General features: G+C 41.5%; 1 protein-coding gene across 2 annotated transcripts; it reads left to right on the top strand.

The window, feature by feature from the left end:
* Positions 1 to 49182: 49182 nt before the first annotated feature.
* Positions 49183 to 143346, top strand: PGR (progesterone receptor). Of its 2 annotated transcripts, none has more exons than XM_026706905.2 (8): positions 49183 to 51307; positions 60144 to 60295; positions 88676 to 88792; positions 130749 to 131054; positions 134822 to 134966; positions 137646 to 137776; positions 138977 to 139134; positions 142354 to 143346. In XM_026706905.2, exons 1-8 carry the CDS (start codon positions 49824 to 49826, stop codon positions 142507 to 142509), a joined length of 2649 nt encoding a protein of 882 aa, XP_026562690.1. In that variant the 5' UTR covers positions 49183 to 49823; the 3' UTR covers positions 142510 to 143346. The 2 variants fall into 2 exon arrangements, with proteins under 2 accessions (XP_026562690.1, XP_087793211.1); XM_087937085.1 differs by lacking the exon at positions 49183 to 51307 and adding an exon at positions 57658 to 57686.
* The last annotated feature ends 833 nt before the right edge of the window (positions 143347 to 144179 follow it).

The following is a 144179-nucleotide window of genomic DNA, read 5'->3' as shown; positions in this document are numbered from 1 at the left end:
CTTAACACATTTCACTGTCTGCCACTGAGTATTGGTGTAGTAGTCAACACATAACTGTCTATTACTAACAAATTTGCACTGCTACCTTCCTGAGCAACTGGTTAAAAAAATGCCTTGCTTGCTCCAACTCACTTGGTTCTCTACATGCAATTGCTTGTTTTCCAACTGCTAGTTCGGCAGGAGCTGGAGCATGTGACAGGAGCCCAACAGCCCCTCATGTGGCAGCAACGGGTCTTGAACACAGGCCCGCCAACCAGCAACCCAGTGTTCTAACCTCATGAGCCACTGTATTCCCATGCCACAGTGTTGAAGTGTCTGCATTGACTTAGGAATTCAGAAGTATTCTGTTTTCAATAGAATGATATAGTATGATTGTCTGAAATATCATTATTTCTATTCTAGAAAATAGCTAATCACAGTGAGTAAGAGAACTGGCACTGAGACTGAACATTCCTTGAGGCTCATAAATATTTCTGAGCACCTGTTTCCTTGTAAATTCAAGCCTCCCTTGAGTCAATTTTATGGACGCATCCACACTGTTTTCTGGATGATAATAAGGAAATAAATTGTTGCATTTTTCCAGAACAATTTTTTAAAAAGTTCCATTCTTACTTACAGCCCTCCAGTTTCACTGACCTGACCCTAGTGGTTCTGAAATCAGTCAAGGAGGACTCAGTGTTACGTTAGTACCTGAAACCATGGAAAACCTGAAATTTCAAAATATACTTTTATGACCATTACAGAACAAGGATGGACAATGCATGAACTCCAGATATTGCTAACCCCGATTTTCAACATCCCTGTCTAGGATGACCAACAACTAGGGGTAATAAGAGATTTAATCCAGCAACATCTGGAGATCATATATTATGCATTAGTATAACAGAGGATATGAACTGCTAAAATATTACTTCAAATCTGGGGGCCTCCTTAGTGTTAGTTGCTAATGCTTTATGTTTCTGTATCCCAACACAATGTTCCCAGTGTTTTCATATCTACATTCTGTATTTTTGTGATATGTTATTTAAACCCCTTTCCTGTCCATTTTTCATATCCTCCATTCCCTTGCTAGAAAGTAGTATACCTCCCTTTAAAAAAAAAAGAAATGAATACATTGAACCCAATTACAAAACCAAAACTTCTTTTAATGATGTCTAAGAGGTCAAAGAGCTGCACTGAACTTGACCATAATTCTTATCCAGTAATAACGTAATAAGTGTTGCTATATAGCCAAATATGACCATAAAATAAGGACTCTTCATGAAATAATGTTGAAAGAGGACAAAGAACAATGTGTCCACCCAGAATTGTCCTCAGGGTGGTATTCTATGTTAGAGATATTAGTGCTGTGCAAAACATTCAAAAGTCTTTCACAAGTCAAAAGTCTTTCACAAAAGTCTTTCTATGTAGTAGCACGAGGAAGGATCTCTTCAAATTGTCGACGCAGCAATACTTTTGCAAGGCTTGCTGCTTTGCTTTGAAAGCTCTCCCTAGCTCAGAGGTATATAATTCGCGTCATCATGGTGCTGTCACATGATGTTGCGGGACTTCCCCCTTTCGCTCAACTGGGCGGGGCCAGCACGTGACATATCTGGCCTGCGGGCCACGAGTTTGACACAGCTGTGCCCTAGCTGCTCTCATCTGCACATCTGCACAGCCACTTCCTTGCACTGTTGTGTAAAGTGTGGTCACTGAATGTACATGGATACACTGACAATCAAATGCGTTCTCCTGTGAGCCTTGCAAAAAACAATTCCTTGAATTAAACATCATTGGGACAGCTTGCCTCCAGAAGTTATGTGTGCTCTAACACTGGAAGTTTTCAAAAACAGATTGGACAACCATTTGTCTGAAAAGGGGATTGGACTAAAAGACCTCCACAGTCCCTTTCAACTCTGTTTTTCTGTTTATCTGCTATTCTGAAGCTTTGCATACCATGTTTCTGAAAACAGAAGTACCTCTTTTGAATGCCATATCCAACCTGATGTTAATAATGCCATCTTAGTCTCTGTTTTTATAGTCTGTTGTTTGTACATGCAACAACACAGCAATAAGTCATAATAGATCATAGTTACAATCATTAATCATAAGATGCAATAACAAATGATAAATCATAGACACCAATAGGAGAAAGTAGTAGGACAGGTGAGAAGGTGAGAAAGAGGAGTAAATGAGAAAGATGCTGAGAATCATAGATGTTGCATTTTTACATAAAGCCATGTGAGGTTTTCTCTGGGTTAATTCTGGATTGCTCAGTTTTTTTATTTTTTATTTTTGTCAATTGTTTACAAGATAATAGGTATAAGTAAAAACATAGTTATGAATACATGGATACATATAAGAAAAATAAAAGAAACAATAGGACAGGGATGGTAGGCACATTGGTGCGCTTATGCATGCCCCCTACAGACCTCTTAGGAAAGGGGTGAGGTCAATAGTAGACAGTCTAAGGTTAAGGTTTTTGGGGTTTGGGGAAGAAACCACAGAGTCAGGTAGAGTATTCCAGACATTGACCACTCTGTTGCTGAAGTCGTATTTCCTGCAATCAAGTTTGGTGTGATTAACCTTGAGTTTGTTTCTATTGTTTGCTCTTGTGTCATTATGGCTGAAGCTGAAGTATTCATTGACAGGTAGGAGATTGCAATGTATGGTTTTATATATCTATATTTAGATCAGACCAAAGGCGGCGTTGGGGGAAGTCTAACTGGGCAATTGTAAATGTATCCCATATGCTGGAGAAGAGGAGGGCCTAAAGATGGCATTTAGCCATAGTTGTGCACAATATAGGCTGCAGGTTGGAGGCTGGTCCAATTATATTTTGAGTAAATTCACCAAGATTAATGAAACATAACATGGATTGCAATTAACTAATCACATAGGTCAGGGATCAGCAACCTTAAATACTCCAAGAGACACAAAGATCCTAACCGGAAGCCCCCATTCAATTGTGGAGCCGACTGGCAACTGGGAGCCGCAGCAGTGGGATGAAAGAGCCACATGGGGCTCCAGAGCCATAGGTTACTGACCCCTGACATAGGTCCAAGTGGATCTAACTAAATATAATTAGTGTAACTAAAGACAATTTCCAATACATTTCAGATAACAAAATGTTGTCCTGCTGTTTTTCGCTGATGAACAAACAGTGTAGCAAAGAGAATAACTACAAAGCCCAGAGAGGGATTGAGTTGACAGTATAGACACCTTTTAGAAAATGAGTAAGTAATGTGGAACATGTGATCTGAAAATTAGAATTAAATATTCAAGAGGGTTTAAATTTTATGAGCTCAAGCTTGTATTTCAATTATTTTAATTCTGTTTGCTGTTTCATTTATAGAGGTTTAATTATATTGTTCATCTCCAAGGATTATGCGTGTAATGTGGGCAGCTATATAAATTTTCATCAATAATAAACAGACAAGCAAACAAACCTTTATACACTCTTCCTGCTAACACCATCTTTTTAAATCTGGTATCATTCAGCCATGCTGGTTTATAGCTGCTACAGTCCTCAGGCAGATTAAACTGTACAAGTATAAACTGAAGAAATAAATGTAAAATAAAAAAATAACTTAACCCCAATAATCTGGTTATATAATAGTTTATCTCCCCCCCACCTCCATCCAGCCCCTGGAAAAAGCTAGACATTGCAATGACAATTAGTTTCAATCACTTATGATTTCCAGACCACGAAATCAGGGCATGTTGTGAGTCAGAGGTGGTATTCAGAAAGTTCTGACCAGTCCTGGAGAACCGGTAGTGGAAATTTTGAGTAGTTTGGAGAACCGGCAAATACCACCTCTGACTGGCTCCGCTCCCATCTATTCTCTGCCTCCTGAGTCCCAGCTGATTGGCTGGGTCTTCTTTTGTTGCCCTGCACAGGAGAATGGAGCTGGAAAACAGGTTAGTGGGGTGGGGAGGGAATGGGGATTTTATAGTATCCTTCCCCTGGAGTGGGGAAGGAATGGGGATTTTGCATTATCCTTCCCATGCTACACCCACCAAGTCCCGCCATGCCCACCAAAACACGCCCACAGAACTGGCAGTAAAAAAAAATTGAATCTCACCACTGTTGTGAGTCTCAATTATTAAGAAAGTATACCTGGTGGAACCTAAGAAAAAGGGCCTACTCTATGGTGGGTTCCTCTTTGGAACATCATTCCCTCAGAAATAAGAGGTCCTTTCAGTTTTCTGCAGGGCCTGGAAAACGTGGTTTTGTTAGCAGATTTGGAGATCCCAAATTGACCACGAAACTTGTCTGATTATGTTGTTACCACTGTGGGATGGAATGCTTGGGGCAGGGGTATTAAATTGTGACTTTTCCTTTTTTTTCTTTTCTTTCTTTTTTAACTATGAATTTTTAATGCTGCTGGGTTTCATTGTGTGTGAGTTGAGTGGCCATATAAACATGTTTAATAAAAAGTGCATAAATAAAACCTGTAACAGATTCCTCTCAGGTATCAGTTGGAAGATGGTTAGTTTTATTAGGGCTGCCAAATTGTGCTACAAAAATCCAGATGATACCTAGATCGATGAGACCAAAGAAATATATAAAACTTTCTCTGCTCTCATTTATCAATTACCTAGATTTTTGCAACTCGGGTGTAGCAATTCTCTTTTTATCTAGAGCAGGGGTCTCAAACTCGCGGCCCGCGGGCCAATTGCAGCCCGCAGGACGATATCCTGTGGCCCCCACCATGATATGAAAGTATAATATTAGTGCGGCCCGCAGGGGGAATGGACCTCTGAAGGAAGTCCCACCCACCGTTCCTCGTCATGGCTTCTTTTCCACCCTGAACTTTAACAAGTACAAGTACAGATCCAGACTTACTGATGATCATCTTCAAGCCATACTGAGGGTCTCAAGTGCCTCCTCTCTCAAGCCAAATGTGGCTCAGATATGTGAGAGGAAGTGTTGTCAAGTCTCTGGCAGCAAGGAGTAAGCTGGAGAAGCCATGTTCTGAGGAACTGTTCATGATCTTCATTCAATGTTCCATTCATGTGTTCAGGACAGTTCATGTATTGGAGAAATCATTAACTGTTGATGACATTTGAGGGTATTTTTTTAACAACGTTTTTTGTGGAATCCCTTATGCGGCCCAGCCTCACTCAGACTCTGCCTCCAGCGGCCCCCAGGTAAATTGAGTTTGAGACCCCTGATCTAGAGAGAGATGGCTGATTTTGCTTTTGTCCCTTTGTATGTCTTGTTCATCTCTGCTTGTTTGGACAAGTAGACCTGAAATGAATATATATATATATGTATTAAAGTATCTAAGCAACATGACAAGAGCTTTTTGGAGAAGTTTTAAGTAGTGCTGAAAAAAATGGCAGTGTGATTTTTGAGAACTTTTTGAGATTTTTGATAAAAGAACTCTCAGTACATAACAATCACTATTTCATCTGTCCATGTGGATTCTGTAGGGATTTAAAGAAATGAGGACTGAGTTTCTTTTATATAATGTCTAATAGTTGTGCATTTAGCTAATACATAAGACTTATAACAGAATAACTCCTTTCACAAGCAGGAAACCCTAAAGCAACTTCAAATCTCAATAAATAAATTTGGCAACTTCAAATCTCAACAAATAAATGCTCTATCTTACATATTGGCAAAAAAATAATAATCAGAAAATAAAATACAAGCTGAATAGTCAAGACCTTGTTGATGACCCAAGCTCTGTAAAGGGCCTTGGAATACTCATCTCTAATGATCTAAGTGCTAGAGCCCACTGTAACTACATAACCAGAAAGGCATTAAGAGTTGTTAACCTAATCCTACGTAGTTTTTTTTCTGGTAATATCACACTACTAACTAGAGCATACGAAACATTTGCTAGACCAATACTTGAATACAGCTCATCAGTCTGGAACCTACATTACATATCTGATATTTGAGAAAGTCCAAAAAAAATCAGAAAATAAAATACAAGCTGAATAGTCAAGATCTTGTTGATGATCCAAGCTCGGTAAAGGACCTTGGAATACTCATCTCTAATGATCTAAGTGCTAGAGCCCACTATAACTACATAGCCAAAAAGGAATTAAGAATTGTTAACCCAATCCTATGTAGCTTTTTCTCTGGTAATATCACACTACTAACTAGAGCATACAAAACATTTGCTAGACCAATACTCGAATACAGCTCATCAGTCTGGAACCCACATTATGTATCTGATATTAGCACAGTTGAGAAAGTACAGAAATATTTCACAAGAAGAGTTCTCCACTCCTCTACTCGTTGTAGAATATCTTATGCCACCAGACTTGAAATTCTAGACCTAGAAAACCTTGAATTATGCCGTCTTCGGTGTGATCTAAGTATGGTATATAAAATCATACATTGCAACGACTTAACTGTCAGTGAATACTTCAGCTTCAACCATAATAACACAAGAGCACACAATAGATACAAACTCAAGGTTAATCGCACCAAACTTGATTGCAGAAAATACGACTTCAGCAACAGAGTGGTCAATGTCTGGAATACTCTACCTGATTCTGTGGTTTCTTCCCCAAACCCCCAAAACTTTAACCTTAAACTGTCTACTATTGACCTTACCCCTTTCCTAAGAGGTCTGTAGGGGATGTGCATAAGTGCACCAACGTGCCTACCGTCCCTGTCCTATTGTTTCTTTTATTTTTCTTATATGTACTCATTTCATGTATTCATAACTATGTATATTCTTATACCTATTATCTTGTAAGCAATTGACAAATCAAATAAATAAATAAAAATTAATAAAATAAGCATGCCATGTCAGACAATAGCTGTACAATTTATTCTTAAAAACTTCCAGTGATGGAGCATCCACAACTTCTGGAGGCAAGTCATTTTATTGATTAATTGTTTTCACTGTCAGGAAATTTCTCCTTATTTGTATGTTGGATCGCTCTTTGATTTGTTTCCATCCATTGCTTCTTGTCCTTCCTACAGATGCTTTGGAAAATAGATTGATCCCTCTTCTTTGTGGCAGACCCTTGGATATTGGAACACTGCTGTCAATCTATTTTTTCCTTAGAAAAAACTAATTGGTATTTTGCTATGTTACTGTAAATAGGTATCTTCCTATCATGTTTTCATTATTTTTAAATTGTATGCATTAAATTTTTTTCTATAACAATAACAAACTAAAAAGAAGAAAAAGAACCAGAAAAGAAAAAGAAAACCAAAGAAACATGTTAATTACTTCCAACTTGCTTTTCAACAGATAATTACATTCTTGTTGTCTCTCCTCCCTCCTCATTTAATCCTTACCTTTCTTAATTTCCACATCCATAAATCATCAACTCATTCTTCTTTTTGCAAAAATAAAAGCCCATGTAAAGTTTTCAGTCTTTCAAAAGAAAAATTTTTTTTAATTGCCTGTTTGTCAAACATGTGTGCAAAAGTTGACATTTTCACAATCCATCCTTCCACGGTGGGAATTTCCTTATTCTTCTGGCATTGTGCATACAATAACCTTACTGCAGTTTTCATTGTTTTTGAACCTATCCAACTGAGAAAACGGCTACATTTTTGGGACCACTTGGTTTACCTAGAAAAGGTAACAAGGAGTTGCTGCCAGAAAATATTGACAAGGATTTGAATCTGCCTCCCAATTAAAAAAAAAAAATTCAAATAGTCCCCAACCATTCAGGAATTTAGATCTACTATGTCAGATCTTCAGAACTGAGATGATATAATACTGTTTTTTCCTCATAGTGGGGTATTTGCTCAGAACCCACAAGAATAAAACCACACATACCAATGTGGTGTGTAAATTCCACAAAGAAGTGGACCCCCCTCCCACAGAAAGGACTCTAATCCTGGTTGTCACTTTTTCTTAATTGCCAGCTTGAGGCTCCTCGTGCCATTATTTTGGTTTTTATTCATCAGCTCGCTCTTCCTCTTTCAATTTATGAAAGAACTGTTAATTTCTTCTTGCAACACGACCAATTTAGCATAGGGACAAAGAGCCAAACTTAACCTGTTGACAGGTTAAGATCAATAATCAGGCTAAATAGTATTTCATTGGGAGCACTGCAAGATGGAAATGTTTCTCTTCCAATAGGATTTGAATTGCAGCCTGATTCAAAATCTCTCTCCAAATGTTTTGCGTTGGTTTTTACTTTGTGGTTTAGAGCAATGGCTGCATCTGCGGAATAGTTTACATAGTTTACCCTAAATATAGCTATCAAAGTAGTCCTTGAAGTTATGATGGGTTTTCCAGAGCTACTTATGACCCATTTTGAAGTTACAATAACTGTGCGTACAAACAAACACACACACACACACACACACACACACACACACACACACACCATGACGTTATTCAATCATATTTTGGGTGCTTGGCAACCAGCTCACCTTTACAACCATTTGCAGCATCTTACAAAGGTGTAAGATTAGTAACTACATTTTCTCTATAATATAATAAACAGGAGCCATGATGATGCAGTGGTTAGAATGCAGCGTTGCAAGCTAATTCAACTCACAATCAGGAGTTCAATCCTCTTTGGCTCAAGATTGATTTAGCCTTCCATCCTTCTAAGGTCACTAAAATTAATGCAAACCATATGTCAGAAAATACAAATAATTATCTTCTTAGCTGTGACTGGGTGTGTGTGTGTATGGCATTCAGCTTTGTTTGGGTATTTTCCCACGTCATTGTAGTTGTGCTTCTAAAGTTTCGGCAGAATCTCATCTGCCATCATCAGGCTTCTGTCTAGTGTTCATCTGTGAGTCAGACTGTAAAAGTCAGACTGTAAAAGTCTGACTCACAGATGAACACTAGACAGAAGCCTGATGATGGCAGATGAGATTCTGCTGAAACGCTTGCTACAACTTTAAAAGCACAACTACAATGACGGGGAAAATACCCGAACAAAGCTGAATGCCATATATATATATATATATATATATATATATATGTGGATCTTTGGTTGTTCGGGTTTTCTCCCGCGTAAGATTCGAAGTATCTAGGCAACGTTTCGACGAAGTCTCATTCATCATCTTCAGGCTTCTGTCTCCGGCTCTGTGCTTTTCAGAGTAATGTGAGATTGCAGCTGCTTCCTCCTTTTAACTGCCAGTGGGGGTGGGACTTGATTGGGTGGGGGCTTGGCTGTGCTCTGATTGGGTGGGGGTGTGCTCTCATTGGTAGGGGGTTTGGCTGTGTTCTGATTGGTTGGGGGGTTAGCCGTGTTCTGATTGGCTGGAGGCGTGCTCTGTTCAGGTGGGGGCCCGGCCGTGCTCCGGTTAGTCTCAGCTGCCGGGGGATTTGAGCTGGTGAGCTGTGATCTTGCTGTTTGGCTTCTAGTTCGTGGTCCTGTTGCATCTTCATAGTGGGTGTCGGTTTGCTTCATGTATGGCTCGGAGGGGTTTGAAGTGGGTAGTGATGCAGCTGTAGTGCAGCTTCTGGTCCATGGTCGTGTCTCATCTTCTGAGTGGGTGAGAGTCTGTTTTCTACATGGAAGTGTGGTGGTGGCATCTTGTGTGGCTCTCATGGGTGTGGGTCTGGTGTCCTTCTTCATGTTAGGTACTCGTCTGTTCATGAGGGCGGGTTTCCAAATGGCTGGAAGGCGGGAAGTGTCATCTCGTTTGTTCATGCTGTGTGGGCGTTTTTCTATCTCTATGGCTTCTCTGATTATTCTGCTGTTGAAGTGTTCGGTTTTGGCGATAGTTCTGGTGTTTTTAAAATCAATTTCATGTCCTGTGGCTTTGAGGTGTTGGACCAGGGAAGAGGTCGTTTCTTCTTTTTTGATTGAGTTCTTATGTTCTTCAATGCGTGCATTTATTCTTCTGTTAGTTTGTCCAATGTATGTGGTAGGGCAGGCAGTGCAGGGGATTTCGTATACTCCTTGGTTTTCTAATTCGATTTTGTCTTTGGGGTTTCTTAGGATGGTGGATATTTTTCTGTTTGTGCAGAATGCTGTTTTGATGTTGTGTTTTTGGAGGATCTTGCTGATTTTGTCTGTAGTGCCTTTTATATATGGGAGGAGGGCTTTGCCGTTTTCTTGTTCTCTGTCTTGGATTTTGGTTGGGGTTTCTTTTGGATTAGGTGGGTAATCTTCTTTCTTTGGAATCCATTGGCTGTAAGTACGTTGGTGAGAGTGTGTAGTTCGGTTTTTGGTGTTGTTCATCGGCTAAGCATTTTGTTCTGGAGATGAGTGTCTTGGCTACGGAATTGATCTGTGCTGGGTGGTGGTGAGAGTGCATGTAGATAGCGGTTAGTGTGTGTTTTCTTCTGGTAGATGGTGTGTCCTAGGGAGCCATTGGATCTTTTGTATACCAAGACATCTAGGAAGGGAAGTTGGTTGTTGGCTTCTGTTTCCATGGTGAATTGTATTTTGGGGTGTAGGCTGTTGAGGTGTGTGAGGAAGTTGTTCAGTTTTTCTTTCCCATGTGGCCAGATTATGAAGGTGTCATCTACGTATCTGAGCCAGAGTTTGGGTTTGTGGTCGTATTTTTCTAGAGCTTGTGTTTCAAAGTGTTCCATGTAGAGGTTAGCGATGACAGGTGAGAGGGGTGATCCCATGGGTGCTCCTTCTATTTGTTTGTATTTTTGTCCATTGTAGGTGAAGTATGTATTGGATAGGCAGTGGTTGGTTAGATCTAGGATGTGCTTGGGGGGGTTGTATTTGTTTTGGATGGCTGTCAAGGCTTCTTTTATTGGCACTTGGGTGAAGAGGGATATGACATCGAAGCTTACTAGTAGGTCGCTGGGTTGTAAGTTTTGTTTCTTTATGATCTCGATGAACTGGAATGAGTTTCTTACGTGTGAGTTGATGGATTCTGCATAAGGTTGTAGTTGTTTGGCGAGAAATTTGGCTAGGTTTTGTAGAGGTGAGCCTATGGAGCTGAACACGGCTAACCCCCCAACCAATCAGAACACAGCCAAACCCCCTACCAATGAGAGCACACCCCCACCCAATCAGAGCACAGCCAAGCCCCCACCCAATCAAGTCCCACCCCCACTGGCAGTTAAAAGGAGGAAGCAGCTGCAATCTCACATTACTCTGAAAAGCACAGAGCCGGAGACAGAAGCCTGAAGATGATGAATGAGACTTCGTCGAAACGTTGCCTAGATACTTCGAATCTTACGCGGGAGAAAACCCGAACAACCAAAGATCCACATATAAATACCCGAGAACCTCAGAAAACAAATATTGCACCTCTACGGGAGGAAACCCACCATCTGACCAGGACTTATGAAAAACTTGAAGTCCAAAGAGCCTCCATTTTATGTGACCTTGCATTCCTATGCAACTGCCGAGATCAAAATTTAATTCCCACAAGCTTCCAATTGAAATTCCACACCAACACAGCAGCCACCAAACGCATCCTTAAAAGAACAGAACTGGCCCTAATTAGAAATGAACTTCACACGAAAAGGTTTCTCCTAGACCAAATCAACAAAGATCTCCTCACACTCCACCTCAGACTCAGCAACAAGATTCACCTCTACTTTGGGACAAATCCAAACAACTTGCTGTCTGGAGAGCCGAAACACAGACCACCCTCAAGACAGATACTCACACCAACAAACTCAGGAAACTACAACAATGCCAGAAACCAACTCCCCTCCCCCACAGCCACACATGAAACAAACATTGCACAACATCTCAGACAAGATCCTCACTGAAGCTGAAACCAAGGTCCTTTCAAAAGGATTCAACTTTGCTGTCGCTCCCAAACACATCCCCACAGAAACCATCATATGTGGAGTTGAAACCAGCCTGACCAAAACCAACCCTGATGATGCTAACAAAATCAGACTCGAAATCACCAACATCCTCTGCACTAGCAAACCACCCAAAAGCAACTTATCCAAAGAAGAACAAACTGCACTACTTAACCTGAAAGAAGACACCAGCATAATAATCCTACCAGCAGACAAGGGCAATGCGACAGTGGTTATGAACACATCTGACTACCAAACCAAGCTAACCAACCTACTCCAAGACCCCACATACAAACCCCTAAAGACAGACCCCACCACCTACCTAGAAAAACTACCAAATCCAAAATAAAAGCCTCCCCCATCAGTGAAGAAATCCAGCAACGAATCATACCCAGAGAAAATCATCCAGATGCCCCAAGCTTTATGGTCTCCCAAAATACACAAAGAAGGAACCCCACTCAGACCAATAGTCAGCTCCATAGGCTCACCTCTACAAAACCTAGCCAAATTTCTCGCCAAACAACTACAACCTTATGCAGAATCCATCAACTCACACGTAAGAAACTCATTCCAGTTCATCGAGATCATAAAGAAACAAAACTTACAACCCAGCGACCTACTAGTAAGCTTCGGTGTCATATCCCTCTTCACCCAAGTGCCAATAAAAGAAGCCTTGACAGCCATCCAAAACAAATACAACCCCCAAGCACATCCTAGATCTAACCAACCACTGCCTATCCAATACATACTTCACCTACAATGGACAAAAATACAAACAAATAGAAGGAGCACCCATGGGATCACCCCTCTCACCTGTCATCGCTAACCTCTACATGGAACACTTTGAAACACAAGCTCTAGAAAAATACGACCACAAACCCAAACTCTGGCTCAGATACGTAGATGACACCTTCATAATCTGGCCACATGGGAAAGAAAAACTGAACAACTTCCTCACACACCTCAACAGCCTACACCCCAAAATACAATTCACCATGGAAACAGAAGCCAACAACCAACTTCCCTTCCTAGATGTCTTGGTATACAAAAGATCCAATGGCTCCCTAGGACACACCATCTACCAGAAGAAAAACACACACTAACCGCTATCTACATGCACTCTCACACCACCACCCAGCACAGATCAATTCTGCAGAGCCAAGACACTCATCTCCAGAACAAAATGCTTAGAACATAAGAACCAAAAAAGAAGAAACGACCTCTTCCCTGGTCCAACACCTTCAAAAGCCACAGGACATGAAATTGATTTAAAAACACCAGAACTATCGCCAAACCCAACACTTCAACAGATGAACAACACCAAAACCCAGAAGCTGCACCACAGCTGCATCACTACCCACTTCAAACCCCTCCGAACTAAGCACACTCTCACCAACGCTCACTTACAGCCAATGGATTCCAAAGAAAGAAGATTACCCACCTAATCCAAAAAAAGCACAGAGCCGAGAGACAGAAGCCTGAAGATGATGAATGAGACTTCATTCGAAACCCCAACCAAAATCCAAGACATATATATATATATATATATATATATATATATATATATATATATATATATGAAAGTAAGTATCCATAGGTGGTAATAATTGCACATTAGATAATAGAACATTCAGTAACAAAATTAATTTTGTGCAATATTCTGAATGGATGCTATCCAGAAGCTGAAAAATATCCCACCACACCATCCTGTAGATAACATGAATGCATGTGTAGGAGAAAGATGAAAGAATAATAATAAAAATTGGCTATTTAGAGACTCTAGAATGAATGAAAATTCATTCATTCATGTTATCTAAGGAACTGTCTCTCCCTGATGGAATAAGTCTGTCCAACTTGTGCCAGCAGAAGAGGCCTGCTGTGGATTCCCATCTGCTAAGGAACTGAAGTGGATGAGATCAAGGAAGAGTCTTTTCTGCTACAGCCTCTCCTCTGTGGAACATTCTACCATCAGAGGTGATAACTGTTCCTTCCCTTTTGGCTTTGCAGAAGGATATCAAACCCTGGCTTTGAGAGGGATTGAGAGACTTCATGAATTATACAAAGGAGGTGAGAGGTTCTGAATGTGAGGCAGACCAATATTTGCTAGTGTTAGGAGTGGATTTTGGAAAAAGGATGAAATGAAAGAAAAGGAAACAAATAGCAGAAACTAGAGTGGGAACAGAACTGCAGGAAAAGAAAACTTGAGTCTTGTATGAAAAGGATTTCATCTCCCAAAGGAATAGAAAGTAGTCATAATTTAAAAAGAGGTGGAAGAAGCTTGGAACAGAATGGAAATAATTTTGGCACTGTAGAAATATATGGAGCTATACTAATGGGAAATAGGAAAAAGAATGTTTTGAGAAAAAGTTGAAGGAATAAGAGCATGAGAAAAAAAAGTAAAAGCTGCAAAATGCGAGGATGAGAGAAAATACAGAATAATATTGAATATTAATTATTGAATAATATGTATAGGGAGAAAAATGCAGTTCTACAAGAAAGAATGTAGTTAAAATCAGTTACAAAAGTTTAAGGTTGAAAGAAGCAGAGAAAATGCAGAGAAAAATTTATGGGGATTTTTTAAAAAAAATGTTTTTTGAAATGGGTATAAAGGGCCAAAGAAGGAGCCTTCAGCTTTCACTTAAACTGAATTAAATGAAAGGGATGAAAATATTTAGGATGGAATTCAATGGAGAGTATGAGTGAATTGAACAGAAAGAATTGAATATGTCAATGCTATAAATATTAGTGTCCAAGGAAAAGTGGTAAAAAGAATCCAGAAAAGCTGTGAGAATATTGATAAATAATAAGGCCTGCTGTAATGACTCTCCTTTTGAAGGAAAGATACTGGAACTGAAGTTCAAATACTTTGGTCAACAAATAAGAAGAGAGGATTCACTGAAAAAGACCCTGATGTTGGGGAAGATGGAAGGCCAAAGGAGAAGGGGACAACAGAGGATAAGGTGGTTACAGAGTGTCATTAATGCAATAAACATGTATTTGGCAAACTCCAAGAGGCAATGGAGGAGAGGGGAACATGGTAGGCTATGGTCTATGGGGTTTCAAAGAGTTGGATACAATTTAGTGACCGAACAATGACAATAATGGCTTGGAAAACAATTCTGCAGAAATCAGTGATTCCAGTTCTGCATAGGTTGCACATAATTCCCTTGAGTTGGAGACTGGGATTTGAAATATCTGAGGGTCTGGTCCATGTTTTCATCCAATACATAGATATGTAGTATTAATTCAGGGGAAAATATAAAGCCGTTTCCTTCTAGAACACAATGCGGCCTTTTCAAAGCAACATTAACGGCAAGGTCATGAATGGTATTTTTTGCTCCATTGATTCAGGCATTGTGTGACCCATGGGAGGTCACTGCTTATGTACGGAGCACAATTAAATCAAGGTTAGACAAGCAGGCTTCATTTAATACAAGATTGAGGTGCCAAAATTTTTATTCTGGTTCCCTAAACTAACAAAAAGAAGGTTTTCTAAGACCCCAAGCTGGCTGGCCATTCTGGAAGCTGAAAACCAACATGCCATTAAGACAGCCTCATAAGCAATGTAGCAATGTGTTCACATATTGACCCCTATGGCTTAGCATGCAGTATAAACCCAGCCAATTGTGCTTCATTGAATAATTGATGACTAAACAAATAATGGCCTTGTGCAATATATTAACTTAAGTACTGCATTGCTGGTTAAGTTGCCTCCATTGTCAGAAGGCTAGTCAGGCAGTTCTGTTGCAGAACCTGAATTTTCCTGGCTGGGAAGAGAAGATCTACTTCATCACATGAAAATAGGAATTTGTTTATAGTCCTTGAAAGGTTAGAATAATAACAGAGTTGGAAGTGACCTTGGAAGTCATCTAGTCCAACCCCTGGCTCAAGCCTATACTATTTGGATTGGATTGATCACAAATGGCATAGCACTTTCTCTTTTATCCTTGCATTGAGGTTCCACTGGAAATCTGGAAATATCTACCACTGAATGGTTATAGGAATTGGGCATGGCTAGTCTAATGAAGAGAAGGACCAGGGGAGACATGATGGCAGTGTTCCAATATTTGAAGGACGGCCACAGAGATGAGGGGGTGAAGCTATTTTCCAAAGCACCTGAAGGCCAGACAAGGAATAATGGATGGAAACTGAAAAAGAAGAGACTCAACCTGGAAATAAGGAGAAATTTTCTGACAGTGAGAGCAATCAACCAATGGAACAGCTTGCCTTCGGAAGTTGTGGGAGCACCATCACTGGAAGCTTTTAAGAAGACACTGGACTGCCATCTGTCAGAAATGGTATAGTGTCTCCTGAGTGGGTGGGGAGGTTGGACTAGATGACCTACAAGGTCCCTTCCAACTCTGTTATTCTATTATTCTGAATAGCCCTTCAATCCTTTTGTTAGGCATTAGGCTCTTGGATTTTTCTGCGGTTGATACAGCTGGGTTAGATAAATGTCACCAGATCTTATGGGCCATCTTTCAAACAAGAAAAGCCAAACTTTGCATCCTGTATCATATTTTTATTTGCATGTAAGATACCTAGGCCAGAGTCAAAATGACATCCCTTCTCCAAAGATTTAGTGGTAGAGAACAATGATGATACAAATAATGTTATGATAACATTAGCAAATGGCTAGCAAATTGAACATGGGTAGGCAATTTTTGGCTTCACTGTTCATGATATAAGCAGAAGGCAAGGTGCCACTACTTAAGTTGAGAAGCACATACTTCTGGTGACATATGAACATGCAAATAGGCAGAATTTTTACACCTGCCAAAAGAAAATAAAAACTATGCCTTTCAAGCATTTGCAATGTTTTCTATCTCTGGCAGCCCAAATTAAATAATGTACACTGTTCCTAAAGTCAGGCTGACATTATCCATGTCTTTGTATGCAAAACAAGCTCATAAATGAAACAGGAGCCAGATGGAAAAATCTACTGCTAGTTGAGACGTAAATGTGAAATATCCTCCCTTTAAAAAGGAAAATAGGTTACTTTAGATCATGGGAACACGCATGTTTTTTTATTTTTGTTACTTTTGCTCCCCATAACTGATGAGACATTTCATTGTACACAACCCATTTTTAAATACATCCCTGAAAGATTTCCCTCCACTCAAAAACAAATGAAGTTTTCCCCCAATAAATTTTTTTTCAGTTTCCAGGAAAATAAAAGATACTCCCTAAATTGTAAAATGGCTAAGATGTAAGCAAAGATGGTTATTTATTTTCCCTTCTGTAAGAATTTACAATAACAACAGTTTTGAAGAAGCATCAAGAAACAACACTGTATAGAGAAAGAAATAATTTTCAAATAAGGAAGTAAAAGCTATTGCTGGTACACCCAAAGGTGCTTTTTTAGGAGGCTTTCTGGACTTTCATGTTTTTTCCTTTTGAAGACGTTTCGCTTCTCATCCAGGAAGCTTCTTCAGTTCTGACAGGATAGTTGGGAATGGAAGGATTTATATTCCTTGCAGACAGCTGGTCATTTGCATCCTTTTAGAAAGTCATTGAGGCAACTTGGAGGTTTATCTGTGTCCTCAGGGTCACCTGAGCAGTGCTCCTGGTTCCTGTAGTCTCAGGGGTGGGATTCTACCAGTTTGCACCTATTTGCTAGAACCAGTTGTTAACATTCTAAGCAGTTCAGAGAACCAGTTGGTAGAAAAAATTACTGGATTAATCCTGTAAGGAAGGCAGAAAGGAAACATTCTGGTGTTGCTTACAGAAACTGCCTTATTACATTTTTGGCAGGACTAGACTTCCTGTCTCTGCAACTTCTCTGGAGTTTTCTTTCCTTCCTTTGCTGATACTTTGCTTGTGTGGAGTGACCATTCAAAGTTACAATGGCACTGAAAAAAGTGACATGATCATTTTTCACGCTTACAACTGTTGCAGCATCCCCAAAGTCATGAGAGGCCAGGCGAGGAGATGCTTGTCTTGATGTGAGTGATGTTGAGTTGGCCACACCCAGCCAATAACATGACCACCAAGCCACGCCCACCACCTAAGCCACACCCACAGAACCGGTTGTTAAAAATTTGAATCCCACCCCTGTGTAGTCTGCAATTTTTCCTCTGGGAATCCATTCTTAGGGGTTCATCAGTGTTGGTATTCGACCGGTTCTGCCCGGTTCCGGTGAGCCAGTAGGAGCGATGAGCAGTGGAGACAGAACCCATTCTCTCCACCGCTCTGCTGTTGTCCCCACCTGCCTGCCCGGGCTCCCTGTTCTGGTTTGCCGGCAGCAATCAGGAAGGCGACTCGGGAATAAGAATGCTAATTAATGGCCCCTCACTCTAGGGACTATATAAGCCTGGTTTCAAACGGCTTTTGCCTTTGCAAAAAGGCAGAATTTCGAAGGAGTTATTGTGATGATTACAGACTCTGATTTATTGGACTAATTGGCTGCAAGCCACCAGTTATCTACAAAGAGGGTTAATTGTGGAATAAAGCTGTGAACGTTTCAGTTTTGGAGTTTATCTGTGTTTGCTTTCGGCTGGGACAGAATACTCCCATACTCACTTTTATCCTCTAAATTTGAAGCGCAGCTGTTTTGCGCGGCATAGAAGAGTGCTGCGCGACAGCTGCTGAAGCAACTAGGATTGTGCAGGCTTGCAGGAGGCGAGTTAGAACACCTCTAAGCCTGCGCAAAGTGCATGTGTGCGTGCGCATGATAAGTGAGCCCACTAAGCCATGCCCACCGAACCGGTGGCAACAATATTTGAATCCCACCACTGGTATTCATCCCAAATTGTATAACTAAAAGTCTGTAGAGATTCTATATCCAGGTCATGGTTGTCCCAAAGGTGCTTTTTCAGGAGGCAACTTGACAGACTTTTAGCTATACAATTTGGGATGAACACCCTTGGAATGGTGTGGGAGTAGGAATGGATTTCCAGAGGAAAAATTGCAGACTGTAGGAACCAGGAGACCACTTAGGTGACCCTGAATACACAGATAAACCTCCAAGTGGAATCATGTTGCTCACTTGAAGAGATGTATAAATAATTAAAAAAAATATTAAAAAAAAAAAAAGAAATCTGAGGCTCTGTTGTGGATCTTCCAAAAAGGTTCTCATGGACCAATGAATTATCCTGCAAAATAACTGCCTTGGAAGGTGTAACCAAATACAAATATTGGTTCACTGGAAGGCATTCTCAAAGGCTGGTATTTTGCTTTGGAGGATGTCCACATTCCTTTTAATTATTCTTAATTGTAATACAAATAAAATACACAAGTATCCTTAATTGTAATGCAAATAAAATATATAAGTAGGTCCTATGGGGCAGGTAGGTTGTGATATGCCAAAAGATGTATCTTTAAGAATGAAGATATATTATTATTTTTTGTCTAAGAGAGTTCCTTATGGCACACAAGGTGTATTTTTTTTTTACAGATTGAGACTTGATTAGTATCTTGACTAGTGATCACTGGGAGATCCCAAGTTACAGATTAAACTGGAAATATAAAAGAAATATTTGAAAAAAGGAAATGGCAACTTCTGTGTGGTTGCAAAAGAGAGGGGGGAAGGAGAGGGAGAGAGAGGGAGAGGGAGAAGAGAGAAAGGGAGGGAGAGAGAAAGAGAGAGAGAGAGAGAGGTATATCCATCTAGTAGCCAGAACTGAGCTAGATACAAGGTGGACAGGATTTTTTTAATTAAAAGTATATAATTTAATTAATTAACACAAATCAATTTAAATACATCCATGTGTATCTTGACCTCTATCCTTTGTGAATCCAGTGGGAAGGTGTGTAGTAAATAAAAAAGAGATAGGATTAAGAAGGAAGGGGTTTTGAATTAAAGTGGATTGGAAACAAAAGTGAGTGAACAGTGCGATAGGAATATTTGATGGTGGTTATAAAAAATATTGAGTGGACATATGAAGGAAGAGTGAATGAACGGAGAAGTGAAGAAGGCCAAGAAAAGATGGTTATTGTAATTATATAAAAGACTTTGGCTAACTTTGTTTCTATTTGGAAACCGCTGTTGGACTTCTTGCCAGAAACAAAAGAAATGAAAATTTAATTTTGGGACTTGGTCATTAGCAGTGTTTATAAAAGTATTATGCATTATTGCTCATTTTAGAGGAAGATCTATATCAGTGTCCGTATCCCAAAAAAAAAAAAAAAGGTTGGAAATTATTATTTTTCCCCATTTCCTTCTTTTTTCTTCTTTTCATTTCACCAAATGCTTCTGACTCTGCTTTTTAAAAAAAATCTTCCTTTTCCATATCTTCCTCTCTTTTTTGGGGTGGTGGTGTCTTTTTCTACTTATCTTTTATTGAACTTTAATGAAAAATTTGAATCTAGGAAGAAGTCAAGAAAATCATGGTTAAATTTGAGGATATCCTCAAAAAGAGACAGATCATTAATGCAAACATAGGAAGATGCATATAGACACCCTGAAAGCAAGATAGAAAACCTAAGGGGAAGGGAATGGGGTTTGCTCTCTTTTTATATCAAGGATGTCAAACTCAAGACTCGGAGACCATATCCGGCACATGGGTGCTTAGATCTGGCCCATTCCCCCCACCCCGGAACATTGGACTGGCCCATGTTGCCACTGCCAGTGAAAACAGAGCTCGGGAGGGCTGCACACAGCCTTCCCGAGCTCCGTTTTTGTTGGCAGAGGATTGCAGGAGGCCGTCATAGCTGAAAACGGAGCTTAGGAGCCCGTTTTCACTGGCAGACCACTCAGGCCTCCACAGGCGCACACCGATATCAGGGGTGGGATTCTACCAGTTCAGACCAGTTCTATAGAACTGGTTGTTACGATTCTGTGCAGTTCGGAAAACCGGAAAATCGCGCCACTGGCTGGCCCCTCCCCTCCTGTCAGATTTCTGCTATCTAGTTAATCTAAATCACTGTTGTACTGCTTTGCCTTCACACAGGAGGCTTCTCTGAGGCCCAGTCAGGAGTGGTATTCAGGGAGTTGGGGGGGTTGGGGAAGAAGTGGCCTGAGAGCAGAGCTGCACCTTCCCTAGGATTGGAGCTTCTATTTTTCAGTGCAGACTCAGGCAGCAGATTGCAGAAAGGTAGATCGGTGAGTGAATCTGTGATTCTGCAAGCAACTCAATCTGCTTTGCCTGATTTTGGATAAAAGTTTCTCTTTTTATCTCTCTCTATATATATTTAAAAAATTCAATATTTACATAAATATTTACAATATTTACATAAATATTTACAATATTTACATAAATATTTACAATATTTACATAAATATTTACAATATTTACATATAAGCCACACCCAGCCAGTTGTGTGACCACCAAGTCATCCCCTGTCAGCAAGCCACACCCACCCAGTCACATGACCACCAAGCCACACCCACAAATTAGGCCATGCCCACAGAACCGGTTGTTAAGAAATTTGAATCCCAACCCTAGCCAATACGAGTGATGTCGAGCTGACCACACCCTAACCCTCCCCCCCCCCCCCGAGGTCAAACACAACCCTGACGCGGCCTTCAATGAAACCGAGTTTGGCACCTCTGTTAGTCTTCAAGTTACAACCATAACTGAGTCCAATCTTGTCATTTTAGTGTGGAGAAGGGAAAAAGGAATTGCTCCACACTAGGCCCATTTTTGTTCTTCATGGCATTCTCTATCAGTGCCTCCTGAGGCAAGAGGAAAGCCAAACGCTCTGCTGAAGAAATATATGGCATCATAGGTTATGTTTAATTTGGCCCTGAAGTGGAAACATCCGGTTGCCAGAGTCCATAGGTTCAAGGAACAGCTGAGAATCAGCAACTATGTTAATTGAGAGGATGTTGGGTATGTGTGGGTTCCAAAATGAGTTGACTTTCGTAACATCGTAGTTACATCTAGAATTTATTTCTAGCTCTTAGCCAAAAAAATCATCATTGTCTCGCTGTTGCCATGGTTAATCAATTCGTATGTGCTTTCCTCTCCCTTTTCTTTCCTGTTTTGTGGCTTTCTTCTATTTTGCAGAACATGTGAGGATAAGCAAAGGTAGTTTTTCTGAGCAAATAAGAACGGTGAAGACCCTAAAATAAACTAATGAGATCAGCAAATGAAGTGTGACATACACAATTGAATCTCCCTTGATTCAGGACTGTTTTGCTAGGTGATTTTTTTTTTTTTCAAATGAGAAGGGCAAAATAAAAGCAGTTTCTTTTAAACAGATCATCTTTTCAGAGCTTTTGCGGTAAAGCTAAATCTCTCATTTGATCATTTTTATAATTGTGATAACAAAAAAACCCCTAATACTTTAAATAAAAAGAGCCTCATATGCAGCCACTGCAATCCTTAAATTTATTATTTAATCTAGGTTATAGGGAAACATCTGTATTTATATTTCTAGATATAGCTACCTCCATGATCGATTAGGATTACAGTATCATTTCTAACTATAACATTTCACTAATAAAATAAAGGAAAAAGTAATTCAGCAACATCAGTGCCTTTTGGTATAATGACTGTTTTGCCATAAAGACGTTGTTACTGGCATTAGGAAAAATCTGATTTATGCTGTACCTTTAACCCAAGCCATCTCCTTTTGGAGAACTTGAGATGTTCTAGTAATAAGTAAAAAAAAAATGAAATTCAAAGATGATCTCAACTGGAATATAAAAGAAATAATGCTGTACTTAAATTTCAGTTTTGTCTCGTTTATAAGGCAAGAGAGAGAGCTTCTTAAAAGAGTTGCTGACACAGTGGTGGAATTCAAAGATTTTTACTTCCGGTTTGTGGGCATGGCTTGGTGGGCGTGGCAGGGGAAGGATACTGCAAAATCTCCTTTCCCTCCCCACTCCTGGGGGAAGGTTACTACAAAATCCCCATTCCCTCCCCACCCCACTAACCTGCTTTCCAGCTCCGTCTCCTATGCAGGACAACAAGAGAAGACCCAGCCAATCAGCTGGGATTCAGGAGGAGAGAATAGATGGGGACGGGGCCAGTCAGTGGTGGTATTTGCTGTTTCTCCAAACACTCAAAATTTCCGCTACTGGTTCTCCAGAACTGGTCAGTACCTGCTGAATACCACCTCTGTGCTGACAGACACAGCCTGTGAAACCCAGGTGCTTTCTAAACCGTTTTCTCCAACCAGAAATACCACTATTCAACAATCTCCTAACGGTGAAAGCAGTTCACTGAAAGTTGTGGCTTGTTCCCATTCATCGGACATGTACAAGTAGAGACTGGGTGACCACTTTGGAAGAATGTGCAAATTGGAATTCCTGCAGGAGGGAAAAGGTTGAAATAAATGGGCAAAATGTCCCATTCAAATTGTACGGTTATGTCAGGCCTAGTAAAAACCAAGAATGACATATGAAGATTCTAACAAGTTGAGTTCTTTATTGTGTCCACATCTATAGAGAGCATCTCGCCAGTCCAAACAACTGTTAAGAAGGGTCTGTCTTCACCCTCTTTCTCTCACACAAAATATCTGGACTGAGTTTTCTCCTATTCCTCTGGAGTGCACCCCCTCCTTCCTGGGAATCCATGGTATTACATTCCATCACACCTATCATATATAGCAATAGCAATAGCACTTAGACTTATATACAGCTTCACAGTGCTTTACAGCCCTCTCTAAGCAGTTTACAAAGTCAGCATATTGCCCCCAAACAATCTGGGTCCTCATTTTACCGACCATGGAAGGATGGAAGGCTGAGTCAACCTTGAGCCTGATGAGATTTGTATTGCCAAATTGCAGACAGCTGGCAGTCAGCAGAAGTAGCCTGCAGTACTGCACTCTAACCACTGTGCCACTGTAGCTCATATCCTTGCATATAAGTCCATTTGTGGAAAAGCTGACTTTTGAAGTTTTAGAATTCTTTTTATTAGCCAAGTGTGGTTGGACACACAAGGAATTTGTCTTGGTGCAAATACTCTCAGTATTTTAATCAAAATATGTGTAACATATACATGCCTAGTCCCTCCCAACTGCCTTTTTGGTTTCAGATCTAACGCCCTAAACAGCGCTAATTCTTTCTGTTATGAAATCTCTTTCCTTGTAATTCAAACCAATGATTTCTTATCTGTTTTTCTGGAGTAGATGGATGAGACTAAATAATTCTGATCCGTCTCCTGCATGACAGCCCTGATGCTTCTTGTAGATACATGCTATGTCCTCGGGCAATCTTCTCTTTTTCAGGCTTAACGTTCCCAATGTTTCCAATTGTTCTTCTCTTTTTTAGCCTGTTTTAATTATGACTGGTCTCCTTTGGACATGGATTCTTGAATTCTTCAATGCCTGAATTCGTCAATGTCCTTCTTAAAATTGGACCTGAATACAACTTTAGGTTTACGTAGACTAGAGAAGAAGGATGATGTCTCCTGATCTTATGCTATACTACAGATGATACAGCTTAAGCTTGAATTTGATTCTCTTGTAGCTATAACACAGAGCTGGTCCATGTGATCCCAGATTCATCTTGCATGTACAGTTGCTTAGTACAGTCTCTGCCATCGAATTCATTATGAAAAACATTGCATTTGTCATTCAAATAATCTTGTTAGATTCTGTCCATTTCACATGTCAATATCCTTCCATATCCTGATAATGTCCTCTGGAGTGCTTGCTATCATCCATAAATTTAATACTCCTATTTTCAAATGCCTTAATTACTTCCTGTTTGGATTAGTGCAATTACTCTACATGGGACTGCCTTTGAAGGGCACCTGCAACTGGTCCAGCTGAGTGTAAGTCAACTAATGTAACAACACTGTTGCATGAACTGCCCTGGCTTATAATTAGTGTCCAGATGCAAGTCAAGGTGCTGGTTTATTTTATTTATTAAATTTATATGCTGATTGTTTCACTGTCCCAAGTGACGCTTAGTGACTGACAATAACAGAAAAGCATAAATATTAAAGGCATTAAAATTAAGGTTAATAACAATTAAGTAACATTAATTAATAATAATTAACTAAACTAACTAAGAACACAGAGCAAAGGGGTGGACTTTGTGTTTTGCTCAACCAACCCCCTGTATTCTGTATTGTATCTGTATTGTATCTGTATTGTGTTCTCTGCAAGAACCATATCCCTTTCATTGTTCCCCCCACTTGTAACCTATTTCTCTCTCCCCAATACCATCAAATTCATTCCTTTGGTTTTTTGACAATGATACTCATAATTTACTGTGTGATTCTCCTCCCCTGCTATTGCTTTCTTTCCCTTGCTATTGTTTCTTTTGAAGAAACTGCATCTTCAAAATTGCTATATTCCAGTGAGGGAACTCTCCTCACTAGATCTTTGTATATGTTTTTATCACAGATTTGCTTTTTTGTTCTAAAAAGTTCAAGCTCATCTTCTTTATTTCCCCATACTCTGAACATTAGTGTACAGAACTAAATACCAGGAGCATTGTGAGCCAATGTTTTTCTGATACTTGATTCAGTTGAATTACTCCAATTGAAGCAATTTTCCCATTTCCTGTACATTGCACCAAGTGTTATCTGAGGTGGTTACTTCAAGTATTTTTTCTCATCCCTCAGTTTTTCAGTTGAAAGTCCTTCTGACCATACTTTGGCTAAACACATTTTTACTGGTGTTTGTGAGTTGTACACTTCTATTTTACATGTTTTTCCCTCTCTTTTTCTTTCTCTGTTCTTTCCTCAAGATTTTGAAAGCTTTTTCTCATTTCTAGTGATGTTTAAGAGCCCTTCAAAGTTATGACAGTGCTGAAAAAATAACTTTATGATCAGTCCTCACACTTATAAACATCAGAGCATCTCCACAATCACTACCAGTGGGCTTGGACAACCTTGAACTACGCCGCCTATGGTTGGACTTAAACATAGCACCCAAAATTATCTGCTACAATGTCATACGAGTCAGTGACTGCTTCAGCTTCAACCACAACAATACAAGAGCACCCAACAGATACAAACTCAATGTAAACCACTTCGAACTCGATTGCAGAAAGTACGACTTCAGCAACAGAGCAGTCAATGCCTGGAATGCACTACCTGACTCTGTTGTTACATCCTCTAACCCCCACTCCTTTCACCTTAAACTATCCACTATTGACCTCACCCCATTCCTAAGAGGTCTGTAAGGGTTGTGCATAAGTGCACAATCATGCCTACCATCCCTGTCCTATTGTCTCCATTTATTTGTACCTATTTTCTGTATTCTTACTCATGTTTATGCTTATACCTATTATCTTGTAAGTGATTGACAAATCAAATAAATAAATAAAATAAATTTATGATAATTGCAAAGTCTCACTGTCATGTGATTGCTTGTCATTGACAACAGTTGATGATTTACTTAATGACAATGGCAGAATTGAGGTTGCAAATCCATCATGGTCACATGAGGTCTCATGTAAAGTGTGAATTTGTTAAGAATGAACCGCTTTTGAAGCATTAGCTTTTTAGTTTGAAAAATTAACTTTCTAATTCAAGCCTTATCACAATTCAACTCACCGAAGAACTCGGGGGAGAGGGAAGGGTGAGAAAAAATGCAGACTCTGCAGGGATAGACCGTGAGAGCCAAGAACCCACCAAGGTCACTGTTCTCAAGAAGTGAACTGTTCTCAAAATGAAAGGACGATTCATAATTGGACAGTGTGAACATCCATGGGTGAGGAGAAGGCAAAGCTATTGTTTAACCTTGCAAGCATTGCATGGTGAAAACACAGAGCTGGTTTTGATCCTTCAGTACTGAAATGGTGTATCTAATAAAGTTTTGCTTTTGGGATTCAAAGTTAATGGAGTACCTACTTGGTGGGGGTGGGGTTGCTAGTCAGTGACAGAATTTAGCAATAGCATTGCTGGCTCCAATTGTGGTTGTTAAGTAAGAACAACCTACCTTGCTTGCTATCATGTACTCTTGTTCACTGTCTTTGCTCTGTTCTTTGACTTTTTTTGTCATAGTTGGTTCTTCTATCACTTCTTTTTTTGTTGTTTGATTTGGAAACTATTACCCTCTTGAAAGAGCTGAAGTATACCACTCACTGTTCTGATACTTTTACTTTTTCTTCAAGGACCACTATAAGCTTGTACTTGCTAGAGTTGCCAAGTTTTTACCAGGAACATACACATGTTGTAAGCATTTCAAGTCACAGCTGCAGAATCCTCTCAATTCTTTTTCGGTTTCGTTACTTCAGGCACCGTCAGGAAAAATCTTTCTGTTCCCTGTTCAGTTTCTCAGGTTAGCAAAGTACAAAATCAGAACTTATGGTAGATATTTATTAGAGACCACCATATTGCCCTTACAGAAAAAATAAAGGCTGCAATAGAAATGAATTAAATTGCAAATTGCTGGTTGCAAGTTGAGAATAACATTGCGAATAGCTGAATTCTGCTCATGGGCCATCATCATTTCCATTACTTTTCCTGGGACAGATGCCGTTAGATTCGCGTTCCAACTCTACTTTCTTGAGATGATGGAGTAGCAGTGAAGGAATTACTTGCAAAGAGGTTGAGTAAGTTCTTTGAGCTAAAGCAGGTCAAGAAATCGATGCTACAGAGATTCTAGGAATGTTATTGTTAAGTTTGAGCAATGAGAGGCTGAACCAGAGCATGAGTGCAACAATACTTTATTATAACAATAAAGGGCTGACCGTGCTTGTCACGCCTGGAACTGGCTCGCAGCAATCAGCAACTGGTTGGACCCCGCAGCCCGCTTTTATAGCTGGCTGCTGGGAGAATCAACCAATGGGTGAGAGGGAAAAGTCGCCCACGCAAAGGAACTGGACCTGAGTGAGAACTCCTAGAGTCCTCAGGACATAACACCCCTTCCCCCCAGATGCGAACATGCATAGTCCTTGAGGTAGGCAGGGGGCTTGTGTTGGCGCCCGGAACGGCGCAGCTCGGGAACATTGTCTGTCCGTTCAGGATCAGTCTGTGACGGTAGAGCCGGCAGAGTGTCACCAACGCGCTCTCCGGCTCGGGCATCCCCGGGACTCGCAGGGTTGGTTACTGGGGACGAGCTCCCGTGGACTGGATCGGGCTGGTCAACCCTCTGGGCGCTGTTGTCCGAGTTCGGGCTGTCCGGAACGACTGTAGGTGCGAACTGGTCGTTGGGCACGATGTGGCTGTGAGGTGGATGAGGCGGTTCCCCTTCATCTGGTGACTCTGGATCCCTGCTGGCAAGGGTGCTGAGGCGCCTCCGCAGTTGGTCTACGTGCCTCCTCCAGATGCGGCCATCCTCCAGCCTGACCCTATACGACCGCGGCCCGGTGATGGCTATGACCTCGCCTGGAATCCATAGTGGGTCCCCAGCGAAGTTCCTCGCGAATACTGGCTCCTGTAACATAAAATGTCTAACCCCCGATGTGGAAGCGAGGGGAGAGTCAGGGCAGTATTGTGGGTGAAGTCTGTCCAATACAGTCCTCAGGCGCCGGCCCATCAGGAGCTCCGCTGGGGACTTATTGGTGACTGAACAGGGGGTTGAGTGCTGGCTCATCAGGAAACGCGAGAGTTTGTGGTGCCAGTCATCCCTGCTGAACCTGGCGAGGGCTTCTTTAGTGGTCCTGACGGCTCTTTCAGCCAACCCATTACTGGCAGGATGAAATGGGGCTGTGAAAATGTGGCGGATACCCAGGTTGGCAGCGAAACGGCTGAACTCGATTGATGCGAACTGTGGGCCATTGTCGGAGACAATGGAGTCGGGTAGTCCGTGCGTTACGAACAGGCGCGTTAACACGTTGGTGATTGCTAGTGTGGTGGTCGTGGATAGCTGAGCTACGTCAATCCATTTGGAATAGGCGTCCACGACCACTAGGAACATCTTCCCATGCAAGGGGCCGGCCAGATCGATATGGATTCTAGACCAAGGGGCGCTGGCGCTCTCCCATCTGGTAGGGGTGGCAATGGGGGGAGCAGGACGGGATTCTTGGCAGATGTTGCAGGAACTTACCCAATTGACAATGTCCTCGTCGAGACCCGGCCACCACACGTAGCTGCGTGCTAATGCCTTCATTCTCACGATGCCAGGGTGTCCCTCGTGCAATGCTTCCAGGACTCGGGTACGCAGCGAGGTCGGAATGACCACTCGAGTGCCCCATAGTAGACAACCCTGCAAACTGGACAGCTCCTGCATGCGAGTCTTAAAGGGTGTGAATTTGTTTTCAACGTTGCCACCCGGCTACCCCCTCCTCACCCAGTCGAGCACCTGGGCGAGCGTTTGGTCTGCCTTGGTTTTAGCAGCGATGTCAAGGGCGGTGATGGGCAGGTCCAACTGGGTGATCTCGAAAATGGCGTTGACAGGAGCGGGGTCTTCAGCCGGAGCGGGTAAGGGGCAGCGACTGAGGGCGTCGGCGTGGGACAGTGTTTTGCCCGGGCGGTGTATAAGTTTGTAGGAGTAGGCTGCTAGGAAGAGTGTCCACCTTGTCATCCTAGGGGAAAGGACCTGAGGGGTCTGTTTGTCCCCGGCCAGTAGGCCCAGGAGGGGCTTGTGGTCCGTAACCAGTTCGAAAAAATGGCCAAAAAGGAATTCGTGAAACTTTTTCACGGCCGCAACAGCTGCTAGGGCTTCCTTGTCGATCTGGCTGTAATTGCGCTCCGTGGCCGAGAGCGTCCTTGAGAAAAAGGCGATGGGAGCCTCGGCGCCATTGGGAAGTCTGTGACTAAGGACCGCCCCAATTCCAAAAGGGGATGCGTCTGCTGCCAGTACTAAAGGAAGGTTAGGGTCGAATTGGATAAGCACCGCCTCCGGCGTAAGTAGTGATTTGACGGCGTTAAACGCCTGGTCTTCTTTGTGCCCCCAGTGCCAAGGTGACTTTTTGTCCAGTAATCTGTGTAGGGGTTCGGCTACTGAGGCTTTATGGGGCAAGAAGGATGCGTAAAAGTTCAGCAGCCCCAAGAAAGCTTGTAGCTCCGTTTTGGAGGTTGGAGTGGGAGCCTCGTGGATTGCCCTAACCTTGGACTCCAGGGGGTGAATGCCAGAGGCGTCAATTTTATAACCCAGAAAGTCCACCTGTCTAGTGGCAATGGCGCATTTTTCTTTTTTTAACTTGAGGCCATGCTGTCTGAACCTCTCTAACACTGCTCGCACTCTCTGGAAGAGTTGGGGTCTGTCCCTGGCCGAGACCAAGATGTCGTCGAAGTAGGGTACTACACCAGGGAGGCCCTGTAAAATCCGCTCCATGAGGGATTGAAAAATACCTGGGGCAACACTTACGCCAAATTGGAGATGCTTGCATCGGAAGGCACCCCTGTGAGTGACGATGGTCTGGAGTTCCGCTGTTTGGTTATCAACAGGGAACTGCTGATATGCTTGAGACATGTCCAATTTAGCGAAAACACTGCCTGGCTCGAATGTGTGTAATAAGTGCTGAATGACGGGCACAGGGTAAGCGCTAACTTGTAAATATTTATTGATTGTTGTCTTGTAGTCCGAGCAAATTCTCAGGCTACCATCTTTTTTGAGGGGTGTGACAATGGGCGTCTCCCACTTGGCAAAATCTGTTGGCTCAATGACCCCTTGTTTTAATAGTTTATCCAATTCAGCGTCTAGTTTTGGCCGAATAGCGAATGGGACTCTACGCGGTTTTAGTCTGATTGGGACTGCCTGGGGGTCAACTGCGAATGAGATGGGGGTTCCATTATAACACCCCAGCTCCTCGCTGAACACATCTGCGTAATCAGCGAATAAGGAGTCAGTGTCTAAGGTTGAGACAGCATGGACTCCTGTTAACCCTAGGCCGAGGTGGGGAAACCAATCGAGCCCCAATAAGGTGGGTAGATTGCCGTTAACTACCAGTAGAGGTAGGTGACCTTTAAAAGTTCTAAAACTGACAAAGAACTTGCCTCTGCCGATCACAGGAATGGTCTTCCCCTGGTAGTCCTTCAGGCCGAACTGGCATCTTTGAAGCCGGCTAGTTGATAGGCTGGGCTGGAGTCTCTTGAGGGTGTTCCACGAAATTATTGAGAGCGCTGACCCTGTGTCAACCTCCATGTGGCACGGTTTACCTTCTAGGGAAACGGAGAGAGAAATTTTACTAACAGTGTGGCAAGTGCGCTTGGCAAGGCGGTGCGTGCGACAGTTTAATACTTGCCTCTGTGGTCCCGAGTGCGAGGGAGGGAGTCTTTGTGCTGCACTTTGGGGGGCTTGGCAGACTCTCGCGATGTGCCCCCTTTTATGGCAGTTGTTGCAGGTGGCTCCTTTAAACTTGCAGGTGGCCCTTTGATGCGATCCCCCACAGGCTAGGCACAGGGTGATGTGCTTGGGTGGACCGGTGTTTTCTTGTTTGGCCCCTACCTGCGGCCGTCTGTCGTTGGCGAGGCGGTGGACGTCGTTTTCATCGTTGAGGGTTTCCTCTGCTACCACCTCCTCGGAGTGGACTGGGAGTGATGTCAGCTTGGCACTTGGGCCCTGTATTTCGGTGGCTGAGTTCGTTGCCAGCTCGGCTGCTAGGGCCTCCTCGACCGCTTGTGCGAGGTTGAGGTCTTTTTTTGCTAGAAGGCGCCTCTGCAGGTTGAGGTCCTTGACCCCGCAGACTAATTGATCGAGGAGCATGTCCTCCAGGTTGGTTCCAAACCCGCAATGCAGTGCTGCTGTTCTGAGGGCGGCCATATATTGATTGATGGTCTCCTTACTCGATTGCTTCCTCATACGGAAAGTGAACCTCCTGGCGATCTGTGAGGGCCTGGGAGCATAGTGGTTAGTGAGGATCTCAAGCAACTCGGACCACGGAACGTTTTTCAACTCCCTTGGAGCTACGAGCGCTGCGGCAGTATCGTAAACGGTGGCTCCGCAGTAGATTAGGAAGTAGGATTTTTTCCGATGCTCTCCCGCATCCGCCAGGCCGACCGCATCGATGTAATGATTGAAGCGGTTCTTATACGATTCCCACTTCTCTTCGTCTGGTTTGAACGCCGGGAATACTGGATTGGAACTCATGGTGCTGGGACCGGCTGAGCTACCTGTGGAAAAATCTCTCTGGGACAACGGGCAAGGTTTTAGTGCTCGTGGGTTGCAAGTGATTTCAGCTCTGGAGAGGTTTTTCGCTATCCTCTCTCTCTCTCTGGGTTAACCACGTTGGCTGTTAGCCGTTGGAGGTGTCTAGATTCGCGCCAGTGTGGGCGTTAGTGACTTTACTACAGCGCTGTGCTGTGTCTCTCTTTGGTTTGAAATTCAAATGACAACCGTTTGAATTTCGCGCCTGATACTGAGCGGCTGCGGCTCGCAGCGCTTCACTTTCCCTGTAGCTGGGCTAACAAGCGGCTACAGACGCTTCTAACTTTCGAACCTGACCGCTTTCTCTGGCTGCGGATCAGCGTTCGCTTCTCTTCGCTTGCTGACCGCTTTCTCTGGCTGCGGATCAGCGTTCGCTTCTCTTCGCTTGCTGACCGCTTTCTCTGTCGGCGGATCAGCGTTTGCTCTTTTTGTTTGCTCTTTTTGTTGGCTGACCGCTCTCTCTGGCTGCGGATCAGCGTTTCTCTTATCGCCGGCCGATCGCTCTCTCTGGGCTGCGGATCGGCGGCTAGTGACTCAGCGGTTGCATGGTGCTTCTGGTAGCCATCCCACCCTCGTCGCCAGTGTTAAGTTTGAGCAATGAGAGGCTGAACCAGAGCATGAGTGCAACAATACTTTATTATAACAATAAAGGGCTGACCGTGCTTGCCACGCCTGGAACTGGCTCGCAGCAATCAGCAACTGGTTGGACCCCGCAGCCCGCTTTTATAGCTGGCTGCTGGGAGAATCAACCAATGGGTGAGAGGGAAAAGTCGCCCACGCAAAGGGACTGGACCTGAGTGAGAACTCCTAGAGTCCTCAGGACATAACAGTTATATTTTTGATTGTCCTTATTTTACAACAGGAATTAGGACTAGAATTTCAGTCATAAGTTGTGATAGACATAAGTTGAGGAAGATACATGACTGGACCCAATTTTATAACTATCTTTACAGTGGTTATTAAGTGAATCATGTGGTCTTAGGTCCGAATTACGTGGTTGTTAAGCAAATTATGCTTAATTTTAATTTCTTTACAAAATTGAGCAGGTTCAAATTATTTTGGACACTTTACGCCACCTTGACAATTGTACAATGCTGGGAAAAGTGAAAGGAAAGAGAAGAGGACCACCAGTAAGAAGATGAATGGACTTGATTTCAGCTACAGCTGGTGCACTGTTGGAAAAACTGAAGGATCAAATTGGGGATAGTTAATCCTGGAGAAGATTTATGTATGAGATCACTCAGAGTCAACACTAGGTTGATGGTGCTGTGGTGGTGCAGTGGTTAGAATGCACTATTGCAGGCTAATTCTGCCAATTGCCAAGAGTTCAATCCTGACCAGCTCAAGGTTGACTCAGCCTTCTATCTTTCCAAGGTCGATAAAATGAGGACCCAGATTGTTGGGGGAAATATGCTCAGTCTGTAAACTATTTAGAGAAGGCAGTGAAGTGGTATATAAATCTAAGTGCTGTTGCAATGGTGCACAATCAGTCAATTAATCAATGAAATGTTCAAGACAACACATCAAAAACAGAAGGCTAATAATAAGGATGATGGCCATGAGACTTATTATAAAGAAGAGGAAAAAAACATTATGGTTAAACCTTATCCAATATATATACTTCTTCTGGCTATTGGTTTGCTTAAAGAAATCAGAGAGGGGAGGTGTATTTGGAGACATTTGTCATATTGGGTTATTGGTAAAAAAAAAGATAACAGGAAATAAATAAACAAACAAATACTGATTTAAATTCCTGAATATATATTTATCTGAGGAATTCAGCAACTTGCCTAAAAAGATTTAGCAACTTCACAGAATGGCTTTGAGTGCTAAAGATTTTTTAATGAAATATTTATCTCAAATCTTGTGAAATTTGAACCCATCTTTCTACCTGAAGATCTTTATGAAGTGAATTTGGGCATTTAAGCCTTGTAAAGATTCCAGAAACCTAGTGTGAGAAGCCCCCCTCCTCCTAAAGGAATGAAATATTTTGAGGAATATTAAAAAGGCAAGATATTATATTTTCCCAAAGGGAGAAATGGAGAAACATATTCTTAAACCAACTCCAGTCTCCCTGTCCCCAGCAGAAACTGAGGAGGCCAGCTTTTAGAAATACAGATGTGGTAATCCATTCAAGACAGGATATTTTGGAACAAAGGCAACATGGTAGGATTAGAAGCAGCTCCGCACCCAAGATCCAACACAGGATGAAAGTCATTAGCCACAATAGCCCAATACTTTCAGAACACAAGTCCCTTTATTGCACCATCCCAGAGCAGTCCAAACTTCAAAGTCACAGAAACCTTGGGACTGATAAACAATAATCCAGAGAATGACTAGATTAGCTCAGATAAGCACCTAGGGTTTGCATTTTCTCTTTTGCCTATGAAGCCAGCTATGACCCCTACATAATCCCTACATAACCCCACATAGGAATCTAACAACAGCCAATAGAATATTAAAGGACATGTTCTTACACAGGAACAGGAAGCTCGAATGCAAAGCCCAAGGAAGGTATAAAACCCACCCATTCTCAACTCCATTTTGTCATTTCTCCACTTGTTTGCAGAGAAGAAGCTCAGCTTCTTGTCCAATGCATACATTTCACTAGGATTTGAGTCTCCAGAACTGTGAGGCCAACTTCCCAACATTCTGCTATGCTGATTATCAAACAAAGTCATCTTTTTTCCCCCTGTTTGCTTTTCTCCTGCAAGTTGTTTGACTTGTTTGTCTGTTTCAACTACACCAGGGCAACCCTGCAGTTAAAAATTCTGCAATGCTCTTTTTCTATGCCAGCAAAAAGCCTCTTCGGGGAGATTTCTGGATTTTGCTCAGAATGAGAAGAGGTCATGTTCACCTCTGTGTCGGATAAACCATGCCTCTTTAGGAAAATTACAGGAATTCTGAGAGATTGGCAAGAAGCACAACCACTGATACACATGGATAGCATTGCTGATTTCATTCATCTATATAAAACTGGGGAGAGGAGAGTTCTTTTCAATTCCCTTGTTCCCAGGGCCAATCCTACCATTAAGCCAACTCTACTAGATTCATAGACTATCTTTACGTTACGGATCCATTCTATGTGCATATAGGGGAGAAAGAATGCTTCATTATATCTTAATAATTAACCTGCTTAGTAAACTTTGCTGAAGAAATAGGCATTATAATGATTAATACCTTTTAAGTTGCACTAGCAAACATCTTTTTCATAGATATACTGTTTGAAAAGCTACCCAGATCACCTCAAGAGGAGAGGACTCAATATTTTATTTATGTATTTATTTATTTATTTGATTTGTCAATAACTTACAAGATAACAGGTATAAGTATAAACATAGTTATGAATACATGAGATGGATACGTATAAGAAAAATAAAAAGAAACAATAGGACAGGGACCGTAGACACGATTGGTGTGCTTATGCACACCAGGCCTCTTAGGAAAGGGGTGAGGTCAATAGTAGAAAGTCTAAGGTTAAAGTTTTGGGGTTTGGGGAAGAAACCAGAGTCAGGTAGAGTATTCCAAATATTGACCACTCTGTTGCTGAAGTCGTATTTCCTGCAATCAAGTTTGGTGCGGTTAACCTTGAGTTTGTATCTATTGTGTGCTCTTGTGTTGTTATGGTTGAAGCTGAAGTATTCATTGACAGGTAGGACATTGCAATGTATGATTTTATATACTATATTTAGATCGGACCGAAGGCGACGTAGTTCTAGCTTTTCTAGGTCTAGAGTTTAAAGTCTGGTGGCATAAGGTATTCTGCAATGAGTAGAGGAGCGGAGAACTCTTCTTGTGAAATATTTCTGGACTTTCTCAACTGTGTTAATATCAGATACGTAATATGGGTTCCAGACTGATGAGCTATATTCAAGTATTGCTCTACCAAATGTTTTGTATGCTCTAGTTAGTAGTATGATATTACCAAAGAAAAAGCTATGTTTATATTATATCCCATATAATAAAGCCTTAGTAAGACCATACCTAGTTTTGGTCACCACACTATAAAAAAGATGTTGATACTCTAGAAAAAGTACAGAGAAGAGCAACCAGGATGATTAGGGAACTGGAGACTAAAACATATGAAGAACGTTTGCATGAACTGGGCCTGGCTAGTCTAGTGAAGAGAAGGACCAGGGGAGACAAGATAGCAGTCTTCCAATATTTGAGGAGCTACCACAGAGAGGAGGGAGTCGAGCTATTTTCCAAGGCACCCAAAGGCCAGACAAGGAATAATGGATGGAAACTGAACAAGGAGAGATTTAACCTGGAAATAAGGAGAAACTTTTTGACAGTGAGAACAATCAATCAATGTAACAGCTTGCCCTTGGAAGTTGTGGGAGCGTGATTACTTGAGACTTTCAAGAAGACTGCCATTTGTCAGAAATAGTGTAGGGTCTCCTGCTTGGGCGGGGGGTTGGACTAGATGACCTACAAGGTCCCTTCTAACTGATTATCCATTATCTGTTTATCTTATCTGGAGAGTTGCTGGGGTTGGAGAAGCATTAGCTTCTCCCACACGTGTCTTCTTCTACTCATCACTCCCTGATAGCAGATTATCATTCATCCCACAAACAGTAACCCAATAATTACCATTTCCAGAAGAATATCAGAATACTGAATAATAGAAAGACCTTGGAAAAGACCTTGAAGGTCTTCTAGTCCAACTCCCTGCTTAAGCAGGAGACCCTACAGTATATCAAAGGTCTTCAAATTTGGCAACTTTAAGACTTGTGGACTTCAACTCCCAGAATTCCTGAGCTAACATGATTGGAGGAGGAATTCTGGGAGTTGAAGTCCACAAGTCTTAAAGATGTCAAGTTTGAAGACCCCTGCCCTAAATCATTTCAGACAAATGGTTGTCCAATCTCTTCTTAAAAGCTTCCAGTGATGGAATATGACATCTTCAGAAAGCGCAAGCTGTTCCACTGATTAATTGTTCTCACTGTTACGAAGTTTCTCCTTAGCTCTAGGTTGCTTCTCTCCTTGATTAGTTTCCATCCATTGTTTCTTGTGTTAAGTATGGTCGGTGGGTCCCACTGAGACACGAGGTTCAAGTAGTGAACAACAGCTCTTTATTAAGGAGGCAGATTCTGAGACCACCAGCCTAGCCGCGGCAGCCCTTTTTATAGAGCTGGCTGCGGCTAGGCAGCCTATGACAGTCTTTTGAGCTTGCCGCGCTTGGTTTTACCCAATCGCGGCAAACCTCATACGAACCAATCAGGAATGTTTTATATCGTCCAATCACAGCCCAGCTTTTCCGGACCAATAGGAATGCAGGTCTACAAGCCTGCTAGTATGGAACATCTTGTTTTGCTTTCTAGAGCTTTGGATGATAGATTGATCCCCTTTTCTTTGTGGAAGCCCCTTAGATATTAGAACACTGCTATCATGTTACCCCTAGTCCCATCCCCAATTCCTACAACTGTTCTTCATATGTTTTAGTCTCCAGGCCCTTCAGCATCTTAGCTGCCCTTCTCTGCAACTATCAGGTTGAAACATAGTGTGATATCCACAATGGAGGCAAGGTGGGGTTGAGAGATGAGGATGGTAAACAGGCCCTGGTTCAAATCTCAGCTTGATACTTAAAGTAATTGCTCCTTTCCATCTGCTAATAGCTTAATGGTGTAAAGTTACATTTTAGGTGGGAACTTGCAGTCTCACAGTTAATTCTTACCCAAAGAAATAGTAAAATAGGCTTGCAATCTACAGATGAGAAAATTTTATCAAAAATTTTTTTCCAGGCATTTAGAAATTGTATTTGGATCTCTAGCTGCTGGCTGCATTCTAGCAACAGCGATTATATGCATTGTTGATCATTGTATTTGAAAATCATTTTTTAAGTCTCTTGCTTATACAGTGCATGTTTTCTGGAGCTGGATTGGAACATCAGTGCTGAAGGCAATTCTACATTTGCAAAAGTTCCTAAAAAGACTTTTTAGAAACTTGTGTTTTTATAAAGATGGTGCCCTGGTTTGAAGTTGAAGTACATATGGAAATATACATCATATATTCCATCCTTAAATTGGGATTTATTTTTCATACCTGTTAGTATTTAAATTGCCAGCTTTCCTGCTCAGGATTATGGTGATCAAACCATTTTGAATTTTATTTCTTTTCACTGCCGATATTAACTTGTTCTTCTAATCAGGTTACACATCATAGATCTTGGGTTTCTTCTGGCAACCCATGCTGGGTTTCATTGTTATTTTTAATCAATTTTCAGAATATGAAGTAGAAAAAAAAATCAATTTCCATTTGCTTTGCCCAATTTTGCTTGTTTTTCTCTGTTATTTCTAAAGGAAGAAGTATTATAGTTCAAGAAGACAAACTCATCATTACTGTGGGTACTATTTATTACCTCCCCAATAAGGCTATTAGCCAAAGATCCCCATGACATCCATGATGTCAGGTTTCCAAGTGACGAAATCTATTTTAAAAAGAAAAGCACAAAGTCCATCTTCTAAGACAATTTCTTTTATTTAGGAAAACATCAAATTGGCAAAGTCCATGGTAATTCCGGATCTGACACAACCTGGAATTACCTCACATATTAGAAGTTAGAAACAAACCCCCAAAAGTCACATTTCCAACAGAAGTAATTCAACGTTGCTTGACGTCATAAATCTCCACCTCTAATGCCTAAGCAGGAACAGCTCGAGTTCCCATGGGAAGAATGATCACTTAGCCTAAACAACTCTCTCTTAGGAATGCGGCAAGCCTGAAACCCTTCCCCCATGACTGCCAAAGAGAAAGGAAGAAAAAGAATATATATTAAGCCTAACTAAAATGGGTACATATATGTCAATACCGGGCTTGACACATGAATTGGTCCAACCCTTATTTTGAAGCCAACCAAGTTAGTAACAAATTCCACATCTCCTGGTCATAAATTCTTTTTTTAAAAAAAAAAAACAGAATATTTATTGAATCTCTAAAGTGCCTCCAAATCTTTTCAGAGTGTTTTTTTAAATGTTTTTATTAAACTTATTTCATCATTTTATATCACTTTTACAATCTTTGCAGAGTTCCAGCATCGCTGATATTCATACATAGATACATACATACATACATACATACATACATATGTTTCCCCTTCTTAGTGCCCCCACAAATGAACCTTGCTCAACTCAGGTGAGTAATTAATGTTTCTGAAAGAAGCAGAATGTCTTTGGAGATTCTCAACCATCCAGATCATGGTTGATCCAAAGGCGCTTTTCCAAAAGGCAACTGGACTTCCTCAATTTTTGAAGTGAAGAAGTTTCTTCAGTGAGAAGTGAAATGTTTTCAAAGGGAAAACCCCCCAAGAAAATCCAGTTGCTTTTTGGAAAGACACCTTTGGGACAATAGAAACAAGAATTCCTCTTTTGTTATTCCTTGCTATCCATTAGGCATTGACAACATGAATTTCCCTTAGATCCAGAAAACCTTTTAACACAGTCTTTTTTTGGACCACTTGTTTTCTGGAACTAAATCCTCTGAACTGGAACATATTTGGACATGTGTTCCAGAGGAAACAGACTGGATTTGTGTCCAGATCATGCATAGTACCCTTTAAACTGCTTCTGGTTCAAAGGATTGACTTCTATGAATTCATTGACCTTGGAATGGCACACTATGGAGGAAAATAGGGCAATCTGGAACATTTGTCATCATTAATTATACTTCTGATTTGTCCAAACACACCATTTTTCTTGGTGGATTTATACAAAGGCAACTTCATTCCAGACAGCTGTTCTACTTGAAGTCTCAGTAACTCTTTCAGTAGATAAGAATAAGCTCGCTTTTCTACAGATGTGACTCTTGAGGTTGGTAGCAGTCCCAAGAGTGTTTTGACACAATGCAACCCACTCAGCTGGTCCCAAGCACATGGTCCTTTGAGGATGTCCTTAATAGGTTGTTTGTTTGTGTGTGCATGTATGTGTGTGTGTGTGTGTTTGCTCCTTCCATTCCACAGCTTCCATTCCAATGCAATACAGAGAAGAATAGAATAGAATATTCTGTATTGGCCAAGTGTGTTTGGACATACAAGGAATTTGTTTCCAGATGCAGGGTGATAGATCATAGATCATAATCATAAAATACTGACTCACTAAACAACCATATTAACAAATGGAAATTCTGGTCTCAATCGCGGTTATAAGTCAAGAATTACTTGTAGTGAAGTTTGCTGAAAGTTTTGTCCTGCATGATGTTCCAAACAAATCACTGTAATGGGATGACTGATTTATGTGAAATTTTGAAGGGCTGAATTTGTTGAATACTTGAATTTGTAAATTGAGAGACATACCTTAATTTGGAAGAAATACCTGTGGATCCTTTCTAGGCCTGTTGTGATTCTTACACAGTGTTGAATGAATGCTGCCCTGCAAAAATAAGCCATCACTTAAATGTTTTGGATCAAGGGTCTTTAAACTTGGCAAGTTTAAGACTTGTGGACTTCAACTCCCAGGATTCCTGAGATAACATGACTGGAGGAAGAATTCTGGGAGTTGAAGACCTCAAGTCTTAAAGCTGTCAAGTTTGAAGATCCCTGTTTTTGATCGTTGCATGTGGGTTGTTTTTTTTTTGCACAATCTTTGAAAACATCACAATTGGTTTTTTTTTTTTTAAAAGAACAGAACATGACCTGGGAATCTTTGTATTTTAACCTATCATTAATACACCTGCGGAAGTGCTAGCATAATTGCTTTCTCTTGAAAATGGGTGGGAAATTGATACTGGATAGTTTGCTGTGAAATATCAGGGACAGGTTAGAGATAGGTGAGCTGCAAGCAGAGAAAAAAATCCCGAGGTGGTATCATAAGCACATGCTAAAAGATAAGGTAAAGGTAAAGGTTCCCCTCGCACATACGTGCCAGTCATTCCCGGCTCTAGGGCCGGTTACAAAGCCAAAGAGCCAGCGCTGTCCGAAGACATCTCTGTGGTCATGTGGCTAGCATAACTAAACACCGAAGGCACATGGAAGGCTGTTACCTTTCCACCAAAGTGGTCCCTATTTTTCTACTTGCATTTTTACATGCTTTTGAACTGCTGGATTGGCAGAAGCTGGGACAAGTAATGGGAGCTCACTCCATTATGCAGTGCTAGGGATTCAAACTACTGAACTGCTGGCTTTTCTGATCGAGAAGCTCAGCGTCTTAGCCACTGAGCCACCACGTGCTAAAAAATAGGACACTTTCAATGTGCATTAATGTATGTACAGGTAGTCCTTGACTTATGACTACAATTGAGCCCAACATATTCTGTTGCTAAGCGAAACATTTGTTCAGTGAGTCTTGCCCAATTTTACGGCCTTTCTTACCGCAGTTGCTAAGTGAATCACTGCAGTTGTTAAATTAGTCACACAGTTATTAAGTGGACCCATCTTCCCTGTTGACTTTGCTTGTCAGAGGGTCGCAAAAACGGAATTGCATGACTCTGGGACACGGCAACGGTCATAAATATGAACCCGTTGCCAAGGGTCTGAATTTTGATCACGTGGCCCTGGGGATGTTGCAAAAGTCATTAAGTGTGAAAATGGTCATAAGTCGCTTTTTCCAGTGCCGTTGTTGCAACTTTGACTGGTCACTAAATGAACTGCTGTAAGTCGAGGACTATCTGGAAAAAAAGATTGAAGCTTCCACTATGCAGTTCTGGTTGCCATCTTTTATTGTTTTGACCCATTGTCTGCAGGCCGCCCTTCCTCTATTAAATGACATAGAATAGTGATGGAGAACCTTTTTGTTGTGGTGTGCCGAAAGCACATGTGTGTACGATAGCATATGCACCCATGTGCCGGCATCCTGCCCCCCCGCGCATGTGTATGAAACACCTCTGCCCTGCCCCCTTACCTCCAGTGCACATGCGCGTCCCTCCCAGCTGATTTCAGTCCGTTTGAGGCAGTTTTTGTCCTCCCAGAGGCTCAAGGGACACCTCTGCAGCCTTGGGAGGCCAAAAAACAGGCCTTCCGGAAATATGGGAAGTGCCCGTTTTCAGCCTCCAGAGGGCCTCTGGAGCCCGAGTGAGTCTGTTTTCGTCCTCCTGGAGGCTGAAAACGGGCCCGTTTTGGCACTTCTGGTATTTCCAGAAGTCCTGTTTTTTGGCCTCACGAGGCTGCAGACACTTTCCTCAAGCCTCCAGGAGGGCGAAAATGGCCTCAAACAGGCTGAAAATCAGCTGGAAGGAACACACATGCGCAGTGCAGGTAAGTTCGGCTGGGGCTTGCGTGCCTGCACAAATGGCTCTGTGTGCCACCTGTAGCACATGTGCCATAGGTTCGCCATCACGGACATAGAACATGTGCATTTTATGGCCATTCCTGCAGACCGATTACATGGAAATATATTTTTAAAGTGCGGCTTGGCTCCACAAGAAATTTTGCCACTGTGCCAGATGAAACATGATAGCCTGCCAGCCCTTCTATCTTACTTGACAGTGGCCTTAAAATCTGCATGCCACCCTGAAATGATATTTGCGAAGAAATAATGCTTGATGGAGTGCTTCTAAAATTAGATTTTTGATTAAGAAAAGAAAGATACATTCTTCTTCTAAAGTAGAATGGAAAAATGCTGGGAACTAAGGATTATCGAATACGTTGCCTATGAAAACATGACTCCAAACAATCTTATCAGGCCCGTTTTAGAAGAGAAAGTGTGCCCTTTTAGAAGAGAAAATGAGTTTAATTGTAGGTTTAATCATTTTATCAGGTAAAATGGGGTTGCATGCACACATATTCTAATGCACATGTATACGTATTGCAATGCACATGTATTCTATTGAAATGTACTGTTGGAAGAAATATCCTTCTGGGCCCAGTTCCAAGTGGGGAAAAATACACTGGGAACATGGAGGCTGTTTGGAAAGATGGTTTAATGGTGGACAAGACCACATGGCATGGAACTCCAAAGTGAAAAGAATGATCACATGCTTCAAGAAGTTGGGTGAAGAAAGAAAAGGGCCAAGATGCTGAGAGACCCTTAGTTATATACCCTTTGTTGGGCCCCACCTTAGTGTTTCCTGTTCCTGTGTAAAAAATGTATCCCATTGGCTGTCAGACTCCCAGGGACGGGGGTCTTAGCTAACTTCATAGCTTTGTCTGGACTACATAGCTTCACCTGAGAGCTGGCAGATGCAATCTTCCTAGGTCAGGTGGTGAGATGGGTAGAGACCTTTGTTATGTAGAATATTCTGGCCCAGGCCTTAATGGCCCACCCATTAACAAAGGTGGAGGTGAGCTTCTGCTTCTGAGGTGAGTTTCTGCTTCTGAGTTTCTACTCTTTTTTAGGGGAAATATTCTGCCTTTTTAATATTTCTTAGGATATTTCATTTTTATGGGAGAGCGGTGGGTGCTAACTTCCTACGGTACCCATATTCTAATACGTATTGCCACATATTTATGAGTGCATCTCCACAACATTTAATAGTACAATGACATGCTTAAGTAGAAACAGAGCAAGCATCTGTCTTAATAAATCTTAAGTAAACAAATAAATATGTTGGCAATTATTGAAACAGAATCAATTCTGCCTGCATTAAAAGCTTAATAAGGGGAACGAGAAACAGATTTTCTCTGAAATTTAAAAGATGAAAACAACAGCAATTTAAAAGTGATTAATAATGCTATTAGTATGAAACCGAGAAAACCAAATATGGGGGGAATTTGAGGTTTTGTTAATAGGGCCATTTGCTTTTAAAGATCTAACACAGCCTTTCCTGTTTATGCCTCTTGTATGTATTCCAATTCTCAGAATTCATGTATGTCAGTCAGGTTGAGAAAGGCTGATTTAGAATCTCTGCAGCCCCAAGGACTCTAAATCAGGTCTTCTCAAACATGGAAACTTTAAGATGGGTGGATTTCAACAACCACCCCATATTTACCAAGTAGAAATGATCCTGTCTTTGAAAAAAATCTATTTAGAATAGAATAGAATAACAGAGTTGGAAGAAACCCTACACCACTTCAGATAAATGGGTATCCAATCTCTTCTTAAAAACTTCCAGTGTTGGAGCATTCACAATGTCTGGAGGCAAATTGTTCCACTGATTAATTGTTCTAACTATCATGAATTGTTCTAACTGTCAGGGGGATGACAGGACAGACACAGACTTCAGAGAGTAATTAGGACTGCAGAAAAAACAATTACTACCAACCTGCCTTCCAACAAGGACCTGTATTCTGCACGAGTCAAAAAGAGGGCTGTGAAAATCAAGATCACGTGAAGTGTTATTACCACTTTATCATGCCTTGGTAAGACCACACCTGGAATACTGCATCCAGTTTTGGTCACCATGATATGAAAAAGATGTTGAGACTCTGGAAAGAGTGCAGAGAAGAGCAACAAAGATGATTAGGGGACTGGAGGCTAAAACATTTCAGTTGCTGAGCAAGGCAGGGATGAACTGGCTAGCTGCTCGACTACAAAAGGGATAAGGGGCCAAGGAGTGAATGAATCCAGACCCAAGATTTCCCAATAGTCTCCTAACAAAGCACCTGAGGGCAGGACAAGAAGCAATGGATGGAAACTAATCCAGGAGAGAAGCAACTTAGAACTAAGGAGGAATTTTCTGACAGTTTGAACAATGAATCAGTGGAACAACTTGCCTTCAGAAGTTGTGAATGCTCCAGCACTGGAAGTTTTTAAAGAAGAGATTGAATAACTATTTGTCTGAAGCGGTGTAGGTTTTCCTATTCTATTCTATTCTATTCTATTCTATTCTATTCTATTCTATTCTATTCTATTCTATTCTATTCTATTCTATTCCATTCCATTCTATTCTATTCTACCTCTGAGGTTTTGTAACTAACTAAGGTTAGTCACAAAGGTTTGGAGCTTCAAATCCACAATGCAATTAAATACATTTTGGGATGTTTGCTGGGAACTGGTTCAATAATGCCTATTTAACACAGATTCATCTCTAGATACTCAACAGTGTTATTTGATACATGTAGAATGGTGTGTGTTTATAGTTAAATAAGAGTTTCCCAAGTAATCCCTGTCTTTTTCTCTTTGGGGGTGGTACAGCTAAGAATTAGAATTATTTTATTGGCCAAGTGTGATTGGACACACAAGGAATTTGTCTTCGGTGCAAATGGTCTCAGTGTACATAAAAAGAAAAGGTACATTTGTCAAGAGTCAAGAATCATAAGGTACAATACTTTAATAATAGTCATAGGGTAAAATAAGCAATCAAATCATACTAGGAAACAGTCAATATACTGTAAATCATAAGGATACAAGCGACAAAGTTACAGTCAGTCACACAGTCACAAGTGGAAGGGGATGTATGATAAGGAGTAATGAGAAGATTAATAGTAATAGTAGTGCAAACTTATAAAATAGTTGGACAGTGTTGAGGAATTATTTGTTTAGCAGAGTGATGGCATTCAGGAAAAAACTGTCCTTGTGTCTAGTTGTTCTGGTGTGCAATGCTCTATAGCATCATTTTGAGGGAAGGAGTTGAAACAGTTTATGTCTGGGATGTGAGGGGTCTTTAAACATTCTATCCCTCTGTTAATGCAGCCTAGAACTGTGTTGGCTTTTTTTGACAGCTGCTGCTCACTGCTGGCTCCTATTTAAATGGTTGTCCACTAGGACTCCGAGATCCCTCTGAGATCCCAAGATGACAGGAGGGGTAGAAAAAAACTCTACAGTTGACCAAAGTCAGTTCTGCAGTCTTTCTCCAAAAATGTTACTGAAAACACAGACCTTGCTGGAAAGCAGAGCGGAAGGGTTCAGAAAAACCAGAAGGCCGGAGAGAGTGTTAGAGCAGGTTTCCACCACTCCCCACCCAACAAAAACCAAGTTTAGCTCTTGTGGATCAATAAAGAAACCTTCAGGACAGCCATTTTTTTAAAAAAATAGCCTCCTTTTTCTCCACAGAGACTAAAATGCTATGCTCCAGGTTTTTTTTTATGCTGGCAGTAAAGTATAATAGGACAGGTTACAGAAGTAACTGGTCGAGTTTCCTAAGTTTAGATTCGCTACCTACAACAGCCCTGCTGGCAAAGGACAATTGCTTTGCTACCATGAAGTAGGGAGGACTTGGCAAGGCTTGCTTGGGTGTCTCGAATGATGCCTTGCTTGAATGACAGGTCCCAGCTGCTCTCTCTCTCTCTCTCTCCCTGTGAACTGTCAGGCGAACTGTCTCTGAACCTGAGTCTAGCAATAGTCCGGATTTAAAAATAGCCTGACTGACGGGATTCAGAGATGGACAGCGAGACACCATGAGACTCGGTGGGCAGCACAGAATAGGGACAGATAAAACTTTTCTTCCACTTCATTCTAGACGCCTTCCCTGCACCTGAAACCTGGGCAGCTGGACTACAGGTAGGGTAGTGATTGACTTACAGTCTTTCCTTTAATGACTGCTCAAAGGTTACAGTGGCATTGAAGAAAGTGACTTGTGGCCACCAGGAACCATGGTGGCGCAGTGGTTAGAGTGCAGTATTGCAGGCTGACTCTGCCCATTACCAAGAGTTCAATCCTGACCAGCTCAAGGTTAACTCAGCTTTCCAGTCTTCCGAGGTGGGTAAAATGAGGACCCGGATTGTTGGGGGCAATAGGCTGACTCTTTAAACTGCTTAGAGGGGGCTGTAAAGCACTATAAAGCGGTATATAGGTCTAAGGGCTATTGCTATTTTTCACGCATATGACCGTTGCAGCATCCCCATGGTCATGGAATCAAAATTGGAGCACTATGTCAAATGGCTGGGATTGATGACAACTGCACCTGTCCTGGGTTCATGGGATCAGCCTTTGCAACCTTCCCGGCCAGCTTCCCACAGGCAAAGTCAATGGGGGAAAGCCAGATTCAATTCACAACCGAATGGTTTGCATAACCAGTGCAGTGATTCATTTAACGACTGGGGCAAAAAAAAAGTTTGTAAAATGGGGCAAAACTCACTTCACCCCTGCCTTGCTCCGCAACTGAAATTTGAGGCTCAATTCAGTGGTGGGATTCATTTTTTTTTTACTACCGGTTCTGTGGGCGTGGCTTGATGGGTGTGGCTTGATGGGTGTGGCTTGGTGGGCGTGGCAGGGGAAGGATACTACAAAATCTCCATTCCCTCGCCATCCCACTAACCTGCTTTCCAGCTCCGTTCTCTTCTGCAGGGCAACCAAAGAAGACCCAGCCAATCAGCTGGGATTCAGGAGGCGGAGAATAGATGGGGCGGGGCTAGTCAGAGGTGGCATTTGCTGGTTCTCTGAACTACTCAACATTTCCGCTACTGATTCTCCAGAACTGGTCAGAACCTGCTGAATACCACCTCTGGCTCAATTGTGCTCATAAGTAGAGGTCTACCTCTATCCATGGACTCAGGTTTAGAGTGCGAGAGTCACATTCAGAAAGAGCTGGATTGAGCCGCCTACAGACTGCAAAGATCATTGGGGTTTCTCCAACCTGCTTCATACTATGTCTGACACTGGAAGTTTCTAAGAAGAGATTGGATTACAGTTTGTCTGAAATGCTATAGGGCAGGGGTGTCAAACTCAAGGCCCAGGGGGCGGATCTGGTCTGCAGGGTGCTCAGATCTGGCTCACAAGGCTGCCCTGGAAACAGCAAAGGACTGGCCCGCAGTGCCTCTGCTGGTGAAAATGGAGCTTGCAAGGTGGCCCTCCCGAGTTCTGCTTTCACTGGCAGAGGGTCGTCGCTGGTGAGAATGGAGCTCGGAAGCTCATTTCCCCTGACAGTGCATTTGGGCCGTCGCTGGCACCCCCAACACAAGTGACTTGAACTGGCAATGCCCACCCTGGCTAAGCCCATCCTAGCTCTCCCGAGGTCAAACACAACCCTGTTGTCACCCTCAATGAAATTGAGTTTGACATCCCTGCTATAGGGTTTCCTGCCTAAGTAAGGGGTTGGACTAGAAGACCCCCAAGTTCCCTTCCAACTCTGTTTCTATTCTATTCTATTCTATTCTATTCTATTCTATTCTATTCTATTCTATTCTATTCTATTCTATTCCATTCCATTCCATTCCATTCCATTCCATTCCAATCCATTCCACTCCACTCCACTCCACTCCACTCTACTCTACTCTACCCTACCCTACCCTACCCTACCCTACCCAACACCACTCTACTCTACCTCTACTCTACCTCTACTCTACTCTACCCTATTTGAAGTCCTCACCTCTTAAAAGTTGCCAGAGTTGAGAAATACAGATTTTCTTTGACTTAACAACCTTTTAGTGACCATCCAAAGTTACAACGGCACTTGTCCATTTTTCATGCTTATGACCATTACAGCATCCCCCTGCCTCATGTGATCCAAATTGAGGTGCTGACTCATATTTATGATGGCTGCAGTGTCCTGGGGTCACCTTTGCAACCTTCTGACCAGCAAATGGGGAAGCCGGATTCACTTAACAACTGGGTTACAAACTTAACCACTGCAGTGATTCACTTACTTAAACATTTATTTTATATACGTGTGTGTATATACATATACAAATAGGTGTGTGTATCAGAGGTGGTATTCAGCAGGTTCTGACCAGTTCTGGAGAACCGGTAGCGGAAATTTTGAGTAGTTTGGAGAACCAGCAAGTACCACCTCTGACTGGAGATTTTACAGTATCCTTCCCCTGTCACGCCCACCAAGCCACGCCCACAGAACCGGTAGTAAAAAATTTTGAATCCCACCAATCACACACACACACACACACACATTCTTGTAAGGTGCCTTGAGTCACCATGTGCGAATTAGCGGCAATATAAATTTCCTAAAATAAATTAAATAAACAAGAGTGACAAGAAAGCGGGTTAAATGGGGCAAAACTCACTCAACAAATGTCCCGCTCAGCAACAGAAACGTTGGGCTCCACTGTGGTCACAAGGACCCCCTGCTGCTTTAGGCTTAAGACGGGAGACAAGAAGGCGGCTCTGTTAGACACCTGGGGGAAAAAAAAGGTATCGGTGGCACTTGACAGGTGTGAGTCAGGTTGGTGAGCTATGGCAGATTCTCTTGGCCTTTCTAAGCCCTGCGCTTGTTGCGGAGCAGAATGAAACAGTGAGGCAGCCCCCAAGGGGACAAATGACCCCCCCACTCTGTGCCTGGTCGCTTAATCCATCTGCTGCCAGGGGTGGTAGCTCTCTCTCTCTTTCTCTCTCTCTCTCTCTCCTCTGTTTCTCACTCCTCTTGATCCATCTCAGGACAAGCCGAGAGCAGCAGCGACACCCACAGGGTTGTGGGTTGTGAGGGTTGTGGGTCCGAGGGTTGTGACTCCCGCCCCTTTGCTCCCTACACATTTGAACCTTTGAATTATCCATCTCTCTCTCTCTCTCTCTCTCTCTCTCTCTCTCTCTCACACACACACATACACACACAGAGACACAAAGCCTTTTCTGACTTTGCTACAGTTGCAGCCTGTCCTCCTCCTCCTCCTCCTCCTCCTCCTCCTCCCCCTCCCCCCAAATCTGGAAAGAAAGAAAGAAAGAAAGAAAGAAAGAAAGAAGAGCGAGAGAAGAAGAAGATGCAAAGAAGGGGAGACGTGGCCAGCGATTAGAGGCGGTGGAAAGAACCGGAGCAAAGAGGTGGAGCCGAAGGGCGCCCGAGCAGTGGGGCTGGCAAGAATTGGCCGCCAGGGGGCAGCGCAGAGCCTGGGTTTCTGATTCAAGCGGGCAGGTTGGTTCGACTTTTCGCCTTAGCATTCGGTCCGGCGCTCATCCTGGACAGGACAGCGAGACTACTTTCTGCAGCCGCCTGGGGCTGAAGGTGGCCGACCTGGGCCCCGGGGAGCGGGAAGCGCCTCCTACGTTTCCAGCAAGAAGAGCATCCCGTGGCAAGGCGGGACGGGCGGAACCCCTTTAGGAGAAAGTTTGCGGCAGAAGTCCACGCCGTCGAGTTGTCCAGCACCGCCGCGCAGGTGCATTTCTCTCCATCCCCCGCATTTCCCTGGGAAAGCAAAGCAGGTGCGGCTCCGAAGCTTCCTTCCGAGTTGTCTGCGGGACTCTCTCTACACCCGGGACGGGCTGATTTGGGGAGCCAACCCCTGCATGGAGCGGCGCTAGCTAGCCAAGCGCGCTTGAAGCCCTTGGGATGCAGCAACTTTCTTCCACCTGAAACGCGATCCAGGTGGAGGCTGCCCGCCTGCCCGCCCAGCCGGAGCACCTCTCCCCTCCTCTTCTCCCCTTCCCCAGGGAGTAAGCAACCCCCACCCCCACACCCCGTTGGTTCCGAGGATGTGACGGACCGAAGGGTTTCGATGTCCAGGGGGCAGAGGCTGCGCCGCGCCCGTCCCGTCCCGCTTTAGGTCTAGGCAGGTGCGCGCGCGATCCGCCGCCTTTCGCGAAACTTTTCGGGAAGATGAAAGCCAAGGGAGTGAGCAGGGAACCCTCGGCCGCCTCCACCTCTTCCACCCAGGATGGGTCAGTCCTGCTGGTCCCTCCTCACCCGTCGGATCGGGATCCTTTCGCTGGGAGGGAGAGGGTCGAGGCCATAGATCTGACCCTGGACGGGCTCCTGTACGCCAGAAGCAGCGAAGACGAGGAGGACGAGGAAGACGAGGAGGAGGAGGAAGAAGACCAGGAAGAGGAAGGCAACCCCCGTCTCAAGGAGCGAGAGCGTCTCTCGGGCTCCTCCTTGGTCCAGGAAAGTTCCGGCTTGCCGTTGGGCAAAGATGCCCTGGATCGGGTCCTCGATACTTTTCTGACTTCGGCTCCCAGCCACTCGGAGAGCCCTTCCGCGGCGTGGTCGTCTTTCTTCGGCTCGGAGATCCCCGACTTGGCCGCTGGGCTCCCCAGCCGCCGCTCCCCCGACGGCAAAGAAGAGGGCGCGCCCGCCGCCGCGGCCGCCGCTGCTTCCCTGCCGCCTCCGCCTCTTTCTCCCGCGGCCACCGCTTCTCCTTCCCTTTGGAAGGCGGCTAAAGATGCGGAGGGAGCTCCTTTGAGGAGCCCGAGGGGCAGGGCCCCAGCCTCGACCCTGCCTAAAGGAGCGCAGCAGCCCTGCTCGGCGGAGGAGGAAGGAGACCTGGTCCCCGGGGCTGGCCACGCGGTAGAGCCTTCCTCCTCCTCCTCCTCCTTCTCCTCTTGCAAGCTCCTGGTGGCTCCGGCCTCGGGGCGCTCCCCTTTGACCGCCCCCTCGGGCTGCCCCGAGTTCCTCAACGTTCCCATCCTGCCTCTCAACCCGGCTTACTTAGCCGCCCGGACGCGGCAGCTGCTGGACGTGGAAGAGTGCCAGCAGGACTGGAGCCCCTTCTGCGGGCACGCCGCTTCCTCGCCCGCCTCCTGCAGCCTCCAGGACTTCTCCAGCTTCGTCTACCCGCCCAAAGAGGGACACCCACCGCCGCCGCCGCCGCCGCCGCCGCTTCCACCCCTGCCGCCGCCGCCGCCGTCGCTTTACCTCTTGGGCTCCGGCGGGGACTTTCAGCCCAGCTTCAAGATCAAAGAAGAGAGCCTCGCGGCGGCCGTGGCCAAAACCAGCAGCGACGGCGGAGCGCATTTGGGCCCCGGGACTCTGCCGGCCGCCGCGGGGCCCTGCCCGGACTACGCTCCGCCGATCGCCGCCTCTTCGTTGCCGAAGAATAGCATGAGCGGCCTGGAAGCCGCCGCCGTCCCGTCGTCGACCCTGGAGTGCGTCCTCTACAAGGCGGAGGTGGCTGCGGCCACGGCCGGCGCCCTGCCGGGCACTTACGCACCAGCGCCTTACAAAGCCTCCGCCGGCTCCATAGCGCAGAGGGAAGCTCTCTCTTTGCCCTCTACCTCGGCCGGGGCGCCGCCTCAAGCCCTCTACCAGCCGCTCGGCTTCCACGGCCAGCAGCCCTTTTATTCGCCTTACCTGGCCTATATACGGTAAGTGGCTTCTTCACCCACCCTGGCTCAAAGAGGCTTCCCTGAATTGTCATAGGATCCAAACCCTACTTTCCACCAACCCCGCTCCCTCCATGGTGCCTTGTCAGTATGGCAGGCACGGGTCAGGTTGCCATCTGTCAGAAATGGTGTAGGGTCTCCCACTTTGAGGGGGGGTGGGTTGGACGAGATGACCTACAAGGCCCCTTCCAACTCTGATGATCTGATGGAGAACCATAAAGAAAGAATATTTAGAGGGATCATTCTGCCTTTTGTGAAGCCACCTGCCCTAGGAGGCGCAGTGGAAATTTCTTTTAATTCGATGTGTTATCAGTATGTGGAAAAGATAGTAATGAGACTTCTCAAAAACTATAATTAACAGAATAACAGAGTTGGAAGGGAACTTGGAGGTCTTCTAGTCCAACCCCCTGCTTAGGCAGGAAACCCTATAGCATTTTAGACAAATGACTGTCCAGTCTCTTCTTAGAAGCCTCTAGTGTTGGACCATCCACAACTTCTAGAGGCAAGTTAATCTTAATTATAGAATAACAGAGTTGGAAGGGACCTTGGAGGTCTTCTAGTCCAATCCCCTGCTCAGGCAAGAAATCCTATACCATGTCAGACAAATGGTTATCCAATCTCTTCTTAAAAACTTCCAGTGTTGGAGCATTCACAACTTCTGGAGGCAAGTTGTTCCACTGATTAATTATTCTAACAGTCATTAAATTTCTCCTTAGTTCTAGGTTGCTTCTCTCCTTGATTAGTTTCCACCTGTTGCTTCTTGTCCTGCCCTCCGGTGCTTTGGAGAATATTGGGAAATCTTGGATCTGGATTTATTCACTCCTCTGCCCCTTGTCCCTTTTGAAGTCTTACAGCTACTGTAAGTCAGTTTTCCCTACAGCTGGAAAGAATATGGATCCATCAGGGTAGTCTCTAAGAGTTGAAAATGACTTAAGGGTACATCACGGTTATTAATCAGAAATAATAGATTGGCAATTTGTGTGTGCAGCATGCTTTGCAATGTGCGAAGAGATAGTTCAAAAAAAAAAGTGGCAAATCTGCAAAAAAAGAAAAGAAAAAAAAGCCAGGGGAACTTTCACCGCTGCATGGCTGTGTGCACACACATTGCAACACTCCAATATCATAATAGTTTAAAAATAGCTTTTTAAAAAAAATAATAATCAGTGGCTAGTTTTTCAACCTGGTCAGCTTGCCTTTTGGTAGGCATTTATTTCCACAGTGTCCTTGGCAAAAATTACACTCCCTACTTTTAGAGGTTTATCGACTTCCCAGCCCAGCCTTCACCTTTTACTCATGGTGTCCCATCCTTAGGCTAATGAGATCTGACTGTGCTTAGCTCATTTATTTATTTTATTCATTAGAGTTGCATCCCACCTTCGTTACTTTGTACGTAACTCAAGGTAGCAAACATGCCTAATACTCCTTCCTATTTGCCCCATGACAACAACCCTGTGAGGTGGGGTGGGCTGAGAGAGAGTGACTGGCCCAAAGTCTTTCAGATGGCTTTTGTGCCTAAGGTGGGACTAGAACTCACAATCTCCCGTTTTCTAGTGCAACCCAATCAATCAAAGAAAATCAGACAGGATCTGCTCAATGCTGCCATCTGCTGTGACTGCATGGCATTCTCCTGTTAGACTGTTGTAATGTTTACTAGAATGTCTTCTCTCCCGATTCATGTTCCTTACATGGCTTTCCATTAATGTTGGACTACAAATCCCATCTCCCTCATTCTGGGAAATTAGAGAAGTTCTCATCTGTCACTCCTTGAAAGGTTGTTGGAGAAGGTTGGTAAAATATTAAAGCTGTTCAGTGGAGCAGGACGAGTCGATAGCTGTGAACCATTATTAAAGTATGGGGCATACTTTGGTTTTTCCACTTCGGTGTATTCCAAGTGGCCTTTCCCCATTTCTCAGAATTCTCAGACCTTTAGTCCCAACTTATCTGAAGAGCTCCAGGTTGAAGAAAGGGGCTGCCACAAAGATGAGGGGATCAACCTATTTTTCCAAAGCACCAGAAGGCAAGAGAAGAACCAATGGATGGAAAACTATTCGAGGAGAGAAGCAACCTAGAACTAAGGAGAAATTCCTAACAGTGAGAACAAGTAGTGGCTTGCCGTCAGAAATCTTGGGTGCTCCATCACTGGAGGCTTCCAAGAAGAGACTGGACAGCCACTTAGCTGGAATGGTATAGGGTCTCCTGCTTGAGCAGGGGGTTGGACTAGATGACCTCCAAGATCCCTTCCAGCTCCCTTAGTCTATGTTAAGAAGTCTGGGATATGACTTTTTTGAATAATAATGGTTATCTGGTTGTTCATTTTAGTTGCTTAAGGCTGTGTTTTGAATGAACAAAAGTAGGCTGCAATTGTTAATGATTAAATGCGCTTGGACTAACGGTTACAATTCATGATCATGACAACTCATTATTCTGCAAAACCATTTGCATTTTCAGCATGGGAATGCCAGTTACAGCTGTTCATTATCTGATTTCCTCTTTTTTTCTAAAAACAAACAAACAAATCAAAACTTTTGGTCTTCCTTGTTGATACTTATTTAAAGCGTTGTTCAACTGAAGATTTTGTCATACTGAATTGATATCCACTTTTGGATTAGCATTGGGATAAATCCACATGGACTTTTCCTATTTTTTTTCACACAGTCTTTTGCTGTGGGACCCGAAATTAAAATATAACTGACAAGGTTGTTGTGAGAATAAAATGGACTAGGTAGTGGAAAACCTTATGCTCTCTAGGTCACCCTGGAAAAAGGGGCAGTTTTGATATATACTAAAGGATAAATGTGCAAACCCTTTCCCCCGTTCTATTCATCTTTACAATTTGCCATTAACAAATCTCATTCTATTCGTTGACGTTGCTTATTATGAGTCAAGCTTCTATAATACAAATGATGCTGAAAAAAAATATGAACAGCTGGCATACAGACAACTGCGTTTTGCGAGAAAAATACAAGCTGTTTGTCCTAAACCGTATAGATAATCCTCGACTTAGAACCAGAGGTGGTATTCAGCAGGTTCTGACCAATTCTGGAGAAATTGGTAGTGGAAATTCTGAGTAGTTCAGAGAACCACCAAATACCACCTCTGACTAGCCCTGCCCTCATCTATTCTCTGCCTCCCGAGTCCCAGCTGATTGGCTGGATCTTCTTTTGTTGCCCTACACAGGAGAATGGAGCTGGAAAGCAGGTTAGTGGGGTGTGGAGGGAATGGGATTTTTCTTCCCCTGCCACGCCCATGAAGCCCCACCATACCCACTAAGCCACGTCCACAGAACTGGTAGTAAAAAATTTTGAATCCCACCATTGCTTACAATGGTTCCCTTAATGACTGTTCAACGTTTATAATGGCACTGAAAAGAGTGACTTTGGGCCATTTTTCACACTTATGACTGTTGCAGCCTCCCTGTGGTCACATGGTTGAAATTGAGATGCTTGGGAATTGACTTGCATTTATGACCGTTGAAGTGTCCCCGTGATCCTTTTTTGCGACCTTCTGGCCAGCAAAGTCAATAGGAAAACCAGATTCACTTAACAACTTTGTTCCTGGCTGAACAGCTGCATTGATTCACTTAACAATGGTGGCAAGAAAGGTCGTAAAATGGGGCAAAATTCACTTAACACATTTTGCACTTATCAACCACAATTTGGAGCTTAGCTGTGGTCATAAGTTGAGGACTGCCTGAACCTTAAAAACAAATGTAGTCCCCTGACAGCTTGCTGAGTTTGTACAACGTTTACACTATTTGTGGTGATCACTCTTTATAATATACAGGATATGTAACTGTAACCGCTGTTAAAGACTGATAACTATGCACCAGATTTTTAAGCAGGCCTTTCTCCTCATTAAAACCTGGTAGATGCACAGAACTAGCCGTAGTGATGGGAAACAGAAGTTTCTGCTTTGTAAGTAAGTGATGTAGATGCTAGATTTATCTGGTGTAACATCAATGCGGAGGTGAAACTCATTCCGGCTACTGGATGTGTTGATGGAGACATTTGAAGAGACGTGAAACCAAGCGGCAGTTTTTGTGTCACATAAAACAAAGCCAACAAGGTGGGGTTTGATGGTTGACAGGGGTTGATAGTTTATGGTTTGGTTAGGAAAATATCATCAAAGGCCCAGCCATCATGGATACATCTCCTCTGATAACTCCTAAATGATAACCTAAAATCTTGATTTCAAAGATTTTAAAATTAAACATTTAGTGTAGTTTTGAGGAAACACCTATTTTTGCACCTGTATGTTAGAAGACCAGAATGCAATATAGTTTCAGAAATGAGCTTAAGCAGGGATAGGATTCTACTGGTTTGGACCGGTTTGGGTGAACTGGATGTTAAACCGGTATTTGAACCAGTTGGCCCCTCCCTCTCTGCCCCTCCCCCTTCCCTCCCAGGAGTCTCCACATGGTGTATTTTTGATGTAGGTAAGTGCAGGGTCCGCGCAGAGGCTCTGGGAGGGGGAAAAACAGGCCTTCTGGAAATACTGGAAGTCCGTAAATGGGTCTGTTTCTGGTTTCTGGAGGGTCTCCAAACCTCAGGGGAGGCCATTTTCTCCCTCCCAGAGGCCCAAGGGAATCCCCCATACCCTTGGGAAGGTGAAAAACAGCCCTCCTGGAAGTTTTGGTAGGCCACGCCCACCATGGCCACGCCCACCAGCAACTGGGCAGCCAACCAGTTGCTGGGATTTACGAATCGCACCCCTGAGCTGTTCAGAACTAAGTATGGGTTAGGTATGGTTTAAATAGACTCAGAGGGTGACAGTGAATTACATATCACAGAGTTGGCTACGCCCAGGTTAATGCCGGAATGTTAACTTCTAATAAACCCTTTTTTAGTTTTGGGAGTGTGGTTTGAGGCTCATGATTTAATTGGAGTAACTGCTGGAATCCCGACACCTTTTCCAATTAAAAAAAAAGTATCTTTTATCACTTAAGAGAGAAATAGGCACCTGTAGCTAGGCGACTAAAGAAGGGACAGACCTACTAGAATAGAATAGAATAGAATAGAATAACTTTATTGTCATTGCATTCCATGAATATGATGAAATTTGAAAGCTACTCCATCACAATCATACTACAGTTTAAAAATAATAATAATAATAATAATAATAATAATAATAATAATAATAATAGTAGTAGTAGTAGTAGTAGTAGTAGTAGTAGTAGTAGGATTAAATCACAAATGCACTGTTTGATTCAAGACAATTACTGCCTTGGAAAAGAAACCGTTTCTCAGTCTATTAGTCCTCATTTTAAGACACCTATAATGCCTCCCTGATGGTAACAGTTCAAAAGATGAATGACCAGGATGAGAACGGTCTGTGGAGATTTTTAGTGCTCTAGAGAGGAGTCTGGTCTTCGCAATCTCTTCCAAAAGAAGAAAGAGAGCAACCGATGACTTTTTGTGCTGTGTTTATAACTCTCTGGAGCATCTTCTTATCCACTGCAGAGCATCCAGCATACCACACCGTTACACTTACTACTACTACTACTTATTGGGATAGTACTTATTTGTATTATTTACTGGGAAAAGAAAACAGTGAAGTGAGAAGTTGTTAAGTAAAGTGGGATAGTTTTGTCCCATTTTATGACCTTTCTTGCCACAGTTACTAAGTGTAATTGTTCACTTAATAACACAGACATTAAGTGAATCTGGCTTCCCCATTGAATTGTTTGTCAGAAGGCTACAAAAGGTAACCACATGATCCCGGGATATGAGTCAATTGCCAAGTGTCTGAATTTTGATCATGTGACCACAGGGATGCCAAAAATGGGCCTAAGTCTGAAAAATGGGCCTAAGTCACTTTTTTCAGTGTCATTTTAACTTTGAGTGGTCACTAAATGAACTGTTGTAAGTTGAGGATTACTCATACTAAGCACGGCAATGGTTAAGTGAGCCATACCTGATTTTGTGATCATTTTTACCACAGGCAAAAGGTGTTAAGCAAATTGCTGCAGTTGTTAAGTAAACCATCTGGTTGTTAAGTGAATCCAGCTCTTCCCCCGCCCCCCTTTGATTTTGCTTGTCTGGGAAGGTCACAAGTGGTGATCACGTGACTTCAGGATTCTGCAACCATCATAAATAAAAACTGGTTGCCCCCTGATTATGACCGTAGGCCATGGGGATTCTGATCGCCTCACCATCAGGAGGCTGTGAGTTTGATCCTCGGTAGCAGCAGGTATTTCTCTCTCTGGTCATAATGAGTAAATATCTGCTGTGAATTCTGCGTTGGCAACAGGAAGGACATCCGGCCAGTAAACATTCAGCTTCATTCGGTTGCCCTGATGCAAGGGATTACGAGGTCATTGAAAGACCAAAAAAAAAAAAAAAGACCATGGGGATTCTGTGAGGTATGAGAACTGGTCGTAAATCACTTTTTATTTTCAGTGATGTTGTAACTTTAAACGATTGCTAAATGAAGGGCTGCACCTGCATGCATATATTTTAATCCGTCTAAACCACTTTTCTACCAATAAGCTTCCTCATTCTGCATTTAGCAGGGTCAGTGGTTTTATTTTTCTCTTTAGATATATCATTTCCACACACCCAATTTCTTATTTCATGATGTAATTTGGATTCTGCTGCCATTAGGTATATGAAAGGGTTAAGGTGGAAAACCTACAGCCACGTCTTCTGGAACTGTCCATGTTAATTACCCATAATATTGTTTCCAGTGGTACTGGAAAGTTTTTTTTAAAAAAATAAATTTGATTAATTTTCTATTTATTACATTCCTTAGTGCTTAATAAACTTGTTGTCTTTCCAGTGATACTGGAAAGTTGTATGTCTTTCAATCTAGATCAATAGATGGATAAATGGATGGATGGTCTGTAGATTCTTGTTCATTGTTTGCGAATTACTTTCTCTGCAGCCTTGCACAGTGGCAGATAGGAAAGCACTCCAGAGAGTTAATGTCATTGCCCAGAGGATCATTGGTTGCCCTCTGCCCTCTTTGGAAGAGCTTTATAGCTCCCACTGCCTTGAGAAAGTTCAAAACATTCTTAAAGATCCATCTTATCCTGGGCACCCTTTTTTTGAACTATTACCATCTGGCAGATGGTACAGGGCAATAAAAACAAGGACAAATAGGCTGAAAAACAGCTTCTATCGCAGGTCAGTAACTATATTGAATTCTACTGTATAGTGCAATATAAATGCAATATCAGGGGTTTTCAATTCAATTGTATAGAATGCGAGGGATGTGTGTTTTTGTTTTATTTTTATGGTTTTCTTACGTATGATGTACACAATTTCATTGTATGAGGTGCAATGACAATAAAGTAAACTAAACTTTCCAACTTTTGCTAGTCCACTGTTTTGATGATTGATAAAGAAACCTCAAGTGGCAATTTTATGCCAGCTGAACTGAGTGGGCTGTGAGCTTATCCTGATTTATATATTGGGGATTGATTGGAAGTAAACTTTGCTGGGTGCAAAGTTAAACTGGAAATGACTATAACCAATAAAGTTAAAAACTCCTTTGAGGCCTTGGTGGGTATGTCCATGCAATTTTTAAGGCAATACTGTGGGAAGTGGTTTGCATTTCTTCTGAGACAGTCTTTGACTTTGCCTTCAATCTTTTGAATTATCTGATGCCTCCCATCCAAGAACTAACCAGGACTGGCCCTGCTTAGCTTCTCTTAAATAGTTTTTGTTTAACCTCTGAATGATCCAATTCAATTTCCTGTTGCTGAAGACCAGAGGGAAGCATTCTTGCTTCCTTTCATTTCCTTCCCCCCCCCCAAATAGGGACCTTCCTCTCATCCAATAATTGTCTCTTCCTCTGCTATGGGTGCCAGCAATGGGAAGAAGTTGATTTATCTCCCAATGCTTAAGAGGTGACTGATCAGTTGAGTGCCGGGGAAATAAATAACACTTCAGGATTAGCCAGCCATAATATACTGTGAGCTGAGCTCCACTTCACTCTCATGTTAGTTTTCTTCCTCCAGCAGCTGGATCTTAAAATGTATTCTGCACATTTCCACTTTTTTAAAAAAAGAAATATTACTTTGAATGATGCTAGCAGGTAGAATACTCGAATGAGGTTTAAAAAAAATATTTGCACAATAAAGTTGGATGTTGGAGTTGATTGACTTTTTTAACCTAGTTTGTAAAGAGATGGTCTGGGGGAGGCTTTGAATCCTAAAGCTTCTTTTCCAGGCCTGTTTATTGACAATGAGCCCAGGAACTGGGAGAGAAGACTGAGTAAATCTAGAGGCATGGAATATTCTGTTACTGCTCAACTGAATAATTTTGCTTTTGGCTTCCTCCTTGGGAACCCTGAGACTTCCTTCCATTGAGATGAAGATGTGTTTCTATGTTTTGTTGTAGGGTCCCCTTCCTAATAAAACTTGATATTTTCATTTTTTTAAAGGAATATGCAGAAATGTAAGAGGAGAAACTTTGAACTCATTTCTTGGATGTTTAAGCATGCCCTTACAAAAATATCCAGACAGTTCTAATGCTAGAAGTGTTTATTCTGACATTTATTTATTTAATTTAAAATTTACATCCTTGGGGGCGGAGGGGGCAAGGCTTTAATGTGCCTATAACCAGATCTTCCACCCCTTATGCGTCATAGATGGAAGCAGATGAGCCTTTAAAAGAGACAGTAGCTCCCTGCAAGAGCTGTTAAATTTGTACTGCAACCCAAGAGGGTTGACTTGTATTCACAACTCTTTGGAAAAATCTCTCTTATTTATCAAGTACATGCTCTGTTTTTTCTAAACTCCTCAGGGTTTGATAGTCCTTTGTAGAGTAAATTCCTTCTTAACTTTCAGTTTCTTATTTTTGTCTATTTGGTTTAGGTCTGATGCCGAAGCTGGTCAGAGCCCTCAGTATGGGTTTGAACCTTTGCCCCAGAAGATCTGCCTTATCTGTGGTGATGAAGCTTCTGGGTGTCATTACGGTGTCCTCACCTGTGGAAGCTGCAAAGTCTTCTTCAAAAGAGCAATGGAAGGTATTCTTACAGTGGCTCTTCTTCTTCTGGTTGTGTTAACTTTAAATTGATATTTGTTGGTAGACTTGGTAGACTTGGTGATAATGTATGTCAACAGCATTTCAGCAATGGATAGTATGTGTGTCTGGATATAAATGTACAGTATGTGTCTTGGTGAGTGTGTGTTTCTAAAAGGAGGCAAAGGAACTCAGGTTTAGCACCACAAACATAGCTGCTGTTGTACAAACTGCTTGTGTGGATGAAGAGGAAGAGGGATAAGGAGAGGGAAAGGAGGGGAGGAAAAATTGGAGGGGGGGAGGTGGTTGGTGGTTGTTTCTGTAATATGACTTTGAGCATATTCCCATCATGTTCAAGTAGAACGTCACAAATGGGTTTGAAGTCTCAAATGTCATTGCTAGAGAACCAGAGGAACTAGAATAAACCAAAGAAGTCATTAAGGATGAATGTGAAAACAGACTTTCCAATGATGAAGAAATAGAAGAAATGGATGTCAAAACTAATAATGGAAATGACCAAGAAGCAATGTTAAAGCCAAGAAGGCTAAAAGCAACTTTAACAGATAATCAGGGTTGGAAGGGACCTTATAGGTCATCTAGTCCAATCCCCCAACCAAGCAGGAGACCCTACACCATTTCTGATAGATGGGAATCCAATCTCTTCTTGAAAGTCTCAAGTGAGACACTCCCACAATTTCCAAGGGCAAGCTGTTCCATTGGTTGATTGCTCTCACTGTCAGAAGGTTTCTCCTTATTTCCAGGTTAAATCTCTCCTTGTTCAGTTTCCATCCATTATTCCTTGTCTGGCCTACAGGTGCTTTAGAACATAGATTGACCCCTTCCTCTCTGTGGCAGCCCCTCAAATACTGGAACACAGCTATCATGTCTCCCCTGGTCCGTCTCTTCACTAGACTAGCCAAGCCCAGTTCCTGTAACCGTTCATTGTATGTTTTAGCTTCCAGTCCCCTAATCATTCTGGTTGCTCTTCTCTGTACTTCTTCTAGAGTCTCAGCATCTTTTTTATAATGTGGTGAACAAAACTGGATGCAGTACAACATAATGAAGTATGTGTTGTTAGAAAATACAAGTAGAAGTATTACAACAACATTTGTGAAGACTTTGAAGATGAAAACAGATATGGAACAAAAGGAAGTGCTCAAAAAGATCTTTGAAATTAGAAAAAGATTCATGCCAATGGACAAACAGCTGATTCAAAAAATACCAAAGGTAGAAGAAATATACTGAAATACTGTACAGGATATTTTACAAGAACCTCTAATATTAGAAGATGAAGTTAAATCAGCACTCTAATCTTACTGAGTCAGCTCCAGGAGCTGATGGAAGGCTCACTGAAATATGGCAAGAAACAAAAGAAGAATGAGTAAAGATTCTAGCTATTCCTGTAAATTTGGAGAACAACACAAAAGATTGGAGGTCAATCAATATTCTAATATTCAAAAAGGAGAGTTAACAGCATATGTCAACTATCATATAGTATTCTTTATTTCATGCGCTAGCAAAATAAGATTTAGAACCATCCAACACAGATTCAAACCCGGATAACAGATATTCAGATTTGGTTTAGAAAATGCCAAGGAACATGAGACATAATTCTCAATTGAATAATCGAAAAAGCCAAAGAAGAATAGAAATAAGTCACTATGTGCTTCATTGATTATAGAAATGCGTTTGATTATGTTATAATTAGCTCAAACTGTGGAATGGACTTGGAATCGTATTTTGCTTGGGAATGTATTTGGGAATCTTAAGATATCTCATTGTCCTCATGTAAAATCTATCAATAAGTCAAGAAGCCAGAGCAGAAACAGAACATGATGCAAGAGACTGGCTCCAGGTTGGCAAAGAAGTGAGAAACAAGGTTGTATGGTCTCCCCTTATTTATATGATGATATACAGGTGAAACTCGAAAAATTAGAATATCGTGCAAAAGTTCATTTATTTCAGTAATGCAACTTAAAAGGTGAAACTAATATATGAGTTAGACTCATTACATGCAAAGCAAGATAGTTCAAGCTGTGATGTGTCATAATTGAGATGATTATGGCTTATAGCTCATGAAAATCCCAAATCCACAATCTCAGAAAATTAGAATATTGCATGCAATCAATAAAACAAGGATTGTACATAGAACAATATCGGACCTCTGAAAAGTATAAGCATATTTACTCGGTACTTGGTTTGGGCCCCTTTTCCAACAATTACTGCCTCAATGCGGCGTGGCATGAAAGCTATCAGCCTGTGGCATTGCTGAGGTGTTATGGAAGACCAGGATGCTTCAATAGCAGCCTTCAGCTCTTCTGCATTGTTCGGTCTCATGTCTCTCATCTTTCTCTTGGCAATGTCCCATAGATTCTCTGTGGGGTTCAGGTCAGACGAGTTTGCTGGCCAATCAAGCACAGTAATCCCATGGTCATTGAACCAGGTTTCGGTGCTTTTGGCAATGTGGGCAGGTGCCAAATGAAGTCAGCATCCCCATAAAGCTCGTCTGCGGAAGGAAGCATGAAGTGCTCCAAAATCTCCTGGTAGATGGCTGTGTTGACCCTGGACTTAATGAAGCACAGTGGACCAACACCAGCAGATGACATAGCTCCCCAAATCAACACAGACTCTGGAAACTTCACGCTGGACTTCAAGCATCTTGCAGTGTGTGCCTCTCCATTCTTCCTCTAGACTCTGGGTCCTTGGTTTCCAAATGAGATGCAAAAGTTGCTCTCATCAGAAAAGAGGACTTTGGACCACAGAGCAACAGACCAGTTCTGGTTTTTTTTAGCCCAGGTAAGATGTTCTGATGTTGTTTGTTGTTCTGGAGCAGCTTGACAAGAGCCCATGTCCAGGATCCATCTGTGTGTGGTGGCTCTTGATGCACTGACTCCAGCCTCAGTCCACTCCTTGTGAAAAGTCCCTAACACTTTTGAATGGCCTTTTCCTGACAATCCTCTCCAGGCTGCAGTCATCCCTGCTGCTTGTGCACCTTTTTCTTCCACACTTTTCCCTTCCACATAACTTTCTATTCATGTGCTTTGATACAACACTTTGGGAACATCCAACTTCTTTTGCAATTATCTTTTGAGGCTTTCCCTCCTTATGGAGGGTGTCAATGATGGTTTTCTGCACAACTGTCAGGTCAGCAGTCTTTCCCATGATTGTGATTCCTACTGAACCTGACTGAGAGACCATTTAAAGGCTCAGGAACCCTTTGCAGGTGTTATGGCTTAATTAGCTGATTAGAGTGGGACACTTTGAGCCTAGAATAATGAACCTTTTCACAATATTCTAATTTTCTAAGATTGTGGATTTGGAGTTTTCATGAGCTGTAAGCCATAATCATCTTAATTAAGACAAATCATGGCTTGAACTATCTTGTTTTGCATGTAATGAATCTATCTCATATATTAGGTTCACCTTTTAAGTTGCATTACTGAAATAAATGAACTTTTGCACAATATTCTAATTTTTGGAGTTTCACCTGTATATTAAGAAAAGCTGGATTGGAAGAAGAAGAACAATGTTTTAAAATTGAAGGAAGAAACATCAATAATTTGGGTTATGCTAAAGAAACTACTTTGATAACTGAAATAGAAAGCATCTGCAATCTACAAGTCCAGGACCAAAGTGAATAAATGGGATTAAAATTTAATATAAAGGAGAGCAAACTAATGACAACAGGTACAACAACTAGTTTTGGAATTGACAATGAAATATGAAAGTGGTAGGTACTTTCTGCTTTTTACGATTAGCTATCAACAGTAAAGGGATAAGCAGTCAAGAAATATGCTACAGACTAGCACTTGATACAATAGTCACGAAGGCCTGGAAAAAGATATTTAGATGCTATGATATGTCTGTGTGCAAAAGTACTTATTTAAAGCAGAGGTCCCCAGTCCCCAGTCCATGAACTGGTACCAGTCTGTGGCATGCCAACAACTGGGCCACACAAACAACCAAAACCCCATTGGCAGGATGCAGGCAGTGCACAAAACCATGCCCCCTCTGGTCTGTGGAAAAACTTCTCTCTATGGAACCGGTCCCTGGCGCCCAAAAAGTTGGGGACCACTGACTTAAAGGTAAGCAAGCAACGGTATTCCTTATGGCACTCAATGGAAGCAAAGAATATTGATGCTTGTGAACTTTGGTATCGGGGAAGACTCCTGATCATATCATGGATAGACAAGGAAATAATCGAAAGTTCTCACTTGAGGCACAAATTATCTTATTTTGGATATAGTATGTCAGGTCTCTGGAGATGGCTCTAATATGACAATGGTGGAATAAAAGAGAAGGATTGGACAATCAGCAGCTTGTTGGATGAACTTAAATTAAAATGGCAAGAGATGGACTGTTGGAAGACCTGAAGGACCAAGCCAGGGGCAGATCATCAAGGAATAAAATTATCGATAGAGGAGAATATTTGTAGCTCAGTGTTGAAGTGAGGGGTCCTTCATGCTTTCTGAGCTTGGTTGTGTTCTTGCAGATGTCTCATTACCCAAAGTAGGTAAAATAATCAGTGCACTGATGTTGTTGCCTAGTTTGGCCAAGGCAAGGTCTTGCAAGAAAATAACCAAGCTCAGACACCTTATATAAAACGATCTCTGCAATCTCTAAGAGTTGACATCAACTCGATGGTGCATAATCAATCTGTCAATCAATCAATCAAATCAAGGCCAACAGCATTTCAGCTATTCTGCCAACTGCCAGCAGTTCGATTTTCACTGGCTCAAGATTGACTCCGTCTTACATCCTTCTGAGGTTGGTAAAATGAGGACCCAGATTGTTGAGGGCAATATGCTGACTGCTTGGAGGAGACTGTAAAGCACTGTGAAGTGGTGTGTAAGTCAACGTGTGACTCCTATTATACTGTACATAGCAAGGATTAAGAATAGGATTTCTTTGTTTCTACTCAAAAGTTCATAGAATCTCTTTAGGCTCTGTTCAAGAGCGCTATCTTTGATTAAAGAGGACATGTGCAGTTAACTTCTACCATATTGAAGAGGCAATGCTTAATTATTTAATTATATAATTATAAAAATATTTGAAACAATTACTCCCTTTTAATAATTTAGACAATACAATTAAAAGACAAACAGAGTATTGACTGATGAGCAGGGGTGGGATTCTACCGGTTTGAACTAGTTCAGGTGAACCGGATGTTAAATTTACATCCGGCTCGCTGAACTGGTAGTTGAATCGACCAGCTGGCCCCGCCTAACCCATCCCTCCCACACAGTCCGTTTTGGATGCAGGTAAGTGCAGGTTCTATGCGGAGGCTCTGGGAGGGCTAAAAACACGCTTTCTGGAAGTCTGGAAAAGGGCCTTTTTCCGGCTTCTGGAGGCCTTCCAGAGTCCGGGGGAGGCTGTTTTTCACCCTCATAAAAGCCCGAGGGCAGCCTCCAGATCCTGGGGAAGGCAAAAAACAATCCTCCTGAAAGTTCCAGAAGTCTGGAAACAGGCCTGTTTCCAGACTTCTGGAGGGCCTCCGGACCCCAGAGAGGCCATTGTCGCCCTTCCAGAGGCACGAGGGAAGCCTCTGGACCCTGGGTAAGGCCAAAAATGGCCCTGCTGGAAGTTCTGGCAGGCCACGCCCACCATGCCCACCTAGCAACCGGGCAGCGAACCTGTTGCTGGGGTTTTTGAATCCCAGTCCTGCTGATGAGTCAATATGAAATGTTTGCATCTACCACTGTTCATCTTTCAACTGTATTGTTTAAATTATAAAAATACCTTTAAGAATGACTTAATAATGTGCTATATTGGAAAGGCAGTGCTCAATTATTTACTTAATGATATAATTATTTTAAAACATTGCTTTAAGAGAGACTTATCTTTCTTCACAGAAGAAAAGTTTCTTTAAAACAATGTCTGCCTTAATGCATGAATACATCATCTGAAAATGTAGGAGGAAAAAAAACCTTACTCCAGAAACACTGGCTTTGCCCAAGCTGTAAATTTTATTTGACACGCAATTGAGTACAATTTTCCAAAGTGTACACATATCCATTAGGTAGCTGGCTGGCGGTATTTTCCTTCCACTGATGACTGTGAAAGAAATTGGTCTGGACTGCAGTAATGGCACATATTTCGCATGCAGAAAGTCAAAGGTTCGGTCACTGACAAGAGCTGTGCAGCAAATGATACGAAAAATTTTGCTACAAGAAAAAAAACGAGCAATCCCATTTGTTTCTATAGCATAGTTTCAACTGTTTTAGACATAATGGAAGGTTGTGTTCAAGGCTATTTGAACTCCTTTTAAAATGTTTATCCCTTTCCCAGCTCTATATATTCAACATTTACGAGAAGTGCACCCCTTAAACTAAGATTTCGGATTATTTATTATTTTGCGTAAATTTGGTTTTCTTTGACACAGGACAGAAGCAAGCATTCCTCCTCCATGGCTCACTCTGGTTTATTAGAATTTATACCTAAACAGATCCGTTTAACCAGGGTTACATTTTACATTCCAGTCATTTTGGTGAGAATCAACACAGCTTACTGTATGAGGGTGGTGAAAAAACTTCCTTGCTTCAGAAGGAATGTGAGGAAGATGGTGGACTTGATTTGCAAAGGGAAATGTCATTTGTTTTCAGGAGCTTCCTAAAATATATATGTGTTGCTGTCTGATGCCAAAGGAAAACCATAGTAATGAAAGATAGAAATTTTAACACTGGGGACTTACTTCTGTGAGAAAATATTTTGTGGAATATTATGCATCTTTCTGAATAAATATGCTTTTGCGCTTTTAAATATAGGACTCAGAAATACTTTCAGATTTTAGCCCATAAATGTACATGTTGTAGCACTTTTTTAAGATGCTCCAAATTTTTCTATTGTCCCACCACTGGACGGTAGGCATGCTGATGTGCTTATGCAGGGCCCCTTACAGACCTCTTAGGAATGGAGTGAGGCCCATTGTAGACAGTTGAAGGTTAAAGCTTTGGAGGTTTGAGAATATAACAACAGAGTCAGGTAGTGACCATTCTGTCACTACCTGACAGAAGCATTGACCATTCTGTTCCTGAAGTCGTATTTTCTACAATTGAGTTTGGAGTGGTTTACTTTGACTTTGTATCTATTGTTTGCCTGTGTGTTATTGTGATTGAAGCTGAAGTAGTCATTGACAGGTAGGACATTGTAACAGACATTTTTGTGTACTAAGCTTAAGTCAGACCATAGGTGGCGTAGTTCTAGGTTGTCTAGGCCCAAAATTTCAATCCTGGTGGCATAAGGTAACCTATTGCAAGCTGAGGAGTGAAGTACTCTTCTCGTGAAATACCTCTGGACTCTTTCAATTGTATTAATATCAGTTATACAGTATGGATTCCAGGCAGATGAGTTGTATTCGAGAATTGGTCTGGTGAAGGTTTTGTATGCCTTGATTTGCAGTTCAATGTTACTGGAGAAGAAGCTTCGCAAAATTAACCATGACCTGGATGATTGAGAATCTCCATAGACAAATAAAGATGGGATAATAAATAAATAAATACTATAATGAACTGCAAACTTACCATGGTTTTTTTTAAACCAAAAACTATGCTGATCAGTTTTGAAAGCCACAAAGTTGATTGTTTTCAATAAAACTTCAAGATAACCGTGGTTGATTGCATTGATTGATAAGCTAAAGTACAATTAATTAAAAGTGCAGGGCTGATTGGTTCATTATTCTCTCTCTCATTATTTGAATGAGAGATCAGCCATATTTCAAGTGGCTCTGACTTATATCCTGTGAAAGCCATGGTTTTGCACACTCTTGGCTAAACTGGGGCTCTCTAGCAACTCCCAGAATTCGATTTCTTGGTCAAGATGGGTGTAAATTTTTGAAGATGAATCGTAGAAGAACAGGAAGATACCAGTTGGGCAAAAGCTGCTTTTAGCATGCTCTGTGATGACTCCCATTATTTTGATACTGACAGTATACACCAGAGTGGTATTCAGCAGGTTCTGACCTGTTCTGGAGAACCGGTAGTGGAAATTTTGAGTAGTTTGGAGAACTGGCAAGTACCACCTCTGACTGGTCCCGCCCCCATCTATTCTCAGCTTCCTGAGTCCCAGCTGATCAGCTGGGTCTTCTTTGGTTGCCCTGCACAGGAGAATGGATCTGGAAAGTAGGTTAGTGGGGTGGGGAGGGAATGGGGATTTTACAGTAACCTTCCCCCCGGAGTGGGGAGGGAATTGAGATTTTACAGTATCCTTCCCCTGCCACACCCATCAAGCCACGGCCATCAAGCCACGCCCACAGAACTGGTAGTAAAAAAAAATTGAATCCCACCACTGGTATACACATACGTGGTGGATTTTTTTTTTTTTTTGCATCTTTTGACGGTTGAAAATGAAGGTGGATCCTTGCTGACTTTGTTCCTCAAGGCTACCTTTGAATTTGTGACACAATTAATGTACACCTTAGGTTGTACATTATTTTAAACAGCTTTCCTCTAGTGCCATTTTTGTGCCACATAAATACAAGGAAGGTAGGATTTCCTTAATTGCAAGTGTCCAATTTATTAAACATCAGTATTTTCTTTTTAATAAATGTCATGCAATAATGGATAAACTGCACCTTGCTCAAAGAAACGGGCTGCGTCGATCCTGCTGTTAATTCTTGAGTCACAACACAATCATTGGGTTAAGAGAGTGAGATGAAGATTATAAAGGAGGTTGAAGTAGCTAAGAGTGCCAGCTGTCTGAATGTATGAGCAAACAAATTAATTTAACACATTGCTACAGAGGGGCTGGTGTCAGGGAGATTATTTATCTTCTCAAATTGGAAGATGGTGAAGCTAAATGGAGATTCTCAGTCATCCAAATCATGGTTGTCCTCAAAGGTGCTTTTTCAAGAGGCAACTGGGCATTCTTGTTTTTTCTTTTGAAGACATTTCGCTTCTCATCAGCTTCTTGGATGATAAGCGAAACTCTTCAAAGAAAAACAAGAAAGTCCAGTTGCCTCTTGAAAAAAGCACCTTTGGGATGGTGAAGCTAAATAACATCAGTGGAGTAGACCACACATTAATCTAACTTTGGTTTCACTGCTTTAATAATCAGATACTCCTTGGACTAGTACCTTGTCTTTTTAATGAAATGATAGGCCCAAGGAGATTAATGCAGCATTTTAGGGTAGAATACTTCCTTATCATTAACAGATTCTTAACAGAATACAGGTAGTCGTCAACTTACAACAGTTCATTTGGTGACTGTACAGAGATACAACATCACTGAAAAAAGTTACTTATGACCGTTTTTCACAGTTGCAACCTTTGCAGCATGATCACGAGATCAAAATTCAGATGCTTGGCAATTGGTTCATATTTATGACTGTTGCTCTCCTGATTGGGTGGTGGGTTGGACTAGATCAGTGATTGCCAACCAGTGGGCCGGGGACCACTGGTGGTCCGTGAGAAAATTTTGGTGGTCGACAGAAAATGTCACCCCAAAACACCCCCCAAAGCAATTAATCCAGGCTGCGTGGGAACACAAGGCTGCGCTGCCCACATGGCCCGCAGGAACGCGAGGCTTGTGTCACCTGTATTGCGAACAACACGAGGTAATGAGAGGAGGGGGGGAAAGGGCAGGGGGAACGTGCCCCACACGCTCCATGTGCCTCGCCTGGCCAGGCCACTGGGCTGCTTCTTTCCACTTCTTTCTTCTTCCGCTTTTGGCTGCACGCAAGGAAAGCAGCAAAAATCTTTCTTTCTCTCCCCCAAACTCCACCAGAAATGAGTCTTTGGGACCCTGCAAGGCATCCTGCTCCAAGAGGCTGTGATGGCGTGACAAGTTTGACAAAGACTCATTTCTGGCGGAATTTGGGGGAGAGAAAGAAAGACTTCTGTGGTTTCTGCTGCTTTCCTTGCATGAAGCCAAAAGTCTCTCTCTCTCTCTCTCCCCTTCTGAGAATGGAGCTGGAGATGGTATCCTGTGATCCCAAATAAAGAACGATCGATCGGTAGGAAAATGGGGTGGGGAATTTTCCTGCAGACTTTTTCTGGGATTTTCCCAGGGTCTCTGGTCCATGGGATTTAAAATTATGACTTTGGTGATCCCTGAGATCCAAAAGGTTGGCGATCCCTGGACTAGATGACCTACAAGGTCCCTTCCAACTCTGTTAATCTGGTTTTTTTTTAAAGGGTCATATGATCTCCTTCGGCAGCTTCTGACAAGCAAAGTCAATGGGGAAGCCAGATTCATTTCACAACCGGGTTACAAATTTATCAACTGCACTGACTCACTTAACAACCGTGTCAAGAAAAGTCATAAAATGGAACAAAACTCACTTAACAAATTTCTCAGTTTAACAACGTACATTTTGGGCTCAATTGTAGTAATACACTGAGGACTATCTGTGCTACCAGGTTTGATCCTGTTTAACTTTTTCAAGCTCAGACACTGAAGTCCTCTTCATTTTTTGGTTTCCAGAAATGGTACATTGGAAATTGGTAGCTCTCATACCAAAATCCTTGAAACTGCTATTCAAGTACAGACAAGCTTTATATTTTATTTTATTATATTATTTGTGGAAGAAATAACTTTTAATGAAATAACTTAAATAATGTTATTGCACCTGTTTACCTAAGGTCTGTAATTTTGTTATTCTGAATTAAACTCTCATTCAGGTTCCTTTTTTTTTGCCATGCTAGTGACTGGGAACTTTGAGAACTGTAACTGCAGTGCCTCTGGCAAATATCCAGTAGAAAATGCCTATTTTCTACTGGATATTATCTACTGGATAAAGCAAACAGTATTAGGCATCCTAAATGTGTTTGTTTGGCCTTTGGTTGTCACAAATATTTATGCCTCAATGAGTTGGAATTAAATAAAAACTGAGTGAGTTACTGGACCAGTATAGGGCAAACATACAGCTATATAATCAGATTTGTATCATATTAATCCTTGAAATTATTTACTGGGTGTGTGAGCATTCAATGCAGCTCAAGCTATATTAGGCAGTCAATCAAAGGTTATTGTTTCATTGGTAATAGGCATGTTGAAGCCAAAAGTATTAACAGAAACTAAAATTATGCCAGTAAATTAAAAGATTATCACCCTTAAAGGCTTCTCTTTCACTCCCTAACACCTACCGGAAGGCAGCAAATCCATGCTGGCTGGGGAATTATGAGAGTTGAAATTCATACATCGATCAGAAAGGTTGGCAGTTTGGCAGTTTGAATCCCTAGCATCATGTAACCGAGTGAGCTCCCGTTACTTGTCCCAGCTTCTGCCAACCTAGCAGTTTGAAAGCATGTAAAAATGCAAGTAGAAAAATAGGGACCACTGTTGGAAAGGTAACAGTGTTCCGTGTGTCTTTGGCGTTTAGTCATGCTGGCCACATGACCATGGAGACGTCTTCGGACAGCGCTGGCTCTTTGGCTTTGTAACAGAGATGAGCACTGCCCCCTAGAGCTGGAAACTACTAGCACGTATGTGCGAGGGGAACCTTTATCTTTACCTATAAAACTGCTCAGGTTGGGAAATGCTGCTTTAGCCAATTTACAATACAAGCTTGTTCATTAAGACTCATTTACACATACCCTTTAAAAAAAACCCAAAAATATAGACCAAGTTTACTCTTGGATCTGTTAAAAAGGGTTGTATTGCAGATTGTTACCTTGGGTTATATAAAAGAACTGGAATGTATTTAAATTAGTTAATTGTCTAAGATCAGAACCAGCTATACCAGGGGTGTCAAACTCAAGGTCTGGGGGCTGGATCAGCCTGCATGATGCTTTGATCTGGCCCATGGGGTTGCCCTGGAAACAGCAAAGGACCAGCCCACGGTGCCTCTGCCAGTGAAAACGGAATTCAGGAGAGCCACGGACGGCCCTCACAAACTCCGTTTTCGCTGGCAGAGGGTTGCAGGAGGCCGTCGCAGCTGAAAACGGAGCTTGGGAGCCTGTTTACATTGGCAGAGCACTCGAGATCCCACAGGAGCTTCTGACATGAGTGATGTCAAGTTGGACACCCACCCTGGCTACACCACCTCATCCCCTCCCAGGGTTAAACATAATTCTTAGGCAGCTCTCAGTGAAATCAAGTGTGACACCCCTGAGGTACACTGTTAGTCAAAATGAACCAGCTTCCTCAGGGGACAGAATTTTTAGATGTCATGAAAGGAAGCAAGTTGATCTGTTAATGTTTTATGTTTAATACTAGGGATTTCCACCCACCCTTCATGTCCCAAAATATCACTTGGTTGACTTGGGATATTATATTTGACCTGGGGATGGGCACGGGGTTGGGTGAATCCCCAAGAGTTGGCTGACTACTGCAAACACCACAATGTCTTGATCTGATCCCGATTGTGACCAAGCATTTACTTTCAGCTCATGAAAAATGGAAATTAATTCAGGCTCTGGAGTAACAAATATGCCATCGCATGCAAACCAAAACATTCCAGACAAGAAAAGAACATAGGCTTAAAGTGAAAGCTTTACAATGTCAAAGAGTACCAATGTCAGCAAGTGTTGGTGGACAACTTCCTTTTCTCCTTATAATCAGGAATTCCTATGAACCAATGTGGAAGAACAATAGGATCTGCACGATCTTACACCAACGAGGTAGGCCCTCATTTCCTCCAAGCTTTAACAGGATCGACTCTGGTAAAAGGGCTTATATCACACATCTTAAATCTGAAGTTGGCTGTCATGCTAGAAAAGGTGGAAGGAAAGAGAAAAGGATGATCAGAAGTAAAGAGGATGGATTCAGACATGGTATTGATGAGTGCACCAGGTCAGCAAGAAAGCCAAAAGAGAAATCTAAAGAAAGAAAGCAAATGGGGAAAGAGAATAGGGAGGAGATGATACACCACACTTGGAAGATTGCGTTTAGTTTTGGTCACCACAATAGGAAAAAAGATGTTGAGGCTCTAGAAAGAGTGCAGAGAAGAGCAACAAAGATGATTTCGGGGGACTGAAGGCATACGAAGAACGGTTGCTGAATTGGGTGTGTCTAGTTTAATGAAAAGAAGGACTAGGAGAGACAGTGTTCCAATATCTAAGGTACTGCCCTAAAGAAGAGGAGTCAACCTATTTTCCAAAGCACCTGAAGGCAGGACAAGAAGCAACGGGTGGAAACTAATCAAGGAGAGAAGCAGCCTAGAACTAAGGATAAATTTCCTGACAGTTAGAACGATTAATCAGTTTGGGGTTATGGGGTTTTCTGCCTATTTCCCCCAAGGTCCCTTCTAACTCTCTTATTCTAATACTTGATTAAAGTCCTCTGAGATCCTTCGAACAATATCGTTCATGCATTCGGAGGAGCTGATCTCTCTTTGTTACTTGTCTGACATGGACCTGAATGCTTGGATTTCCTTGTGAATTCGCTTGCGAGGCATTCCTAAAGCCCCAGCAGGAGGGGAGGGTCACTTGGGTAGTAGGCTGAGAAAGTGGGATTATTATGGGAGGTGTTGGAGCTTGGCATTTTACCTTCCTGCCTTTTGCGAACGTTTGGCTGCATGCAAGGAAAGCAGAGGCAGCAGAGACCCTGGTTTGTTTCTCTCTCCCAAACTCTGCCAGAAAGGGGTCTTTGTGAGAATGCCGTGTTGGTGCTGCCGCTCGTGGCATGATGCCGCCAGGCTCACCAACCATTGAGCACCTTTATCACCTGTTTTCTAATTCAGCTATTTATTTATTTGTTTGTTTATCAAACATGTACAAGTTAACAAGTATAAGTGTGAACAAACAAGAACAAAGGGAATAAATATAGATAAATGGGGACAGTAAGATAGGGGCAGTAGGCACGCCTTTAAGGACCTCTTAGGAATGGGGTGAGGTCCACAGTAGACAGTTTGAGGATGAAACTGTTAGGGTTTGAGGCTGTAACAATGAAGTCGGGTAGGGTATTCCCGGCATTGACCACTCTGTTGCTGAAATCGTATTTTCTGCAATCGAATTTGGAGCGGTTTACCTTGAGTTTGTAATCGGTTGTTTGCCTGTGTATTGTTGTGATTCAGGCTGAAGAAGTCATTGACAGATAAGACATTGTAACAGACAATTTTGTGTACTATGCTTAGATCACACCGCAGGCAGCACAGTTTTAAATTGTCCAGGCCCAAAATTTTGAGCCTGGAGGCATAGGGAATTCTATTGTGAGTGGAGGAGTAGAGTACTTTTCTAGAGAAATACCTCTGAACCCGCTCAATTGTGTTAATGTTTGATATATGGTGCAGGTTCCAGGTGGACAAGCTGTATTCCTGAATTGATCTGGCAAAGGTTTTGTATGCCCTAGTTAGCTATTCAAAGTTGCCAAAGAAGAAGCTTCACAAAATAAGGTTAACAATTCTTAAAGCCTTTTTGGCAGAGATGTTACAGTGAGGTCTGGGGCTTAGATCGTAATTAGATTAGATCATCTAATTAAAATATGTAAAATTATCTCAGAGGTTGATAACTTTGCCAAATGTGTAGACCAGTGTTATCAAACCACTCTAGAGCATTAACATATGATTGCCCATTCAAACGAAATTGCCTTAAAGAAAGCTAATAGGCAAGCTCAGACTGACATCACAAGTAGTTTTGTATCTCCTGGTAGCATGTACCCAGTGTGGATTATATGTTCCTTGGAGTCAAGCCCTATAGAACTTCAATAAGTGAAAGTGAGAACATTGATTAGAATTTGAAAGTCTTCTGGCCACTTGGAGAGAAACTGAGTGGATATCATATTAAAGTAATCACTCAGGCCTGTTAGCTCTGTGACTCTGCATTCTGTATCAAGTCTAACTTATAAGTCATTTTCAGATAAAAACCCATACAAAGCTTTGTACGATTGCCTTCCTGTGGAAAAAGTACTTTATCATATAATCTGAGAATAAATGACCTGAAATTGGAATTGAAATATATTCTAAAATTACTTGGTGGAAGCTCAAATGTGTACTTTTAGTCTGAGAATATTGAGAGGATGAGAAAAATAAGGAAAGCATTTAACTTTTTCCCTTGATCACTGTGGTTTCTGATTATGGTTAGCTTATTTATTTCATTCATTAATATGCCACCCCAAAAGAGATTGGACAGCCATTTGTCTGGAATGTTATAGGGTTTCCTGCCTGGGCAGGAACGCTCTTATTCCAACTCCCTTATTCTGTTATTCTATTCTAACATTCTGCAAAAGCCAGATTAAAAGGGGAAAAAAACCCATAGCAACCACAGAAAAACACTTCAGCATTAGTTACTAAATCAATTGTAGCAGACTGAGTTTGCTCAGCAAAATAAATTATAAGCTATTGTCTCAAACTACAGCATGTCGGTTCATAGAACACAAGAAACCAAAACCTAAACAAACTCATGACAGCTTGTTGTAATTTGTGATTCATGGAACTTGGCACTTCTTTCAACTTAGCACTAGCTTCACCTGTAGAATGTTGGTTTGAGGTGAATTTATTTATTTGTTGGCTTGCTTGTTCCATTTCTATAGCCACCCAGCTCAACCAAGTGACTCTGGGTGGCTTAAACTTCTAAAATTATAAAACAATAAAAAAATAATAATAAACAGAACAACAGAGTTCGAAGGGAGGATGGAGGGCTTCAAATCCAACTCATTGCTCAAGCAGGAGACAATATACCGGGGGTGTCAAACTCAAGGCCTGGGGGCCAGATCCAGCCTATGGAAACAGCAAATGACTAGCCTGCAGTGCCTCTGCCAGCAAAAACAGAGCTTGGGACGCTGTGACGGCCTCCTGCAACCCTCTGCCAGTGAAAACGGAGTTCGGGAGGAGCGCATGCAGCCCTCCCAAGCTCCGTTTTCACTGGCAGAGGGCTGCAGGAGGCTATTGCAGCCTCCCGAGCCCTGTTTTCGCGGCAGAGCACTTGGGCCGCCACAGGCACCCCTGACATGAGTGACATTGAACTGGCCCCGCCCACACTGGCCCCCAGAGGTCAAACACAATCCTGATGTGGCCCCTCAATAAAATTAAGTTTGACAACCCTGCCCTCTACCATTCCAGACAAATGGCTGCCCAATCTCTTCTTAAAAACCCACCACTGATGGAGGGAAGCCATTCCACTGATTAATTATTCACGTTGTCAGGAAAGTTCTCCTTAGTTTTAGGTTGGATCTAATCATTGATAAGTTTCCATCCATTACTTCTTGTACTTTTATATATTATACTTATAATTTATTTTTTTATATTTGTATGATGACTTATGACTGTAATTCCGAGCGCAAATTACACTTGTAACAGTGGTAGGATTCAATTTTTTTTACTATTGGCTCTGTGGGTGTGGCTTGGTGGGCGTGGTAGAGGAAGGATACTGTAAAATCTCCATTCCCTCCCCACCCCACTAACTTTCTTTCCAGCTCCGTTCTCCTGTGCAGGGCAACAAAAGAAGAGCCAGCCGATCAGTTGGGACTCGGGAGGCGGAGAATAGATGGGGGTGGGGCCAGTCAGAGCTGGTATTTGCTGGTTCTCCAAATTACTCAAAATTTCTGCTACCAATTCTCCAGAACTGGTCAGAACCTGCTGAATATCACCTCTGAGTTGTAAGTCAAGGACTACCTGTAGCCGTTGATCAATCTTGCGCATGAACTTGGAGGAATTTTGGCCCGTTCCCCTTTATGCAACAGCTTCATCTCAGGGATGTTGGAAGGTTAGGCCTGCTAGCTTTAGGTCTTTCCATGTTAGAATAATATTTTTTTTTTCATCCTGTGTTTCTTTGCTGACTCTTTTTTGGGTCTGTTTTTCATGACTACATTTTCTTTGAAATGAATATGTGTGCTTCAGGAATCCAGTGCGTCCTAGTGAGTCAGAACACTGAGCCACCTAGCCACAGGCCTTATCCTAGCTGGCTTGCAGTAAAAGTTTCCTGGGTGTTACCTAAACAATTTTTCCATATCAAAATTGGTACAGATTGTCTCTTTCAGATTGGTGTGAGAAGCTTCTTAGGGCCTGCACGATTGCTTTTGAAGGCTCACTACACTGCTGACTAGATAATCATGAGAAACAATTTGTAAGAGTTATTGGTGGGCTTAGAGAGTTGTGACACCAAGGTTTTTTAAAAAATAGCATTGGTTCTCTCTTTAGCGCAGGGGTCTTCAACCTTGGCAACTTTAAGACTTGTGGACTTCAACTCCCAGAATTCCCTGGCACTAGTGCATTCTTTCTCATGTGTAACCCCATTGTAGCCTGCTTACTCTCTTGTAATCCCTTCCTCTGCAATCTCTCTGCACTAGGGAGTGGGAAGAAGAAGAAGAAAGCACCTCAAGCTCATGCTATCAAATAGCAATAGCAAAAGCATTTAGACATATACACTGCTTCATAGTGTTTTACAGCATTCCCTGAGTGGTTTTTAATGTCGGCCCCTAAACAATCTATTCAAATGCAATGACATGTCTACACCTACAAAGATCAGAATTGTGCCAACTCTGGTATTTTTTGTGACCCTGTTTGGAAATGAACGGTAGATTTTGAAGAAGCAGGATAGAAGTATTAATGCTTTTGGACTTTGTTGTCATACAAATACAAGGACAGTTTAAAAATAATAATAATCCAATGTAGCAGTTGCGGGTGGGAGATAAATCATTTCTAAAACATACACCACTGATCAATAATAAGGGATAATTGGTCGAGCTTTAAGTTCACAATTCTGAAGCAATAAAACAAGCCAGAGATTTTAAAACACAAAGAACACTAATCAGAAAATAAAAATTCACTTCAAAATAAGGACAGTACAGGTTGAATCAGCTCCTTTCCATTATGATTATGTGCCACCAAATCCTTTTTGATAACTAGCACCACACAGAAAACATTTCACCATGACAATCTATCCCTAATCTGGTTTTTCAGGTTTTCCAAAAGTAAATTTATCGCCACTATAACGGACTGCATCCATTTGCTGCTGATCATTCCCTTCTTCCCTTTCCTTGCACCTTTCCTATTAAAGCCTTTTACTTTTCCTTTTAACCCCCAAAAAGTTAAATATAAATATGTATAATACTACATATATTGACAGCAGCTTGATTGGCCTTCACACAATTCTGGAAACAAACCACCAGAGGAAATGATTATTCAGAAAATATCAAGCTGTGCAGAAATGGATAAATTAACTTTAGGTCCAAAAAATAAAGAAGTATCAGAGTACTATACGAGTTGGAACTGTTGGTATGAGTGGATAGACTGAAGATAGATCCAATAATAATAATAATAATAATAATAATAATAATAATAATAATAATAATAATAATAATAATAATAATAATAATTTGTAAATAGGAGGAGCAACAATAGTAGCTATTAGATATTTGCACAAAAGATTAATTGCAAATATGGCAGAAAATAATGAGATAAATAAGGAACCACAAACGGTCGATGATATAATTGTTTTTAATTGTTTACCCCTTTTTTTCTTTTTTTGTTTTTCTTTCCTTTCCCAATTTGTGTGTGTGTGTTTGTGTATTTTAACTGTAAAATTTAATAAAGTTTATTAAATAGAGCCTTTTCCAGAAAACTCAGCCTTCCCATAATGAGTCCAAAAGTCCTATAGCAGGGGTGTCAAACTAGATTTCTTCGAGGGCTGGATCAGCATTGCTGCATCTTGCCGAAGTTCCCTGCTGGTCAGCCCTGGGGGAGACAGGACAAATGCCTCCTGAAGTACTTTGCTGGCCAAAATGAGGTGGCAAAGTGCTGCAGGAGCCATCTAGACTGAAAACGGGGTGCAGCAGCCTGCATGTGGCCTCATTGTGCCCCATTTTGTCCAGCAAGTGCTGCAGGAGGCCATCCAGGTCAAAAACGGGGCATGTGGGGGTTGCCAGAGGCACCACAGGCCAGCCCCTTTGGTATCTCCAGGCTGGCCTCACAGGCCAGATTTAAGCACCTCATGGGCTGGATGCAGTGGTGGGATTCAGCCAGTTCGTTCCACTTTGGGCGAACCAGTTGTTAACTTTCTGAGCAGTTTGGTGAACTGGTTGTTGGGAGAAATCATTAAGGCAGAGAACCAGTTGTTAAATTATTTGAATCCCACCACTGGCCAGATGTGGCCCACGGGCCTTGAGTTTGACACCTCTGGCTTAGAGGGAAAAGAATAGTTTTCTTTGATTCACTAGATTGAAATGGGATCATCAAATGAATGTATTATTTCCAAAAGAATAAGCTTCAGGCAGAGGTGGTACTCAGCAGGTTCTGACCAGTTCTGGAGAACCGTTAGCAGAAATTTTGAGTAGTTCAGAGAACCAGCAAATACCACCTCCAATTGGAGATTTTACAGTGTCCTTCCCGTGCCACGCCCACCAAGCCACGCCCACAGAACCGGTAGTAAAAAAAATTGAATCAGGGCAGTTATAAAATACAGGTTTTTCAGCGTTTAGATACCCAGTGTTTGTCTGCATATTACATGTAGGTTATCAGAACAGATATCAGACACGTTATCAGACAGACACTCAATTCCATAACTAGCTTCACTATTTCAGTTGTGATTCATGGTAAAAACGTATACCGTTTTGGGGGAATTATATGATATATTAACTTTTTGACTGTTGCTCTCATATATCTCTTAGAATTGATTGGCCGAAATGGCCCATAAATTCATAAAATAAAATTGTATAATTAACATGCTCCTTTTTTTCACTCAGCTGGCTCTGTAGAGCATCTTTCTGGAGAAGCCCAAATGATGGTTTAATCACTTGTTACAGGAATATATAAAGCACTAAAACAGAGTCTGAAATGATGGTTTGTAATGGTTGACACATAAATTGGGCAACAGATTGACGGTTTATTTAACCTAATCAGTCTAATCTTCCTCCATTTACACACTGAATAAATTACCTAGTTACAGTACAGAATATATTACGAAATGAACTTGTCCTCTTGATTTCTTTTATTGGCACTTAGACTATTTTCTCGCTATAAAGAAAAAGATTGTAAATCAGAAAAAGTACTTATCAAAGACCCTTAGATTTTGGCCAAAAAAAACCTGTTAAATATATGGCTAATAATAAATGACCCTGTACCAATTCAGTATAATTCTCCAAATTTGGAGTTAAGCGAGCATCTAATATATTTTTCTCTCTAATAGTTATATATTTTATTCTTCAGAGACAAACAGGAATTTTCATGCAAAGGTCAAACAAATGGTAACATTTCCTAACTTCAACAGTCAGTAAACACAGATATTTAGCCTGCGATGATGACTATAAGTTTCACCAAAATCCATTCAAGTTGTCCCATAAAACATCTGTTCGGACCAAAGTAAACAGTAACAAATGACCGAATGTTTAGAATTAAAGTATCAGTGAAAAAAAACAGAGTCTTAATCAAGTGGGTCAATTTAAGTTTAAGTAAAATCAACTTGAATCTTAATTAAATGTTTCGGTCAATGCAGGGATGAGATTCAAACTATTTTACTACCCGTTCTGTGGGTGTAGTTTGGTGGGCATGACGTGCCTTGGTGGGCATGGCAGGGGAAGGATACTGCAAAATCTCCACTCCCTGCCCATTCCTGGGGGAAGGTTACTGCAAAATCCCATTTCCTCCCCACCCCACTAACCTGCTTTCCAGCTCCATTCTCCAGTGCAGGGCAACAAAAGAAGACCCAGCTGATCAGCTGGGACTCGGGAAGCAGAGAATAGATGGGGATGGGGCCAGTCAGAGGTGGTATTTGCCAGTTCTCCGAACTACTCAAAATTTCCGCTACCAGTTCTCCAGAACTGGTCAGAACCTGCTGAATACCACCTCTGGGTCAATGGAATAAAACCACACTGGATTCAATTGCTTCCACAATAGGTAAACCAGATGCTAGTGCAAAGTTTACAAACAGAACATTATTATGGTAGTTAGCAATAGATTTATCCTTCACTGTTGATTCGATGATGGTTCAGCATCTGAAAGGCCCCAATTTTGGGTAGAAGACCTTGGAACAACTAGTATATGTGCTTCATGGAGTTGCATGCTAAACACTAATGTGTGAATAGTACTCTCCCTGAAATCATGCTATGTTTACACAAGCCTCTTAAATCATGGAGGTTGTGATATGGTGGGTAAGCTACAGTAGGCTTAAAGGGAAAAGAATAGGCTTTCTTTGATTCGCTACATGCTAAATTGAAATGAGATCATCAAATGGATGTCTCATTTCCAAAAGAATAAGCTTCAGGGCAGTTATAAAATAGAGGTTTAGATACGCGGTGTTGAATTCAAACCCGCTTCTACCACCACAATGCGGATCAAGTATCCAATAATTGCATTTCCTTAATGACAGCTTGTTTAATAGATTTTATGTGAAATGTGGGCTTTCAATTGTTATGAGTTGGCCAAGAAGCCTTTGTTTGGCAAGCTTATTAAATTCAACAGTGAGAGGTATAGCTAACATGATTATGCAGTATATGAAACAACTGTAATATTTACTGCTATAGCTCCAGCAAACTGGTTTTCTGCTCTAAAACAGCTTCGGGTGTTTGAAGACCATAAAAATAAAAGGTCTCTGTATTTGTGTAGAAAGGATTTCATTATGAGAAAATAACCTATTTTTATATGTGATTGATGCTTTGTATGTTCAGAATGTATTTCCTTCCTTCCTTCCTTCCTTCCTTCCTTCCTTCCTTCCTTCCTTCCTTCCTTCCTTCCTTCCTTCCTTCCTTCCCAGCAAAAGATATTATAAAGATATTATTTCCTTCATACAACTGTTGATGGAGAAAAATGAGTTGAATAAAGAGATTCTTGATGGAATTGAGGACAAGATTGCAATTGGTGCTTGATATATGGGAAGTGATGCTCACACTTTAGGGAGAAGTGCCTATTATCAGGACCTAATATAATCAGAGGTAATAGGATATCAGATAATTTGGAGTTCTTTTATGTTCATTTATTCCCTCATTCAAAATGATTTTGTCTGAGAAACATGAATTAGAACCCTGCCACTGCACGTTATGCTTATGAAAGTTTCTGTTTTATCTGTATCCATCCACCCATCCACCCACCCACCTACCTACCTACCTACCTATCTCAGCTATCTGTCATCTGTATCTATTTCTCTCCCTTCCTCCATATACCTATCTCTATCTATTATCTCACATCTCAAAAGAGATGCAGGGAAACCAGTGGTGTCCATGGGTGTGTATGTCAAAATGGCAGTAATGTTGTCATAGTCCAATCCTTTCTCTTTTAGTTTTCTTTATCTGTCAACACTGAGTGTTTTCTATATGTTTCAACATTGCATACAGAGAGAGGGAGGGAGGGAGAGAGAGAGGAGGCAGAATTTACCATGTTTCAGATTTTAATTGGCCTCCAAGTACACTCCTCTGAGGGGAACATTTGATAGCCCATTGGCAGACTCTAGTAACATCTTAAGACTCAGGAGACAGTCATTTCTAGTCCCGTCACAAAACACACTGGGTTTGGAATAGTCACTTGGATGAGCCATTCACTCTTCGCTATAGGAAGAGGAAGGCAAATAATTTCTGAAAATTCCAGAAAACTGCAAGAACTAGCAGTCAACACAGGAGTCAACACAGACTCAAAGCACACATACAACGCATATAAAACAACATATTGTGGAATAGGCTGTTGCTTGATTTGGGTGGGTGAAGGAAACGAGAGGCGGAATGCATGTTTGTTTTTTTACTTGCTTTCCGTTTTGAATAGGAAAGCTTCAAATGAACATAGATAAATAAATAATCTGCTGGAGAAGGATTACTTATAAACAAGCCCAGCTGAAGGGTGGTACTAACCCATTTGTTTCTTTGTGTGTCATAGGCTGTTGAAACTGGTTGAGTTTAATTTCATGGGCTGTCAAAGGTCAAAGTTATATGAGGTTTTAGTTGTTGACTATAAACAGCCCTTGGAGAATTGCATGGTGGTGCTTTTGAGATATTATAACGAGAAGAGAATTCAGGTATTTTTTGAGAAAGAACCTCATTAATCATACTATTTGTTATTATTATCTTTTTTTTCAAACTGGGCCTCCAACCAGTTACATTCTGTCTGGAGATGATAGAGATTATTATGATTGTTGCATTAGGAAGGTAGCAGAGGTGGTATTCAACAGGTTCCGACCAGTGGTGGGATTCAAATATTTTTGCCACTGGTTCGGTGTGCATAGCTTGGTGGGCACACTTTGCACTCGTGCACGCACTTTGCATGCACGCGTGCACCAAACGTGCACTTTGCACAGCTGCAGATGCGTTTGTGCAGGCGCGGAGGTATTCTAACTTGCCTTCTGCAAGCCTGTACGATCCCAGTTGCTTCAGCAGCTGCCATGCGGCACTATTCTGTGCCGTGCAAAGCAGCTGGGCTTCAAATTCAGCAGATAAAAGTGAGTATGGGAGCCCAGGTAGGAGGATCGGCCCAACAGCAAAGCGGCATAGAGAACCGGTTCAGTCTGTGCTGCTCATTGCTTTTACCGGCTACCAGTCGAATACCACCACTGGTTCTGACCAGTTCTGGAGAACCAGTAGCAGAAATTTTGAGTAGTTTGGAGAACCGGCAAATACCACCTCTGACTGGCCCTGCCCCCATCTATTCTCTGCCTCCCGAGTCCCAGCTGATTGGCTGGGTCTTCTTTTGTTGCCCTGCACAGGAGAACGGAGCTGGAAAGCAGGTTAGTGGGATGGAGAGGGAATGGGATTTTGCAGTAACCTTCCCCTGCCATGCCTACCAAGCCACGCCCACCAACCCACGCCCACAGAACTGGTAGTACAAAATGTTGAATCCCACCACTGGAAGGTAGGCTTTATTTCTGCTTGGTCTCCTGCTTGAGCAAGGGGTTGGAATAGAAGGCCTCCAAGGTCCCTTCCAGCTCTGTTATTCTGTCAAGCCTGATGGCTCAACCCACTGTTGAAAAGTCCTAAATGTCCTTCACTGTGAATGGAAATTTGAACCAAGATTTCCTAATTCCATAGTAAGGCTTTAAAACAGCGGTTCCCAAAGTGGGCAGAACCACCCCCTGGAGAGCGGTGGGATGCCTTAGGGGGGCGCTAAGAGGCAAGGGCGCCAGCAGGGGGGACGCTAAGAGGCAGCAGGGGGGTGTTCGAGGTGCCGGCCCTGCAGGCTCACCCATTGATTGTTGCACTGCTCCAGAGCCAGTGCCTCAAATGCCCCCCGGCCGCCTCTTAGCATCCCCAAGGGGGCCGGCAGAAGGGTGCTAAGAGGCGGTAAGGGGGCGTTCGAGGCATCGGCTGTTGCACTGCTCCAGAGCTGGCACCTTGAATGTGGTAGCGGTGGCACATTACATGCCTTCGACACACCACCCCCCTGCCACCTCTTAGTATCCCCAAGGGGGCTGGCAGAGGGGCGCTAAGAGGCAGCAGGAGGGCATTTGAGGCGCCGGCCCTGTAGGCCCATTGACTGTTGTACCACACCGGAGCCGGCACCTTGAATGCGGCAGCATGTTGGGAAAAGCTGCCACCACCGCTTTCCCAAAGTGCTGCCGCTGTCGCATTCTGTCTGTTCATCTGTTCGTCCGTCCATCCATCCATCCATCCATCCATCCATCCATCCATCCATCCATCCGTCCATCCATCCAAAAGGTCTGTCTGTCTGCCTTCCTGCCTACCTACTTGCCTGTCTTCTTTCTGTCTGTCTACCTACCTACCTACCTACCTACCTATCTACCAATATAGATCTATCTATCTACCTACCTACCTATCTACCTATCTACCTACCTATCTCTCTATCTATCCATCCATCCATCTATCCATGTTCGAAGTGCCGGCCTCGCAGGCACATCGGGAAAGTAGAGCAAAGCCAGTCTGGGAGGGAGGGAGGGAGAGAGAGAGAGAGAGAGAGAGAGAGAGAGAGAGACCTGAAGCATCAGATTGAAATGAGGCCTAGTTTAGACTGAGGCCCTTTTCCACATTGAAACATCTTTGCCAGCACATTGAAACCTAGTTGGCTTCTATGAAAGGTTTTGTGGACGAAACATGGTCAAGACTATCAGGAATCTGTAACATTTTGTTGTGGCTTTAAACAGGATCCATTGGACCAGATCTCCACCCTAAAATATTATTTTTCCCCAATGTATTACAGTGCCAATTCTGAAGAAGGCAAAACCAAAATGTACTGGTAAATTAAAAGGAGAACACACATGTACACACTCCCTTCTAACCCTGCTGGAGCAGGTGATTGGACTAGAATAGATATCTCATTATCTTTCTCCTCCCTTCCTCCCTCCCTCTCTCCTTCTTTATTTCTTTTTCTTTCTGTCCCTTCCTTCCATCTCCACCTTTTTTTTGTCTGTCCCTTTTTTTCCTTTCCCTTTTCTCTTTCTTTTCTTCCTTCTCTCTCTCTTTCTCTCTCTCTTTCTTTTCTCTCTCTCTCTCTCTCTCCCTCTCTTAAGCTCACCCCATTGACTTGGTGTACTGCTCCGCTCGGACTTGCTTGGGCAGGTCCCTCCGATGCAGCGGGCTCAATGGGGTGGACCTGTGGGGCCAGCACCTAGAACGCGGCAGTGGCAGCACATTTGAAAAGTAGAGCAAAGCCAGAGGTCGGTAATTTTTGCTGCAAAGAATCACAAAAGCTTCTGGGTTGTGTGTAAGAAGGGACACATATGTCAGTGCAATTCAGCAACATAAAATAAAGAAATAAAAATAAAAATCAACAAGAATCAGCAAAGCATGTCTGATTAGATTCTGTTCACTACTAGAATCTAATCAGAGATGCTTTGTCGATTCTAGTCCAATGACCTGCTCCAGCAGGGTTGGAAGGGAGTGTGTGTGTGTGTGTGTGTGTGCATGCCTGTCAAAACTCCAAAAACAGGTCAAGTAGCTCTGGGGAAGGCCAGTCATAAATTAGAACACTTGCTAAACAACCGGCCGTTTACGGGGGGACCGTTTGTATTTGGTTTGCCAGTCACCTGGCCATGCCCACCCAGTCACATGACCACCAAACCACACCCATCCAGTAACATGACCAGCAAGCCACACCTACCCAGTCACATGACCAGCAAGCCACACCCTCAAATTAGGCCACACCCACATAAATTTGAATCCCAACCCTGTGTGCGGGGCATTGAGGATGAGTTTGTAGCACCAAGGGGGTGGTGGACTGAAAAAGTTTGGGAACCACTGCTTTAAAGTATTGACAACTCAAAGGTGAAAACTGTCTTTTCCTGCCTCTGATAAGGCACTGTATTGAAAGGTACAAAATGTGTGCTTGGGCATTTTTTTTTTGAGCATAGAATCTGTTACAAAATATATGTTTTGTAGTTCATGTCTATGACCAAACAGTTCACCAATAACAACTGACTGATCATAATAATTCACTTGTAATGTCACGGTGACCATTGCATTGTTAAAATCCATAAGATGCTAGGTCTTCCATCTGTTGAGTCATGTTAAGCAGGAACAGATTGGTTTGTTCCTATGACCCAAAGCAAGGGGGAAAAAACAGCAAAATGTGACTGCTAAGAGGCCATGCACTTAGCCTCTAAGTATTCAAGTATTTCTTCCATTAAACTTCCCACTAAAGCAGAGAAGTATCCACAGTAGATAATGAAGTTATTTCCAGGTTACATTTAATTAACGCTAAGAAGGAAGGAATAGTCAAAGAGAGATTAAATAACAGATGAGCTTAATACTTGTTATCTTGCCAGAATAAAATATGCTGTGCGATTTTCAAAGCATTACGGTCGTTCATTCTGGCTGAAGGCCATTTTATAGGCTGTTCATCTTTTACACCTGCAAAAGGTTCTAAAAGGATGAAAATGAAATTTGAGTTATTCTGATTTCAGACAGTATTTTAAAATGGCCATTTTTGCTTTTCTCTTAATTACAATCTGCTGTGCAGATTGATGCGGTGGCTCAGTGGCTAAGACGCTGAGCTTGTTGACCAGAAAGGTCAGCGGTTTGGCAGTTTGAATCCCTAGCGCCACGTAACAGAGTGAGCTCCCATTATTTGTCCCAGCTTCTGCCAACCCAGTAGTTTGAAAGCACATTAAAAATGCAAGTAGAAAAATAGGGACCACTTTGGTGGGAAGGTAACAGCATTCCGTGCACCTTTGGCATTTAGTCATGCTGGTTACATGACCATGGAGACGTCTTCGGACAGCGATGGCTCTTCAGCTTTGTAACAGAGATGAGCACCGCCCCCTAGAGCTGGAAACGACTAGAACGTATGTGCGAGGGGAACCTTTACCTTTAAAGTATAGTGAAAATGTCTCTGCCTCTACCCTGATTAGAACTAGTGTCCTTTTATTCTGCCTGGAAACTAGGCTGAATTAGGGGAGAGTACTTTGACTGAACCACCATACTGTATTAAAAATGGTGAACTTTTGAGAAGCAGCGGATAAAGTTGCTTATCTTTTCCCTTTTCTATTTTCATTTCATGCTGGTTGCTTTGATGGCATAATAGCAGAACTAGATTGCTGACATTTGTCTTTTCTTGGCCCAGCTGGAGCAATTGTCACTCGGGGCAGCATAAAGTCAGCCCACAAGTAAACAACAGTGTTAAAAACAACCAGTAAATCTAATCAGCAGTCAGGATTTCAAATCTATAGTACATTCATCCAGATGTAAACTCCAACCAACTTGGTCCCAATACCCAAGGAAAAAAACCACATAGTCAAGGATATATATTACAGCACTGGCTTAATATATGCAGGAGAAGTCTATGGTCTGACAGTTCGAGTCCTAGCACTATGTGATAGAGTGAGTTCCCATCACTTGCCTCAGATCCTGCCCACCTAATATTTCAAAAGCATGTAAAAATGCGAGTAGATAAATAGGTACCACTTCAGTCAGAAGGCCACCACCTTCCATATTTCACTGTGCATTCTGTGCTGCAGTGTAATGTCATGGCTGGCCACATGACCACGGAATTGACTTTGGGCAGTGCTGGCTTAATGGCTTACAGATATGGAGATGCCCCCCCCCCCCCAAAGTTGGGAATGATTAGCATAGTAAAGCCTGCAGGGACACCTCTACCTTTACCTGAGGTAATAATACCACTACATAAAGCCTTAGTATGATCACACCTAGAATACTGCATCCAGTATCGGTCACCACATTATAAAAAAGAGAGCAGAGAAGATGATTAGGGGACTGGAGGCTAAAACATATGATGAACGGTTGCAGGAACTGGGCATGGCTAGTCTAGTGAAGAGAAGGACCAGGGGAAACATGATAACAGTTTCCCAATATTTGAGGGGCTGCCACAGAGCGGAGGGGGTCAAGCTATTTTCTAAATCACCTGAAGGCCAGACAAGGAATAATGGATGGAAACTGAACAAGGAGAGATTCAACCTGGAAATAAGGAGAAATTTTCTGACAATGACAGCAATGGAACCAATGGAACAGCTTGCCTTCAGAAGTTGTGGGAGCTCCATCACTGGAAGCTTTCAAGAAAAGACTGGACTGCCACCTGTCAGAAATGGTGTGGATGATACTGCAATTCTTAATGAGCATCTCTTAAAGCTGTGCTTCAGATAACTTCATTGCATTGTGTGTGGTTTTTTTTTTCTTTCTTTCCCTGCAGGTCAACATAATTATCTATGTGCAGGGCGGAATGACTGCATAGTGGATAAGATTCGTCGGAAAAACTGCCCTGCGTGTCGCTTGAGGAAGTGTTGTCAAGCTGGCATGGTACTTGGAGGTAGGCACTTGAAAACATTTGATTCATGAAGTGAGATCCTCACAAATGTCCTCTGAACTGAAGCATCCTGAACTTAACTGGATCAGGATGCTTAGTCTAGAACAGGGGTCTCCAACCTTAGCAACTTTAAGACTTGTGGATTTCAACTGGGAGTTGAAGTCCAGAAGTCTTAAAGTTGAAGAGGTTGGAGACCCTGGTCTAGAACAGGACTGTCAAACTCGTGGCTCGCAGGCCGGATGCATCACACGCTGGCCCTGCCCACACCCCGTTTAATGAAGGGGAAAAAAGTCCCAATATGTCATGTGATGATGCTATGACGCGAGTTTGACACCCCTGGTCTAGAAGAACTGTTTAGGCCTTGCTTGATGACCCATTCTGTTGTCTCTAACTCTTAGTTCTAGTGATTTTCTTGAATCTTGTGGGATACAGGTAATCCTCAACTTACAACAGTTCATTGAATGGCCATTCAAAGTTACAAACAGCCCTGAAAAAAGTGACTTATGACCATTTTCCACACTTACGACTGTTGCAATATCCCCGTAGTTCATCTGATCAGAATTCAGACCCTTGGCAACTGTCTCATATTTATGACAGTTACAGTGTCCTGGGATCACATGATCCCCTTTTGTGATCTGGTAGGCAAAGTCAATGGGGAAGCCAGATTCACTTGGCAACTGTGTTACTTACTGAACAGCTGCAGTGTTTCACTTCACAGTTAAGAGCCATGGTGGCACAGTGGTTAGAGGGCGGTACTGCAGGCTACTTCTGCTGCTTGCGGTCTGCCTGCAATTTGGCAGTTCAAATCTCACCAGGCTCAAGGTTGACTCAGCCTTCCATCCTTCTGAGGTGGGTAAAATGAGGACCCAGATTGTTGGGGGCAATATGCTGACTCTGTAAACTGCTTAGAGAGGGCTGTAAAAGCACTGTAAAGCGGTATATAAGTCTAAGTGCTATTTCTACGGCTAACAACTGTGGCAAGCATAGTCTGGGCATAGACTCAGGGGTGGGCTTCAAGTCGCAAAGTGGGGTAAAAAAAACTCACTTAACAAATGTTTCGCTGAACAACAGAAATTTGGGGCTCCGTTGTGGTTGTAAGTTGAGGTCTATCTGTACGTGCTGCAGTACCATTTGCTTTGCATAAAAATCCCACCCAGAGGCATGCATCATAGATTGGGATGATATCATGCAAAAACTGTAATCATGTACTTGCATAATTTTATTTATTTATTTAATTTATTACATTTATAAGGCCACCCATCACCAACTCTGGGCAGTTCCCAATCCTGGCATGGAATGCAAGTGTATCATGCACAATATTTGGGTGATGACATCGTTATCTATGTGTTATCTTTTTTTTCCACTTGCCCTACTTAAGATGCCCCTGATCCTGTAACATGTATTTGGATGCCCCATTATATATTACAGTCAGTGAAAACTGACATGCAAAAGGGAAAGATGGCACATTGATCCGCCTCTTCTGTTGGCACTTAAATTTTTTATATTCTGTATTTGCACGCACTTAACTTATGAAAAACTCAGGTCTCAATAATATATTCGGTCTATGCATTATAAACCCAAGGTTTATGTGGGTGGGTGAGTAGGCTTAGCTGGGGAAAGTGTTTAATCAATTTTATAAATCAAATTTAATTCCAATTAAATTAAAAGTCATTGCATTTCCAATTTAAAAGAAGAAGTTTTATACATCAGAATGATTGTTGTGATAAACAAACTGAATCTACAATGAATGCAGGTGCTTATTTTTCGGATTCATACTCTGCTTTCCTGTTCTGTTAGAGGGCTTCTGTTCAAGTGCTGGCCAGTCATTTTGCAAAAAAATAAAATAAAATTCATTCTCCTCCATTGGTTCTCATCCCTTCTTCAAACAGATTAAGTCTACTAAGCCTATTAAGCATGCTCCGTTTTCATTAGACTTTGGAATATTTTCCCTTCCAAGTTCTTTTTACATATTTAAACCAATGCTGCAGGTTGTCTGGGCATAGACTCAGGGGTGGGCTTCAAAAATTTTAGCAAAGGGTGTGGTCGTGGTAGGCGTGGCCTAGTCGGCCTCCTGCACCATAGCGGGGGGCGGGGCGGGTGTGAGCTCTTTACCAGTGGTGGGATTCAAATTTATTTACTACCGGTTCTGTGGGTGTGGCTTGGTGGGCGTGGCAGGGGAAGGATACTGTAAAATGTCCAGTCAGAGGTGGTATTTGCCGGTTGTCCGAACTACTCAAAATTTCTGCTATCACTTCTCCAGAACTGTTCAGAACCTGCTGAATATCACCTCTGCTCTTTACCCTCCCCGTGCTCCAGAGCCTTTCCTCCAGCCTCCGGGAGGATGAAAATGGCCTCCCGGGGCTCCGGAGGCTCTCTGGAAGCCAGAAACAGGCCCATTTCCGGCCTCCCTGAACTTCTGGGAGGCCCATTTTTCACCCTCCCTGAGCCTCCACGCGCACCCTGCACTTACCTGCATTCAAAACAGGCCATGTGGGGACTCCGGGGAGGGGTGGGCGGGGCCAGCCAGGAGTGGGATTTGGGAGTTCTCCGAACTGCACAGAATCCTAGCTAGGGGCTGTCCCAGACCCCTGCAAATCCCCAGAAGCCTACCCCTGCATATACTGACACTTCCTCGTCCATGGATGATCTTGTTTTGACTGCAGAAGAAATAAGTTCTCAGAAAATAAAATCTAGTCCAGGTAGTCCTCAAAGTTACAACGTCACTGACATACGGCCATCTTTCAGACTTATAACATTGCAGCATCCCCACAGTTACCTAATCAAATTTCAGATGCTTGGCAACTGACTCATATTTATGACGGTTGCAGTGTCCATGTGTTCACTTTTTATGACCTTCTGATTATCAAAGTCAGTGGGGAAACCAGATTTACTTAACCATCTTGTTACTAATTTACCAACTGCAGTGATTCACTTAAATGGGGTAAAACTCGCTTAGCAAACGTTTCACATAGCAACAGAGATTTTGGGCTCAATTGTGGTCATAAGTTGAGGACTACCTTTCTACCTTTTCCATATCAGAGGCATCATTCTTGACGTGCTATTTATATATCTCAAGGCTTGATCAATTTGTGGGCAGACCGTTATTTCTGAACTTCTTTTTTATGGGCTCTGTCGAAACTGCTGAAGCCTGCCAACAAAGGCATTGTGTAATTTTCCCAGTGAGCAAGTTTAACAACTGAAATTAAAATTTAAAAAGTCCCATAGATCACTCTCCCCCAAAAGTTAGTCCCTGCCAATTTCTGGCTTTACCTAAACCCAGAAACAATGTTTAGAGAAAAGATCTATTTCAAGGCAGCCCTAGGGCAGCTGTGATTATAAAGTGGACTTTCCCATCCATTCTCTTCTTTCTCCCCTTGAGGCCTTGAATTTATAGTCCTAAATGTCCGCAATATTATAGGAAGGTATATGGTTCTCAGTGGTGGGATTCAACTGGTGTAACAATCGGTTCGATGAGTGCACCTAAAACTTGCCTTCTGATGCAGCCCAGTGAGTAGAACAGCTGAGGTAAGCAATCCGCTGGGCTGCGTGAATCAGCTGGGCTGCAAAACACAGAAATATGGGACAGCCGAGGGCAGGGGCAGGTGGGCGTGGCCAACTAATCACCAGAACTACCGGTTCACGTGAATGGATCCAAACTGGCTGAATCCCACCCCTGGTGATTCTCCAAGAGAAACTAGAATCGTGAATAAAACCAGCTTGATAGCTGCTGAACAGGAGACTATATACATCTTTAAATTGCTGCCTTTTGCTATCCGGATCACAGTTAGAACCATCATTTTGTCTAAAAAGATTAATACTTGCTTTGGCAATGCCTATATTGTTCTCATACAGAGGGAAAAACAAGAACAAACAGTAATGTAGAGCTTTTCTTTTGAAGGTGGTTTGTAAATTCATTTGGTGCAGATCGCACAGCTTAGCTGCTGGTTGGGAAAACAAGACAGATACAGACTATATTTCTGTACCACATGCCAATTGGTTCCATGCCCGATTCGAAGCTCTGAGTAATATAACATAATGGTCAATACCTGGAATGCCCTACCCAATTCTGTTGTTACAGCCTCAACCCCTCACAGCTTCAACCTCAAACTGTCTATAGTGGACCTCACCCCATTCTTAAGAGGTCCTTAAAGGGGGTGTGCATAAGCGCACCAGCGTGACTACCATGCCTGTCTTACTGTCCCCATTTATCTGTATGTACTTTCTTTGTTCTTGTTTATGTTCATACTGATACTTGTTATCTTGACAAACAAATAAATAAATAAAAATAAATATTGTTTGTTCTCATCAGAGTTACCCAAACACTAAGATCTAATGTAGACATGGCTATTCTCTTCTGCAGAATACTGTGGATATTGTATCCAGTTGTGGGCCCCAAACTTTAAGAAGGATTCTGACCAGTGGGAAATAAAAGTGATAAGGATAGTCAGGAAACGGAGAATTGGATCCTACAAGGAGGGTTTGAAGTACTAGATACGTTTTGTTTTGAAAAGAGAAGAAAATCAAGCAGGTATCTGTGGAGATTTTCAGTCATCTAGGTCATGGTTGTCCCAAAAGTGCTTTTTCAAGAGGCAAGTGGACTTTCTGTTTTTTCTGATGCTTAGCTTCTCATCCAAGAAGCTTCTTCAACTTTGGGATGATCAAGCAGATTTTTATAGTAGCAACCTTCATCTGAATAATGGTCACACAGAAGCAGAGCTGGTATTCAGTCAGTTCTGACAGGTTCTGGAGAACTGGTAGCAGACATTTTGAGTATTTTGGAGAACTGGTAAATACCACCTGTGGTTGGCCCTGCCCCCATCTATTTGCTGCCTCCCGAGTTCCAGCTTATTGGAGTCCCAGCTAATTGGCTGGGTCTTTTTTGGTTGCCCTGCACAGGAGAACAGAGCTGGAAAGCAGGTTAGTGGGGTGGGGAGGGAATGGAGATTTTACAGTATCCTTCCCCTGGAGTGGGGTGGAAATGGAGATTCTTTCTTTCTAACGGCTTTTTGGTTATAGATAGTCCTTTCCATTAAAACCTGAAAGCTGAGATATTACAAAAACCAAGCAGATTTTAAACATCGTTACTATGGATTGTCCACTTTAATATGAAGTTGTTGACTGTCTCTTGAAATGTTTTATAGTGTATTTATCAAAATTCTGGCTTCTTTTTAGTACTGTTTGGAATTGCTGGCCTCTGTTTAAAATAACAAGCATGCTGCTTTCTTAAAATGTCTGGATTAGCTTGTTTCTGAAGTGTTATATGTTTTACGATTACCCAAACTGTCTTCTGAGGCCCATGCCTCAGTCTACAAGTAAGCAAATAAATGAGTCTGATTTGCTAGTTTGAAAGCTGAGCAGTCCGTTTTGTAGATTAATCCTAAGGAAAACAGCAGTGGTGGGATTCAAATTTTTTTACTACTGGTTCTGTGGCCGTGGCTTGGTGAACATGGAGTGGCTTAGTGGGAATGTCTTGGTGGGTGTGGCAGGGGAAGGTTACTGCAAAATCCCACTCCCTCCCCACCCCACTAACTGTTGTGGTTCACCGGCAGCAGGTGCAGACGGCTGAGGTCTATGAGAGCGAGGACTCAGATGAGGGCCCTGCGTGTGATGCAGGGATGGGGCCAAGACTATCAGAGAGTGGGGTGCTGCCTTTGGAGCTTGTGGAGTCTGGCAACAGTGATGCAGAGGACCCCAAGGAGCCTGTGCCCAGTGTGCGTGCGCACAGGGCTGTTCGAAGGAAAGAGCAGCTGCAGCAGCACGGGCAACTCGGGAATAAGGCTGCAAGGTGTTGGCCCCACCCATAAGGGATAAAAGCCAGCCCTCAGGGGTTGGGTTCTTGGCAGGAAGCAAGGAAGTTCTTTCAACTCCAAGTTCTTGTGGAAGTCCTGTCTATTCTGGTTTTGTTTTCGGAGTCTTTTGGTTTTGGATATTTCCCTGCAATTAATCTTGTATTCTTGGCAGCCTTTCACAATCTTGAAAGGGCTTGCTTTTGTCTGGGACAATTAGTTTTAATGACTCTTTGCTGTGAATGAACAGAATTCACAGAGACGCATTAAAAAGGATTCTTTTATATATACTTTGTATTTATTTGATTTGAACAAGGCTTGGGTCAGAACACTAACCTGCTTTCCAGCTCCGTTCTCCTGTGCAGGGCAACAAAAGAAGACCCAGCCAATCAGATGGGACTTGGGAGGCAGAGAATAGATGGGGGTGAGGCCAGTCAGAGGTGGTATTTGCTGGTTCTCAAAACTACTCAAAATTTCCACTACCAGTTCTCCAGAACTGGTCAGACCCTGCTGAACTGGTCAGACCCTCTGGAAAGCAGGCTTTCTTTTAATGATTTTTAAAGCCGAAAACAGCAATACTTTCTCTGTCTGGTACAATCTGGCCATTTTTTTTGCCCCCTGAACTCAAATTGTCTGGGACTAATCATTCAATTTCTGCATGAAGATAGATAGATGATAGATAGATGATAGCCCTTGACTTATGACCGCAATGAAGCCCAAAATTTCTGTTGCTAAATGAGACATTGGTTCAGTGAACTTTGTCCCATTTTAAGATCTTCCTTGCCATGGTTGTTAATTTTGAGTCTGAATTTTGATCATGTGGCCATGGAGATGCTGCAAGAGCCATAAGTGTACAAACGGTCATAAGTCACTTGGTTCACTGCTGTTGTAACTTTGAATGGTCACTTAAAATGAATTGTTTACCTGTATTGAAATGAGCAATGCTTTGTTTTTCTTCCCTATTTTGGGACACAAAATTAAACAAGGACAGGAAGATAGATTTTCTAGACAAATTTAAAATTGAGAGGTAAGACTTTAATATATGGACAGAGAGCTCAGGATATCTGTCTGTCTGTCTGTCTGTCTATCTATCTATCTATCTATCTATCTATCTATCTATCTATCTATCTATCATATATCCATCCATCCATCCATACATACATCCATACATACATCCATCCATACATACATACATCTATCATCTATGTATCATCTATCTATCTATCTATCTATCTATCTATCTATCTATCTATCTATCTATCTATCTACCTACCTACCTACCTACCTACCTACCTACCTACCTATTTACCTACCTACCCATCATCTATCGATATCTATCTTTCTATCTGTGATTCTGTCTATCCATCTATCCATCCATCCATCCATCCATCCATCCATCCATCTCACACCAGAACAACTAGACACAAGAACAGTTTTTTCCCGAAAGCCATCACTCTGCTAAACAAATAATTCCCTCAACACTGTTCAACTATTTATATAGTGTACAGTAATGTACACTACTATTACTGTTAATCTTCTCACCACTCCTTATCACCCATCCCCTCCCACTTGACTGTTTCCTAGTATGATTTGAAGGATGACCTGTAGGCTAGAAACAAGGCCTTAGGCATGAAAAACAAATGGGATACCTTGAGTCAATCCTTCTCAGCCCCAGGAAGGAAACTGTCAGCGTTCCAAATAACGCATCCATAAAATTCAGAACTTTGAGGCAGGTTAGAAAGAACACATTTATTGGATACATCATATCAGCACAGCCAGTGAAAGCCAACTCTAAAAGTTCCCGTGGTTTTTCCCTAATTAAAAGAGCAAATATTTCCCTCCCCAGATATCCCCGGTCACACTGTCCAATGAAACTAGCTGGCAGGGTGCTTGGTCATTCCTCTCCTCCTTCAACTTTCACCTGTTGAGATGACCTTGGTTCCCACAAGAAAACTTTTTGTTTTGACTATTAGCCAGCCTATCTAGTCCCCTTCCCTTCCCACTCTCAGAGGTTGTGGCAACTATGAGGCAGCACAAGATGGCTTCAGACAGGTTCGCTTCAGAGTTGACAGAAGCAATGGTAAACCTCTTCTGAAAAATCTTGCCAAGAAAACTGTAAGGATTTGTGCCAGCAGTCAACACTGCTTTGAAAACACGCACACACACATCCTGATGCTATTTTAACATATTTTGTCATCCTCGGGATCCTACTAGGATTTTCAGTCTGTGGACTTCAGGGGAACACATAGCCAGTGAGGCTGGGATGTCAAGAACAGGCAGAATGAAAATTTTAAGTCCTTATTTGCATTTCTGGGATTTTGTAGGGATTTTAAAGCAAGAGTTCCCAACTTTTCTGGCTTTGTGGACTGGCGTGTGGGGAGGGAGAGGATGGTTTGTGCAAGTGGCCGGCAAGCATACATGTGCAGCTCCATTTGTACAAGTGCCGTGCACAAGTGTCTCTGCCACTCACACAAGGAGCACGCATGCACCCACCACGCGCTGCTCATGCAACTGAGGATGGGTGTGCGTGTGTGTATGCGTGCTCGCCAGCTGTTTCCAATGCCCAGTTGCAAACCCCTCATGGCCCACTACTGGGTGGGGGCTCAGAGGTTGGGGACCCCTGTTTTAAAGGATTTTAACTGGACTAATATTTATGTTTGCAGAGTTTAAGACTCTCCAATTTCCTGTTTACCTCTTCCAAAATATTAAAAGGGCAAAAAAAAAAAAAAAAGAAATTCAGGACTGCAAACTGTATGTTTACATGTTTATAAATCCACAGAATTTGTGAATTGGTGCAAAAGCCAATTCTCACACATGCACAGTCTAACAGTGTGATACCTGACAAACCCCTCACTTCGTTCTTTTTCCACTTTGCCTGTTGCGGTAGCATCATTTTCAAATGCAGCAAATCTCAAATGGTTGATTTTGAAAATTAGTCTTCTGTCTATAATTTGTTCTGAAGACACGTTAAAAGATATAGATAGCTTCTCCAAGAGATAAATGAGTCCCAGCTAACCCATGAGACAAATATTTAATTTCAAAAGTTAATTAAGTGTGAATGTAATTACCAAGCTAGGGAATGCATAACATTAGAAAAGCAATTTCAAGTAACCTGATTTAAAACTCCTGATTAATGTATTTCCATACTATGTATATTTAAACTGCAATTCAGTTACAACATTCACAAATCATAGTATGTGCAATGAGATAAAACCTGCTTTATAGATGAATTGTTAAAAGTAACAACTCAATAGAGTTAAAATATGAGCTAATAATGCAAGAAAGTGGCTGTAAGCTTAAATCGTTATTAAACAAAATTACAGCAATTGTGAACAGAGTGGGGGAAAGATTAATATGTTTAAAATATCATTGGTTCAAATAAGTTATTTAATACATTTCTCAGCAAGTGGGATGTGAAAGGAATGTATCACTTTTCCTTATTCCAGAGTTTAGAAAGCAGAAACAGGAAATACTAATGCAAAAGATACATATAAAATGAGAAATAAAATTGGTTTCTAATTCTAACCAAATAAATTATAGTCTATGTCCGTGATGGCGAACCTATGGCATGTGTGCCAGAAGTAGCATGCAGAGCCATTTCTGCTGGCACGCAAGCCCTCATCCCAGATCAGGTGCACTGCGCATGCGCACACGCCTCCCACCAGCCAGCTGATTGTCGGGTATCTGCTACGCATGCGCAGGGGGCGGGGCATGGGGGTGAGACATGCGTGTATGCACAGAGGTGCACGGTGCATGCAGGGGTTGCGCACACATGCGCAGAGGCATGCGGTGCATGTGGGGTGTGCATGCATACACAGGGGGTGGGGGGGTACATGTGCAGTGCACTATGGGTGCACGCACAACACCTTCGGCACGTGAGGATGGAAAGGTTAGCCGTCATTGGTCTATGTATACTTCTGGTAACATGGATCAATTATCCAGTAACATCCCCTGACTGAGTAGGTGCCAACAAGTCATTTTTGACTCCTAGCGACCACATAGATAAAATTTTCTCCTCGATTATCTGTCCTTAATCTGGTCTTTCAGGTCTTCCAATGGTGCACTCATTACTGAGCCCATTCATCTTGCTTCAGGTTGTCCTCTCCATTTTCTTCCCTTTTCACATCTGAAGTAGGCTAATTTGAGCCTGGTATTTATGCCTTGTGGTGGGTGATGGCTAAGCCATTAAAAATGCTGGACTTGTCAGCCCAGGTTCGAGACCCAAACATCGTGCAATGGGGTGAGCTCCTGTTACTTGCTCCAGCTCCTCCAGTTCAAAAGCATGCAAATGCGAGTAGATAAATACAGGCCGTTCTCAACTAACAATAGTTCATTTAGTGGCCATTCAAAGTTACAACTGGCACAGATAAAAGAGACTTATGACTATTTTTCACACTTACGACCGATGCAGCATCTCCATGGTCACGTGCTAAAAATTCAAATGCTTGGCAACTGACTCATATTTATGATGGTTTCACTGTCCTGGGATCATGTGATCCCTTTTGTGACCTTCTGAGAAGCAAAGTCAACAGGGAAACCAGATTCACATAACAACCATGTTGCTAATTTAAGAACTGCAGTGATTCACTTAACAAATGTGGCAAGAAAAGTTGTAAAATGGGCAAAACTCACTCAACAAATTTCTCACTTAGCAACATAAATTTTGGACTCAATTGTGGTTGTAAGTTGAAGACTATCTTTAAGTGTCACTGTCATGCCCCGGTGGAGACTGACTCTGAGGGAAAGGAGGAACAGCCAACAGGGAGTGGAAGTGTGGCTCCGGAGGTTGTGGAGGAGGCTGGGGAAGGGCAGAGGCCGGCTGAGCAATCAAAGGAGGACCCAGGCCCATCCCCTCTCCATCCTGAAGCATGTAGGGAGGAGAGGATAAGGGAGAGACATGGTCTACTCAGGAGAAGAGGGTCTTGATTCTCTTCATGGGCTGCAGCTGTGACAACTGAATAAGAGGACAGACATGTGTATGGGCAAACGCTGGAAACAAAGTGTGGAAATATCTCTCGTTTATGGTTCCTCTCTGAGTGTGGCGTCCTTCCCAGTGCGTGTTATCTGTGGACGTCCTCCAGCCCTTATCTTGCCTGCTTTGTGTTGCTTTTTTCTTTCTTCTTGTAACTGTTTGTGTGGGAGTTTTTTGTCTTCCGTCAAGAATATTCGGAGCTTGGAAGCAAAGTGAAGGAATAAAAGGGGCTTCACCTGTTTTCTGTGACTGTGTTTGTTTTGTATCTTACCCTGGGTCATCACAGTCACTTTGGTGGGAAGATAACAGCGTTCCATGTCCCTCAGCATATAGTCATGCTGGCCACATGACCCTGGAAATGTCTTTAGACAACACTGTCTCAGCTAAGAAATGGAGATGAGCACCATTCCCTAGAGTTAAACACATCTGGTCAGGTGAAACCTTTACCTTTTTATTTGTGCCTTGAGTGAAAAATGCTGGGTTGATTTGCTTGTTGATACGTTTTCTTGGCTATCCATGATATACTCAGAAGTCTTTTCCAGCACCAAAGTTCAAAAGCGTTCAACGCCCTTCCTTATCTTGCTTATTCAAAGTCCTGAACACCCTTTGCTACACGCAACCAGCATGATTTAAATTTTTGTTTTAAAATATGCTTCAGAAATGACATATCTTCATTCGGGGCATAAGTAGGACATCCCAAATCTATTGTTGTTTTTGTTATTTTACAGTGATGTTTATTTTTATCAACGGCAATGTTATTGATCATTAGTATTCATTATACATGTTAATTCTTCATATTACTTTATTTTGCATATGTATTTTCAATAATAGGTTGTGCATTTTGGAATAACAAGTTTGCAAGATTTTGATTCCTATGTACATACAGATCCTTTGTATATATACTAGAGGTGGCAAATGAGAAGCCTTTCTCCTTAAGTTTCTGGTATTGTGTAATGGCGGAGATGCAGGCAGTTTGTGAAACTATGCTCTCAGATTGACTAAACATGGGAGCTTCCTATTTTAACAAGCCTATTGTCTGATAAGCAATCTTTATTTCTTAAGAAAATTTATAGGGCTACTCCCTCATAATGACTCCAGTCAGCTTACAGAAATGAAACCCAATACAAAACCTAATTGGCCCCCACCCTTGCAATGACAACAATGAAACCTACCACTTGATGGGCTCCATATCATCCTGAGTCCCCCAGGCCTGCTGGCAAAACCATGTCTTCAGAGCCTTTCAAAACAGTATCAAGGTGAGGGCCAATCTTATTTCCATAGGGATGCAGTTTCACAGGGAGACTCACAAGATGGCCCTTCAAATAACCTGGCGCCAAGCCATGTAGCTCTTTAAAGGTGACAACTAGGACCTCGAATTGGACATGGAAGTAAATTGACAGCCAAAGCAGCTCCCACAAGAGATATGACGTTGTGCAAATCTAGATTTGTATAAATGCGGGCCCCACTGTATTTTGAACCAATTGAAGCTTCTGAATATATTTCAAGGGCAATCCCACACAGAACTACTTTTGTTATGGCAGTGTCCCCATTTGGTCAGGTAAAACTAGTATTCTTTTTCAGCCTATGAGAATTTGCCTCATTCAGAGCATTTGGGGTGAAATTTGCCTCATTCACAGAAAATGAACTTGAGGGTGACCGAGTTTGCTTGCTTGCTTCCCTCCCTCCCTCCCTCCCTCCTTTCCTTCCTTCCTTCCTCAAAGCAGCAAGAAAGCTGTGGTCTCCATTCCTGCTTTATTCCTCAAGTACTTCTACAGAAGCTTCGTGCTCTTTTCCCTGACCTGATACTTTCCAAGTGCATTTATGTTGTAATTCTCAGAATGGCAAGCTAGCCTGCTTTCTGGGAATGCAGAGAACTGTAATCCCAACACATTCTCCAGACAGCAAAAGAGAGCGAGAATGAAGAGAAGTTTCCAGTGGAAATCCTTTTCCATGAAATCATAACAAGGATCAAATTTCAACCGCCTCGTTTTTTGACGTGCAGCATATCAATCCCCCCTATTTAGTCACCCTTCTTCTAAATTATATTTGAATTACGTGCAAAAAAAGATAAAGGGGATTAGATAATTGCTGATGTACTAAAAGTGTGTGTAAAAATGTATAGCTCATACAACATTTGTACGTATGTTTAGATAAAGAGCTTTTCAGTCCTTCTCAAATCAGTTTCAAACACATATAGGATTGATCAAGCTTTTTTTTTTTTTAAAGTACCTTGACATTTATTTGCTTATCAAAACAATATGAAATTGGTTGGTTTTGTGTATGTGGGAGTCTAAAATTCAGGGAAAACCTTCGGTCAGTTCAGTCCAACCTTTCTGCCTGTAATTGAGCAGAGAACTGCCAGCCAATCTGTCATCACTGCTGTCATTCACCATGGCCAATGAGAATGTGTATTGGGCTGCTCCTCTGTTCCTATTGGACCTCAGCAGACTGGTGTTCCCTCTCTTCTCTGACGGTGTATTTCTGCATTTGTTTGTCCTCGTTTATCCAAGAATGATTAGAGTTATTTTGAGTGGGTAAAGAGGATCAGGAGATTGGTTGTTAGAACTTTTTTGAGAAGACATCAACACCCTTGCCAATTATTCTCACAGCAATCCCCCATTCCTGCATAACCCCAGCAAATTGTTATCATAAGCTCATAATGTGATATATTTAGAGAAATTGGGGCTGTGGGGGGGAGAAACATATTTATATATTGCACTGCAATATGTCCAAATTTCCTGGGAGAAGTCTTTTCTTCCTTCCTGTTTCCGGAAGGGTCTTCACTTTTTCTGTCTCTTGCCCAGAGCTATTTGCTAGTAACTCCCATTTCTTTTGCTTTGGTACCAATTCCATCCTTTTCTCACCCACTAAGATTGATGAGGAGAAAATTGGCTGATTTACATGGGTGTGTCCTGATTGGGGTTTCCTCAAGAGCTGCAGACATCTCTCTACAAGCAGCCCCTCCCACTGTCCCTGTCTGAATTGTGGTTGGGGTGAAGCATGTTAAAGTCTTTGCTTTTTTTTTACTTCAGAGGAGCCTCCAGCAATCTCTTTGCCCTTTTTCCCTCATTCAGAAAATGGCCATTACCTATTCCCAACAGTCACAACATTCTGTGTTGTGGGAGCATCATCACTTGAGACTTTCAAGAAGAGAGTGGACCACCATTTGTCAGAAATAGTGTAGGGTCTCTTGCTTGGGTGGGAGATTGGACTAGATGACCTACAAGGTCCCTTCCAACTCTGATTATCTGTTATCTGCCTTGATGTCTTACACCACCAGTTAGCAAAAGCAATAGCACTTAGACTTACCAGCATATACCACTTCATGGTGCTTTACAGCACTCTCTGAACGGTTTGCAGAATCAGCATATTGCCCCCAACAATCTGGATCCTCAGTTTACCATCCTTGGAAGGGTGGAATATTGAGTCAACCTCAATATCAGAATTGAACTCTATCCTGTGAGCAGAGTTAGCCTGTAGCACTGCATTCCAACCACTGCACCACCAGCTCATGTGTCTTTGGGTCTTTCAACTCTTCCCCACCAGAAAAAACGTTGAGACTCTAGAAAGAGTACAGAGAAGAATGACAAAGATAATTAGGGGTCTGGAGACTTAAAAATACACTGAAGGGTTAGAGGAACTGCATAATGTCTAGTTTAATGAAAAGAAGGACCAGGGGTGACAGCCTTCCAATATTTGAGGGGCTGTCACAGAGAACATGGGGTCAACCTATTCTCCAAAGCACCTAAGAGTAGGAGAAGAAATACAAAAGCTTAACAAAAAAGAGAGATCCAGCCCAGAACTAATGAGGACTTTCCTCACGGTGAGAACAATTAACCAGTGGAATGGCTTGCCTCTAGAAATTGTGGGTGATCCATCACTGGAGATGTTTATGAAGTGATTTCACAGCCACTTGTCCAGAATGGTATAGAATCTCTTGCTTGAGGGAGGGTTGGATTAGAAGCCGTCCAAGGGCCCAACACTGTAATTCTGCAATTCCTAACAGTTTAAACTGCAGCTCAGAGGAAACCCCAACACCTGTCTACTAGATTTGGCCAAGCTGCACTTCAAAGCCATCCTGAGCTTATTCTCTCCCCCCACCCTTTCCCCTTTAAAAAAAAAATTCTGTTGACTCATACCAGCTCAGCCAGACCACAAAACACACTTGCCACACCTAGCATGCAAAGTATCCCACAATTTGACACTTTTCCATAAGCCAGCATGAAATTATTGCAGGTATCAGAAGGTGAGCAGTGAAAGGAAGCAAAGCAAAAAATCCTCACCAATGGAAATACTGAGCTCATATATTTCCATTTCTGAAGTCTTTTTTACAGGTCACAATTGCATTGGCCCAATTGTGTAATCAGTGGCAGTGCCGGGAAATATTTCCTCAATATAAAGAGTGCACCATTGTCTTCAGGAGTCCTAACAATACTCCCCAGTGAACTCAAGGTAGTTTCTTCAAATACATAGAGAGATCTTTAGGTCAGTGTTTCTCAACCTTGACAACTTAATGTGGGAACTTCGACTCCCAGAATTTTCCAGACAGAATGATTTTTGATCACTGAGATCTGACGCAGAACGAATATGCTTCTTTGTTCCTGGATTGTAGAATGAATTGAAGTTCTGCTTTTGCAATTTCGCAGTGGGTTGAAAATGGTCCAGAATCTCTGTGAGTCCAATTGAAATGGCCAGATTTGTTGACTTAACGTTGCCTTGCCTTTTCTGGGTTTTAAAGCCCAACTCCAGAGTGTTGGTTTTAATATTTTATTATGGCTGTGCAGCATCTGGATTCAAAGAGATTCGAAACATGAATGGGTGGGTACATATAATTTGGCAGGAATATTCTAAAGCAGTTGCATCTCTTCTGATTTCTCAGCCAGCCACACATCTCGGAATTGCCAAGTTTCAAAAACACTGGTTTAGATATTCTCTTAAGTGAACATCTGAACTAGTGTTTTTCAAAGGTGGCAATTTTGAGATGTGGTGCATCCATTCCCACCACTAGAGCTTGAAGCATCCAATATGCTTTTCAAATCACAGTTTGCCATTACTTTGAATTTAATGGTTCCCCTTCTTTCCACACATATAAACCTTGATTGATCCTTTTAGGATTTTCGCTGAGCATCCTCATCAAATGAGTTATGTTACATGGCTCTCAAAAATGCTTTTTTCGTGCCTGGTGCCTTATTTACAAAAAAAATATATCTTTTTGGAAACTTGGACTATTTTGGAGTTTTGCCATTCTAGATGAGGACTTTTGACCTTGAAGGAGCTTTAAAAGAAATGATTAAATTGAAAATAAATCTGTGCCATGGTGGATGTTGCCTGAGAGTTTGAAGATATTTTTCTATTTCACTGCAGTTAGTTTATGTTGAATCAAACGTTCTTGTGTACATTACTTGATATTTTTGATTGTTGTAAGCCACAATGTTGGGAAATGTCAGGTTGACTTATGACCACCGTTGGGTCCAGAATTTCCATCGTTAAGCAAAAGCAGTTGTTAAATGAATTGTGCTCAATTTCATGACATTTCTGCTACAGTTATTAAACGAATCACTGCAGTTGTTAAATGACTTATGTGGCCATAAGCAGATCCAGCTTCTTCTATTGACTTTGCTTTTCATAAGCCAGCTGCAAAGGTTGCAGAATGGCAATCTTATGGTATGCTGGAACAGTGGTAAACAAATGCCAGTTGTCAGGGTCCCAAATTTTGATCATATGACTGTGAGGATGCTGCAATGGGTGTACCTACTGCTTGGTAAGGGGGTTGGACTAGATGACCTACAAGGGCCCTTCCAACTCTGTTAATCTGAATCCAAGGTGAGCACTGATCATAAGTCATGTTTTTCAGTGCTGTTGCACCTTCAAACGGTTGCTAACCAAGTGGCTGTAAGGACTACATCCGTGCAATTTTTTTAAAAAAATGGTGTTAATAGATGGATTTGTTTTCCTTCATACCTTGTTTTGAGATTTAATTGCATTTTTGTACGACGTTCAGAATGAAAGCAGAGATTTCTTCAGAGAAAGTAACATTAGGAGAGGGAATAATAGTTGGGCTAAAAGATGGGAAGAATGAGTTGTAGAAAAGGACAATAAATGATTATCTTATTAGAGATGGAACGAGAGATGGGAAATCTACACTAGCATCTGATTCCATCATGACCAAGTCAGCCTATCAAGTGATACTAGGTTCCTCATTGCTCTATTTCCCCCACCCCTCTCTTACCTGATTGCTGATTGGATGCCTCCTTTTGGTTCTAGTGATGTCTGACTGGTACAGCTGTTCCTTCCAAAGGCCATCCTGTTCTTGCAGGATCTTTCGCGGGGAAAAGTGTGCTTAAAAGCAGCGGTCCCCAATTTTTCCAGCTTGGTGGACCAACAGGGTGGGGGTGGCTAAGGGAGAGGAGATGGTTCCATGCGAGTGGCAGGTGCACGTGTGAGCATGCGCAACTTCATTTGCGCTAGCGGCGGGTGTGCGCATCTGCCACTCGTGCAAACGGAGCTTTGTTTGGACGCGCATGTGCCTGCCACTCGTGCAAGTGGAGCTGTGTGTGCGGGTGCGCGTGTGTCCCACTTCTGCGCAGGGGTGGGATTCTACCGGTTCTACCGGCGAACCCCTTGCTCCAAAGATCAGCTGGCAACGAACCGGTTTGCTGCGATGAGCATGTGGGCCCACACCCTTGCTTTTTCGTCTGCTTTATTTTTTAAGAGCACAGCTGATTCGCATGGCAGAGTGGTTTGCTGTGCATCAGCTGTTTTATTCACAGCGACTGCTGTAGAAGGTAAGTATTGGAGCTTTTTTAAATGCAGAGTGCGCGCACACGATCACTGAATCAGTTGTTATACCAGTGGAATCCCAGCCCTGCTTCCACCGCCCAGTTCCAAATGAGCTGTGACCTGGGGATTGGGGACCCCCTGCTTAAAAATATTCTAAATGAGAGTAGGAAAGGAAGGCAAATGAAGTGGAAGATTATAAGCATGAAGACCAAGACTATTGGAAGCTAAAGTTCCATGTTTTTGCCTGTATCTCTAGAGAAAGGCAACGATGGCCAATCCCATTTTCACTTGCTCCATTCCAGCCCCAATCTTACATTGCACAAGATGGTATTTATCCAGAAACTCAGTCTGTTCTATTTATGATGCCAGGGCTTAACCAATTGGAGAATAACTTTGCAGCAGTACTCAGCACATTATCAAAGATGAGCAAATGTGCTAGTATTCCAATCCCCCCCATTTGTTTTCTTCTGCCACCAGACTATTTAATCAGACCCATCTGTGGCTTACTTAGCGTTATCCGACATTGGGGTCCCTGTTCTGTTTGTCTCTTAACAAGCTAGAGTCACCACCCAAGAACCCATAGTTATGGTTCTGACCTATTTGGAGAGGAACAAGGCAAAGATAAGGTTTAAAGCTACACGAAACAGGAACATCATTTCCAGGGCTGTTTTATTACTCTAGCAATCAGGCAGGTCCAAGTGATCAAGCCGTGTATGTTACCATGTTTGCTATTCCTTGTTGAGATAAGATTATAAAGAATTGGAAATAATCATTGTGTAGGAATGCAGCAAGTGGATCACACTTTCCTTATCAAATGTGGAACAATGATTTCTTCCCACAGCAGTCTTCAAGGTTATATGAATAATTGGTTTTGCTACCGTTTTTTTGTGAATGTATATCTCCGTAATAATCCATCTCTTGGAATGGAAAAGAATTATTTTAAAAAAAGAATAAGTATACTTTCTTTCTCCCTTTTATCTCCTCCATAATAATCCATGTGGGTACATTTGGTTAAAAGATGATCATCTATGCGTCAGGAATTGGTGCCTACTTAAACGTAGTATGTGGCTGCTACTGCTAAATTCCTAAATCCCACAGGCAGATAATGGTTGCAAATAGCTTTGCAGTCTAAATGACATGGGACACAAAATAAAGAAAACTAGGGAATAGGAAAACCAGCAAATTCAGTGACCAATTCCTAAGCTGATTCCATTTATGAAGTTCTTGAAATGAAATGATGAAATTCCTGAAGAGCTGTGGTGGCACAGGGGTTAAAATGCAGTATTGCAGGCTGAATCTGTTCACTGCCTAGAGTTTGATCCTGAGCTCCTCAAGGTTGACTCAGCCTCCAATCCTTCCGAGGTCGGTAAAATGAGGAGCAAGATTGTTGTGGAGGGGGTGTAATAGGCTGATTCTGTAAATAGCTTAGAGAGGGGTGTAGAGCACTACAGTTTGAAGCGGTATATAAGTCTAAATGCTATAGAATAGAATAGAATAGAATAGAATAGAATAGAATAGAATAGAATAGAATAGAATAGAATAGAATGACAGAGTTGGAAGGAACCTTGGAGGTCTTCTAGTCCAACCCCCTGCCTAGGCAGGAATCCCTACACCACTTCAGACAAATGAATATCCAACATCTTTTTAAAATTTCCAGTGTTGGAGCATTCACAACTTCTGGAGGCAAGTTGTTCCACTGATTCATTTTTCTAACTGTCAGGAAATTTCCCCTTGGCTCTAAGTTGCTTCTCTCCTTGATTAGTTTCCACCCATTGTTTCTTGTTCTATTCTCAGGTGCTTTGGTAGAATAGATTGACCCCCTCTTCTCTGTTGCAGCCTCTTAGATATTGAAACACTGCTATCATGTCTCCCCTAGTCCTTCTTTTCATTAGACTAGACATACCCAATCTATTGCATTTAGACTTCTCAATCCCCATAGACCTCTCAAGTAACCAGAAGACCCTCTTCTATACTTCTCCCACAGCCACACAGATAGCTCTTCCCCATTATTCTATGTAATGATGGTTAGACTAGCTTTTCCAAACAGATCTGACACTCCTGATGTAATGGTTAAGGTGTTGGATGAGAAACAGGGAGACCTGACCTATAGTCCATGTACAGCCATGAAATTCTGTCTAACCAGTCATTCTGTCTAATCCAGTCTACCTGAAAGGTTGCTTTTATTGGGAAGAATAGGCAGAGAATGTAGGAGGTAACCAGGCTGAGCCCGAGGGAGGAGTCAAATATGTCATTAGTCTTATGTTCCTTCACGTCCACAAGAGATCTAAGTCCAGCCCACCTTGATTTCCATAGACTCTTATCTGCCACCAATTTGCTTTGACCATTAATAATTCAGATTCTTGGAGAAAGCTTAAGCTTGCAATAGATCCTTATACTCATATGAACTACCTAGGTTTCCTAATTTCTGTGCTTGACATAGGAAGCACAATATATGCCTCCTTGAGTACTGTGCAAAGGCAAGATATCAATCAAGAATGCATTTTCCAAGCGATTGAATGTTCTAGGGCAGGCGTGTCAAATTTGCAGTGTGATATTGTCACCATGAGACATATTGTGACTTTTTTCTCTTTCGCTAAGCCAGGTGTGAACATGGATGTGACCCGTACATGACACATAAGGCCCGCAAGCTGCAGGTTTTACACCCTTGTTCTAGGGTTAGCCATTATAACACATGTAAATCATATCTTGGGAAAAACACATCCATTAGCTATCCCCAAGATATAATGTTTGGGGTGTATTTTGAATACACTCAGTGGCAGTACTCAAATGAATATCTGTTTTGAATTGTAATGTTTTTACTTGTGGGTAGAGTGGAAAAAAGTAGATAAAAGAAACCAGCTATATGTGGGAGTGGCTGTTTACATCTGATGTAACTTGCAAGCTACCAGTAACATATATTTATGTATTGGTCTGTCTTTTTTAATTAATTTCTAGCTTTGTTATGCTTACAAACATAACATGGTGCCAGAACATAATCGAGAAATTAGCAGTATCCAAAGCAAGCTCTATTGTAGGAAGCATGGAACCAATACACAGAATAAAAAAAATACAGGCATCCTTGTTTCTTCAGGCTGGACAGAATAGCAATAGCAATAGCACTTAAACTTATATACCACTTTACAATGCTTTACAGCCCTCTCTAAGCAGTCTTACAGAGTCAGCATATTCCCCCTAACAATCTGGGTCCTCATTTTACCCACCATGGAAGGCTGAGTCAACCTTGAGCCTGGTGAGATTTGAACTGCCAAATTGCAGTCAGCTGGCAGTCAGCAGAAGTAGCCTGCAGTACTGCACTCTAACCACTGCACCACCGAGGCTCATTGAAAAACAAATTGTTTGAAGTATTCCAATTTAAGAGGAACCTGAATTGAGAGCAGCTAGACTGGAAGACAATGAGCATGGTTTTAAAACTGGAGGGAGAGAAAAAAATAACCTGTGCCATACTGATTAAAGTATTCTGATAGCTGAAACTGCAAGGGATCTGCAAGTTTTAGTAGTGGAAGTAAAGGAGCATACTGGGAAAAAAAGGGACTAAAACAAAATGTAAAGAAGATCAAATAATGATAACAGATACAACAACCAGTTTTAGAGTTGTCAGTACAATAGAACCTCTGGTCACGACCATAATTTGTTCCATAACTTTGGCGATTTCTTCGTCTTCTAATGTTTTGTCTTCAGGAATTTCTGGGTCAAGGGTCATGTTTGATCTCCACCCAAGTATGTGTTTGTGACCAGATTCAAAAATTTTGTGAATTTTTTGGTCAGAACCCAAATTGGTTGTGGTCAGAAGTGTTCATGGCCAGAGGTTCTACTGTAGTTGAAGAGATTGAAGATATTGGTAGATATCTTTAGTCCCTTTTCAAAAGGCAGGTGGACTTTTTTGTTTTGAAAACATTTTGGTTCTCATCCAAAAAGGTTCTCCAGTTCCTCAGAAGTTCATTCTTCAGAACTAAAGAAGCTTCTTGGATGAGAACCATAATGTTTTCAAAGGAAGAAACCCCCAAAAGTCCAGTTTCCTTTTGAAAAGCACCTTTCTGACAATCATGCTCTGGATGATTGAGAAGCTATATAGATATTCAACCAACAACAGTAAACAAGCAGCCAAGAAGAATGCAGCAGACTACCACTAGATACAATAGCCATGAAGACTATGGAAAAGATATTCAGATGCTGTGATGAGGCTTACCTACAAAGATCAGAAAAGTGCAAGCCATGGTATTTCCTTTAACACTCCAAGGAACTAAAAGTTGAACTTAAAGAAGTAGGCTAGAAAGAGTATTGATACTTAAGTGCCAGAGAATATAGTGGACAATAGAGAAAACAAATGAATCATTGAGCATATCAACTTAGAATTTTCATCTGAGGCATAAATGACCAGACTCAAATTATTCTACTTTGGTCTCTGCAGAAGGCTTTGATGCTGAGAAAAGAGGAAGGGGAAGAGGATGTCCAGCAGTAAGGTGATGGACTCCATTACAGTTGCAATGAGTGCACCATTACGAGGTCTAAAGAATCAGGTTAGGGACAAATCATCGTGGAGAAAATAGAGTTAACAGCAACTTGAGTTGCATAATCAATCAATTACATGACTTTAATTAATGACTGCGTGAATGGGATCTGGAATAACTGCCCAGTCACATACGTTTAGTTCCATATATCCACTGATTACGTTCTATTCAAAATTAATACATTACAACTCACAACACCATGAAGACATTTTGGAAAATCTCCTCTCAGATCATTGAGAAAAAAGAAGAGGGGGTTAGGGCGAGGAGAGATCATTACCAGAGGACTTTTGGATGAGTTTCAGAAACAAAATGAGCTGCTAAGTGAAGTGGCAATGAAGGCCTTGCTATCTTTTCCTTCCAAGTTTAAGTATTGCAATGGACTGAATCTTTTTTTTAATTATATTTTTTGTTTTGTTTTAAATATACATCCTTATTGTGTATAAACAGTGTTGATTCTGTGTATCATTCATATTAATTCAAATTACAATAACAATATTGGTACTCTTTATCACATTTATTAAACTTAAGTAATCTTCATAATATTATTTAAACAACAAAGAAAAAAATGCCTGGCACCTGTAAACCTCTAATCTTTCTAATTATTTTTATTTATTCTATAGAAATGTATGTTCTAATATTTCCTCATATACTTTTATTTCTGCCTCTATCAGCTTACAACAAGCTACCTTAATGTTTAAAAGGCAATTCTTCCTATCCATCATCTCTTGTTCTCTTTAGTGCTTCAATTTTTATCCTTTTTTCTTTTTACTCAGCTCCCACACGCTCTTATCTTTATCTCTTATCTTTATCTCTATCTTTATATATTTATTGTTCAGTCTAAGCATTTCTCCCAGTACAATCTTACTCTGGCAGTTCTCCAAATATTTGCCCATGTCTCAATCTCCTTATCAAAGATATCTTCCTGTCTATCTAAGTGTTGGTTTATCTGTTTCATTTTCTTCAATCTTTCTTCCTTTATCAGCTGGTTTATCGGTCCTATTTTTTGCTCCAGTCCTTGATTTATTTGTTGATGCAGCCAATTCATCCATTCTTTCTGCTCCTTTTGCTTGCCATTTGTCTGGTCTTCCTCTTCGTTGAGCTTTTGCTTCATTTGCTGATTTTTCTGATCCATATTTTTTCCTTGTTCATAATCAGTTTGCTGGCTTGGGTAATTGAAATGGACTGTATCTTATGCTCATTCAACTGGAATACATTTTTCTTTAACAAATCTTACTCCGTGCTTTGATGAAAAAATGTAATTGTAAGCATGTTTGTGCATCCTGTTAAAATATACAGTAAAAGTGATGTGAACAATCTAAGGGGACATATATTTTCTTCCAATATTCAATATTCAACTATCCAATATAGTTCTCCTTCAACACTTTTTTTTAAATATAAATTTTATTTGGGTTTTCACAAAAAAACATAATACAAATAAAACATCTTTTTTTTTTGAGAATAGCATGATCACGGGTTATCACTTCTTCATACAGACACAAACTCAATTTCATGTTCATCTTTGTGTTCTATTCCATGTCTTATTACTGTTTAACGTTTTCTACATAGTTTTTCCCCTCCTTTGATTTTCTCAACTTTGTTTTTAATTATCTCATATCTCAGTTCAAATCATTATATTTGTACTTTTGTCTGTCCTGTTTCAATTTCATGTTATCTTTTCTCATTAAACAAATTTTCCCCTGTAGTTACTAATTGGAGTATGACACCTTTATATCTTTTAATTTTGTCCATTCAACTCTTATTTAAACTTCAATTTATACCTTTGAGATTATAACAATCAATATAATACATAACTTCCAATCGAATTCTGCTTGGTACATTCTTAAAATACATACTAATTTTTTTTAAAATTATATGTATATGTAAATAAAACACTCATTCCATTCCAATTCAATTCTATTGTTAATATTCATTAAAATCTTAACATCTTTTTCTTTTCAATTGAATAACATACTTCCTTGTGAACACTTATAAACTTTCCATAATTAGTTATTTTTTTCCCCATATTTCTCTTCACTTATATTTTTATAAATCATTATGTTCCCATCCTTTCCTAATTTCATTCTCTCATTTACTTCCTTTCATGTATGTATTAACAGACATGCCACTATATTACAATAAATATTTTATCCATCATTTTAGTCATCATATTTTCTAAAATTATTTCTATTTCTAATATAACAATGCTATCTTATGTACCATTTTTCAATTTAATTTTCACCCATTAACTCTAAACAGGCGTATACTTTCAATCCTTATACCTTTTCCCTGTTTCTCTATATCTTGTTTCTGTCTTTTATAACTTCTTTTCCTTTCCCTCTTCCCCCTCTTCTTCCCCCTCCCCTTTTTACCCCCTTGTCTCTCTACTTCTGATTCTCTCTTCTGTAATTCCCTCTTCTGTTGCTTTCTAATATAGTAATTATTTTTCAAACTATTCTTTTGGGGGGTTGTTTTTTTATATCTAAAACTTTTCACTCTCTTTCCCCTCTTTCCTTTTCTTCCCCCACATAAAATTACTTGATCATTAAAGATGGCTTTTTCTTTGTCCAGATCTTCTTGTTCTACAAGCGTTTTTTGTTGTTTCTCATAGTTCCAGATCTCCATTTCTAAGAATTGAAATACGAAGCCAAAAGAACCTCTCCCTTCTTGTGCATCTTCTTTCTGCTTTTTAAGTTCCATTTTCAGTTCTTCTAGAAGTGATGCCATTTTAAACATTTTTAAACAACCACCCGATTGATTTTAGTCATTTAAATGCAATAGCCAAAAATCCAAAAATCACCAAGCTGTTTCTTCTTGCTTCTTTTTTCCATGTTCTCTTCCTGGGGTTTCTATTATTTTGTTACAATGTTTCAGTTGGAATGTATCTTTTAGGAATCTTGTTAAGGGTTCACTGTAAATTCCTTTTAGTTCCAGGCAGTCTCCTCCATTTTTCCAGATCCTGTCCTTTTATTCTTTTTCTCTCCCTTCCTGCTTTTAAAAGTTTTTAAATATCCAAAAATCTTTATTATCCCTTTGACATTTTATTTGCAGCTTAAATGCCTATTAATGTCAAAGTGGATTTTTGTCAATTTCTTACTTAAGTCTCTCAGTTGTCAGTATAAGGAAGGGAGGAAGGGAAAAAAACAACTCCTTTCCCTTCCCTCTCTCCTTCGCCACTGCAAAGTCTTCTTTGGGAACAATGTTATTTTTATAGTTTAAATTCCAGGGTACCTTACGTTGTTGCTTTTTCAGTTTAACTCAGTCAGCCAAAACTTTCTCTTCTTATCTTCCTCCTGCACTTTCTTTTCTAGTTGAGTTCTTCTTTGAAGTGGCCATTTCTGACCACTGCTGCAACCACCTTCAGGAAAGGGAGTTATGGCCAGCTGGGGAGGAGAGATGTGGCTCTCCTCGACCCTGCTGGCAGTCTCCCCCCTCTTCACCACCTCTATGGGATGGCTTAGCCCCAAAACCAGCTGGCTTGGGGCGCTCCAGCAGCGAGCATGGATTAAAACCACGCACGATCACGGATTTCGGTCCGTCCCCGAAGGAGCTCAAACTGGAAGTCTCCTCCAACACTTTTAAAGAAGGTTATAGATGTTCCTCATTAAAAATACATTCCTTTGATATGCTATGGTCTTAAAAAGAAACATTGCACAATAGGGTCAGTTTCTCTAATAAGAAAGAGTCCTGCAGATAGAGGAAGGATAGATGGGTGGATGGAGACTGCAAATGGAGCCGAGCTGGGCATCCTGGAGTGAGGAGGAGCGCCAGAGGAGTAATACCTCCTTTAAAAACCTTGGCCCAGCTGGCCCAGTTGGTAGCACCTCATAAGGGACGCTTTCCAGGGTTACAGGAGAAGATGGTCAACAGTTTTGAAGGCGGAAGAGGGCTTTATGCCCCAATGGCAGATAAAATGGTAGAACCCTCTTCTAGGAGAAGGGAAACTCTGATTTCAAACCTCCACTGCCTTGTGGCTATATCTATTATTGGATAAGGTTTCAGGAGTCAACCTCAAGGCAAAATCCAGAGCCAGAGTCCCGGAAGCAGTTCGTGACTGTGTACAATCACTTTCTGGTAACTCCTGCAATGCAGCTGGAACTAATTGTATCAGCTCTGCCATTCCATTAGACTGTTTCATTGAGGTGGAGAGGGGGGAATTTGCTGCTTTGGTAATAGTTTATCCTCCATATTAAATTATCCAGGTCTCGTGCTCTGGAGAGGACACTCCAACTTTGCATACAGCATTGAAACAACACAGGAAGTGGCAGTTACCGGTTTCACAGCATGATACCATAGCCTCTTGAGACCGAAGGATGCCAGTTCAACAGATGGATGGATGAATGGATGGATGGATGGATGGATGGATGGATGGATGGATGGATGGATGGGTGGATGGATGGATGGATGGAGATACAGCAAACATTCAGTTTTTCTTCAAAAGTAAACAGTGCCTACATTGAGAATTTATCTATTTCATAACTATTTCGCCCCCTCTCTGTATTCTAGGGGCAAAGCATTCTAGGATAAATCTATTGAGTACCTACTAGCCTCCAGTCTTCAAAAGCCAATAAGCAAAATCTTCTAGTCCCCAGAATTTGCCGAGAAACAACTTTGGTTATTAACTGAATAAAAGTCTATGGAGATTCTCAATCATCCAGGCCATGGATGTTTAATGTCCGTTCAAAGTTACAACAGCACTGAAAAAAATGACGTACAGCCATTTTTCACACTTATGACTGTTGCAGCATTCCTGTGGCATGTCATCAAAATTCAGATGCTTGGCAACTGGCTCATATTTATGACGGTTGCAGCATCCTGGAGTAGTGTTGATCCCCTTTTGTGAGCTTCTGACAATCAAGGTTGGTAGGGAAGCCAGATTCACTTAACAACGGTATTACTGACTCAACAACTACAGCGATTCACTTAAGAATTGTGGTCACAAAACAAGGCAAAACTCACTTAACAAATGTCTTACTTAGCAACAAAAACTTTGGGCTCCATTGTGGTCATAGGCCAAGGACTACCTATGCTTGAACTTGCAACTCAGAATCCAAAGAAGTGATCTATAGTAACTAAGATGTTTGCTATAGGTAGGTTGGTGTATCCATCTGGATTGTTGCAAACATATTACAGTCACACAGTCACAATTCCTCACAAGGGGCAAAGGGATGGGATCTCTGTCACATTCTTAATCTCCCAGCAGGATTTTTTGTAACTCCCCTTTGGCTTCTTTCCTGAAAGCAGAACTATGCTTTAGTAATTTATTGATCTCTTAAATTTTGCTTTATTAATCTGTAAGTTCATTTATAAGTATAAAAGCACTCTACACGCATCCATCGGCACCAGACTGTTTCAAAGCTCATTGAATTTGATATTCAACACGTTTTGAAACAGAAATCTTATCCCGGCCCTTGTCTTTCTCCTGGTAGTCAACATGCAAGAAAAAACTTGCAAATGTCAGCTACCTCATGGCTCACTATTTATTCCCGCCAAAATTGCGGGAAGTCGTGTGGTTTTTCTTGGTACCCGTCAATTTTAGTGTTCCATGCGTATTCCAGAACAATTTACCAATAAGGAGCACTCTATTTAATATTTTATTCTTCTATAAAATGGCATCCAGTTTATGTATAAAATGTGCATCTTGTACCAAACTTGCAAATTAAGTGCACAGTTGAGCTCTCTTTCCCCTGATTTAATTTTTATTTTACAAAAATGCCTACAGAGCCAATGTGAGGTTAAGACCCATTTTGCTCTGTGGGCAGTTAGCTTCCCATCAATTTTGTTTTAATTAAATGATTGAGACAGGGATCTTGCAATAGACCAAGACTGCTTGTGTGCTTGTTGGTGCCAAAAGGCATCATATTGTATTCTTCTGGCTTTTATCATAATAAAGTTGTTGGCCAGAAGATTTTTCTCTCTCTACAGCAGGCTAATATAGCCCTTTGGAAGTTATAATAAAACCCGTGCCAGTTAATTGCATTCATCCAATTAATGTCATATCTAGTTTTATTCAGAGTACATTCATGGTTTCTAAGTTTTACAGGCCACATAAAATTGGATTAACTGAGCTAAATTTACTGCTGGCAGAAGCTGTTTGTTGAGCTACGTGAGTTGTTACCCAACAAATAATATCCATTCTGCTGTCCATAATATCATATTGGTAAGTTGCTACGTGCTTTCTTTCCCACAACTCCAACTTGAATCAGATTTAAAGTAAGGCTCATCTCCACATTTTGAAAAGATACATATCATTTTTTCAACGAATGACGATGACATCGGCTTAAAGGTGCACAATAAATACTAGTTGTGAAGTGGAGACACAGCTAGCCACACTTCAGGATTTGGAATAGAATAAAATCTATGTTTTCCTTCTTCTTTCATTGTTTCAAAGGAGATTTGCTGTTTTGCTACTATTGCTGGGCATACTGTTACTCAAAATCCAGGAACAGGAGAGACAAAGAATGTGTCACAAATAAGTGTAAATTGCTTTAAAATTTGAGCCAAATTTGAAAATGACCCTTTGTTCAAAGCAGAAGAAAAACCTGTTTCATAAAAGTTAATGTATTTAGTGCGCCCGTACCTAAGCACTGATATGCATTCACTGACCAAGCAAACAAGCAGTAGGAATTAGAGTAGAATCGAGCTGGAAGGGATCTTGGAGGTCATCTAGTCCAGCCCCCTGCCCAAGCAAGAGATCCTATACTATTTCAGACAAGTGACTGTCCAGTCTGAATTTAAAATCTCTGGTGATGAAACAAATGAGTTTCACAAAGGAAGTGGAGAGAGAAGATCCTTTTCTTCTTTTGTTAAACCTTTTTTCCTCTTTTTATTTTTCACTTTTCCTTTCAATCCAAGCTGATCTTTACTCAGACAAGCAACTCTGGGGAATTTGCTGCCAAAGCTAGCAGAGAGGGAATATTTGCATGGAGATTTGATTAAAGGAGAAAGCAAGGAAGTCTCCGAGCAACATGGACAGTGAAAAAACCAGCATTGTGAACTGTAAACTATGTACAATGTTAGTCTTCTTTCCTAAAGATGACAAAAATTATACCTCTTGCAAGTGCAAAATTGTTCCCTTATTTTAGGAGAAAGTGAAAGGACTTGAGGGAAGATGAGAGGTTCCTTGAATAGCACAGCTAAGCTCTTCAGGAGAGGCAGAGAGGTGAAGAGGACAGGAACAAAAACCTTTGGCAGAAGCAAATGTGGATGAATGTGAACCAAAGAAGCAAAAGGATTAGGAAGCACTTGGGTGCTAAGGAACCAAGACATCGATGCCAAGGTCTCCCTTTAGAGGTTGATGGAAAGCCACCTAAGGAAACTTTGCCATTGACTATTGTAGAAGACAATTTGACCTTTGTGGGCCAAAACAAACAAGCAAGCAGCCACCCTGAGAAAATTGTATGTGTTGTGGTGGTGAATAATTCCCTACTGAGAAGAGGCAGCTATTTGTAGAACTGATATAACATTGTGGCAGATGTGTTGACTTTCAAGGTGTGACAGAGAAAATATCATTTCCAAAGTTACTAATAAAATTTCATTCATCCAACACCGTCTTCTGTAACTTTTCTGTTTTCTCCTATAAACAAGGTTTGGAAGCTAACTCCTCTCTGAATCCATGAAGGGATATAACTGGAAGAGATCTTGAAAAAGTTTCTGGGGTTTAAAAAGGTTTTGAGAAGGAAGGTTTTTTTTTTCCCCGCATTGGTCCTTCTATTTGAGGATCATGATGCAAGAAGAGAAAACTGGATTCTGGAAGTAAACTGGCTACGCAAATAATGTCACCATAGAAGGGTTGGAATTCTACATCAATGTCCTATTCTATCTTCACAAAGGATTCCTGGGATAGAAATGGGATACGTTTTACAAAATCTGAGAAGGAAGCATTTGACAGATGCTTCCTCCTGTCTCAACAGGAGAATGTGCATTCAGGGACAGTGGCCAAGAAAGCATAACACAATGGGAGAAGCAGAAATGGGGATTTAGGATGAGAAGTCAGTTTCAGAGGAAATTAAAACAAGTGGTAGGTGGTACTGAGAACTGCAGATGTTTCTAACCAATACACAAAATATGGAAATAAACAGGAAGTACTAGAGATCCCAACTGAGAACAGCAAATATGATGTTGTAGCTAATGTAGCGTACGTATTCAGCAGGTTCTAACCAGTTCTGGAGAACCGGTAGCAGAGATTTTGAGTAGTTTGGAAAACCAGCAAATACCACCTCTGACTGGCCCCACCCCCATCTATTCTCTGCCTCCCAAGTTCCAGCTGATCGGCTGGGTCTTCTTTTGTTGCCCTGAAAAGGAGAATGGACCTGGAAAGCAGGTTAGTGGGGTGGGGAGGGAATGGGTATTTTGCAGTAATCTTCCTCCAGGAGTGGGGAAGGAATGGAGATTTTACAGTATCCTTCCCCTGGAGTGGGAAGGAAATGGGGATTTTGCAGTAACCTTCCCCTGCCATGCCCACCAAGCCATGCCCACAGAACCAGTAGTAAAATTTTTTGAATCCCACCATTGGTATGGTCCTACAGCACTGGAAAGCTACAAATTACTTTAAAGGGCAGATCTAATAGAAAGAGGTCTTGTTCTGTATTGTAAAGAAAAATATATATAATCGCACAGAAATTCAGCATTTATTTATTTGTGAAACAAGTATTAGATAACAGATATAAGTATAAGCATGGTTATGAATACCTGAAATGGATACGAATAAAAAAGAAACAATAGGACAAAGACGGTAAAAAGAAACAAAGGTGAAGCCATTGTAGGAGTTTGTTGGAGACCCCATTGGCAGGTAAAAGATACAAAGAAAGCCCATCTACACCAGATGAGGAATCTTTCAAAGAAATATGCAAGAATGACAAGGGAAGATTAGAATTATCCTGATGTCTGCTGGGCACGCAAAAAGTCAGAGATCCAACGAATTCTTGATTCTCGCTGACAATTTCAATTAATAGAAAGTGGAACAGAAGGGCAAGGTAATCTGCTAGGCTGATCCCAAGCTTCACCAAGAGAGAATGGGTTAAAGAGGATAATCGTTAGCTAATCATCATCATGCCATTGAGGAAATAAGGGAACTGCGGTACAGGTAGTCCTCGATTTACAACAGTTCATTTAGTGACTGTTCAAAGTTACAATGGCACTGAAAAAAGTGACTAATGACCATTTTTCACACTTATGCCTATATCCCCATGGTCACGTAATTTACACTGGGATGCGTGACAACTGATTCATAGTGATGACCATTGCAGTGTCCCAGGGTCCCCTTTTGTGACCTTCTGACAAGCAAAGTCAACGGGGAAGCCAGATTCATTTAACAACCATGTCACTAACTTAATAACTGCAACGATTCACTTAGCAACTGTGATGAGAAAAGTCATAAAATGGGGCAAAACTCACTTAACAAATTTCCCACGTAATAATATACATTTGGGGCTCAATTGTGGTCATAAGTTGAGGACTACCTGTAGGGTAGACAAAACGAGACTAAGAGGTCTTGATAGTTTATGCGCCATCAATTGTTGTTGACGCTTTTCAACTTCATAGATAGATAGATTTTCTCCATGATAACTATCCTTAACTTGGTCTTTCAGGTCTTAGAACATTAGAATAGAATGGAATGGAATGGAATGGAATGGAATGGAATAGAATAGAATTCTTTATTGGCCAAGTGTGATTGGACACAAAAGGAATTTGTCTTGGTGGAAACACTCTCAGTGTAGATAAAAGAAAAGATACATTTGTCAAGAGTCAAGAATCATAAGATACAATGCTTAATAATAGTCATGGGGAAAAATAAGCAATCAAATCATACTAGGAAACAGTCAATATAGATCGTAAGGATACAAGCGACAAAGTTACAGTCATACAGTCACAAGTGGGAGGGGATGGGTGATAAAGAGTGATGCAAAGATTAATAGTAGTGCAGACTTTGTAATAGTTGAACAGTGTTGAGGGTATTATTTGTTTAGCAGAGTGATGGCATTCGGGGGAAAAAACTGTCCTTGTGTCTAGTTGTTCTAGCAGTGCCCTATAGCATTGCTTTGAGGGAAGGAGTTGAAACAGTTTATGTCCGGGATGTGAGGGGTCTGTCAATATTTTCACAGCCCTCTTTTTGACTCGTGCAGTATACAGGTCCCTGATGGAAGGCAGGTTGGTAGTAATTGTTTTTTCTGCAGTCCTAATTACATCCATTATCACAGTAACCTGAGTATGTCCATCTTGCTACTGGCCATCCTCTTCTGTCTTTCTAGAATTAAAAGATATTGGCCTTTGTATAATGTGCCAGAGGTCAGATAATATGACTCTGGTCATTTACACTTTGAGTGAGAACTTTGGGGTGATTTGTTTAATGACGCGTTTGTTTGTGTTCTTGGTATTCTTGGTAGTCTTTTCCGGCACCAAAGTTGAAAATCATCAATATTTTTAGCTAATTTAAATAAATACAACTTCTATGGTCAGAAGAATCACATTTCAGACTACTGAAGGAGCTAGCAAAGATGATCACAGAACCACTGTCAGTAACTTTTTGAGATCTCCTAAAGGACTTGTGAGATCCTAAAACGGTGATGGCGAACCTATGGCATGCGTACCACAGGCAGCATGCAGAGCCCTCTCTGTGGGCATGTGTGCCATCGCCCCAGCTCAGCACCGCCATGCATTCATGTACACCTCCCACCAGTCAACTGGTCTTCAGGTCTCTGCTGCGCATGCACAGGGGTGGCATTCATGCATGGGGGGCAGGGCATAAGCACAGGCGGTGAGCACATGTGTAAGGGGCAAGGGGCATGCATGCAGGGTGCACATGCATGCATGCATGCACAGGACACGCATGCATTGCATATTGGGTATGAGCGCATACTTTGGGCCAGGGGTGGGATTCAATTTTTTTAACAAGCAGTTCTGTGGGCGTGGCTTAGTTGATAGGCGTGGCTTGGTGGTCATGTTATTGGCTGGGTGTGGCCAACTCAATATCACTCACGTCGAGGCACGCATCTCCTCGCCTGGCCTCTCATGACTGTGGGGATGCTGCAACAGTCGTAAGTGTGAAAAATGGTCAAAAGTCACTTTTTTAGTGCCATTGTAACTTTGAATGGTCACTCCACACAAGCAAGGTACCAGCAAAGGAGGGGGGAAAATCTCCAGAGACGTTCCCGAGACAGGAAGTCTAGTCCTGCCAAGAATGTAATAATGTAATTAATGGAGAGGCAGTTTCTGCAAACAACACCAGAATGTTTCCTTCCTGCCTTCCTTATAGGATTAGGCCAGTAATTTCTTCTAACAACCAGTTCTCCGAACTGCTTAGAATGTTAACACCCAGTTCTAGCGAATAGATGCGAACCTGTAGAATCCTCCCTCCACTTCGGGCCCTTGGTGCCAAAAAGGTTCGCCATCACTGTCCAAAAGACTGGAAGAAAGCAGATTTCGTTCCCATATTCCATAAGAGGAAGAAAGAGAACTGTGGCTTGACACCCATACTGGACAAAGTTTTCAAACAGATTATCAAGCAGCATCTTTATGAGCACATGGGTAGGCATGGTAGGATTAACAGAATCCAGTATAGACTTCTCACAAATAGTGACAGGCTAACCATATTTCCTTGTTGGATACAATGATTGGATTAATAGATTACAGAAACCCGATAGGCATAGTGTACCTCCTTATATTTTTAATAAAACAGTAACATATGAGCTGGATGACATCACTGTTAAAATGCTTCCCAGTTGCCTCAATGACTGTATCCAAAGAATGCTTATTATAGCTTCTCTTCAGTTTGGAAGGAATCATGGAGCAGGATGCCAAAGGGTTCTGTCCTGGGACCTTTGTTATTCAGCATTTAAATCAATGACTTGGATGAGGGAATTGAGCTGACACACACAGAGTCTGCAGATAAGACAAAACTGGGAAAGAAGATCATAAAAAAAAAATCTAGACAGACTTTGTCAGTATTGTAATAACAAAGCTGACATCATGTTAAGAGAGGCAGAGTCATCTGAGAATAACCCCAAGGAGAGAAAAATGTGCAAAATAGCAAACAAGCTATTGTCAGTTGAATTCAGACAAGTCTACATCTCAGTCAACAGAGAATGAAAGTGACCACCAAGCGCCAACTTCTTCTTAGCCTGGTCATAATAGCATCATGAATGAAGGAAACGATAGCTGGCGTAACGTTGGGTAGAAGACTGTTGTGATGAGATAAAACAAAGGACTGTACAAGGACTATCCATGCATACACCACCATATGGAAAGGAATCTCTCCATACCTAGGAGCTGGAAGGGAAGGATCATATTGTATTTCAAGAGGGCAGTGCAAGTTCATAAACAAAACTCCCATCATATAAAAAAAAAATCTGTCAAATGCAAAGTCTTGGTTGGCTTACAGAGCCACACCCTACATCTCAATGCAGGGTCAACAGTTTGAGTAAACATTGACCTGTCTGTCATCAACCAAAACTGGAAATGGAAAATAATTCTGAACTGCCCCTGCAATTCTTAATTAAGGAGAAACTTCCTAACAGTGTGGACAGTTAACCACTGGAACAGTTTGCCTTCAGAAGTTGTGGGTACTTCATCGCTGGAGGTTTTCAAGAAGAGACTGGACAGTCACTTGTATGAAATGATATAGGCTCTCCTGATTGAGTATGAAGTGTTGGTCGGGCTACTTGGTTCGACAGAGCATTTGTGTTCTAATTTAATATTTGTAGCACCAGCATGAAGCATTTTGCTTTGTTAACTGTAAACATTGCATTCCTGCACTTCTCCAAGAGCTGGCACCTGGTTAACTCTGTCACTATTTTCTTTACAGTATGATTCTCTATTGTTCCACCTCTGCTTGGAGACAATAGCTTTCCCCATGAGGTCACTGTAATTTCATTAGTGATCAAAGGGACAAATGAAATGAGCAAAGCTGATCAAATCATAATTACACATGATTTTTAGCTTACTTAGTTATATTTATGATGTTATGGCTGTGACGCTTTAGGCAGAGTCAAGAGTTAGCAAAACACAAATAAGAACAATCATAAACTCTTAAAAAGTATCTTGTATGGCCAGTTACTCTTGTGAAGTATGGAACTTCCAGCATATGTACTTTCCTGCTACCAGAATATATTTACTTCTTGCAGTAAACAACCAATTCTGTGTACGCTCTAAAATCTAGGTGAAGGGTGACCTCCTTACTTACAAATAAAAGGAAAGAATCCAAGTATAGAATATATGTATGAGTAATGCAGCAAGTATTAGACTCAGGGGGTTATTTTTGAAAATCTTTCCTGTGGAATGAACTGGAACTCAGCTGTACAGATACTGTGACACTTGGAAAATTCCCTAAAAATCTAATGAACTTCAGTCTGCTCAGGGAGATTCTAGACTCTAGAAAGAGTACAGAAGAGAATAACCCAGATGATTAGGGAACTGGAAAGTAAAACATACAAAGAATGGTTGCTAGAATTAGTATGTTTAGTTTAATGAAAAGAAGGAATAGAGGTGACATAATAGCAGTGTTCCAATATCTCAAGGGTTGCCATAAAGAAGAGAGAGTCAAGCTATTCTCCAAAGAATCTGAAGGCAACACAAGAAGCAATGAGTGAAAATTAACCAAGGAGAGAAGGAGTTAATTACCTAGTAAAAGGTAAAGGTTCCCCTCGCACATACGTGCTAGTCATTCCTGACCCTAGGGGGCAGTGCTCATCTCTGTTTCAAAGCCGAAGAGCCAGCACTGTCCAAAGACATCTCTGTGGTCATGTGGCCGGCATGACTAAATGCCGAAGGCGCACAGAATGCTATTTCCTTCCCACCAAAGAGATTCCTATTTTTCTACTTGCATTTGTACGTGCTTGCAAACTGCTAGGTTGGCAGAAGCTGGGACAAGTAAAGGGAAGTACTAATACCACTCTATAAAGCCTTAGTAAGACCACACCTAGAGTACTGCATCCAGTTTTGTTCACCACATTATAAAAAAGATGTTGAGACTCTAGAAGAAGTACAGAGAAGAGCAACCAGGATGATTAGGGGACTGGAGGCTAAAACATACAATGAACAGTTGCAGGAACTGGGCTTGGCTAGTCTAGTAAAGAGAAGGACCAGGGGAGACATGATAGCAGTCTTCCAATATTTGAGGGGCTGTCACAGAGAGGAAGGGGTCAAGCTATTTTCTAAAGCGCCTGTAGGCCAGACAAGGAATAATGGATGGAAACTGAACAAGGAGAGGTTTAACCTGGAATTAAGGAGAAACTTTCTAACAGTAAGAACAATCAACCCATGGAACAGCTTGCCCTTGGAAGTTATGGGAGTGCCATCAGTTGAGACTTTCAAGAAGAGATTGGACTGCCATTTGTCAGAAATGGTGTAGGGTCTCCTGCTTGGGTGGGGGGTTGGACTAGATGACCTACAAGGTCCCTTCCAACTCTGATTATCTGTTATTTGTTATCTGAGCTCACTCTGTTAATGCGGCGCTAGGGATTCAAACCGCCAAACTGCTGACCTTTCTAATTGACAAGCTCAGCCTCTTAGCCACTGAGCCACCTACAGAACAATTAATGACTGGAAGGACTTGTCTCCAGAAGTTGTGGGTGCTCCAACACTGGAGGTTTTTAATAAGAGTCTGAACAACCAATTGTCGGAAATGATATAGGGTTTCCTGCCTGAGCACGGGGTTGGACTAGAAGACCTCAAAGATCCCTTCCAACTCTGTTAGTCTATTAGATGATTGGAAATCTCCAAGGCTGAAAATAGGACTCTCTGAGAGCTGAGAATAATGGTGCAAGATTAGCTTGCCATACACAATAACCCCTTAGTTGTTTTCTGCTCCTTTTGATCTCTGCCTCCACAGCATTCCAGAATTGCTTACATCAATGAATAATGTAACCAGCTGATTGTATAGTTTTCCCTGATGGTTGTGGTTATCAATAGGTATTCTAATTGTAATCCTATTTAATTAAGTCTATTTTTGCACCCAGTTTTTTCCCTCCCTTCCTTAGCTTGGGGTTGAATAACAGCAATTGAAGACATGCTGTTCATGCGATAGGTGTCCAGTTCAGTACTGACCTAAATTTAAGGCCGTTTAATTTCTGTTGCTAAGTAGGGCAGTTGTTAAGCAGTGCAGGTACTGAAGTTGTTAATCAAATTTGGTTCCCCACCAATCCATTGACTCTGCTTATCGAAATCCAGCTGGGAAAGGTTGCAAATGGTGCATGTTCGCAGGGCCCTGTAAATACAGTGCATGCTGGTTGCCAAGCACCCGGATTTTCATCACGTGACTCTGGAGGTGCTGAAAAATCTGAGTCAAGGGCTCCCTGTAAAACAGAGCTAGGGAACTATGGTCCCTTTAATGATTTGTGGACTTCAACTCCCAGAATTCCTGGCTGGCTCAGGAATTTTATTTATTTATTTTCTTTGTCAAGCGATTATAACAGATTTAACAGATAATCAGAGTTGGAAGGGACCTTGTAGGTCATCTAGTCCAACCTTCCCTGCCCAAGCAGGAGACCCTACACCATTTCTGACAAATGGCAGTCCAATCTCTTCTTGAAAGTCTCAAGTGATGGCGCCCCTACAACTTCCGAGGGCAAGCTGGACTTTCTTGTTTTTTCTTTGAAGACATTTTGCTTCTCATCCAAGAAGCTTCTTCAGCTTCACAAGAAAGCTTCACAAGAAAGTCCAGATGCCTCCAGAAGAAGCACCTTTGGGACAATCATGACCTGGATGACTGAAAATCTCTGTAGACATTTAGGATATAAGAAGTTTTTCTCTGCTCCATTGGTTGATTGTTCTCACTGTCAGAAAGTTTCTCCTTATTTCCAGGTTAAATCTCTCCTTGTTCAGTTTCCATCCATTATTCCTTGTCTGGCCAGAGGGGCTTTAAAAAATAGCTTGACCCCTTCCTCCCTGTGGCAGCCCCTCAAATATTGGAAGACCGCTATCATGTCTCCCCTGGTCCTTTTCTTTACTAGACTAGCCAAGCCCAGTTCCTGCAACCGTTTGTTGTATGTTTTAGCCTCCAGTCCCCTAATCATCCTTCTCTGTACTTTTTGCTCTTCTCTGTACTTTTTCTAGAATCTCAACATCTTTTTTATAATGCGGTGAACATTATAAGATAACAGGTATAAGTATAAACATAGTTATGAATACATATGTATAAGAAAAATAAAAAGGAACAACAGGACAGGGACGGTAAGCACGTAGATGCGCTTATGCATGCCCCCTACTGACCTCTTAGGAAAAGGATGAGGTCAATAATAGACAGTCTAAGGTTAAAGTTTTTGGGGTTTGGGGAAGAAACCACGGAGCTGAAGTCCACAAGTCATAAAAACACAGAGGTGTTTCCCACCCCTGTTGTATAAGGTAGTTCTCCAACTGGAGATTGGGACATCCAAGTGATGAGCAAGGGAAAAAAAAGGTTCCTGCAAATAGAAACATAGAAAGGAGCTCTTTCAATCAAATGTCCATCCAAAGTAGATAAATATGTCTGCTGGAAAAATATAAATATAGGAGGAATCTGTAGCTTAGAGCTGACTTAGTTTCCCAAGTCAGATTTTTAACAAGATGTTACTTCAGATTCCACATTGAAAACTTAATATATCACTCTGCTTTGTTCTCTCAGCCTGGGTACACTCCTTCTGGAATGAACACAAAGCTCTCTGCTTTAGAAAACTACAGGGGCAGGGTGACCTTGCAGGCAGAATCATGGTCTTCTGTCAGGAAATAACAAATTGCTAAACATTTTTTTTCACCTGCTGCAAAGATTATCCACATCTAGCAGTACAAGTTTGCTTCGGATGAATTGTCTGATGCAGTTTATTTTCACTTCCCTTTCTTCCTGATGGAAATGGGTGGAAAGCTGAAGGAAAAAGGGGATAAATCCAGTATGAATTATTTTGGAAGACTGTTATAAATCTCCCTCCTCCCTTCCCTCCCCCCTCCATCACTGTTAAAGAAACCAAGGTATCCCAAATTCGGAATTTTCTGAAAGTGAGAACAATTAAAGCAGTGGAATGGCTTGCCTCCAGAAGTCGTGGGTGTTCCATCCCTGGAGATTTTTAAGAAGAGATTGGGCAGCCATTTGTCTCAAATACTATAGGGGGTAGACTAGAAGACCTCCAAGGTCCCTTCCAAATCTGTTATTCTGTTCTATGTACATTTTCGAGGATATTTCTTCCTTGAGTCTTTCAGAAAAATGTTTGAGAGAGTAAATCTAAAATGTGAAAGGACAAATATTTCTTTTTAATTTAATTTCTTTTTAATGTGGGTGTTCATTTGACTGCAATTTTTCTACCTAGAGCCATTAAAATGGCAGCTGAGTTTGCCATATTCCTTTCAGCTTGGCTGCAGAGAGCTGTCACCAGCTTGAGAGAGAAACCTTTTTCCAGTGGTGGGATTCAATTTTTTTTTTACTACCAGTTCTGTGGGCATGGCTTGGTGGGCGTGGTATGGCTTGGTGAGCGTGGCTTGGTGGGCATGGCAGGGGAAGGTTACTGTAGAATCTCCATTCCCACCCCAGCCCAGGGAAACGATACTGCAAAATCCTCATTCCCTTCCCTCCCCACCGCACTAACCTGCTTTCCAGCTCTGTTCTCCTGTGCAGAGCAACAAAAGAAGACCCAGATGATCAGCTGGGACTTAGGAGGCAGAGAATAGATGAGGGCGGGGCCAGTCAGAGGTGGTACTTGCCGGTTCTCTGAACTATTCAAAATGTCCGCTACCGGTTCTCCAGAACCAGTCAGAACCTGCTGAATACCCACCTCTGTCTTTTTCCCTCCAACAATAAAATCAGCTTTGGGGGCCATTTTTTTCACCAGCAGAACCCACTGGGACATTAGTGCACCCCTTAAAGCTTGATAGTAAGGCGTGTTCAGCAATACTTGTCAGAATGCCACCTTGGTTAGCCAGGGAGTGAGAAGTACCAAAAGAAACTCAGGGTTGGCTGGCTGAGATTAATCAATATTATTCAGTGTTTCTACTGGTTGCCTGAGCTTGAATTTAAGCATTAGCGATTCAAAGGGTTGTTTGATGGGCCAGTGTAATGGGAAGAATGAATCATTTTAAAGAGGAAGAACCCCCAACCAAGGTAACAGGCAGATAAACGAAATCTGAGTCCTGGGCAGAAATGTAATTTGAGGAAGCATTTCAGTCACACCAAGATAAAGGGAGACGAACCAGATTCTGTTACTGCAACTTTATATTAAAAGTATTCATAGCTTTGGTTTTAGTAATACTAAGGATATTAGTATTCATAATTTTGGTTTTCTAGTCTGGTCTTCTTCGAAAGGCTGACAGCAAGCCAGATATCAAGATGTCTCTTTGGTGACAGAATGAAAGTCAAAAAAAGTACAGTATATGGGTTGACAGATTTGCATCCCCCCCTTCTGATAAGGTTAAAGATATTTATGGGTACATATCCATAGATCATTATTCCATTTCCACCCCCACATTATTCCATGTGCCACTTGAATCTAACATCATTGTGGGTTTTATTTTTTCGCCCTGACTTTAGACTAGTCCAGCACAATTTTCCCAGAAAGAGATATCACTCTTTGCTTTGGAGTTTATTCTTTGGAAGATTTGTTAAGATGACAGTCTTTAAAGATTCAGAGTCATAAGATTAACTGCACATTGTTGCTAACCAAGAGGCGTGGAGTCCCACCAGTCATCTAACCTAAGTCTCATCACAACTATCTGGTTATTTGTTCAATTCCATTCCATTCCATTTCATTGAATTCACTTCCTATGGCCGCTGATTTCACCATAGTGATTCTGGGCAGCTAACAATCATGAAAAAGCACAACCAACATCACAGATGAAGTACATATGTGGCCACCAAAGTAAATTTAAAGTACAAGCCAACAGTTATTTTGCACCCAACTGTTTAACTAGTGCTCATTATGTTCCCTATTCAATGGGAAGTTTTGATATTGCCTGTGGGGCCTTCTACTCCAACTTAATGCTTAATATTTTAATATTTTCCCTAGTTGCTCTCTCATGCCACTGAGCAAACTCATCCATTCCCTAAACATCTTCCTTCATTCCCTCCTCCCTCATTACTTCAGAGTTGGGAGACCTGTTCCAAACATAAATCTGTTGCTATGTTCAGAAACTTGTATGTAAGTTTTGTTTCCAGAAAAGAAAATTGTAGTATTTATTACAGGTGTGGCGGCAGTGCGCAAGCTTTCTCCAAAGATTGAGACCCTTTGGTCCTTAAATGATGCTGAGCTTTAGGTTCCATCATCCGACAAGATTCCTCATGTTGACTATGGCTGTTGGCCTTGCATTCTGAACCAAGATTATTGGTTGCCATTCCATGTTTTTAGTCTGTGAACAGAATGTGTCTAGATTAGCTACTGCAATTGGGAAGCTTGCCAGGTATTTGGTCTTTAATTTCCAAAAATCTCAGCAATAGCCAGGAGAACTCCTGATGGCAGCGGACATCAAAAAACAGATAAAATAAAAATGTCCTTGGGAGTGGCCAATGATAGAGGTAGCCTCGTCAACCTTCCTGGTTTCACTGACAATATTAGAATATTAAATGCTCAAGAGATAAGCAACCATTGTTAGTCAAGTTCATCCACAATGCTGTTTTTGCAGAGTCTCATGAAGATCAGAGCACCATCCTTTTCTCATCATAGCTATTTGCATCAGGTAAGTTTCAAATAGAGAGAAGGAGATGGCTGTGGTTTCACAGATAGGTTGAGACAAGGGGCAAACTTTTTATGAGATACACCCAGGAGATATCTTGGCTTGGTTTATTATTAACTCAGAACGTAGGGCATTTGGCCCACTTTTAAAGTGCATTGTGATGGTGTCAATACCTTGCTTATTGAACTAAATGGCATATTCTATAGATCATGACATTTTATTTGCTTTGTGCTTATGTTTCTTCTAACACTTATATGCTTGGATTGCAGGTCGAAAGTTTAAGAAGTTTAATAAGGTCAAGATGCTAAGAGCCTTAGATGTTGTCGCACTCCAACAGCCAGCAGCCCTTCCAAATGAAAGCCAAACATTGGTGCAGAGGCTTTCTTTTTCACCAAGCCAAGACATCCAATTTATCCCTCCACTGATCACTGTCTTACAAAGCATTGAGCCAGAAGTTGTCTACGCAGGTTATGATAACACAAAACCAGAAACTCCAAGTGCTTTGTTGACCAGCCTCAATCACCTGTGTGAGAGGCAGCTCCTCTGTGTAGTCAAGTGGTCCAAGTCATTACCAGGTAAGAAGGATCTTTTGATGTTGGAAATGTTGGAAATGATGTTGGTTCCATTGTTTTCAGGGCACTGTGTGCAGTTCTGAGCAATGTTGTTTATGAAAAATGCTGACAAATCATTAGACGCCATAATAAATTGGTTTTTTTTTTTACAAAAAATAAAATGTTATTTGAGGGAGGGGGAGAGAGAGGGAGGGAGGGAGGGAGAGGGACTTGGGACGTGGTGGCTCAGTGGCTCAGACGCTGAGCTTGTCAATCAGAAAGGTCAGCAGTTTCGCGGTTCGAATCCCTAGCGCCACATAATGGACTGAGCTCCCATTACTTGTCTCAGCTTCTGTCAACCTAGCAATTCAAAAGCATGTAAAAATGCAAGTTGAAAAATAGGGACCACTTTGGTGGTAAGGTAACAGAGTTCCGTGCTTTGGTGTTTAGTCAGGCAGGCCTCATGACCACGGAGACATCTTCAGACAGCGCTACAGTATCAAGAATTAATTGAAACCTATATTGCAATCTGAGAACAACACCTACCATCTTACTACCTTGCGACCTTAGTGAGACCACACTGGAATACTGCATCCATTTTGGTTGCAACACTACAAAAAATATGTCCAGACTTTAGAAAAAGTGCAGAGAAGAGCAACTAAAACAATTTAAGTCCTGGAGACTAAAACATATGAAGAAGGTTGCAGGAACTGGGTATGGTTAGTCTAGAGAAAAGAAGGAGTAGAGAGGACCTGATAGCAGGTTTCTAGTATTTGAGGGGCTACCACAAAGAAGAAGCATATTTTCCAAAGTACCAGAGGGCAGGACAAGAAACGATGGAAGCTAATCAAGGAGAGAAGCAATCTGGAATTAAGGAGAAACTTCCTAACAGAGAGAACTATTAACCTGTGGAACAATTTGCCTTCAGAAGTTATGGGTGCTCCAACACTGGAGGTTTCAAAGAAGAGACTGGACAGCCACTTGTCTGAAATGGTATAGGGTCTCCTGCTTAAGCAGGGGGTTAGACTAGAGGACCTCCAAGGACCCTTCTAGCTCTATTCTATTAAAAGTATCCCAGCGAAGCACAGCTGTTGATCTGGTAGTTGAGATGTTGGTCCAGGAATGAGGAAAGTCAAGTCTAGTCCACTCTCAGCCCCAGAGGTTCAGTGAGTGATTTTGGACCATTCACTCTTTGGAAGCCCAGCTTATCATGCAGTATTACCGTGGGGAAAAATAGGAAAGCAGAGCATTTTATATACCATCTTGAGCTCTTGAATGAAGTGAGAAATATAAATCTGATACACAATGTTAATTAGTAGTATGACACAGCTGAAGAATATCAGTTTGGGAAAGGTGGGTTCTGAATGGATACCGCTAGAGTTTTGATTATAAGAAAGGGTTTTTCAGAATTTTTAGTGGCATAAGCTATCCAGCTCATCGGACAGTGTGATAGCTCAGCAGTTAAGACACTGGGTTTGTCAAGCTAGCAGACCAAGTTTGAGGTCTGAGCACCACGCAATAGTATGAGCTCCTGTCCTTGCCCCAGCTCCTGCCAACCTAGCAGTTCAAAAGCATGCAAATGGGAGTAGATAAATAGGTACCATTTTGATGGGAAGATAATAGCGCTCTATGATGTCATGAGGATTTACAGGTGGTTGCTACATATAAGTTGGGGTGACAAAATCAGAAATGAGGTAATAAGCTGCCTGGGAAAGCCAAGGGAAATAATCGAAACCATAAAAAAGCAAAAGTTAGAATATTTTGGACAGGTGATGTGACACCCAGAAAAATACGGCATACTTCACTTAATCCTCCAAGGAAAGATTGAAGGCAAACAAGGTCCAGGCAGAAGAAGGACGTTATGACTTCAAAATCTAAGGGACTGGTTTGGACAAAACTCAACAGCACTTTTTCATGCGGCTATTGATAAAAAAATAAGATCGCCAGAATGATCGCCAACGTCCGATGACAGATATGGCAGGAGAAGGAGAAGGAGAAGAAGGAGAAAGAAGATGTCAAGTTGGCCACATGACTATGGAAATGTCTTTGGACAGTGCTGGCCTTGAAATGGTCGAGATGAGCATCGCCCACGATAGTGGGAAACAACTAGCGGAGTAAACTCCATAGAGACTCCTTTTACCTTAGCTATCCAGCAACAGATCACTTTAAGGAGACAGATGCCATTTTGTAACGAGACAAATGTCCCAAGATTTTGAGCAGAAATAGGGATGTTGCAGAAATAGGGATGTTGCAGGTTGGGTTTCATCTAATTGCTTTTCTCATACTGAGTCTTTCCATACCTTGTCTGGTCTTTTATCTGTGTGTTCTGCATTTAAGGTGCATGCATAAGTGCACCATCGTGCCTCCCATCCCTGTCCTATTGTCCCCATTTAATCGTACCTATTTTCTGTATTCTTACTCATGTTTATACTTATACCTATTATTTTGTAAGCGATTGACAAATAAAGAAAGAAAGAAACGTATCCATTTTCAGTATTAAGACTGAAGCAGGAACACTGGCAGATTCCAATGATAGTTAAATATTACCTTTTGATAACAAGTTTTAAAAGTAGCATTTAATAGAATCCCATAAACCAGGGCTGATGATGGTAAATACCTTTTCTGGATAACATCATTCAGCTTTTGAAAAAGGCCAGCTTTCTAAATTACGTAAGTTGGATAAGAATTCCCATTGTCAACACCCACTTTGGCTAGCTGACATGATGGATAAGGATGACAGGAGTTATAGCCTGGGTGATATAAAATGTTAAAATGCAGGACCAGTCAACAGAATCTTGATGGGTTGAATTCAACCATTCTAGTCCATATTTTGGCTTACAAGAAATTCTCAGTGATTGGAGCCAAGACAATGTTGTTTTTAAAAACTTCAGTGATTTAAAATCTAAGCTAGTAAGAGATATCCTTATAAAGTATTGTTATGTTTCAGATGTTTTATTAATACAACAGTAGGCAAATAGAGTGCTGTTAAGTGAGATGGCTTAGATTTTTGGAAATCTACATATGATGACTATTTGACTTTGATTATATAGTTTACTTTAGAACAATGATGGGAAAATATCATATCGTAATCCTATTTGCCTTCATTCGTAACAATGTTTAGTTCACCTTGGTTTCGTTTCCAATTGCTGCTGTGAATAAGTAAAGAATTGAAGGATTACATTTGTCTTGAAGAATGACTCTGTTACCTGCTTAAAACTTTGCCAAAATAGTCAAGTCACATATTAGGTGTTTGAAGAAGCTTCATTGCCAACTGTAGTACAACCTTGCTTTCCATTTCATCTTTGCAAGCATTAAGTATGAATCTGAATGCCTAGAGGAGACATGTTTCGTAGGAGTTGGGAGTGACTAAAAGATACTATTTTTAATTATACAATATAACTTGTTTTCAGTTGATTCCTGGATTTAATGTCACTCTCAGCTGCACCCTAATTACTGTTTCTGTATGAATTCTGAGCCAGGAGAAAAGGGACATTATACTTTGGTCCTCTTATTTCCTAAGTATGTATAAATTCTTCTGTAGTAACAATACAACTTTGGCCATTTTCAAGTAAGTAGACTTCAACAACCAGAAGACTTCAATGCCCCCAGCATCCTGGCTAGAGAATTCTGGGAGTTGAAGTCCACTCATCTTAAAGTTGCCAATTCTGAAAGACTGACCTAGTGGAAACTAAGGGAGGGGAGTCTTCATGCCATACGTAATAGTAAACGAAAAGTGTGACAAAATCTAATTACATATTTAACATCCCTTTTCCTTTTTTCTTTCTTTCCAGGATTCCGGAACTTACATATTGATGACCAGATAACTCTTATCCAGTATTCATGGATGAGTCTAATGGTCTTCGCGATGGGATGGAGATCATATAAGCATGTCAGTGGTCAAATGTTGTACTTTGCTCCTGATCTAATATTAAATGAGTAAGTATGATTTAGGGTGTTGTACGTGATTTTTTCTTCTTCAATTAATAGCCTATTTTGGTATTTATAAAGATTTAAATGGGGCCAACAATTCAAAATAAAAGATAAACAATGACATTCCAATAAAAAAACAAAAACAAAATCATTATTAATGTTAGATTTTTCTCTTGCTTTCCTTATTTTTCCCAAGTTGTAGCTTTAAGTCAGGGGTCTTCAAACTTGACAGTTTTAAGACTTGTGGACTTCAACTCCCAGAATTCCTCCTCCAGTCATCTTAGCTCAGGAATTATGGGAGTTGAAGTCCACAAGTCTTAAACTTGCCAAGTTTGAAGACCCTTGCTCTAAGTATATGAAATGGTTTAACAGCACAGGGTTGTCATTAAAGTAATTCAAGTAATTCTCCAGTGTAATATTAAGAGTGTGTTAGGAATCAAGACAATGAATTATTGTGACAAATAAAGCAGAGTTTTCATTTGTTGAGAGGGCTGATTTATTAGCAAAAAGCAGTTTTAAATTAGTGGACTCTGATGTAAGTGCATGGCTATGTAGGTTTTGGAAGTTACTTTGATTTTGATGCATTATATTAATTGTATAATATTCCTATGAGCAGCTTATGTGCAGTGCATTGATCATTGACTGTCTCAGACCAGGAGAGATCCTGGAGAAGGAACCTGCTTGATTTTAGAAAGAGTGCAGAGAAGAGCAACAAAGATGATTAGAGGACTGGAGGGTAAAACATAAGAAGAACAGTTTAAAAAATTGGGCACGTCTAATTTAATGAAAAGAAAAACTAAGGTGACAGGGTAGCAGCGTTCAAATATCTAAGGGATTGCCACAAAGTAAAAAGAGTCAACGTATTCTCCAAAGTACCTGAAGGCAAGATAAGAAGCAATGGATGGAAACTAATCAAGGTGAGAAACAATCTAGAGCTAAACAGAGATTTCTTTGACAGTTAGAACAATTAATCCGCGGAACAACTTGTCTCCAGACATTGTGATTGCTCCAACACTGGAAGTTTTTGAGAAGAGATTGGATAACCATTTGTCTGAAATGGTAGCGGGTTTCCTGCCTAACAAGAAGACCTCTACGGTCTCTTCCAATTCTGTTATTCTGTTATTCTGACTAATAAAAGTATCCTAAAGTCATAAGAAACCTCTTGGGTCTTCAAAATAATGGCTAGATCTGAGTACAGCTCTTGTAGTTGGAAGGCAACATCAGTCACAATTAGCATTGTGCCATAGCCCGGTTCAAATGAATGATTTTCAGAATCTAATTTTTTTTTTCTTTGTTGGTCCTCTTCTGATGCAGTTCATTATTGTATTGCTCCTGGACAAGAACGACAGAATATTATGTATATAGAGATATACATATGTCAAATAAGCCGAGCTTATATAAAAAAAAACCCTACTTCTGATACTTACTGCAACTTCCAGCAGAGTATATTATCTGCTAAGCACAATAGGCAAAATGTTTTCAGAAAATCCAGAAATATGAAAAATAACAGAAAAATTAAATTTTGACTAATCGAAAATCAATATATTTAAATTCTTTTTGGCATGTGCTTTTTCTGACTTGTTTCCTGCAACTTATTAAAAAATATACAAGTAGCAGCCCTCAATTTACCTCCACACTTGAGCAAAATTTTGATCACATAACTACTGAAATGCTGCAATGGTCCTATAGAAAGTTAGTACCCGCCCCTCTCCTAGAAGAATAAATATTTTGAGAAATATTAAAAAGGCAGAATATTATATTTCCCTAGATGAGAAGTTTTTTGGAGGAGGAAAGCAGCCCCCACCTTTCTTAATAGACCTCAACAGATGTCAGCACTTAAGAGATAAAGAGACAACTAGCTCTATTCATAAGCAAATACCCTCACTCAAGATCCAACGATGAATAGGATTAGCCCTCAGCCATAATAGGAATTTCCCAATACCCTTTCAGAATACAAGCCCCTTCATTGCATCATCTCATTTGCATCACCCCCAACAAACATCAACCAAGCTTAGCTCAGACAAACTCCTAGGATTTGCACATGGCCTCCATGGGAGTCTGAGAACAGCCAATAGAACACCTGTTCTTGCACAGGAACAGGAAGTTCAAGTGCAAAGAGAAGGTATAAATACCCCTCAATACTCTCAACTCCATGTGGTCAGCTGCACCGGAACCACCCATGTGGCTCCGTTTCATCATTAAACCATCTTTCCAAGCATCCTCCATGTTTCTAATGTCTTTCTCCCAGCTTGGAACTGAACCAGATGGATATTACCTCCAACATTCCTAAGTGTGAAAAATGTTCATAAGTCATGTTTTTTCTGGTGCCTTTGTAACTTCGAACAGTCACTGAACAAAGGTTGTAAGTTTATAACTGTACCTTTATAACTCTAAGCTTCTGGGTTATTATTGGAATGGGGATCTATTTAGGTAAACAAGCTTGAGGTCTACAAGAATACATAATGCAGCCTCTTCGTAAGGAACGAAGGCTGGTTCTCCAGGTTGGAAAAGGTTGGTTTAAGACAATCCAGCTCAGTCTTCTTGTCACTGAATCCTGATTCTGGCTTGCTGTAAGAATTGTATTCCAAGTAGTACTATATTGCAAAGTGAGGGCCTTTAAGTTCCCCACAGGTTTGATACTTAATTTTTTTAGCTTTGGCTTTTCTTTTCTGGGTGATGCGTAAGACAGAGGATGAAAGAATCATCATTCTATTCCCTGTGCCTGTCCATGTGGCAAATTCCGCAAGAGTTTGTCAAGCTACAAGTAAGCTGTGAAGAGTTCCTTTGCATGAAAGCCCTACTCCTCTTGAATACAAGTAAGCCACATCTGTCTTTTCTCCCCCTTCTTCTTTGTATCCTACTTACAGGGGCAGCCCTAGAAAGTAAGCAGCTGAGCTTCAAATTGGTGTATTTTGAATGCTGCGCATTAGGCAGTTATTAAACCAGTTGCAGCCCACCACTGGGTGGGTGTTCACTTACCATTGAAGAATGCTGGGATTGCTTCATAAAGTGGCGTGGTCATGTGACATTTCATGACGTCTCACTACTCACTACTTCAATTTCAACAATCCAAGAGCGCACAACAGATACAAACTCAATGTAAACCGCTCCAAACTTGATTGCAGAAAGTACGACTTCAGCAACAGAGTGGTCAATGCCTAGAATGCACTACCTGACTCTGTTATTACATCCTCTAACTCTCACTTCTTTAATCTTAAACTATCCAGTATTGACCTCACCCCATTCCTAAGAGGTCTGTAAGGGGCGTGCATAGGCGCACAATCGTGCCTACCATCCCTGTCCTATTGTCTCCATTTATTCTTATCTATTTCCTGTATTCTTATTCATATTTATACTTATTCCTATTATCTTGTAAGCAATTGACAAATCAAATAAATCAAAACAAATACAATTTTTTACAATTGGCTTACAATGGCAATCCCAGTCCCAATTATAGTCATAAGTCAAAGACCACCTGTATGGCACTTCCGTGAGATTTGAAAAAAAAAAACCAAAACATTTCTACATTGCAAGTAATGCCAGGGTGGGGATGGGGAAACAGCTTGCATTGTAGGGACAATTCTCTCTTGTCATGTCTGAATGAGTTGGCCCTTGAATAATCAGAGATAAGTTCAGATTTATGCAACAAGGATGCTTGGTTCAACTAGTTCTCTCATTCATTCACCTCATTCACACACCTTAATTGTGACCTCATCTCTGGTAAAAAATATAATAGCAATAAAAGGTTTGTCTCTGTTTCGTGATTACTAGGAATCAGTACAGGAATTTGATTCGAGCATTAAAGTCTGAAAACCTGGCTAATGAAGAATACATGTTTCAAAATGGTTGAATCAAAATGGTTGAATCCATGTTTCAAAATGGTTGAATCAAAATGGTTGAATGTATGTTTCAAAATCGTTGAATCTGAATATACGGAATATAAGACAGTAAGTATATTTCTGTTGCTTGAAATTTGATCCTGAGGTAAAATATCCTTTTTCCCTCCCAAAACACAGTTCCTTTGGAAGGACTCAGAAGTCAAAATCAGTTTGATGATATGAGATCCAGTTATATCAGAGAGCTGGTCAAAGCGATTGGGCTGCGACAGAAAGGGGTTGTAGCCAGTTCTCAACGTTTCTACCAGCTCACAAAGCTTATGGACTCCATGCATGATGTAAGTTTTGTTTTATCATTATATTATAATGATGTAATATAATTTTGTACTATCTTGGGAGCTGTTGATATTACTCTTGTTTTGTGCCAGGTTATCTGATACTCTAGAAAGCGGAGAAGCATATTTTCCTTCTATTTAATTTTTGTTTTGCTTTTATCAATTGGAAAAAAAAACCAACAAAAAGGAACAAAAGGTAAACAATGCTTGGAGTTACAAATAAAAAATAAGAATGCAAAAAATACTAGAAAAAGAAACAAAAACATGCAGAGCATACATTCACAAAAGTGTACACATATAAGAAAATTCCACATCAGCATAATAATAATATTTCATTATAATCATCCACAGTTGAATTTCAGGATCGCCTTTCTAAATTATTCTCTTGGCCTGTCAGTTGTAAATCTATTTTCAATCCTATTTCCATCTTGTTAGATAAAATTTGTTCTTCATCTGCCATTTCTTTAAGAGCATATTTTGAACATAGTCTATCCATAGAAGCAGACTTTATTACTGACATTGTTATTATTGTGACTACTATTTTCTGATTCCATTTTTAAAAAATTTCCCTTCAGTATTTTTACTGTTATAATATTTTGCAACATTTTGTAGGCTTGTAAATGTTCTTTTTACTGTAAACTTTAGTCTCCTCTCCTGTCCAATTTTTGAAAGTCATGAAATTGCTTATTTCTGTTATCTTTTGTAAAAACCAAAACAGGATCTATGTCCCACAAGAAAGTGTTTGTTCTTTATAACTAATTCCAAAATCTCACTGTAAAAGTTTCGATGTTCCAATTTTAACCAGACCCCTTTGTTCATTTATAACTGTCTAAAATCAAAATCTTATTTAGCTTTTTGCTATTTATATCATATCTTTTAAATTCTTAAGTTTATTATTAAAATTTTCTTTTGTTCAGAATTGAAAGCAGACTCACCCAGCATTTTCAGATTTTAAAACCAAAGGTCTTTAGTAGCTTAGAATTAGCTCATAAGCAATTTCCAACAGCTATTAGAAAATGAGATTTGGGAACTTAATTTCCTTTAAAAGTCTCTGTCACAGTTGCAAGCAAGATTGTTGCTTCTATAATCTTCTAGAGCTCAAACCCACAGAAAACCAATGTCCTGCAGTCTCTTGCAAGGAGCAGCTGTCTGGAGCACATGTGGGCAATATCACATCCTCTTTTTATCCAGAGAGATTTCAGGGAATCTCTTTACTCATTGGTTCCTTGACCTAAGCAGTTATCAGCTCTCCTTTCACAGAGTCATATCTTTAGTTCACCATATCTGTCCTGGAAGCATCAATCAATTGAAACTTTTGGATACTCTTCATGGGCAGGCCAATGTATAACACATTGCAATAATGCTATCGAGAGGTAGGTAAGGTGTGAGCAACTATGAACAGGACACCCTGGTCCCGGGACAGATGCAACTGGTGTGTACAAGATGAACTTTTGCAAAGGACCTCCCAACCACAGCTATTCTTCTAAGAGAAGCTGCAAGACTGTATACTTTTGCTATAGTGCACCACTTCTCAACACTTAGCAACTGTAAAATGTCTGGACTTCAACTTCCAGAAGTTCCCAGCCAGCATGTTGCAATTCTGGAAGTTGCTGAGGTTGAAAACACTGTTATGGAGAAGGCCATACAATCTGAGACCAGAGTGGAGAGCTACACAAAACTACAAATGCCTTAGATGAGGCTCATTTCCACAATTATCTTCAGATTGCAATGTTTAATGTGACCGAATTCAGGAATTCCCTAATCAGTGATTTCATGAGGGAGTTCTTCAATATACGCAAAGTAAACTGTAGTTACTTTTTTTAACTGAATGTTTTTAAAAGGTAAAGAATCCCTTGAGTTAAAACTCAACACCTGGTAATCACCTGGAGACCTCATGCAATTTTCCTAGCAGCGATGCAAAAGTAATTCACAGTGGCATTCTTTTGAGAGTGTATATTCAACTTCTCAATCTAGCCCATAGCTCTGAGAATTCCTTCTTGTCTGTCATTTAAGGATTAATTAGACTATTTCTTTTTTCCTGATCACTCGAGCTAGGCAGATTGTAATCATTCCAGCTGGATTTAATTGCATGGCATTAATTAATGTTAAATGGAAGAATTAACAGAGTAGAGTATTTAGCATTTATTCTGGCCTTATTCCATTTCTGGAGCATGGCCATTGACTTCCCCTGATCTTCCCTTTGCCCAAAACAAGTGTTAGGATGAATAATATTGTATTCATACGTTGTTCTTGCCCCAAGTGGAGTTGTATTCAATGATTTCAGTAAGCCAAAGTGGCTAGTTCTGCTTGCATTCCTATATAATTCAACTATAATTTGTGGGAGGTTTTCTGGATTCATATGGCATACTGAATTGGAAATCAACCATATGGGTTTAGTTCACACAAATCCCTAAACCAGTGTTTCTCAACCTTGGCAACTTTAAAATATATGGGTTTCAAATCCCCGAATTCTCCAGCCATTTGGGAATTGAAGTCCACACATCTTAAAGCTACCAAAGTTTAAGAAACGCTTCCCTAAACTATGCTGTGGTTGGTTAAATTGTGATTCAGTATTTTAAGCTTCAATTTTCATCAGCGTTTAGTCAGGTTGTATCAGATAACTGAGATTTAGTAACAAATAATCAGAGTTGGAAGGTACCTTGTAGGTCATTTAGTCCAACCCTCCTCCTAAGCAGGAGATCCTACACCATTTCTGACAAATGGCAGTGCAATCTCTTCTTGAAAGTCTCAAGTGATTTAAAGCAAAATAGCAAGAATAAAGGACACTAAGTTTTGTAACAAGCCATTACGACTTCAGATTGATAATATAATATTGAACAAATGATTTTATTAAGTAATTACCCAGTTGTCAATTTGGACTGAGTCAGCTCTAACACATTTTTGCTAAGAAACTGCCACTTGTCAATCAATGATTAACAATATCGAAAAGTCCTTCAGGTCGCACCAGCTATCTTCACACAACCTCTCTAAGTCATCCTTTGCTAAATAAAAATAAAAATAAACCATGGTTTACAGATTACAAACATGGCATTAATCAACAGCAAGCAATCCCATTTTGGCTCCGCATCATGTTTGCCCGGTATATATGCCAAAACAATAATGTAGGTTAAGGGACAATTTGAGTCAGGGACCATTTGACCCGATGTGATGTAATTTCCATCTCATTCCCTCTGCCCTCCTCTCCCTCTTATTTTAATATAGCTTGTGAAGCAACTTCACTTATACTGTCTCAACACATTTCTTCAGTCCCGGACTCTGAGTGTTGAATTCCCGGAGATGATGTCAGAAGTGATAGCTGCCCAGCTTCCGAAGATACTGGCCGGAATGGTGAAACCGCTTCTCTTTCACAAAAAGTGACCTGCCTCTCCATCTGTCTATCCCAGGGGGTCTTCAAACTTGACAGCTTTAAGACTTGTGGACTTCAACTCCCAGAATTCCTCCTCCAGTCCTATTAGCTCAGGAATTCTGGGAGTTGAAGTCCACAAGTCTTAAACTTGCCAACATTGAAGACCCTTGGTCTATCCACAACCCTTCTCCCCCCCGCCTTTTAATATCTGGTCTCTCTCTCTCTCTCTCTCTCTCTTACTCCTTTTCATCATTTGTAGAGATAATATACAGAAATTGTGTATTTTTAAAAATCGTTGGATAATATTTTGCGTGGGTAAGATTTAGCAATGTTGGGATATCCCCAGTTCTGTGTCATTTTTGTATGCCTACATTTTATGGATTAGACCTGGATTAGGTCATACTTAGAAGAGACACATTGAATCAGAGAGATGTCAAACATGGATCAATAATTGACATTGATTTCATGAACCTCTTTGGTGTCTGGCCAAATCTAGAGCCAGTGTACTTAGTTTGCAAACCTTTACTTGCTGAGCCTATTTCACACATCATGAACTTTTAAAATTCCTTTGCAAGTATTTTTGGCCCAAGGAATGACCAATACTTGTCATGAGAAGTGTTTTATAATAAGCCTGATTAAATTTCTGCCCAGATTTGAGATAAGGATTTTTTTTAAGAACAGGAAGTCACCTTGTACATTTTCCCTTCATATTATTCATTTTTAAATTGCTATAATGGAGTAAAACTTCAGCTTTTATTACGTTTCTGTCTCTCTCTGTGTGGTTATATGTGTATATGTATATAAATATGCCAGAACATGGTAAAATTAAAATAGAAATCATCTTCTAAGCTTGGAATATATTCCCTTTACTTTTCAATTTGTCTTACTTTTCAACACCTGAGAAAAAGACATTTTCAAAATTGGATTCTCATTTCTATTCCATTTGCAATGTCACAAGTTACATTTATTGCTTGGAATCAATGATCACATCACAGGTTGGCATGGGCAAAGTGAATTTCTGACTTTGTTCTTCATTTCAGATCTCCAAAACAAAGATCACAATATAGAAATTATCCTGCCTTAAAAGCACTTTCTCTGAAAGTGCATTGATTTTGATGGAGCTAATGGACTAACTTCACACATTGTACTGAGCCATATTGTGAGTTGTTCAGTTTTATTTTAACCATTTAGTACATTATTCAACTTAGCCATGGTTCCTAGCTTAACGTGTTTTGTGAAGCCAGCCAACACTAGCTAATTCAATAAGCAATCCATAGATAACTGGAACATATGAATTCAGTGATTGATCCTCCTTCTTGATTTGTTTTATATTCTGCCTTTCCTCAAGGAGCTGAAGATGGCTTACACAGGGATCATTAACATTTTATCTCTACAACAACACCCAGTGTAGAATATAGGCTGAGACAGTCACCCAATGAATTGTCATGATTCAGCTGGACCTGAATTTGGGTCTCTTCATCTTAACCCAACACACAAGCATTGGGGCACCAACCAGTGATGGCAATTTCAATCACATGATTTCAATGGCCATCTTGACTTTGTTGATACCTTCATGAATGCATCTGCCTATGAAACAATTTCAGCACTAAAATCTCCTATAGAGGCAGTATGTTATGCATGTTTAAGATAGCAGCCTTTAATTTCTAGCACGAAGTGAAAA

Source organism: Pseudonaja textilis, chromosome 7 (genome assembly GCF_049901715.1).
Source record: "Pseudonaja textilis isolate UNSWEBS1 chromosome 7, rPseTex1.2, whole genome shotgun sequence".
In the NCBI taxonomy this organism is placed as follows: domain Eukaryota; kingdom Metazoa; phylum Chordata; class Lepidosauria; order Squamata; family Elapidae; genus Pseudonaja; species Pseudonaja textilis.
The sequence above is the reverse complement of the archived record's forward strand: the minus strand, read 5'-3'. Positions and strand labels throughout refer to the sequence as shown.

Bases quoted from the DNA above. Each gene is read 5' to 3' on its own strand.
- PGR (XM_026706905.2), top strand. From the start codon at position 49,824: ATGAAAGCCAAGGGAGTGAGCAGGGAACCCTCGGCCGCCTCCACCTCT. The intron at 51,308-60,143 runs GTAAGTGGCTTC...TATTTGGTTTAG, and splicing joins CCTTACCTGGCCTATATACG to GTCTGATGCCGAAGCTGGTC. The intron at 60,296-88,675 runs GTATTCTTACAG...CTTTCCCTGCAG, and splicing joins CTTCAAAAGAGCAATGGAAG to GTCAACATAATTATCTATGT.